Source organism: Erithacus rubecula (genome assembly GCF_903797595.1).
Source record: "Erithacus rubecula genome assembly, chromosome: 1".
NCBI classification, from domain to species: domain Eukaryota; kingdom Metazoa; phylum Chordata; class Aves; order Passeriformes; family Muscicapidae; genus Erithacus; species Erithacus rubecula.
Window position 1 is genome coordinate 41,565,140 of NC_136658.1, and position 119,045 is coordinate 41,684,184.

At 41.9% G+C, this 119,045-nt stretch overlaps 1 protein-coding gene and 1 long non-coding RNA gene across 3 annotated transcripts; one reads left to right on the forward strand and one right to left on the reverse strand.

The window, feature by feature from the left end:
- Positions 1-58,931: 58,931 nt before the first annotated feature.
- LOC306798611 lies at positions 58,932-71,209 on the reverse strand. The gene is made up of 3 exons (XR_013773412.1): positions 70,860-71,209; positions 64,173-64,270; positions 58,932-59,047 (listed from the first exon to the last, which is right to left on the reverse strand). It is a non-coding gene; the product is annotated as an uncharacterized lncRNA (long non-coding RNA).
- A 439-nt stretch (positions 71,210-71,648) lies between these two features.
- Positions 71,649-110,240, forward strand: ZC3H12C (zinc finger CCCH-type containing 12C). Of its 2 annotated transcripts, none has more exons than XM_079301401.1 (6): positions 71,649-71,779; positions 90,953-91,719; positions 103,793-103,932; positions 106,648-106,882; positions 107,741-107,847; positions 108,571-110,240. In XM_079301401.1, exons 2-6 carry the CDS (start codon positions 91,025-91,027, stop codon positions 109,965-109,967), a joined length of 2,574 nt encoding a protein of 857 aa, XP_079157527.1. In that variant the 5' UTR covers positions 71,649-71,779; positions 90,953-91,024; the 3' UTR covers positions 109,968-110,240. The 2 variants fall into 2 exon arrangements, with proteins under 2 accessions (XP_079157527.1, XP_079157526.1); XM_079301400.1 differs by lacking the exon at positions 71,649-71,779 and adding an exon at positions 85,551-85,771.
- Positions 110,241-119,045: the final 8,805 nt, after the last annotated feature.

The following is a 119,045-nucleotide window of genomic DNA, read 5'->3' on the forward strand; positions in this document are numbered from 1 at the left end:
TTAATAAGTTATTAGTAATTTTGGAGCTCCCAGAACCCTCTGGGACTTTTTTCTTTAGATATAAGCATCAGCCTCATTAATGCCTTTATAATTTATTCATCACTCTTTAATGTTCTGTTAAATTCCTCTCTACTTTCAAAGTTAGAATTAAATATGTGTATGAACCATGTTCGTTTCTGACTGAGTAGAGGCCCTCCAGGAACTGATGAATTCAACATTTAGCTGATGAATGACAGTCAGTCCCTTGCAGCAAGCTCAGTTATCAGTTAGATTATGAATTTTGGAGGGGAGAAATGATGGCTGTGTTTATTGTGATCTTTCATCATTGATGTCAAAGGGTGCTGTACATCTGGTATCAGTGAACTGATACCAGGAATGAATCTAATCTTTTAGCTTCAGTGATGAACCTTATCCATGGTATGGCAGGAGATGGGAGGACCCATGTAGCTTGGAATCATTAAATCTGCTCAACTGGTAATGGCACAGATGTTATTGTTCAACTACAGCTTCTGGATAGGAAGCATCTGCTGTCTCTCCAGCTCCTCTGCTCAGACAAAGGTAAGAGGGCATCATAAATAATTAAAGGCTAAAATCTACCCAACTAATAAAGTCTTTGATTGTTCTGATTTTATCAGGCAGTACTTCTGCACACAGGCTGGAAACAAACCCTGCTGAAGTTGGTGCCTCTGCCTGCCAAGGATGGGGGAACAACAGCAGAAACACTGTACAAACTGAAAGCCTCTGACTCCTGCATATCACAGCAGCTTGGATTTCCTGGCCAAACTACACAGGGACCAGTTAATCCTCCTTTTGGCCTTGTCTAGAGACCAGTAGTCCTCCTCAGTAGTGAGGAGATACTGAGAAAGATGAGCTATGGGAAGAGCTTTGACAGCATCCCCCTACAATCCATCTGCAGCTGCTGCAGGGAGATCTGACACGACATCAGGGGCTGTCAGCACATGCTGCTGAGGAACAGTGGCAGGTTGACGTGCCCCTGAGGAATAAGTTTCCCCTCTGGAGACAAGGCCATGCTGCCCTGCACTGAGAGGAGACTGTAGAGATGAGAAGTCTGCCATCTCCAGGGATGTAATTTCTGAAGGGCTGAAAGAAAGCAATTGCTAACAATTTTCTGTGAGAAACAGCATGTGAGTTATTGATTGATTCTCACTGTCAGGTAATCTGAGCACAAACTTTCTGTGAGGAAAGGCCAAAGTGTCAAATACACATTTCACCATTTTCAAGAATATCTACATCAAACTGATGACGGGTAGAACTGGAGTCCCCTCACTCCATGTAATATCTGCTTCCAAAGTTCAATACCATTGTCATATAATTCAAGGGTTTGCTTCAATCACTATTCATAACTTCTGTTAGCAATGGAGTTGGGAAAATAATGAAAATATTATTCATAGAATGTATTAGTCCCCAAATTCCATGAATCTCATTGAATAGATTATTCAACTATTATTATCTCTCTTCCCCCTCACTCCTCCTCCCTTTCCCCAGAGAATTTCAGATGACTACCCATAAGGAGGAACAGGTGCAGATGCAGGTGTTGACCCAAGCTGGAGATGCTGCAACTGTCCTGTATGACCCAGGTGCAGGAATGGTGAACACCCAACACACAGTATGCATAGCTCCTTCATTTCATTTTATGTGTGGGACCCAGAAATATATTTCTGCACAAAAGTTCAAAATGACACTAGATAAGCATAGACAACTCAATCACATCCTGAATATTTAAACAAATACACTTTCTTCAGAGGTAGATTGTGTCCAAGGTGGCCCTTCTTGTCACTCCCCAGGGATGCAGAGGCAGCAGCAGCTTCTGCTTGGCGTCTGCAGCTAAACTGTGCTCCTGATGCTTCTCTGAAGGTGTCCTGCAGGAGAGGGGCAGTGCTTTTCCAAATTTTTTGTGGCAGTACTGAAAGCTGTGCACTCTTACAAATGGTATCTATTAGGACAATTTTATAAGGTCAAGGCTTAAAATTTGGACTATTTGCAGCTATTGACATTAAAGCTGAATTTTTCACCCCTTCTGATGAAGGAAAATTTAGAAGGCTGCACTCTGCATCTCCTTGTGGAAGTGTCTATGATCTCCACATTTTTTCAACCAGGAAAATACTTGTGACAGTGAATGCCCTGTCTGTAGCTGCTGAAGGGTGGGAAAGGACCTGAGAGCCACGTGCACTTTATGGGGCAGAGTATGGGGTCTGATCAAGAGGGCCCTGACCTGAAACTGCCTGTACCAACCTTCCACAGGGCAGCTCTGTGTTCAGGTCCCAGCACAGGAGAGTTTGGTGAAATGCATCCTGTGAAATGCATCTTTCAGGCACAGCATGGGCAGAATTGCACATCACATTCACTAATTTCAGCCAAAGAAAGGAGACAACTTGTCTGCAATGCCTTTAGTGATGAATGTCTGCAAAGTGGGCACCCTCTGGTTTACTTCAGGTTCTGACTAAACCTACCATGAGGCCAGCTTGAGCATCTCATGGGTGCCTCTCCCTTCATGAGAAGGGCATTTGGCTCATGGTTGCAAAGTGCACTAGAGGGCTGCATATGGGTCCAAGGAGGAGATTAAAACCCCTGGCTGACCTGAATGGACCAGATGTGATCTTGGGTGTGAATGCAAAGCATCTTCTCAATCACATCTTCCACCACAGGAGGAGGAGCAGAGCCCACGTGAGCCAGTGGGGCTGCAAAGGTCAATACTTGTCTTGTAGAGCTCAGCACAAGGCACAGAGTGAAAGAAACATTTCCCCCAGCACATCTGTGCTGCTGTAGTACAAATTAAGACTGGTGTAGGCTGTGGGTTTGAGACATAAATTTCTGCATGCATACAAGACCTGCAAGGCCCAGACCATGGTTCTCCAGGGTGTCCCTGCTCCTGGGAGGAGCTGCAGGCATGTGCTGGCTCCATCCATCCTTGGCAAGATGATGGCTCTCTCCCTCTGGCAGCCTCACCCCAAGTTGTGAAGCACCACCCAGCCTGGGACTGCCTTCCTGCTGCTTGAGGATTGCCTGTGGCTCAAGGAGCTCAGCTTTGCTGCTCCTGCCCAGTGCTGTGAGAGAGCTGAGGCAGCACCATGGCAGCTTGTGCTCTTTCTGTTCCTGTGAGAGCTACTGTGTCCTCTGTCACAGGGGAAAAACTGCTTAACTCAAGGGGCTTTAAGCAAATCAGGATCAAAGCAATTTTGAGATTATTTTTAATGACGTATAATTAACTGGCAATCAGTGAACTGCACATGCAGGATCAATATCAGTAATGTGACAGAGAAACCACAGCACTAGATGGCTATGAAATATTAATAACCACCTACAAAATTCAAAATAGTCTTTATATCTAATCCCCCAAAGCTTTAATCCCACAGTGTGCATATCTTCATGCCACCTCCTCATAGGTCACATGGGCACTCTACCCCTCTCCTAGAAATGGGGATGCCTCCCCTCTCACATCCCTCCTGGGAAAAGTGGGTGCTGTCCAAGCCCACACCAGTGGCAGAGACCCACCCTGAGCTCAGACAAAGGCACTGAAGGTGTGCATTTTCACTATACATATCTCCAGTACAGCATTCCACACTGTCACCCCACCAGAACAGGACAGGACAGAATGCTTCAGTTGGAAGGGACCTACAGTGATCACCCAGTCCAGCTGCCTGACCACCTCAGGGCTGGCCAAAAGTTAAAGCATGTTATTAAAGGCATTGTCCAAATGCCTCTTAAACACAGACAGGTTTGGAGCACCCACCACCTCCCCAGGAAAACTTGTCCAGTATTTGACCATCCACTTGGTAAAGACATGCCCCAGAGCACTTTGAGCTCTGTCCTTCAGCCAGTTCTTCACCCAGCACACCATGAGCCCACTCACCCCACAGCTGGACAGCTTCTCAGAAGGGTGCTGTGAGGGACAATATCAAAATCATACTAAAATCCAGAAAAACTAAATTCACTGCCTTCCCTTCATCCACCAGGTTTTTCTGCTCCTTCTCTTCTGCCATCCCTCCTCACTGGCATGGAGACCTACCCAACCTGACCAAGCCCTTTTTGTCCACAGCCATTTTGTGCCATTCCTTCAATATCTTTAGACCCTGTTCCTGTTCCTTCTTTTTCTTTCTGTGGAAGAATTCAGTCATAACCATATAAATATCTCCTGGGCAGGACTGAGCTAAATATGTCACACATCTGGAAGTCATCCAAAAATACTTTTCCTTTCCAGATTTGCACTCTTCCAAATTTCACAGAAAACAAGGTGGAGTTCTGTCCATTTTTGCCCAGAACATCCTCTTTGAAGTAGAAGAAATTGGAAATGGTCTTGAAAAAGGATTCTGTCACAGTCAGAGACCAGAGACATAGGGCCAGAAAAAGTACTATCAAGATTAGTTCTTTTTATACACACACACACACACACATATATATATATATATATATATTTTACTATCAGACAGTTCCTGTGTTTTCTCTTCTTCTGGATTCTTAAAGGGAGGGGTTTTAACTCCCATTTCTTCAGACCAGGCTGATTTTCAGAGTATATTTTTGTAGTGTATCTGTGTGTATGTTGTGCATGTTTGTGTGCATGTGCATATATCGTGTATGTTTGCTTTCCCATAATTACTGCTGCAAATGTAGTGTTCAAAAATCAGGATTACCATTCAGTCATACACTAGTAGGCATTTGACTGCAAAGACACACAATCTGCAATTCTCATCAACACTTTCTAGTGTTTTCTTAGTCTTATTCCCAGCCATGTGCCTTAATATACTTTTTCTTTTTCACTATTTTTTACGCAAATTCCCAAATGCAAATGATTAGGATGAAACTGAATTATACAGCAACAGTAAGTTCAAGATATATAAATATATTTATATATAAATATAAAGACAAATTCATTTATATTTATCCTCAGTTTGTCATTTATAAGAGATGAGGATTATTTTTTTAAGACGTACCCAGTGAATGGTCAATTCTCAATTAACAGTGTCAGGAGAAAATGCTGAGTATTACCATATGGCTTGATTTGTATAAATAGGTCATGGAATGGCCTTTCTGTAGGTCTCTGCACCAAAAGGTGTTTGCTTCACAGCTCACTGCTCCCCCCAGTTTCCAGTCAAGCAGAATACTATTCACAAGACAGTTTTTCAGCTTCTCCTATTTTTGGATGGTTGGTGCTGTTTGACAAATTTTGTATTTAAGGGGGAGGGCTCTCCTGTTTGCGCAAGCGAGCGCGGTGTGGTGTGTGTGGCCTCCTGCAGCAGATGTGTGACTAAACCCCCTGTGCATTGTCACTGACTAGGCAGGCAGCTCTGCAGATGGCTGCTGCTGCCTTCTGCTATCAGCTGCACTGGATGAGTTTTGTGAGGCATGTTCACCCTGCACCTGAGATATCTACCTACCTTTCCCTCCCTTTTTATTTCCACATATTTGACTGTCCTTTCTGAAAGACCTCCGGCCCTTATCTCAGTCCTGCTCCTGGAAAACATTGATTATCTATGGATAGTTTGGAAGCAGCATAGCAGATGCTGGGCAGCATAGTTGGCATGGAGCCTCAAAGGTGGTGAAGGTACTGTGGTGCCAGAGAGTCACAGAACTGTTCAGGTTGAAAAGACCTTCAAAATTATTGAGTCCAACCATTAAACCAGCACTGCCAGGTCCACCACAAAACCAAGTCCCCAGGTGCCACATCTACATTTCTTTTAAATACCTCCAGGGATGGTGTCTCCACTGCTTCTTTGAGCAGTCTGTTTCAAATCCTTTCATAAAGGAAGTTTTCACTAGAATCTAATAAAAACCTCCCCTGATGATACCTGAGGCTGTTTCCCCTTCTGTCTCTTGTAGCCTGAGAGAAGAGAATGACACCCCCCTGGCTCCCCCTCCTTCCAGGCAGCTGCAGAGTGATGGGGTCCCCCTGAGCCTCCTTTTCTCCAGGCTGAACACCCCCAGCTCCCTCAGCTGCTCCTCACAGCACTTGTGCTCCAGACCCTTCCCCAGCTCCGTGTCCCTTCTCTGGACACGCTCCAGCCCCTCAGTGTCTTTCTGGCAGTGAGGGGCCCAGAGCTGAGCACAGCATTGGAGCTGTGGCCTCAGCAGTGCCCAGGGCAGGGGGACGGTCACTGCCCTGCTCCTGCTGCCACACCACTGCTGACCCAGGCCAGGATGCCACTGGCCTTCTTGGACACCTGGGCACACCCTGGATCATGTTCAGCTGCTCTCTGCCAGCACCCCCAGGTCCTTTTCTGCCAGGCAGCTTTCCAGGCACTGTCCCCAGCCTGCAGTGCTGCCTGGGGCTGTTGTGACCCCAGTGCAGGACCTGGCACCTGACCTTGTTGAACATCAAACAATTGGCCCTGGCCCTTTGATCCAGCTTGTCCAGACCCCTCTTCAGAGCCTTCCTGCCTTCCAGCAGATCAACACTCCTGCCAAAATGTCGTTTACAAGTTTACTGGGTGTGCACTCGATCCCCTCATCTAGATCATCAGTACAGGTATAAAAGCTCACACCCACCCTCCTGTCCCCAGAGCTTGGACCCTTTTACCTCCTTCTCCTCCTCCTTTATCAGAAGATCTTCTTCTTCTATGATAGTCTGAGTGCCATTCCTTTCCTGAATGGAAGCCCATTATTTCATGCAGTCAGAGACAGCTCAGGCAAGAAAGAGAGTTTCAGTAATTCATTTTCCCTTTCTTCCATTGCAGCACAAAAATCCTATCAAAAGGAAGTTGATTATTTAAATGCCTTCTCCATCTGAATTGCTCATTCAGAGCTGTTTCGTACACCTCAGTCACCCTGAGGTTTTTCCTGCTTTAAGCAAACCTGTCATGGTTTTATATTATTTACCAAATAATGCTGCTGCTGACTATGAATTTATTAAAGAGGTACTGAAGACAAAGCAGCCTCTGTATTACAATACAATTTTTGTCTGCACTGACTTGAAAATGTATTGTGCTGAAGATAATCACATGGAGGGCAATTATAGAAACTGAAGAGGATCAAACGGAGTAATAGGGACATAAAAGGAAACCTGCATTCTCTATACACTACTCCCCATGCATATGAATGCTTCCCTTTTATCTTATTTTTAAAGACATTTCAAATTACACAGTAACTACAAATTCAAAAGGATTTTTTCAGACAAAATGATCTCATCTTAGCCACTTTTCTGAGTAACGTTGGAGCAGCTTCCCTAGGCTTGCAAGTTAAGTTAACCTTCTCTGCAAAAACAAGATAAGTTTATACAAGATATGGTGTAGTTCTTTTTGGACTCAGGCCTTGATCCTGAGACTTCTGCATGGATCAGAAGAGATGATCAGTGTGGATTCTTCCAGTTCTATTTTCTCTGACAAGATATAAATGATATATTGGGAAGAAAATTGATTGATGTGAATATTACTAAAGTATTATTGTAATTTAAATCGCTGGTCAGCTGACTGAGGATGCAGAGAAATGTCAGGATAATGACATGAGTTAGTTATCACTTATAGCTGCCCTAGAAGATTTGTCCTACCACCTAGGATGAAAAATCAGTGCTAATCATTATGGGGTGACTTTGGGAAGTGCAAAAAAGGTGGATTGGTGCCCAAGGAATGTATGTAGTGGCAGCTGCGAAAACACTGTGTGAGGAGAGGTGATTAATAGGCACAGGAAGAGCCTTCAGTTTAGATCTGGATCAACTCTGTTTAAAACCTGGCAGGTAGGGAAGGTGGAGCACACAGAACTGCATTTCCTTGTAGAATTTGCATATGGAGACTTCCAAGGGTGCATGTCTGTGTCTCACTGGAATTTGGTACAACAGGATGATCAGAGCAGAGAGGCAATCACAGATACCATTTCATTGCCTCTTCAAGGAGAGCTACATGGCAAAAATCACCTTGAAATGAGAGTTTGTCCATTTGCACCATTGGGTCAAAGTCCATTTATCCTGTCCACTGAGAGCCAGTGAAAGGGAGCATGTGCCCTGTGCAGAGGAAGCTCACACATGCAAGAGATGCCAGTGGAGGGGGGAAGCTAGCAACTGAGGTTTAAGAGTCTCTAAGTCATCCTACTGAAACCACCCCTGTATGCTGCATTTGTAGTTAAATTCTTCCAAGCTGTTCTGGAAAGTGCTGCTATATATTTTCTTTGCAGCTTCTAGCAGACTGCTATTTTTGTTTGTGTGAGAATTTACAAGAAGTATTTTCTCACTCTTATGCTGCTGTTCAACACAATACTTACCAATTAAAAGTCATCATAAGAGAATGCCAATCTTGCACCTTGAAACTCTTACCTTGCTCGTTTGTCAGCAAGATCAGAGCATAACTAGAGCCTCTTCAAGCTCTTCAAGTCTTGAAACTCACTTCTATGGTCTTTGAGGTGCCTAAAAAGTTGAATTTGGCCCTTGGGGATTTTTTTTGTTTTATAATTCTCAATCAGGTTCAAGGATCAACTTGAGTATTTTATTGCATGAAACTGAAATGCCAAGAAGTTTGTGTTGAAGAAGCCTCTCCCTCTGTCTATTTCTGGAAGCACATTTATGTGTCATATGTGCCTATTTATAGGCCTCTTAGAACATATTGTTAAGTGAAAATAATATTGCAAGAGAGAGGAGCCATTGTTTATCATACCTGTGTACCATGTTTCGCAGACAAATTAATCACCTAAACAAGCAATAATTTGAATAGTGTGCTTACATCGCTTTCACAAATGGGCATCGTATGATCCATTTTGAATGATGTTTTTGTATTTTGGGTCACATGAAGAATGGGTGTCCTTTATATCTTCGGTGATAGTGTCTCTTGAAAGGTCATTAGGGATTATACAGAACATGATTATATGCCCATAGAAAACAGCAGACAACAATGCAGGGTGAAGAGCCTTCCCTGTGTTCAACTCCTGTGAAGGGGATGTCCCACCAGCTGCTGTGACACACAATGTCTTTGCAAGCAACAGAGAGAGCTTCTCTTTGGCTGATGAAACCTTCTCTTTAATACTTCCCTGAAATAATGTGTGTGAAGGAAACAAAAAAGAAAGATAAGAGAAACCCAAACTTTCCATTTTCCTTTGTGTTCCAACGATTTATGTCACCTTGTTTCTTATGTTTCTTTCATTGCTGGGAACTGGCTCTGCTTGGCTACTTCCTGGGAGTAATGATCAAACCAGAAGATGTGCTTGTACAAGAGACAGATTTGGTGTCTTCATTCAGTGAAAATGTCTGTGTCAGTCTGGATACACTCCTATGCATCACAGCCCTCTGGGCAGAACTGAGTTTGGAGAAAAAAAAGTCTTGTGTTATATTGGTATCACCAGTCATTAATTAGGAAGATATTTTTCTGTTTAAAGACAGCCTGATATTGCCATTTCACTCTACCATGTGTTGCCTCCTAATTTATATGTGGTTAATTTGTTTGAGACAGAGCCTTTTGTTTTTATACTGTTCAAAACAAGGTGATGGCCACACTGAAGAGAGAGGCACTATACCATGCTCTGATTGGAGAAAGGGGAAAGAAAATTAATTGATGCTTTGTTGGGATTGCATCTGTCTGACTTCCCAATGACTCACTTCATTAGGAAATAAGACACTATGAATACATACACTCTTGGATTACTAGGGGATGGGTTAGCAGCCAGGTATGTACCAAAGATTCCTCCTGGCTCTGGATCACAGCAGCTGAGCCTGATTTATTATCATTAAGCAAGATGCCAAGAGAAGATTCCAATATACTGGGAGCTGGAGACAGGCAGAGGAGTTAAGAAACAGTATTATGCTTCTCAAGATATGTTGTGTGTGAATGTATTTGTGGGTTGCCTTTGTGCATTCAGGTTACAGAGAGGTATCTCTATTGACATAAAATATTCTGGGTAGAATTGGACACTTAAAAGATTACTCTAAATCTGTTTTAAAAGAAAGCAGCAGAGAAGAGCAGGTTGGGAAAGCATTTGTTTTTTTCAGTCATAAAAATAGTAGAAATTTCTCCTTTTCTCTATCACTTTGTCCTGAAGTCAATGCAAGGATGTTCACAACTGCATCCTTCTTTCGTGATGTCTGACACAGCCATTAATCACAGCTCAAATGAAAAAACCCGACAAACAAACAAAAAACCAACCCAAAATACAAAGATCCACAGGGGTTTTCTCCTGTGATTTCTAAAGCCTTGCCAACACCCGGTGCAGTCCTGCCATCTGCACTGTAGATTGTGTCTACATGTGTCACCCTGCCAATGACAGGGCAAATGTACACCATCAGTGCCACTGGAAAAGGAGGAATTAGTGCACACCTGCAGCATATTCTGAGTTAGGCAAGTAAAACCCTGAACACAAAAAAACAGTGGTGAAAATGTTGATCAGTTATTTCATGGAAATGTGACTTACATGCCAAATTATCTGGCGACTTCCTCTCAGGAAGGAAGGCTTCAGAGTATTTTTCAGATTTGATTAATAATTTATTTGGCATCTGGAAGTCACAGCAAAACATCTCATATGAAAAGGGAGGGTGTAAATTGTCTGCCTCTGCCAGGCACTACTTGGTTATTATTCACAGCTAGAATACTATTTGTAGGATATTTGTGTATTTAATATTTTAAAGAGCAGCTCTGGCACTTGGGTTGATTTCAGCATTCTTGGGGCTGTGTCTATACCAGAGATACTGTCATCTGGAAGACGTGCTCTCATTGCCAACTGAGCCAGCCAGAAGAGGATTTTAATACCCAAGGAAGCAGGCACTAGAAAAAGGGAGGGTTATTGTGAGCTTGGTGCATTTTGAATGAAGGATGTCATCCATGGAAGACAAGGGGAGCCTTTCCAAGCTGAGTCTGCAGTGCACACAGCCTGCCTCCTGTAAACAGGGCACTGCTGGAGCTCAGGCCAGAGCACATTAAATGGAAGAAAGTTGCTTATAGATTTTACAGCTGTACATGTGATGTATTTCTGTCTTTCTGCATTTATCACTCAGTGATGACCTCAACCAGGTTATGACAGCTCCCACTGTCTTCTAGGAATTCACCTGATATGCAGTATTTTAACCTACTTACAGTGCCATGATTATTTGCTGTATGCCATCTGAAGTATTTCTGCTCAGAGTTGTAATTCTATTTACCATCTGTGGGAGACCAAGGTGTTAAAGGTTAGTGACTCAAACAAGGGCCATGTGGGAGGCAGCAGGTGCTGAGGCCAGGTTTGCAACTGCTCAAAACTGAAACCCGAGGGGAGAAGGAGAGTTTCTTGGAGTGTGGTGGAAAACTCTGGTCTGCATAGTACAGAGGCAGGGAGCAGTCACTACCAGAGGCTACAAGCTGGGTTTTGAGCCAGATAAGGGAAGAGGTTGGTGAGAAACAGATCCTGTGGAGGCTGGATAGTGCTTTTTGTCATGAAAATGACACAAAATTACAATTGCACAACTGGATGCTTCCTAAAACTTATCACCGTGCCCCTGGACATTCACATGCAGGCCTGACAGTGTTCATCCCTTCTGGTGGAGCATATCTGGCTCAACTACACTGATATGAGAGTCAGCTGTCATGCCTTAGAAAGTGTCATGAATCATCAAAGATCCCCAAAATGCCCCCAGACTCATTTCTGGGATCTTCCACCAGACAACTGAGCATGACCCACAGTAATGTGACAGTATTAAATTGCCCACCCATCCTCTCCAGGGGAGGCACCTTATCATTCCCATCTTGACTGAGCAAATATTAACCCATCAAACTTCGTGTTTTCCCAAGCTTCCCCCACTCCCAACAGAACAAGACTGGGACCAGCACCTCAACCAAAAGATACTGAGATTGCAACAGTCAAGTCCCATCACTGGATCCACAGGTGGTGATATCTTGCTACTCTTATCCCTCCTTATGTATGTTCTTAACCAATGTCTTTATTCTTTTATATTGCTATATTAGTATTGATAATAACCAAAATGGCTACATGCCTCCTTTCCATTGCAACCAAATTGTTCTAAAATAAACTCTACACACACATATATATATTTTTAAGCATCAATCATTCAGTGTTGTTTCACTCTAATCTGCCCCAAGGAAGAACCTGAGTTACCTTCTCTTTTGGAGGCAGGTGGCAACACCACCAAACACAAATCCTTATGAGCTGCTAGAAGGTCTCATTTTCATATCAAGAGGTTTTTAATAGAAGAGGACATTTAATCAACTGGAAAGGGAAAGAAAAACACTAAATGCTGAGTCATATTCAAGCTACAGCGGTTTTTTTCTTTTTTAAAAGATTGAAACTGCTGTAGCTGAAAAGCTTTAGTTGCTGTGCTCACTCTTGGCTTTCACAACCACAACATTCAGAGTGCCTAAGTATGTATGTCTAAATCTACAACTTGACCTACAATAGTAGCAGGAACCAAACATTCTCCTCTGTTTATTTGACCCTGTCATGTGGATTATACCCTCATTACTGATGTTAACTACTTCCAGGGGATAGCATCCACTGTGTCTAATCCAGACCAGCTTTCCCCCAGGTTACATTCTGCACATATGCAGTCCAAGAACAATTTGGCTGGGGTGGGGGGATGGATCAGATGACCTCCCAAATTCCCTGTGAAGATTTGGTGTGCAAGGGTGGTGGCTGGGGAGAGCCCTGACCCAAGTAAGACGCAGTGTCCAGACAGGCTGTGCTGAACCTCGCAGTGGCAGCCTCAAGGATGAGAACCACAGATACCTCAACAAGCATCTGGACCTGAGGCAGTACCCCAGAGGCAAAGATGACAAAGATGAGAAAGGAAGCAAACAGGAGGTGAGCAGTGAGTTTGTGGCAGAGTCAAGATTTACTGAGCAATCAGATTGCTGTTCCTTTACCCACAGTGCCTCTCCTGGCTAATTTCACTGCCGAAATGAGATTGCCAGTGAGAAAAGCAGTGCAAGCCTGCACAATGTGCTGTGATTAGAAAGGGCACTGCTGGGGAAAGGAGCATCAGATCAGCCAAGCAGAAGTTTTCTGTGTATTCCCTCTGCCTTTTCTCCTGAGAGGTGCCTGCCTTTATTCTCGGCTCCTTTGCTTTCAGTTCTGTTGTTGCAGCTTGCACCTCCTCTATAAAATGTAAAATGTAGTCCCTTCAGTGTGATGGAGGCAAAGGGAGCTGATGTTCCTTCTGCTACTAGGAAGATAAAAGTGCCACAGCACTGATTCTGCATGGCAGGTAGGGGACATCTCAATAGCCAAAAGAGGTAATACAGTTACTGAAATTTTAGTTACCCCTGCAAGGGTGCACATATTCAACAGTGTTGTGCACCCAGCACAGTGTGGGGATAGTCAGTGAGGAAAACAGGTGGAATTTGTTTAGATTAACACTAAAAGGCACTAAAAAAGGTTGAAAAAACACAACCTGTCTCTGCTCTGTTAAGGTTCCAAATTCCTCTTTTTGGAAGGACAGGAGAGCAAGAACTTAGGAAAGAAGATCAGAATTTGTGTGTTTAATCCCTTCAGCCTGGTGAAGGATGAGCTGTATTTCAAAGCAGACTTCCAGAAGCTGCAACCACACCAGTGATTGTCTGTATATTAATCCCCAATAAATATTTTCAGGATGAGTGGCACAGTTCAGAAGTTATGAAGAGGGACAACACCCTGTAAAGCACTAAGAAGCAAGCAAGCAAGCAGATAGAGCAGAAAATGCAATTACAGTAAAGACAGCTTTGAAAAGAAGACTGACCTTACAAGCCAGGGTTTCTTCAGCCTGCAGTAAGGGAAGATTAATAATGAACATAGATTGTTCAAATGAATCATATCATAATGGATGCCCTGAATGTCTTGTGATGGATGGCTAGACAGAATTTAGTGCCATGAACACTGGTGATTGAACTAGCATACAAAACAGGTAGGAAGGAGTTTTCGGTCAGAGAAGGGCAAAGGCAGCATCTGTCAGTAGGAGGGCAAAACTCACCTTCTGGAGAGCAGCCATAGCCTCCAACCTGTGATACAGGGGAGAAAAAGCAATGAAAAGAGAACTATCAGTGCTTGGACAAGGGCAGCCACGTCAGGCTGCACAGACTGATGGATGTGCTCAGGAGGAATCTTTATCACCTGGAGCTTCACCGTGGGTAGTTGCACTTATATTGGATTAGGAGCTTGCTCAAAACTGCTTTTCTGCCCAGTGGTGGGCTCAATCTAAACAACATTTTGAATCTGCAGTTTGGGTAGGAGCCTGAGCATTCCATGCTGATTCACTGTAAACAGAGATAAGGCTATTAATAGGTGCTTTGGTTATTATATTGTTTTCCTTCAACCTACTGGCTAAGGTAGCAGAGTTTGCTACCTGGCACCTGATAAGTGCTATGTCTGCCACTAAGTAAATTCAGTGCAAGCTGTTAAAACTTTGCTAGGTGATGAACAAATGCCATAGAGATCTGGCTGGCTGGACCAGAGCAGCCACAGAAGTTCAGAAACTTCCACCTCCCACCACATGCCCCTACCAGCCCCACCAGGGCCAGATGTATTCCTCTCTCATGTCTCTCTTCCCAGGCCATGAAATGTATGGTTGGCACACTGGGAAAAGTCAGAACCTCTGAAACTGGTAAGTACTAAAAAGAGGAAAAAAACTGCAGACTTTTTCTGTGCTGGTGATAGGCACAATCTGAAAAAACAAAACAAAACTAACTAATAAAAAAGTCCCCCTAAAAAGAAACAAAACAAAAAACTAACAAACAAACAAACAAAAAAAAAAAAGAAAAAAAAAAAAAGAAAAACCCAACCCCAAAAAAAAACAACCTAAAGCAGGAACAACAACAAAACAAACAGAAAGTGCCTCTCATTACCCTCCTTGCTGGATAGAAGGAAAAGTAATTAAAAAAGCAGCAGGAGAACAGGATGTGACACAAAATTGCACTGCACAAGGCACAGTTCTTCTCTTTTTTTGCCAGATTTTGTATATGTTTTCAAGTCATACCCAACAGAAGCTGTAGGGTACAAACTCAAATAAGCTCCTAGACATGGGACTGATGTTTCTGCAAGTGTGAAGAAAAGGTGACATTCCAAGGAAGGAAGGAAGGAAGGAAGGAAGGAAGGAAGGAACTACTGTACTAAAGACATGGGAACTGTGTGTTAAACAGTATCATAAAAAACACCAGTAAATATCATGATTGCTATCAATCTATTGCCCAAACATGTTCCGTGAGGAACAGTAAAAATGTACCAGTTATATATGGCTGCATCAATTTCCCTGCTAAAAACTGCTACATAGACTGGAAATGTATGTCTAAAGTCTCACTGTGGTCCTGCAATACATGTGAAGTAAACTCATCCCTTCAAATCAGTTCTTAGGCTGGCACAACCTTCCCTTCAGGCATTGACTCATTGTCATGCATGCCCTATCAGAGGTATGAAACAAAAGAGCAGCTGGAAATAAATGGAAAGTCTGAAAACTTCACTCTGAAAAGCAACTCTACCAGACTACACATTCCTATATTCAGCAGATCTGCATCGATGTCAGCCAGATCCTCTCTCAAGTGATTAAAACAAGCTCTCACTCACAGAAGAGCTGACACAGCCCATAAAAATATTTACATAATGCAGAAGGAGAAGAATTTCTTCATTATGTTTCTGCTGTGATTAAGACTGCAGAAGGAGCTGACCACTCAAATATTCTCCTCCAAATAATCAAGGTCTGAGAGTTGTTTCTAATTAGGAGCACATTTTGTTTTATATGCATCAGGGCTATGTAGCAGCACAGGAGCTGCTTTCCAGGTATTTCCAGGCCACCATCTTTTCCACAGAAGCAAAAAAGTCCATTTTTCTCAGTGGAAAAACAGCAGCGCTGGCAAGGACAAACATGCAGCAAACAGTCTCACACAGATCATAACTCTTTATTTGTCTTCAGCTCTGCTTGGCAGAGCAAGTGGATTTCACATCTTTAAAAGCCCTTTGCTTCAGTTATCATTTATAACCCTGGATATATTTACAAGTTTCCTGACTCCTTCTGTGCACACTTTAAATGAATTTATTCCTGTGCTTCTGCCTTTCTTTCCTTTCACTCCTCCCCAAATCTTCCCCTTCAGCAAGGTCATCCTGAGGAGATACCCATTCGAGGGAGAAACTCTTGTCTGATTTTATGAGGATATTTTGGATGTATACACATTCTCTGTGAGTATTAGTGCGTCCACTATGTCATATTTTATTGGGGTTTTGATGCTTAGAGCTGGGATTCCACATCTGCTTTTGGAAGCCTAATATGGAGTCAGGATTTCAAGCTGGTAAATCATGTAAATATATATTTTTGTAGATTTCACTGAGATCTGAAATAAAGTCCCAGAAGCATGATAGAATAGAATAGAATAGAATAGAATAGAATAGAATAGAATAGAATAGAATAGAATAGAATAGAATAGAATAGAATAGAATAGACCTTTAGCATTATCTAGTCCAACCTAGCCAAGTCCCACAAAACCATATCCCCAAGTGCCACATCTACACAACTTTTAAGTACCTCCAGGGATGGTGACTCGACCACTCTTTTGATAGCCTGTTCCAATGCACAACTCTCTGTGCAGAAATTTTTCGCTAATATCCAATCTAAACCTCCCCTGATGATACCTGAGGCTGTTTCCCCTTCTGTCCCTTGTAGCCTGAGAGAAGAGAATGACACCCCCCTGGCTCCCCCTCCTTCCAGGCAGCTGCAGAGTGATGGGTCCCCCCTGAGCCTCCTTTTCTCCAGGCTGAACACCCCCAGCTCCCTCAGCTGCTCCTCACAGCACTTGTGCTCCAGACCCTTCCCCAGCTCCGTGTCCCTTCTCTGGACACGCTCCAGCCCCTCAGTGTCTTTCTGGCAGTGAGGGGCCCAGAGCTGAGCACAGCATTGGAGCTGTGGCCTCAGCAGTGCCCAGGGCAGGGGGACGGTCACTGCCCTGCTCCTGCTGCCACACCACTGCTGACCCAGGCCAGGATGTTCAACAGAGGTATAATAGATAAGATTTCAGCTTGGTCTCATTTCTAGGTTTGAATTGTTTGACTGTAACAGCAAAACACTGCAGTAGGGCCTCTGTGAGCCTCCCAGCTATAAAAAACCCTAGATGATATCTATTAGTGTTGCTATAGAGCCAGAGTAGCATTTTAGAATTTAAAGAGATATGTGACATCACAGATATTTTCTGTCTGCCCTAGACAGAGATATGGACAATAGGGTGCTGGAGCCTGTTTCCAGGTATGGGAAGGTTTAGGGACACAGGGCTCAGGAACAGGTTGGTGCCTCTTTGCTGGCCTTGGGGTTTTACTACAACTAGTTGGCAGCACCTTATACTGAGGAAACTCAGGAGATGGATTTCCCACCAAGAGAGACTGTGGAGGGCTGCTGAACACATACACAAATCCTGCCTTAAAGTGCTGCCTCTCAGTATCAGAAGAGAGACCCTATTCAGCTGTGGCAGAGCTGCTCACCAAGTAATTCCCTGGGAGCACTGCCTCTATAAGCACTTTGGGATAACAGACAGAAGGGAAAGAGGGATACGAGAGATGAGAAAGTCACTGAGTGTGTGAAAACTGAACTGCTGTTGTACACACGGGATTTGCATGTCCCAGAAACAGGCAGTAAAATGAGGCAACCCAAAGGCTGATCAGGGGACTGAAGCAGTCCTTGAACTTTTAATTCCCATCACAGAAGTTGATTCTTTCAGCTCCACAACAAACATTTCTCTCATCCTCTTTCTCATACTGCAGTAAGGCTCATATTAATACTCTGGCTGCTGAATTACTTTATTTGGCTTTGTTGCTTTTACATTGTCAAGACTTTATTTCTGTTCAGCAGCACAGCTCTTCGCCTTGTTGCATGCTGTACTAATCAAGCTTTTATTATGTATTTTTAGATCCTCCCCACAGTGTGCAAAGATCTGCAGGGCTCTTTTAGCTCAGAATATCAATAAAGCTTATTGCCAATGTTCCTGGTAGAGGTACTGCATCTACTTACCCTGGTCGTCCCTTGGAAAAATTAAATTGTTGCAGTGTAAGTGCAAGGTTCAAGGTCCACTGCATACGAAAATAGAATTGATTACTCCCAATGAACAGAGGCTTGCAGCTCTTAAGAACATTATACGATAAATGTGTTGGCACACTATGCATTTGGCATGCTAAGTAGTTCACTGAACTACTCTCTGCAGCATATTTTAATGAAATGCTGACAGTTTGGCATCTTATTGGATAACTGCATTCAGTGGCATTGGTCACAAATGGAAAGCATGCAAAATATTCTGTAAGGTGGCAGCTTCTCCTTTCTGAGCTTTCTGCTCTGTGTTACTACACTCCTGGAATTTATCAGAGCCAGCAATTAGAAATCAATAATGAGCACATGGTTTTCCCCCAGTTCACATCTAGAAACTTCTGCCTCTAAGCAATCCCACCCTCAAAAAAAAACCCAAAAAACCCCCAAAGAAAACAGAAAAAAAAAGGACACAATTTTTTTTCCTAGAGAAATTGGCTTAATCTGTTAAAGGGATGCCATTAGCATCCCATGTTATACAAGGTGTGAGAAAGAACAAATTACTCAGTTACTCTCCCTGGTGTCCTGCTTCCTGGCCAGTGCACAGGGCAGTGTGGCCACAGAGGTGGGGAGCCACAGGGCCATTCCTGACTCCAGCAATCTCTGAAACATGGACAACACTGGCCCAGAACGTGGGACTGGCTCTGCTGGTCCACTTCTTTTCTGTCTCTTTGCTCGAGGAAAGGGTTTGCTTATGTCAACAATATGTTAAAAAACCTTTAATCACAGGTGATATTTTTTTTTGCAGCTGAAATAGTCTCACAGTGGAAGTAATCAAACTTTACAGAGTTTTTCCTATCTTATATCCTCACCTGCTCCTAATCCTACAAGTACCTGAGGTTTCCTTCTAGAACAATGTGGTTTTTCTTTCACCCACTGCACCAAGAGTATGAACAAATAAACGGGTATCACCTCACTCTGCCGGGATGGCAGCTCCCTTTGCAAGTCTGGAGACGTGGCCCTGATTCCTTGTATTCCTGGTGCCACCCAGTGTTGAAGGACTGGAAGTGGCACTGCAAAGGCACGGCTGGGAAGCCGCAGGTGACCTGTGCCTCTGGCACATGTCCCGCAGCCAGGACCTCGCTGCCACCCTTTGTCACCATGCACTGAAGACCTTAAGCCATCTTCTGTCACTGACAGCACGACTTCAGCTTCCTCCCATGGAACTAGGACCTTCCATCCCTCATAACACATAGATCAGCTGCCTCAAGTCAGATACAGAGGTAAAAATATGCAGTTTCTTCTTGTTTTTCCAGGGCAGCATAAGTATCCCCTTTTGTTCACACTTCACAGTCATACCTTGGCCATGGATCGCCACTCTGCCAGTTATCCAAAGATTTCTTTCCTAGGTCTTCACAGAACAATCCCAGAATTGTTATTGCTGAAGGAATACATGGTTTTGTCCTGTATCTATTTTACTCTTTTAGAGGCTGTTACATAGTGGTGACAGAAGTTAGAGCAGCTCTTTTACTGTGTTCCACAATACTTGTTCCTTATTTCATTTATACTGATTTTGACACAAGCCTGTCTCAGCAGTAGCTCACTGCACTGCCACCAGGCAGTCTGACAGCATGTATAAGCCTAGATTTGCCATTCCAAACCCCAGGCAAATGAACAGTCATGAGTTACAAGGAGTGGTTTTGACTGAAATGCCTTACTTGCAGTTTGTTAATGTGTAAACACAGGCATAAACTCTCAGTTGCAGAAAGGCCTTTTCCAGTCCTGGTTCCCAGAAGGATGCCAGCAGCAGTACAAAGCAGCAATAAATCAATCAGCCAGCCAGTCTATAAATGAATTGCATAACCAGGTAAACAAACAAGTACTAGGTACCCTAAAACACTGTAGATATTTTTCCCTTGTCAGGAGAATCAATAGGGGGTATAGGAAAGGTCACCAACTGCCTGCATAAATCGCATCACAAAGCAACAGCCAAACAGCAGTGGCTCCCTGAGAAGAGAAGGGCATGGTCTTTCAGGGAATAAACCCAAAATTATAAGGATGCAACAGACCGATATTTAAGCACAAATACTAAAAACTAAAAAAAAAAGTTGTAGAAAAGGAGGATATTGAAATCATTGGTCTTTTTTCTTGATTTCTTACAGCTGCAGAGCTCTCTATTCTCTTTTGATACATAGAAGAGGAGTTCTGGAAGAAAACACTGATCAATCCAAATGGATACAAGTATGGATGTAAAGCAATGGCTTCTTCCTGAGGAGAAGGACTTGGGGGCATTAGTTGATGTGAAGATCAACATGAGCCAGCAACAGGCAGTTACAGCCCAGAAAGTCAAATGTTTCCAGGTCTGCTTCAGCAGATACATGGCATCAGGGTGAGGAAGCTGATACTCTCCCTCTACTCTGCTCTCCTGAAATCCCACCTGGAGTATTGTGTCCAGCTCCTGGATCCCCAGCATATGAAAAACATGGACTTGTTGAAATGATCCAAAGCATGGATGTGATGAAATGATGGTCAACAAAATGATGAGAGAAACAGATCTTCTCTCCAATGAGAAAAGGCTGAGAGAGTTGAAGCTGCTCACCTGAAGAAGAAAAAGCTGCAGGGAGACCCTCAAGCAGCCTTCCAGTACTCAAATGGGGCTTACAGGAGAGACAAAGAAGTACTTTTTGCAAGGACAAAGGGTAATGACTCTAATCTGGATATTGTAGGTTTGGATTAGATATTAGAAGGAAATTATTTACTGTGTAAGTGGTGAGGCACTAGCACAGATTGCCTGGAGAAGCTGTGGATGCCCCATCTCTGGAAGTGTTCAAGGCCAGGCTGGATGTCACTAAGCAACCTGGTCTAGTGGAAGGCATCCCTGCCCATGGCAGGAGTGTTGGAAATAAATGATCTTTTAGGTCCCTTCCAACCCAAATTATTCTATGATTCTTTGAGCTAAAACCAATCCACCAGGAGGGTTCAATGCATCTTTGTTACCTTGTTAAATGTATGGATTTTAATAAAAAGGTTATGGTAGCAACGCCCAAAGTCTTTAACAACTCTATGGCTATGAAAGCAGGAGATAGTAAGGGTAAATATGACCAAGCAGATGGCTTTTATTTAGGAAACTAAATGAGATTCCCCGCACAGTCCCTTTATTAGCAACATTATATAAGTAAACAAGTAATTAACAGCAAATTAATGGAGTAGACAGTAAGCACCTGAGGATAAATTGCTCTAAGTGACAAATAACCTTCACAGAGACACATTAAATTAATTGAGGTAATTGGGTTTCTCAGACATAGAGGAGGGGGTGCTGGACTGTAATTTTTGCTTGGGTCAAAGAGGTTCTTGCCCTGTTGCCCTGTGACTGTCTATCAGACTGAAGTGTTTTCAGCAGTACTCACTGAAACACTGATGATATTTGAATAAGGTGCTTGTATGAAACTTCTGAGGTTTTCATATGAGGAAATCCTTGTTCCATATTGGGTAAGTGATAAGTTGCTTGCTGCCCTTTGCCAGCAGGGGTTCACTTGCTTTTGCCAGCCTGCAGGAGGGAGACTGCACTATGCATGTCTGTGCTGGCTAATGCCTCCCTGCAGAAAAACTCATGGAGATTTTAGGCTCATAAATTGTTGTATTTCTCAGTCTGAAACCGTGGGGTGCTGAGCATGTCCCAAGCTACCTACAGACCAGCTATGTAGCTCTGGTTAACATCATGTAGAAAGACCTGAGCTGGGCAGTCTCAGGAACAACCACTTATTCTGTTCTTCAGGGCTAAATAATGTGCAGTCACTTAGATTTGTGCAGTCACTTAAGACCAACATGGAGAAATATTAGCTATGCTACTGTAAATCCCAATGACAAAAGAAATAGGTAACCAAGTATAACAATATAAATGTAGTCTGTGTGCCCTCAAAATGACCTGCTCTTTAAAAAGATACTGTATTTTGCCATCAGAAAAAGATCATCACAGAGAAACCAAAAATGCCCTAAGGGAAGGAAAAGGATCATTGGTCAGTGGCAAATGCAGAGATAGAATAATTCAGATTATAGCAGAGGGGGAAAAGAGTTTCACTTTCCTTATGGTCGATTTCTTAAGATGCCAAAATGAATTAACAGAGTCTTTAGATACATGAAGTACTTAAGATCTTACTTCTTTTTCTTAAGAGAGAAAGATTACTGAGGAGATGCAGCCAGGGGAGCGTGCCACACTGAGACAATAACCTTTGCTAAAATACTCAGAAGAGCAGAACTACAGCTTGAACTCTGTCCATTGAAAATTAAAGGTTAAAGGTTTATTGCCCACTATAACTGCATGCAAGAAAACAGAAGAGCTTATGTTGATATTCACAGGACTAAAAAATGGTTTGCAGAATTATAATTTAAGACTTTACTGAGTTTTAGAGTAGTGAGGACAAATCTGCATGGTTAAAGAATAAGCATAGCTCTTAGGTATCTGGATGTGTAATAAGTTGCACTCACAATTTAACAGATTAATATCTCATTTTGGCGCATGTGTTTTGCTGATTTCATAAGGAACATAAGGAACAATATCAGCAGGGTATCCAGGAGAGAAAATACTGGTAATTAAATAAACTTCTGAACAAGCTATGAAAGGTTTGCATCACAGGCTGCACAAGATCTTCCAGGAATGACACCTAAGTCTCTCTGTTTGAGCTCTTCTCTTTTACTGCTTGAGAGGTGCCTTAGTGCACACAAGTGTATGTACCACTGCATTATCTGCATACATTGTCAGTCTCCCAAAAGCAAGGTGCCACAAATCAGGTGCAGGGATGTTTAACTCCATCTTCTAACCTTAACCAAAGGAGGACAGAGACTCTAGAATTAAAATGTGTCTTCTGTGCCTACCACATAACTCTCACACAGCCTCCCTGTACAGCTGTGCTGTGGGACAACTGAAAACCTCTATTTTCTTCTGCAGATGATGCCCTTAGACATCTGCAGCTGCTTTGGCTTGCTCTCAGCATTTTGTACTAAATCCTGTCATTGTTTAGCACACATCCATTGTGTGCAGCACTTGGGAGTGCAGTGTCTGGTGGCCTGAGGCAGAATTTCTCATTTGTCAAAAAAACATTCAGCATAAGCACCATATGATAATTAATCAATGGTCATTAAAGCAAGAGATAGCCATGGTGTTTTTTATGTTGATTAAAGCCTTTCCATGGCATTTTAAACACAGTGTTGCCGTACTAGGATTTCCTTTTATTTAAAATAAATGTTGTGCCTTGCAAAATGCTGTACGGCAGGTTTTCTTCCAGATTCCTGAGAGTCCTAATGATTCCTAAAAATTCTTTCTCTCTCTCAATGACAAAATGAATGCAGCACTGAGATTGAAATAGTACCTAGATCAGGAACCTCATAAATGTCAAATGCAAAGTTTTGGTTTGGCTTAAGCTTTGGTGCAGACACCATGCAGCATTACTATACCAGAACATTCACTCCAGAAAATGCAACAGGACTAAGGGTCTCTGAAATAAGAACACATAAAGTAAAATAAGAAAACAAAAGAAGGGAAGGAGAGGAACAAAATCTCTCACCTCGAGGAGAAATAAGAAAGAACATCAGATTTTCCGAAGTGCAAACTCATGATTTAAAGCACAATGATTTTGAAGACTATGCTTACATTGAATCAAGTAGGATTTTATTTTTTTTATGAGGAAAATGAAGTATTAAGCTGCTGCATGTTTCAATGTTTTGAACATCAGACTCCAAGGTTCATATTCAAGATGCATCTGGGAACAGATCCTCAGTGATACTTAGGTATAAAACTTCAAGTAAAATAACCAAAAGTGAAGGGAAAGAGAAAGAAGCCAAACAGCTGGCTGTAGTGTCTGTGGTGCATGGAGCAAGAGGTGGGTTATTCAAGAGAGCAGAGGCCTTATGTTCTCATGACAGAACATGAACACAGACATGAGTTAATACCCCTGCATCTCTAAGTCAAAGCAGTTGCTGTCCATCAAGGGGTAAAACATATATATGAGACCAACTTCAGCTCATGACCTGTCGTGGCATGCTAGTACTGCCTAGGTTTCTAACATGGCATAGCAAAGATGTAAGTGGCAAGCTAAGGGGACGATTTAGAAACATATGAAAACAGATATATATATATATTCTACACATAAACTTTTACACTCACACATCTTTTTTCTTTTTTTTTTTTCCCAAGCCTTCCCTGTTTTAGATTTTGTTTCAGCACTACAGGATCTGAATTTTACAGGTTAACCTCACATGTATATGTTCCACGTACATCATACCATCTTCAGCACTTTTGGGCATTACAGCAGCATTACTTTACAGCTTAAAGCTTACACTTGGTTGCTACCCAAAGCAGTCCTCCTGAGTAAGCCCAAGCATTGTAACTTTACAGAAATGCCTGAATTCATGCCAAACATTTTCCTAACATGTAAAATCACTTTAATCTTTTCTTGGTAAAACTACAGCTGCTGCATATGCCATGCTATTCACAATTCATTCACTTACATAGAATGATATGGGCCTTACAAGCAGCTGGTTTCTTCTAGTTGTATTTCTGCTGAGCTGAAAAGCTTTTAAGGGCTGATGTCTGCAATGACCCCATTTCAAGAAATTGTTATTTCAGTCAGCTAATCTGTATTTGCTGTGTGCTAGTTTTGTCTGGGATGGAATTAATTTTTGCTTTACCTGCTAAGCTGCTATTATAGGAATCCAGGAGTTTTCTTCATTTTTATTCTTCCAGTTCTCTTCCATCCTGGCATGGGGGAGTGAGTGAGTGGCTGCATGGTACTCAGCTGCCAGCTAGGTTCAAACTATAACAGTCCTTTTTGGCTCCCAACATGGGGCTCAAATAGTTCAAGATAATAACAAGTTTGTTTGGAATGTGCTAGACTGAATTTGTCACTGCTCTTGCTGTTCAGCTATTGCTGACAGGCTCCTGTGTTTGCCATGGGACTTGCTTGCCAGGCTGTAAATTAGAGCCTAGTGCTCCTTGGTTGCTGCTTTTTGCTTTCACTGCTCACTATAGTGCTGTGCTGCTTATCATCAGCTGGAAACCTCTGGACCAGTGCAGGAAACCCTTGCAAGGAGCAGGACAAGTGCAGCAGTGACCCAGCCTGAGCTGACTTTGGTGCCAAATTAACTCCATGCAACACACCACCCTCCTGTCCTGAATGACCACCAAAATGGAGCCCAAACTCATGGATTAGATTAACACAGTGGACATTTGAGGATATTTTATATGCTTTTTGCAGGGATAGTCCATCAACCAGGGGAGTGAGATCTGTGTATCAATGATGGGAAGGCAGGCAAGTTGTTACTTAGGATGTATTGGATAGTGTGGGACATGAGCATGGTGTAAATGGTTTGGGTGGAGAATGTTCTGATTCTGGCTGGGATAGAGTTAAGTTTTCATAGCTGGTATGGGGCTATGTTTTGCATTTGGGCTGGAAACAGTGGTGATAATACAGGGATGTTTTAGTTACTGTTGAGCAGAGCTCAAAATAAAGTCAAGGTGTTTTCTGTCTCTCACCCCACCCACCAGCGAGGATGCTGGAGGTGCACAAGGAGGCAGGAGGGGACACAGCTGGGGCAGCTGGCCCAGCTGACCTGATGTATAATCCCACACCATATGGCATCATACTCAGCATATAAAATCTAGGGAAAGAAGAGGGAAGGGGGGACATTCACAGTGATGGCATTTGTCTCCTCAAGTCACTGTTACACTGATGGAGCCCTGGAGATGGCTGAACAGCCTGACTGTGGGGAGTGCTGAATGAATGCCTTGCTTTGCTCACTTGTGTGGCTTTTGCTTTACCTCTTAAAATGTCTTTATCTCAACCCACAAGCTTTCTCAATTTTACTCTCCCAATTCTCTCTCCAATCCCGCCATGGAGGGAGTGAGCAAGTGGTTTTGTGGGATTTGGTTGCTGCCTGAGGTTAAACCACAACATGTTACCACACAAATCATTCCCCACAGTATTGCTTTTGGTGGTAAAATAAAGTGGCAGATTCTAACAAGATTAGGAGAAAAGACAGCAAACTGAATCTCTTTTGTCTCAAGGGGATGAGACTTTTTGGAAGTACTTGCTTTAATATATCACCAGGGACTAAATAACTTCGCTACTTGAAACCCCCATCAGAAGAATTCTTCCTACTTGGCTCTTGCTTCATGGACATGGACAAAAGGATTGTTTAGGCAAGAATGATTCGAGTAAATACAAATTAGATTAAAATGACAGGTCATTCAGCTGAAGTGCTCATTGGCTACCACATGTGCTGCTTGGAATACTGATAGGGACTTTAACACAGTAACTTAGAATATTTTCCTAGTCTTAAAATTTTGTACTGTGATGTAAAGACACTAATCAGATAAGACAATTGTCAGTTTAATGTTAACAGAGACAATAGCCTCCTAGATAGAGTAGTTTATGTTAGAGGCCCAGGCTTTATACTTGCTTTTTGATAAAGAAACAGGCAAAACATATCCAGTAATATTTGCTGCTCTGTTTTTGGAATCCCTTGATGCAAATATCTTATTGAATATGATGCATTGTAATGCCAGTATCCGTGGTTCTCAGCAGGATTTAGAGGTTTGAACACTGAAAACTCCACAGGGGAGTTTTACTTTTCCAGTGTCTTCTTTTGATGAGCTGGTAGGTTGGCAAAAAAAAAAAAAAAAAAAAAAAAAAAAAAAAAAAAAAAAAAAAAAAAAAAAACAGGGACAAAAAGAATGAAGCTTAAATACAAGGTTTAGAAAAATTTAAATCCTAAATGATAAATCAAGCAAATGCTTCAATAGAGTATCACAGACATATGTTCAAAAGAACATGATAATGTGGTTTAATGTTTCAAACTCAGCATTCTTCCTTTCTCAGCTGTGCAGTTGTAAAAAGTCACCACTGGCAGCTTTTCAACCCTGTTTCTTTTAAGGTGTTTTCAGTGACAGACTGGCAGCTCCTCTGCTTTTCCTGAGGAGCCTAGGGATGCCTTTTCTCTGAGTTTGGCTGGCAGGTACAGCAGATCCCATTCTGGCAGGAGGTATTAGAAGTGGTGGTTGTTCTGCCAGAGGGTACCTGTGAATCCTGGGACCAGGAATGGGCTCAGCAGCCAAGTGTGGATGTGCCTTCCACCACCTGTATGCCTGGGGCTGGACACTGGCCACAGGGCACTGGACAGACAGGGTCCAGCTGTCCTTATGCTCTGCTGAACTTACAAACGGGCTGAGGGGGAGAGGTAAGGTTTGGACAAACATTTTATCTTCTGTCTTTTTAGCAGGAGGCAAAGGAGAATTTTCCACATTCACAGGATGTAGCTTGGTTCTGACCACACATAGTGCTAATGTCAATGGAGACTGTGTTCCCTGTGGAGCATCCCAGGTTCCCTGAGGCAGAGTATCAGCCCCTGCACCTCAGGACACAGAGGATTCCCTGTCCTGTCCCCAGAAGGTAAGAGTGGACCTCAGAGACAGGGGGGAATGGAGGCAGGTCCCTGCTTGAGTGGCAGGCAAATCCCCTCCTCTCCTTCCCGGGTGCCCCTATGGAATAGTTATGAGGGTCTAAAAACCAGGGACCAGGAAAATAATGTGGTACATGGAGGAAAATCTGGGGGGTTGCCTAGGGTTAATCCCAGTTTAAGGAATGTGGTGGGAAGAGATGATGGCTCCATTTCTGAAAGAGACAACAGTGGCATAGCAGAGCCATACCTTTCTTCCAACACAAAAATAAAACTCTATGTCCATGTTTAGAGCAGAGAGCACTGGGGGTGTGGGGTAATACAGCATGTTTGGGCTGCAGCTCTCCACAGCCTGTGATCTTGGGCTTTCACTTCAATGGGGAATTCCTTTTCCATTTCCCCACAGCACAATGTTTCCTGCATTGGTCAGATTTGTTTTAGATGAACATTTTTAGTTTTGGATGAACCTATGAAGATAAAGACTGACCACACCATACACTGCTGCTCAGACAGTTACATGATGACATCTCCTTCCTCAGTCATTGAACACTTAGTTGGCCATGGCTGATGCTGGCCATACTCAGCTGTTGGAAGCCATCAGGGCAGTCTGGGATGGGGCTGAGCTCTTAAGCTTGTTCTATCCATCCATCCATCCATCCATCCATCCATCCATCCATCCATCCATCCATCCATCCATCCATTCCTGGCCTCATGCAGAGCTGCTGCAGAGCACTAAAGTGTCCATTTGAAAGTAATGGCAGGATGTAGGTCAAGGTGTGCCAGAACAGGCTGGCAGATTGGGAAATGCCTGAGCCTGGTCCATCACCTTCTTCAAGGCCTTTCCTTGTAAGCAGGTGTGAGTTGAGGAGGAGGAGAGAAGAATAAGAGGGGAGGATGGAAATTTTAATAATCCATCAGAATTCACCCAAGAGGAAACTAAAGTCTTCCAATCTCACCCTAGGCAGACAAGTTTGGTTTTACTAATACATCAAAACTTCCACTTTTTGCATTGTAGCACATTCCTAGCAAAACATAAAGCCATAAATCACAGAGCAGTGGGATGATTGATTTCCCTTAATGAAGGGAGACAGTAGGAGGAGAAGGTAAATCATACAGATGGGCTTGATTTGCAGCTACAAAAGTGATGTCCCAGCCTGCATACACAGGCAAAATGTACAACTTCCAGTTCTCTCTGCACCGTTGCTGCTCAGTCCTGTTATTTACTGCACTCCTGTAATCACTGCTGCTCAAACATCCTGCTGGTGCACTGCAATTCATGCCAGTCCTTTTGCTCAGAGGAAACCTTTCTGTTCTGTGGAGGAGGGAAAAATCTTAATGGCATTCCTAGTGCTCACTGGTGTAGGTCTTTGCTCATTGTTACACCTTGCATGGTAGATCACATCACCTTGTCCCAAAAGTGTTTTTTCTGGACTCAGGAATGAGATGTTGTGGTCCTGAACACCTGGTACCAGCAGCACCCATTTGTTTAGATGAACCGAGCAGGGGGTCACCTGAGTTCCCTCCACTGCAGCTGCTGCAGTGTCTCCAGCAGCAGCTGGGGATGTAAACCTCTGTCTGCATTCCAGCTGTCATCTTCTGACCCCCCCCGTGCTGTGCCCAAGGCCCCTGAGCCCAGCTCTGATAGAGCTGTTGTGGCAGTGTGGCTGTGGCTTGGGTTGCTGTGGCTGTTAGAGTTACCAGAAAGCCTTGGGATGTCTGCAGAACAGAGCCAGGAAAGCCACAAAGGTGACACCACAGGCACACGGGGCAGCTGAGATGGCATCACTGCCAGCTCAAGGGTTTGGGAGAAAAGCCCTACCACAGGAAGGTATGAAACACCCAAGAAAGGGAGGTGAAATAAGGAAAGTCAGCACCATGGAGGATGTGCTCTGGGGCTGCAGAGACCTGCTCTTCCCCTGAGGTGGTGGCTGTGCAGCAGCAAAGGGGCTGAGTGCTCTGTGGGTGTTGGTAGATCCCTGCGTTCACCACCAAATACAAGCTTTGTTCTGCACAGCTCTGTGTGTCCTGCTTACACACCTCCATGCACAGCAAACAGTGACCCCAGGGCGAGGCTCATTTCTCTCTGGGACTCCTGGGCTAAGCACCACAAACCAGGTACAAATAAGGCTGTTCTCAGGCAGAAGACAGACACAGTGAAGTTTAGGATCTGAGTCATGCAGAATGAGCCTAACCACAGCAGCTGGTGAACTGCATGGGTGAAAAGTGCTGCAGAGGAAGCAGAAGAACCATTTACAGTGCCAGGAGAGCACTAAAGTCAGGACTTATTGAGGTTCTTGGCAATGGGCTTTGTGGAAAGTTGAAGCTACATCGACTACTAAAAATGATATAGGGAAGGCTTGGAGAGAAAATTGCAGGTCTAGGAAAAGTCTCAAGTAAGAGACTGAATTACTAAAGAATTGAGGCAGAAACACACATCTCTCTGTGGCAGAGATCCTCATCCACACAAGTGGGGTAACAAGCCCAGGCAGGATGTGATAGATGGCTAGCAAGAACTAATAAAGCAAATACTTGAGATCAGGGTCCAGCTTGGCAACAAGCACCTGTGAGGACAAGGCAAGAAAGACTAAGCAACATGGATCTCAAGCTTTGGTTTGCCAGAGGATGACTGTTTGGAATAGCTGCCCAGGGAGTTGCTGCAGCCCTCCAAGAATCCAGAGGGGATACTAACACCTGGGCAAGGGAAGAGAGGTAGGTGGTCTGATGCCAGGCTGGCTCATGTGCAGGGACTCCTGGCCCTCCTAATGTCGTCAGTCACTGATGGCACAGAGCTGCTGCTGAGGGGATGCAGGAGCAGGTTTGACCCAGACCACAGTCAGAGCCTGGCACAAGCCAGAGACCCTGTGGATATTGCTGCACAGGAGTGGTGGGACTGGCAAGAGCCCTGGGAACAGCTGGGAGTGATCACAACTCCACTGCAGTGCTGTCAAACCTCATCCCAGTGTCAGCAGCACCAGGGAAGAAGCTGTGGGAGAGCAGCAGGACCCACTGCAGAGCATTGCAGAGGCACTGCTGCTCTCCCTAACACAGTGCAGGTGCTCAGTTTGGAAGAAGAGAGAGCTGAGCAAGGACCAGAGGGGGTGGTTTTAATCAAGAAAGCAGGTACTGCATACAAGAGCAGTTCTCATGCTGAAACACCAGCCTAATGCTGAGGTTCAAAACTGAACCTGCAGTGATGGATGAATTGGTACCAACTGCTAGGGCAATTACTGAACCTATAAATCAACAGCATTTGACTCAGCTCTAGCTTAAGAGAAAAATCATTCTGGCAGAACAATTTTGCCAGGCACAGATAGCTAGAAGATGTAAAGAGAAAGAATAAGGTCTGTGAAACAATCCAAGCAGCAACAATGTCACTATTTTTTTGCTCCATAAAGAAGAAGGTTAATGGAGAAAACCAGTATTTCAAAGTTTAGGCAAAGGCCAGAAATTTTGCAGAACATTGGAGGTAGAAACAGAAGAGGGAATTTCATCAGATCATGGAGCTGAGGACTTAAGGTGAAAACATAAATGCTGGCAGAGGGGAAACTTTAGAGCCTTTTAAGAGCAACAACTCAAATTAACTAAACCACAAGAGCTGGAAAAGGAACAGACTGTAAAGCCTGACCTAAAAAAAGACCTGATGCCTGTAAGGATGCTCAAAGCCTCCATTTGCTCCTGCCCAGACCCATCCATACTTTGTGGCAGGCAACCAGCAACTGAAGCACTGATCACAACAAATGGAATGCAAATAGTCCCAAATAAGAGATGCCCTCAATCTTAGTTCAAGCTTTGAGAAAATGTGCTCATGTGGGCTGGGGAGAGCAGGGGAATCTCTGCTCTGGAGCTGGGTCACATTCTGCCTTTTAGTCAGAGCTGACCTGGGTGTGTGCAGGGTTGTTCCTCTCACATTTTCTCATTCCTCTCTCTCTGGCTGCAGTTGCACAGCAATTTTTTCCCTTCTTAAATATGTTATTCCAGAGACAATTTTCAAAAAATGTGCCATTTCTGCCTCTGGTGTTTCCCTTGCCTCTATCCACCATAATCTCTTCTGAACATGTATATGGTTTGTATCTTGGACACATAGGAAAGTGTGTTATACACCTCCTGCTGCTGCTGCATGAAAAATCCAGTGAGCCAGAGTGTTCTTTTACACAGTAGTGGCTCTAGTGGCAAATATTTTAGCAGGTCCACACTGTCCTGTGTCTGGAAGCTATCTCTAGAAGTCATTTTAATCTGTGTCTTCGTGGGAAGGGTTCAGAAGCTGAGATTATCCCTGGCTATCTCAGTAAACTGTTTGCAGCCACTCTCACCCTGCCAAAGGCCATCCTGCCTTAAGCCTGGTCTTGTGCTTTCTGTTTCAATATGGCATGTGAACCATTTCTTGTATTGAAGGGCAGCTCTACCATTGGTTAACAAAAATTAAATTATAACATTCAGTTCACGGTTATCCTGCTATGGTTGCTGGAGCTTTTCTAAATGGGCAAACGTCCCTGTGATCGTGTCATTTGGCTCTCATAATGCTGCAGGCTGAACAAGGGTATAAATATGCAAGAGCTGCTCCATTTCGCTGTTGCATGGATACTAAGCAGATGGATGGATGAACAAAACTCTTTCTTAGAGAGTGACTGCCCTTGTCAATACAGACTGCACCCATCTGTCTCAGTTCTGCACCCGGCTTGGGGGAAAAGAAAGTGAACACCATATTTAAACACTATGACATTTTTGTGAGCAGAGTGATAGGACTAACAGCTTGGTGCTCTATTTCCCTTTCTGCAATGGCACATTCTGAGTCCTGCTGGATGATGATCCCCTCTGGAGCACAGAAAGACACTCTGTCCCCACTTGCCTCCCTCTTCTGCAAAAAAATTGGGTGCATTCAACACATGTACCCAAATATTACCACAAACCACACCTGCAGAGGAGTGTCTGAGCTAGGCTGCACCATCCAGTCACCCAGTTAGGGTCCAGCAGTCTCTTCCACTAAATGATGAAGGCATTGTTGGGCCAGGCATTGACCACCCCTATACAAGCAGTGAGGCCAGACCTTGCTCTAAACCCTTCCTGCCCAAAGAAACCATTCACAGATGGCAGCAGAGAACAGGACTTGGTGCTCCTAGCAGGGCTCTGCTGGTGATGGAATGGAGATGGTCGGGGTTGTGTCTTCCCACTGCTGAGCTGACTCACACTGACTCTCACAGCTGTGTGAGTAGCAGAACCAGGATGTCCCAGCATCCAGCATTTCCCTCTCAATTCCAGCCACCTGGGCTGGATTCTATGTTGTCTCATAAGACAGGACCTCCATTTTTGCCTCCATTAGAAACCAAGATTCTCCAGCTAATTTCACTAAATATGTGCTGACAATTTGGATTATCTGGTTATCTGGTATATATATCTACTTTCCTGTCCAGTGGGGTTGCAAATGAATCCAAAATTACTAGTGGGAGAAGCAGAGGTCATAATGACCTGATCCCATAAACCTCACTTCCTGAGAAAATTCAACCAAGAAACAGTAAATAGCCTGTCTGAACAGACAGCCAAAGCTAGTCATAGTTCTGCTGTAGATCCACTGGCCTTATTTGCTACACCAATCAACCTTTTACCTTCCTGTTTTAAAAAGAAAAGAGAGGCAAAACCAGTACAACCCCAAAGGAAACGCATTCTGAGAAGACAGAAATTTGGCCAAGATAGATGGTGATTTTTCCCAGTTATAGACCCCATGATAGTGCAGATCACTGCTCTGATGGAGTGATCAGCACAAGCTTCCTGAGGGAGCTCTGCCAGCAAGAGCCAGAGTACAGTGTGCTCCATGGCCAGATCAGCTCCAGAATTCAGGTGCTGCCTCCCTGGGAATCAGCAGGGACTCAAGGCAGCTATCCAGCTCAGTTTCAGCTCTAAGCACATAGTCCATGGCCTGGGTATCTTCCTCAGCATCCCCCATCCCAAAGATCTGACTGAGAAAAACTTACTGAGGCATGTTCACAAAACTATGAAGCCCAACCAAATGAGCAGGTGATTATTTTTCCACCAAGGACAAGTGCCACTTTGTGGGGGTAAGGAGTTGGAAACTGACCTTTTTGTGAAGTTCTTACTTCCAATAAAAAAAAAAAAAAAAAAAAAAAAAAAAAAAAAAAAAAAAAAAAAAGGCATGTGCTGAATTCTGCACCTGGAATGCAGCAACCCTGGTTGTGTGTATAGACTGGGGAATGAGAGGTGGAGAGATGCACTGTAGAAAGGGACCCAAGGATCCTGGTCAGTGGTAAGCTGGACATGAGCCAGCAGTGCCCTGGCAGCCAGGAGAGCCAGCCCTGTCCTGGGGGCATCAGGCACAGCATGGCCAGCTGGGCAAGGGAGGGGATTGTCCTGCTCTGCTCTGAGCTGGGGCAGCCTCACCTCCAGAGCTGGGGGCACCTTTCGTGACACCTCTCTAATGATTCACCATCACTCCTTTGCTTTCTTCCCTTGCCTACATGTAAACATGGTAAGTCCTTGCTCTTAACTTGCAGGCACTTACTTACAGGCACTTACAGACCATTAGAGATCCAGGACTTCCAGCTGTGGAATGCTGAGTTCAACTATGCAGATGCTATTCCTCCTACGAGGAAAATGAGAAGTGCACCTGGGAGCTGGCTTGTCTGAAACCCACCAGCAAGAATCAAATCACTCCAAGGCAGGTAATTAATTATGGCTCATTCCCAAAGGCAGGGAATCATTACCATATTCTAGAGTTACAGTTGTCCCTTAATCACCTTTTCTGCTGAAGACATGGGGAATTTGTGTGCAATAAGCACTTTCAGTAACTATTTGTTTCAGTTTAAAGCAACGAGTGCTCAAATCACTGGTATTGGGTGGTTTATGAGCAGACAGGCTCAAGAGACATTACTATAATAAATATTCAGCAGGTGTCTGTAGAATAGAAGTATAAATATGCAAAGTTGCTCTGTTTTATGGTTATATTAGAAGGTACAGGCGAGAGCAAATCCTTTTATTTATATTGTTTCTGATGGGATTTCTTTTTAAAATTTCAGTTATTTTGTTTCTTTTCCAGTTTTCAGTTTGGCAGGGGATGCTGAAGAGGGGATGCAGGACCATGGCCCATGTGGCAACAGGTTTAGCTCTGTCATTGGCACAGGGAACCAGGCACCAGTCTCACACCAGCTCCTTCCCCAACCCCTTCACTGGGGCTGCTCTGCCCTGGGGGGCACACACGGGGGAATATGATATTCCAGAGAAAATCCAGCCACTGGAGATCAGCTAGAGCCAGCAGGGCTGGAAGTCTGCTGCCTTGATACTTGGTGTGGCTTCAAATCTGGGCATCTGCCATGCCCCACATCACACTGATCTCTGCAGAGTTCACCCCTTTCTTCCTGAGCATTAATCACATTAATTACTGAAGGGCAAATGAGCTTTCAGTGAGTAAGGAGTGCCACGGCGGTGGAACCTGCTGACAGCTGCAGATGTGGGTTTCCTTTCCCTCTCCCAGCCTCTTATGCCTGGCTTATGCAGAATAATCACAATGGTTTCTTTTCCTGAAGCCTCTGTGAACACAAACATAGGCAGCTATTTCAAATCCTGCTGTGAAATGTGCAGGATGTGGTAAATCCCACACCCCCTGTGTGCACAGGGGAGGAGAGTGGGACTGACCCTGTGCAGCACAGCCCAGCCCTGTTACAATTCTCTCTCATGTGCCTGCACTGATCACTGTTCAGTCACTGCACCCTCAAATAGTCCTGGGTAGCCCTGAAGCCCAGGAAACAAAATCTCTGTCAGGAGCACTTTTTCAGAAGGCAGGGGAGACAAACAGTATTAGCTGCACTTTGATCTTTCAAGTTCACTGATCTCAAAAATGAACTAAGCCTTTCCTCTACATATTGCTTATGCTAACAGAAGGCACTAACTGACCTTGCAGCTTTTCTTCATAAATTCATCCATTACTCACTATAAGTATTCCTGGAACACGCACTTGCTGTCTTTCCAGAAATCCGAGCATCTATTTGCTTGTATGGAGTAATACTACTGCTAGGAACTCTGCAGAGCCAGGAAATACCCATTGTGTCCTTCTCCTTCAAATGAAAACTTTCATTTCTGTCCCAGGTGGGGCAGTTTTGTGATCAGCAGATATGTTTTTCTACTTCTTAAAACATAGTTTCAAGAATGCATTCAGTGTTCAAAGCCCTAATTTGACAGGTCTACCCTGTGATATAGGCTTTCTTTTCCAAAGCTGTCAGAAAATGTCTGTAATTCCAAGGAATGCAGATGACCCCAGTAACATTTGAAATGTGCCCATGCTGCAGATGTGTCAGTACTGGACACAGAAAAACTGTGACAATTGTCAGAAAACTGTCTCTCCTCTCCTCTCCCCAGTTTCGGGTGTTCAGTACCCTGAGCAGGCAGAGTCTGGATCTGCGCTCAGCAGTTCTCGCACAGCCCGCTAGACGGTGCCGTCCTAAAGGCGTAAAAACCCTTCGTGTTTCACTCACAGTTAACTCCCAAAGAGCTCCTCTGAAGTTGGTTAGACCCCGGCTGTGCATTTTCTCTGTCCTGTCCCAGGCAGCACCGCAGGGATGCTGCAGCACCCCCGGGGAGCCACAGCCGGTGCCGAATGGATGCAGCCTGTCCTGGCAAAGTGGCAAGTCACAGCAACAAAAATAGCCACACCAGAGTGGCAAGTCACACCAGATGGGAAAATTTCCAAGAAGTTCTTGAAGTGTATTTGCTCACCCAGATGGGCCTGCATGCCATGGGCAGGAGCACAATCACTCCTAAAGCTGATAAAGCAGTCCAGCCCCCGACCCCTGGGACACCAGTACCAGCAGCTCCAGGAAACACCCAACCTTTCCACCCACTACCCACCTCCTGGTGTCTTATCCCATCTCCCCTCAACTGGTGAAATAAAGGGCTCTCCCTCCTTGCTGAGCACCAGGCTCCAGGGCAAGGAAAGGGTTTCACATCATCCACAGCATCCCAGAGCTGCAAGCACATGAAACTTGCATATCAAAATGGTTATCATTTCATGCCAGGCATTTCCCACTTTACACCAAATAAACAAGCTGAGATGTACCACAACCCTGCCCAAATTAAAGCCCTCTTCTCTTTTCTCCTTGAACCTGTTTGGAGGGGCTGTTTTCTGGGATGTACCTCGCCTCCTTTTCAACGGCAAGCAGCTGTGCCACTGCCACAAGGCATCCCTAGAGATGTGCTGCCCGAGGCAAGCATCACTTAGGCAGAGAGCAGACCTGAGGAGGAGAATGCAAGGGTTAGTCACCCAAATTGCTACTCCCATGAGGCACAGAAGAGCGCCTCAGAGGAGGCGCCAGCATCACTGCCACTGAAATCTGAAGCAGGAATTAGGGAGTCATTTCCAAGAAAATGCTGCAGTTAACTCATTGGATTATCTCTTCTTGCTTGTATTTGTCACTCTAAGGAAATATGTACTGTTCACAGAAAGCTTCATCAAGTTACATTACATTTGTATGCTTTTATGTGATGTGAGGGCCTGTCCTGCATTTCTACAACAATGAAATTCACAGAAAAAAACTGTTATGCTCTATACCACCATCTCAGTTGGAATTACTAACCCTTTTGTCCAAAACTCTTGGTGTTTGTTTGCTTGTTTGTTTTTATTATGACACAAGCAAACAGAGGTGAAAACACAACATCCCAAAGAGTTAGAAGACAGGGTTCAATCTCAACATTAGATCTTCACAGTAGTTTCAAGAGAAAACATCTTTTCAGTCTCTTCCACTGCAGATTGAAATGTCACCTCGTGTCTAAGGAGGAGCCAGCACAGCCTACAGCTTTTTCTCAGACAAGGCACAGTCACCTAACATGGTTCCCAGATGGGACACCAACAAGGCTGTGTTTCCTGACTTCACCAGAATGTTCCTCTTCCTTTCCCAGTCTTTCTCTCTAATTTTCCTTAGTCTAGGGGCAGCCACAACCAAGATACTCCAAGCTTCTCTGTGGACTAACCCTACAAGAAATGGCATAGCAGGACACAGCTCTCAAGGCAGAGGAAGAAGAAAAAGTTTTTGCTCAGCCAAGGAGCTATCAGTTCACATCCCCTTGGGCAGATGATTTAAAATGAACTTGGGTCTTACCCAGAGGAGTTCAAAGACTGTAAATAGGAGACCACCTCATCATCAGCCCCAAAACTGCTTTTCAGGGAAACCATTTTGCAAATTGGGTCATACTCACTAATAGCCTGGTGATGACCAACACTGTGCTGTTGCAAATGAAGCATTCACCAAAAAGAGTTCACCCAGTGCTATTGACAGGTCCAAATGGAAGATAAGGGCCTGAGGCTTTGTCTAAAATCAAAACTTTGTGTAATTTAATGGAATTCAATTAACAAAGCAAATTAATTAAAGCAGTGCAAATGCCTGAGCAGGCTATCTAAATCTGCTGTGCCTTAAGGCTTATTTACAAACAGTTTTGTGCTGCATTGACCATTCCTGTATAGCTTCTTTATATCAGTGTAACTCATCTGTGGGGAGACCTCATTATATCACACCAGGGGATGCCCTGATTCAGCTAGAGCTATTTCCAAACAGAGTTAATGAAAACAATACAAGCATTGTGTGTGTGAATTCAAACAACTACCCAATTGATTTAAGATAAACTGGGCTTTGATAAAGTTAAGCTGTGCCTACAATATTGTGTTAGTTGTAAATCACTGCATATGCTTTCACCTTCTCCAGTGGAGAAACAAATGGACTCATTAGTAAGTGAGACTGTGGGACAAGAGCTCTAAGCTGCCATGAGCAGACTCTGAATGCAGCTGATGTGTTAGCTGAAGATGAGTGTCACCTTCATCAGCACAGCGTGCTCATGGCACAGATGTACCAAGAACACAGCTAGTCCTGCATGGCTCCTGATTTAAAATAATCCACATACTCAAACCACTTGAAGCTCGCTGCTGAGAGGCATTACTGTCAAGCAGCAGCACCTCTTATCTTCCCTCCTCTGGGGCATTGCACATGTTAATAGCCATAATCCACTACCATCCAACACAGCCAGGTAGCAAGATTAATGCAGAATCTTGTCTGCTTTAATGTACTCAACTTCTCCCAGCACAGCCACAAGCTGAATGTGCCTGACAGGTTTTGGCACCAGAGCTATGAGATTGTCTTCTTAACCATCACATGACTGCATTTCCCAGGGAAAGAACCTGCCTGCAGTGAAGGGCTGCATAGATTTACTTCTGTTACTTCTGGAGAAATTGGGAACTACATAAAAGCAGTGTTTGTGAAGCAGTTTGTTGGCTTCTCTTGACTTGAGTACCAAAGATCAGGTCTTTGCTCCTGGCTCTGTCACCAGGGCTCTGTATGGCCCTAACCCTTCCTGTGGCTTGGCTCCTCTTCTGCCTCCATCCCTCCTGTATGTGAAAGTCACAAATGTTGTGGGGCAGGAACCAACATTTCATCCTAAGAGGTTTTCAAGGCTCAACTGGCTGAAGCCCTGAGCAGGCTTGTCTGATCTCAGAGCCAACCTGCTGTGAGCAGGAGGAGGGAGCAGAGACATCCTGAGCCCCCTCCCAGCTTGAGCTATCCTGTGCTGCTGTATTCACAGCAAATAGCACATGGAATCAGTGTGGGTTTGGAAGAAATGGCATGGAAAACGTTTCAAAGAGCAGATATTTTTGGTTGTCACATCACCCCTACTACAAGAGAAGTAAGTATTTTCTCTATTCTTAGATATATGGAATTCATCGATTAAAAGGGGAAATTAAAAGGTAAAGTCTACCTGAACATTCAACAAAGTATTTATCTCATGGAGTCTGTCTGTAAGTTTTAACTTCCCTGTACAAAACCAGAAAAATTAAACTGCAGCTACTTTGGCTAAGTATAGATTAAGCCATGGAAGTTTGAAATTAAATCAATATAAGTGAAACAACCATGAAGGTCCAAGGTTAGCTCCTGTATACAGCCCCCTTTTTAACACAACCAATTCATTTCCTCTGAAGACTCTGAAGAATAGTATCAGTAACCACAGCAACACTGAAACGTAAGTATCATTTTTAGCTCCATGATGTAGGCTGCACAAAATAAGAGAGCAGATTTCAAAAGTTTCCATCACAATCTACTGTATTTTTTTCAGGGGGTTATACTAATAACAAAATATATCTGGGATTTTTAAAATCATTCTTAAAATTTGCATTGTCAGACGATTGGTTTACATTGATTGCAGTTTGCAGGGAGGAAGCCAATGAAGCCTCAGCTTTTCTGCCTCTCGTGGCATTCTTCTCAGCCCTGGGGAGATAAATTTGGTCACCTGCCCTCAGGCTTTCTGGACCCAAAGCAGAGATTGAAAGCACTGATGCAAATTATGGAAGAGACCCAAATGGTATTTCTGAGGATCACACCAACTGGCCCAATGCATCTCAAATATCCCTGCAGGGCACTTCCCTGTCTTGAGATAAGGAATATATTAATTTACACTTCTTATTGAGATACCTGGACAGGTCAATTTTTAGAGTTACTGCATTAACCTTCAGGAGCCTAAATAAAAGCTGAATAATTCATCAGCAGTCCTGGATAACCAGGGAGGTCCCAAGTGACTGGTAGCTGGAGAATGTGACACCCATCGATGTGGAGGATCAAAGGAGGATCCAGAAAGGGTTTGTGAAAGGCAAGTTCTCCTTGAGCAAACTTCTACTGCAAAGTGACTTCTGATTAGTGGGTAAGGGAAAATCTATGGTTGTTGTCTACCTGGACTTTAGTAAAGTCTTTGACACTTTCTCTCAGCATTCTCCTGGAAAAGCTAGCTGTTAATGGCTTAAATGGGTTCACTGTTCACTGGGTAAAAAACTATCTGGATGGCCAAACCCAGAGAGTGGAGGTGAATGGAGTTACATCCAGCTGGGGGCTGGTCACAAAGTGGTATTCCCCAGGGATCAGTTTTACAGGTAGCTCTGTTAAATTTCTTCATTGGTGACCTGAATGGAGAGCCCCCTCAGTCAGTTTGCAGATGACACTAAGCTCACCACGGGTGTTGAACTGCTGGAAGGCAGGAAGGCTCTGAAGAGGAATGATGGATCAAAGGGCCACGGCCAATTGTGTGATGTTCATCAAGGTCAGGTGCCAGGTCCTGCACTGGGGTCACAGCAGCCCCAGGCAGCACTGCAGGCTGGGGGCAGTGCCTGGGAAGCTGCCTGGCAGAAAAGGACCTGGGTGTGCTGGCAGAGAGCAGCTGAACATGATCCAGGGTGTGCCCAGGTGTCCAAGAAGGCCAGTGGCATCCTGGCCTGGGTCAGCAGTGGTGTGGCAGCAGGAGCAGGGCAGTGACCGTCCCCCTGCCCTGGGCACTGCTGAGGCCACAGCTCCAATGCTGTGCTCAGCTCTGGGCCCCTCACTGCCAGAAAGACACTGAGGGGCTGGAGCGTGTCCAGAGAAGGGACACGGAGCTGGGGAAGGGTCTGGAGCACAAGTGCTGTGAGGAGCAGCTGAGGGAGCTGGGGGTGCTCAGCCTGGAGAAAAGGAGGCTCAGGGGGGACCCATCACTCTGCAGCTGCCTGGAAGGAGGGGGAGCTGGGGGAGGTCAGCCTCTTCTGCCAGGCTACAAGTGACAGGATGAGAGGAAATGGCCTCAAGTTGCATCAGGGGAGGTTTAGATTGGATAACAGGAAAAATTCTTTCATGAAAAGGGTTGTCAAGCTCTGAAACAGGCAGCCCAGGGAAGCAGTGGTATCACCATCCCTGGAGGTATTTAAAATATAAGTAGATGTGGCACTTAGGGACATGGTTTAGTGCTGGACTTGGCAGTCTTAGTTTTATAGTTGGGCTTGATGATCTTAAAGGTCTTTTCCAACCTAAATAATTCTGTGATTCTCTGGATTCTATGTAAAGTTTCTTTTTTTAGCCAAATACATTATAAGAAAAAATATAGAAATACCAGTCTTCACAGTGCAGAATCACTTTTGCTGAAAGACTTGACAGGAAAAGAAGAAACTGAATGAAATCTTGTGAGGTCTTGACATGCTGCTGCTTTTATGCAACTAAGAATCATTTGTTTCATTTATCACATGTCACTCTAGAAGGAAATGCTATTACATAAAAGTACAGCTATGAACTTCCTCAAAATACTTGTCTGATACCTTCCCACCTCCAGCAAGAGATTTAATAACTCCCACAAAGATTGAAAAGTCTTTGAATACCTCTGTATCCATGTCTTCATTTTTCCCTAGTTATAAATGAGTTATTAATCCGTGGGCAAATGTGTTCTTTGATTCTTGGCCATTTATTATCTTTGAAGATTCTTTAGTGTTGCTTTGCTGTTCCTGAAAGCCTTCTGGAAACCCAAATATATGAACTAGATTGCCTTAGATCCCATGATAATTTTTAAAGAATGGTCTTGCCTCAATCTTGAACCACAGCAGTTTGATGGTGGGTTTTTTTGTTGGTCTTCCTGCTATTACTATTCACTATTCACTATTGAGTGGTTGTGCAGTTGTTCAAATCTGTGGTATTTTCAGACAATTATTATGTCACCTGTGAACACTTCACCCTTTCATTGGTTTCCTTTCAAATCTAATATTTATATTGTTTGTTGCATTAGGGTTTTTTAAATTGACCATTGTGGTTTTGACAGTAGGATTTTAACCCCAGGCCTGTGCACAGCTCCAGTTTCAGTGGAGAGCTTCTGTTCCACCTGCCTTTTCTCTAACTAGCTCCTCTGTGGTGCTGGGCGTAGTTTCCTGCATTTGTCATTGTAGTCATTCTACCTATCCATCCTGGGTTAAAGTGTAGTCATAGAACTGCATTTTTGGTATTTAGATCTTTTATGCATGGTGACTGCATTTTGAGACTATCATTTAAACCTGATTAGATTGTATATCTTCTTTAATATACAGATGCACTCTTAGAGCAGGACAGCCATTCTTTCATTATTTTTTTTTTTTATATTAATAATCTTTTCCTTATGTTATAATATCACAATAATTACTGTTTTCCTTTCCAGTTCTGATGTATTGCCATGTCAGCTTTCAAATTTAAAAGTAAACATACCTGTTCCATAATTTCAGCTTTTAGACTTCTGATATTTCAGGGAAGTACACACCCCTTGATACAGTTACCTCTGTGCATATGTGTGTGTGTGGTCATCGTGTTGAAGCAGGAATTTTTTCCTCAAAATAATCTTTACCATTTCTCTCCTGGGCTATCAGCCTCTACACTGCCACTCATCTGCAGATGTTGCTTTCATGCCTTTATACCAGAAGACATGCTTTTCAGATGCTACAGTTCTTTGCTATCTTTGCTGTTTATTAATTTCCTCTACAACTTTTTTCCACTTTGAATATCATCTTACTTTTCTAGCATTTCTTAATGTAGAACCCACATTTTCAAAAGCTTCCCATGTGTGTCAACTCTGCATGATTTCTTTTCCTTGGTTCCTAAATCACAACAGGAGACTGATTTTCAGTCTCTCTGTGCTGACATGTGGCACTGGGAGTATTTCAGCAAAGAAATGCTGAAATGGGAAAGAGCCATAGGAAAAGACAGACCACTGTGCAGCTACTCCTTAAAGGTTTAGGTAGAGATCTACAAGATCTCCCACTGTTACATCTAGCCGGCATCAAAAACCCCTTTGTCTACATGCTGGACACCTCAAGCATCTTTCATTTTAACTTGCCTCTTCCCATCCAAGAGGAGAAATTTCCCATGGCACTCCCAAATGGAGTATCTCCAGTGCAGTCCTCACAGGGCAGAAGGTGTTTGCCAACAGGATAATTCCCCTCTCTGGCAGCTTGCTGCCCTGCCAATGAAGTGTTTCCTCTGCAGCAGTCTGTGCAGCTGGCTTAGAGGTAAGATTTTTTTTATTATTTGCCTCAAGGTCTTGGTGATTCACTTTTTCTTTATTTCCAGCTTAGTTTTCTTTTTTCCCTCTTAGCCTCACAAGAGAGTAGTTTGTACTGATCTAAGCCCTTTTTCCCAAATGGAAGACTTCTATCCTCTGATAAACTAAGATGCTCCAGTGAGATTTAAATCTGCAATACAGTGAAAGTCAAACCATATCAATTATGTGTTATCCTACAGAGGACTGTTCACATACCTGAACAAAGAGAATATGACAAAGCCCTAGAAGTGTTTATCAGATTTGAGTGATTGTGTAACAGCAAGAGGTGGTGAACATTAAGTAGGTAGCATTTATGCATGTCTTGTGAATCATAAGCTTCTTCAAAGCAGGGTTTAACACAGGAAAGTTATACCTAAAGTACAGTCTGCTTGTCTTCAGAAGCAGGGAAGGGATTTTCTTCAAACAGACAGCTACAGACCATTTTATTTCACCAAAGAAATGTCAGGGGAAAGAAGGCAAGAGGCACAATTACTGAAAAACATTTTGAAAATTAATAACAAAACCATATTCTGACACTAACAGGCAGACAGACCCAGTACCTTGTCAAGATACTGTCAGGATATGTTGAGTTTGGGAAGTTCACCCCCAGGACCAAAGTCTCTGACAACAAAAAAGATGCAGGAGTGTCTCTGGTGGGTGCAGGCTGGTGGGCACTCGTCACCCCTATGCCATGATGGGGATTGTGCTCGTGTCCCAGTGCAGGACAGGAGACCCAGAGGGAGGCACCAACTTTGGCAGATAGTGTCTGGCTCTTAATCAGCCTGTAGAAAGGGGATGCCTATAAATGGCTTAGTTTCTCTTTGTCATACTACCTTCTTGGTGATTTAAAAAAAAAAGTTCCAGTATTACAGATACAAAATTAAATGGGAACAGCAATTACACTCTCCTCACTGTAGCCCGAAACAGGTTATTTCATTTTTCTCCAGGAGTTCCTGTCTGCAGTTTTGGGGAAATGTTAAAGCTCTGGACTGGTTTGAGCAAAGCCCTGCTAAACTGTCAAGCTTGCAAATAATTCATGAAGTGAAAGGGACTGAAACCCGTCATAAAGTATGCTGTAATGGTTCATTTTTTTAAAGATGTTGGCTGTATTCTTTATAGCAGCACTTGGAAATATGCATATCCTTTAATTGCTTAACAGCTGCCACTTTAATGCTTAAAACATGATTTAATGCACTGAGTCAATGAATCAATTCCTTGTGCTTCCAAGGGATATGCTCATTGAAATGTCTGACAAAACATTTCTGTGACCTCTTCATTCACATCACGACGAAAATTCCACAAGTAAGCTGAAACTTTAGGTTCACTTAAGTGGTGCACTCTGAGTAACAGCAGACAAATTCACTAAATCATCTCCTAATCTCTTAATATTCATGTCTCTTCCACTGAATCTCAATTGGGCATACTCTGATGTCAATGTGAAATATTTGGGATTAATGTCCACATGTTAAAAAGCAGATGCTGGTTCTGGTGACCTTGGAATCTGAGGACCAGCTTGAGAAATTTGACCTCAAGCTAGATAGAGGATTTGATTTGCACTACACAGAGCTTTCTACCCTAAAAATCAGACAAAATATTCTTGACTTTTCTGATCCAAGTTTAATTCTAGAGTAGCTGTTTCTGATTGATCGTTCTTCATTGTCACTTTTATTGCTGGAAGGGTTACAGGCAGTGAGACAAGGAAGGCCCAAGAGAAGAGAGCAGCTTGTTATTACCTACCAGCCCATAAAGTCTTTCAAAATCTTCCAAATCACATCAACTTTTTCAATTTCTGTTCGCTCTGGAGACAGCAGAGACACTTAATACCTAAGGGCAAGAACATCTGCCCTCTCCTCCAAGTTGTTCTGTGCCAAATAGACCCATCAGCCGTGACCTCAGGTATGCAAGTGAATGTCATCTAATGGGATTGCTGCAGCTTTCAGTGTTGTGGAAGCAGTGCCTATCCACAGGCTTTGAGACAGGCAGCACTCTGAGGATAACCCATAATCAACGGAGAATAAAGCTCTCCCACCAAAAGCTGACACTGGCATCACAAAGGTGAAGTTCCCATCAGCTACTAGCAGCAACAAGGAGACAAAAAGATGTGTTTAGAAGAATCAGTGTCTGATGGAGCTCTCAGACTTATATATCAAATAAGAAGGCTAAATTATATGTCTATATCTTTCTGTGTAAGATACTTTTTGGATTCATAGGTGGTGGGTTTCTTCCTGTGTTGGTTTCAGCTGGGGTAGAGTTAATTTCCTTGACAGTGGCTGCTGTGGGTGTCTGTTTTGGATTTGTGCTGAATAGTGCTGATAACACAGAGATGTTTTTGTTATTGCTGAGCAGGGCTTACACAGAGCCAAGACTTTCTGCTTTTGTACTGCCATGCTGGGGATGCACCAGAGGTTGGGAGGGGACACAGCCAGGACAGGTGACCCCAGGTGACCAAAGTGACATTCCAGCCCATTTGACATCATGCTCTGTGCATAAACTGGGGGGAAGAAGAAGGAAGGGACGCTTGCAGTGATGACTTTTGTCTTCCTAAGTCACCACAACATGTGATGGGGCGCTGCTCTCCTGAGCAAGCAGTGAATTGATCCCTTGTTTTGCTTTGCTTGTGTGCATGGCTTTTGCTTTCTCTTTTAAACCTTCTTTACCTCAACCCAGGAGTTTTATATCTTTTACCATTCCAATTTTCTCCTCAATCCCACCAGCAGGGGTGTGAGCAAGAGGCTGCACGGGGCTTGGCTGCTGGCTGGGGTTACACCATGACACTTCCTCATCTCATTAAAAAAATCCTAAACCTTGAATATACGATTGTATCCTAAGCAGCCTTAATCATCTTAATATCACAACTCCATTCTCTGATCTTGATAGCACATACCTTGTAAATAAAAGCCCCCTGATTCCTTTACTTTGAAATAATCAGACTTCTCACCAAGGCATTTGGAAAAGTGAATTACTTTTGTTGTTGAACATAACAGCAAATTTATGCAGTTCAAATTCAGTAGAACTGGGATGTGAAGGAAAGTGCACAAAAAATATTACAAACATACCCATCAAAAGGGAGATAATTTTCTGCCACAGGTTGAATTTTACATATTCATTGAAAAGAAGCTGAGAAATACTTCTGTAATAAAAGACTTTTTGGCACCAGATAAAGGGGACAAATAAAAGAATAAACCTTGAAATTCCAATTCCTTATATTTGAATTCTGACTTGTTTTGCTTGTCAGAGCCAAATTTAATATTCAAGGTCAAAAGAAAAATTGTACAGAAAATCCCATTCTAAGCCAAGATAGCTCATTAATCTGATTGATTGAAAAAGTAGTTTGGGAAGTGAGAAGTGTGCCTTTTGCTCCTAAACTTAAGATCAGTACATTTAGCCATCAATGTTTCTGGAGTTTTAGTTAGGCTGAATGAAAATAATTGATTTTTAGAGGTTGGGAGTTGGCATATTTGTCAAATCCAGCAATTTTTGTCAAGATGTCAAGGTTTGTACGTAGGAAATAAGATATCTTAAGTGATTTGTCAGCTCTGAAGGGTACTGGCCAATGTCTGCATTTTAGAATTTGATCATTTCAATGACTCCTAAAATGCTTTGTAACCATAATGAAACTTAGGGCACAGTTGGTTACAACTGCCCATTTTTTGGTACTTCATGTTTTCTTATTTAAAACAGTAACCCTGGATTTCTAAGAGGCAACTCAAGGTGGAAAATCAAGGTTCTTGGTGCCATCATAAAGAAGCCATAGACTCATATGATGGAAAATCAAGGTCCTTTTAGGAGATTCAAACCTCACTCTAAAATCAGAGCTGAAGATCAAAATACAATCCATTACTTAGGATTAATTGAAATGGAAAATAAGTGTTAAAATCACACTTAGAGAAAAATTAATATCAGGTAGTAGAAAAAATTTTAGGCTTTCTGCCCTTTGGCAAACTTCACTGTCAAACAGTCTTCAGAGATGCTGAAGTTCAAACCAACCTCTCCACTAGCACCTATTACACTCAGATCATTTCATATTTAAAGTTCTGGAATTCAAGAGGCTGGTACAAGTAATGAAACACAATTAAAGCAACTGCAGAAAGAGTGGCAGTGATTGATAATGCTATATGCAATGCTACTTCTCAGTCTGAAATTCTGCAATGCTACTTCTCAGTCTGAAATTCTGGTCTAGATGAAATGACTAAGAAAATAGGCTGAGTAACCTCTATACCATGCAGAAATTAGTAACCAAACCAGAATTAGTTACTTAGTGCACAGATAGAAAGACATAAAACTTTAAATGGTCTTTCCAGGTCTCTCCATTCATTAAGAGAATTTTAAATGTCAAGCTTATTACTTAAGCCTCAATTTTACTGACAAAAGACCTTTACTTAAAACCATAGCAGACGCAGCAATTTTTTGAGTACAGAGCAAAAAGTTCCCGAGTAACACTCCTACAAATTTTGGACTTTGGAGGTATTCATGTCACTTAACTTCAGCTAAAATATGTCTACAGTCTAAAATATGGTATCCAGCCTCAGTTAGAGAGTCAAGGAGGAAATGAATCACCCTTTGAAATGTCTTCCTCTGCCTCTCTGAGTGTTGATGGAGGCTGTTCAAAAGCTTAGCCTGGACCTTATTTTTGGATGACTGGAGTTAGTTTGCCATGGCTTCAGGGCCCCACTGGTACAGACCCCACACAGGGGGTCTTTGTGGTGTGAAGAAAATATTCCAGGTGATGTGGTTGTCTTGTGACATTGATTTCCCATGCATGTCAGCAGTATATGAAAGGTGTCTGTCACTAATCAGCCAGCATTTTGAGTTACCTCATCTCCTATATTTGGCACTTCACATAACACCATGTTGCCAGCACTGACTTTTCAACTGTTAGCATACATGCACAAAAACAGATGGAAATAGCTGTGTAATGGAAAAACTGGATTTAGAATAACTCTGTTGCAAGAAACCAAGTTTCAGAGTTAATAATATAGAGGGAAATCAACCTAGCAAGATAGGTGAGATATATCATCAGTGAAGTCATGTTGCTCAAAACAGTGCTTTGATAACTTCTGCTTTTTAAATACTGTCACAAATAAATCAATGGATCTTAGTCAATATATCATTCTCTGTGGTAAGAGATTAGTGCCTGGGAATTGACTGCAATATCTTAGCAAGATTACACAGTATTAAATAATTATTTAATATGAAATAATGCTCTTCACCAGCCCTGCCAGCCCTAAGTAACAAATGAAAGTTCTGGTCCATATTTGGTTCTTTTTGCCTCATTTTTTCAAAGGTAAGGATCTTGTACTCTACAGCCAGGACTGTGTTTAATTAGTGAAAGTGCCTTCACAGGGTTTATCAGATGACACTCCTGTCTCAAAGTATGGTTAGTGAAGAAAATAAGGGTAGCTAGCCCAGAGTTGCCAACAGCAGCAGAGTATCCTTGTACTTTTAAGAATTTCCTTAGGGATGTCTACATGTGAATTAGGCACTAAGGACCCACTGTGGTTGGTAGAGATACAGAGCTCAGTTCAGATTAGGTGTTCAGTGCCATCTGACACTTTTGGTCCCCAGCTGCAGCTACATAAGACATTAATCTCCCATGGGTGCCTATGCCATATGCACCAGCCCACATGGATGTCTCATACTCAAGCACATGTCAAACAGCACTAGGCACCTATATGCAGACAATTGGATTGAATCCTGAGGAAGCAGAGCCAGGAGACCTCTGAAAATATCACCCTGATGTATTTGCCTACTGCTTGAGTAGCTCTGCATACACAAGTATTTAGTGCTCTTTGGGATGTCACGGGACACCCAAGACATGCCTGGCCCACGACCTACAAAGGACCATGGCCTGCTGGAGACAAGGCAACTTAAATGACACTGTGTGCTGGCATCCAACCAGGAGTGCAGGTCTCAGTGCCTGGCCACTGAGCAGCTCCCTCCACCCCAGGGATGTCTCAGCTGGGATGAGACATGATGATGAGACATCATGACCCATGATGGGTTCCTTGGCACTACACCTCTCAGTCCCCCACACTGAGGTTTTGTAATCTCAAACTGAGTCCTACCCTGAATGTTGGACAATTGTGTCTTGCCTTTTACTGTCTTGCCAAAGAAGCTGGGGTGGTCTCTAGAGACTTCTATTTCTCAAGGGTTTAGCAGTAGTCAAGGGTACAAAATACCCAGAGAAATTCTCTTTTCTACTTTTTTCACAGGTGCAGGGAACTCTAGAAGTAGATAGTGCCTGTAGCTCTCAAGCAGAGGATTCTCAGGTAAAATTTTCCTTGTGTCAGCTCTTCCCCTGACCCTTCCCTCCTTTCCCATAGCATGTTAATCAGGTGAGTCTCAGAACCCCAACCCAGTTTCAGCTGAAAGGCATCTGCTTCTTACTCCATATGCTGCAAAATTGAGCTGCCAAGGAAGAACAGCAAAATAAAAGGAGAGAAAGCTGAGCCACATTGAGGAGTTGTTTGAGAGATTGATGACTCCGCTAAATTCACTTTTGCTGTAATCCCACAACCTGTAATAAACTGCAGGGACAAACTCACTCCAAAGCCCTTGGGCCCTCATAAATTGTTTTCTATGGGCCCAAGCCAAAGGCTATGGAAATGAATGAATCTCTTCTCCACGGCTTTAATGATCTTCAAATGACCTTGGCATAATTTCTTCTGCTTCCCATATTTTTTTTCTCTATTTTCCTTCTGCTGCAAAATTTTACAAGCTCAAATACACTGTGAATTATGACAACCAGCTCCAGAAATCTAATTATTCAAGTGTCTATATTATGTTCTGCCAGGTAATCAGTCTGTGCAAACCAGCCTCAAAACAGGAATTCAGTCCTGCTGAAATTAAGCTGAGAGGAAATAGAAAGGAACTACCTTGAAATGAAATGCTACTGAATTTTAAAAAGATGTGGCCATGATCTTGGTTAATCTGTTCTATCTATGACACTCTCCTATAAATAATACTGTTCTCTCTGGGTGTGCTTGTCTTCATAAATCTGGTGCAAGTTGACCGTGTCAAATTTTAGCTACAAAAATTCTTTATTCATCTATTGGAACAGCCTCAAGTTCCACTTTCTCCTATTATTTCAAACTTAGGATGCTTAGAGCAGGCTTATACCTAAGTAAAAAGCTAAGTCACTTTCCATGTTCCTCCTGCTTTGAGGGACTTCATAGTTCATGCATCCACCAAAGAAAAGACAAAGGATTTCTCAGGAAAGGATAAATCAGAGAGCAGCAGGAGATAAAGAAAAGTTAAATTTTTTCAAAGAGACATAAATCACCTCATGGGTGAATACACTGAAGGTGAGCAGCAGGAAACCTGGGGAAGATATTCACAAGCAGCTCAGAGCAGGGGAGGTCTCAGCTGAGGCCTACTCATGCCCATCATTCTTAAGAACTTACTGCATAAACATTTTTCAGGGATGGCATAGTTCCAGCTCATTTTCCCTTAGGTAAAAGGACAAGTAGGTGACCTGTAAGGAGCCATCCAGCCCTGCTTCTTTCCAGCTATAATTCTCAGTCACAGGAAACTGGCAAAAGAAAAGGGGCCAGGGTGTCCAATATCACCAATATCAGCTGGGTTCCCATATGGTAATTAGGAGTACAGCATGTCCCACAACATCCCCAGCTTTGACACTGCTAGAAGAACATCTGTTTAAAAGGGTACTGATTCTGATTCAGTATAAAATGAAACAGCATCTGGTTTCCTGTGCCTTTCCATTTAACCCACCAAGTAATTGTTAAAGTGGCTTCTTCAATAAAGTGTGAAAGATTTCTTTGGCTGAAAGCTGTTAAACACTACAGTTGATTTGCAATGAAAGGCATGAGTAGAAAGCAAGCTCTGCTGCACTGATTTCTAATCACATAGTAAAGTGTGTGTCCTATGACCAGGCTGAGAGTTCGCAGCCTTGAGAACTAAGGTTCACTGCAGAAATAACCTGCTGGATTTCCTGTTCTGCTATATCCAGGTAAATATCTCACAATTGCCCTGAATTCAAGAGAGGTTGAAGTTAGCCTAAACAATCCATGAGAGAGCATTTTCTGTAATGGATGGAAGTCCACTTCAGTAATTTCCTTGTTTTTGAAGAACCATGAGGTCAGGCCTTTGTATTCTTCCAGAGTCAGGCCAGGAGAGTTAAACTCAGATTTTCTGCTCAGGATGTTGCACACAGTATATGTACAGCACCCCAAACATCTGGAATACAAATCTTGCTCTAAACTAACCTGTTACTGCCTCCTGTTAAAAAATAACAATAATAATTTCTTAAATTGTTGTTATTAGGGTTGTTAAACACATAATAATAAATGACCAAGAATTGGGTTTTTTTCTGCTTTTCACCCTATTTGATTCCAGCTATGCAGCATGTGTCCTTGCAAACCAACTGGATGAGGAACTGTTGCATGGTGTAACAGCAGTGAAGTGTTGCATTGTTTAAGGGACATTGTTCCCTCTGTAGGGACCAGGATTGTGTCTGGTACTTAATGACCTTCCTTTAATTTAAGTCCTTAGATTTTCCTGATTGGCTTGGCAAGACAGTGAACTCAGGGCAGTGAGTGTTTCTTTGCTTCATCTCAACAAGAACCTCGGTGGATTTGCTGGATGGATTCAATATGGACTTTTTATCCTCCAAGATAGCCCATTTACCTCAGTCCTCTCAGGCTGAAGTAATTTTAGAAATTACTAGGTTTCTTATCCCAGTTCCAGTATTAATGGGAATTTATCTGACCCCCAAAGCTGCCAGCAGGCTGGGACAAAGGGCAAATGGGCAGCACAAGCCAAGCATCACTGCTACCCTGTCACCAGTGCCTGAGAGAGCTGGCTACAGCTAGCCCATACTTAGCCCTGTATGGCTCTTACACCTGAGGCTGTTTGATAGACAGTTTTTCAGACAGACCAAAACCATGACAGACTCCTAAGAAGGGACTGTGAAATAAAACTTACATCCTATGCATAATCTTTTGGACTACAAATGTATATTATTTAGGCTTTGCAAGTAAACAAAGAATATCAGCCACTAAATTATGATTCTGCATCAACTGCTGAGCAGACAGTGCTTTACAGATTGCCTCTCAGTAGGTGATACAGTATTGTTCATTAAGTTTGGTGGGAAATGACACTACATTTTTCACAGTGCTTGAATGTTATTTGTTCACAGCACAAGTACATGGTGAACATTGCAATTGCTATTTCTCACTAGCTATGTGGGAAAATCCACTGAAGGAAAAAGAAAACCTTGCAATATCTTTTTAGCTAACAAGAGAAGGAAAAGTACATTAAAGGCAAATGTACTTTTCCACGAACAGATTATTTTCTTCATCCATATAAAAGTAGAACTATTACCAGAAAACTTTTTTTTGTCCTCAGTGTCTTTGAAGAAAGAAAAGGAAGGCTAATTCAGGGGGAAGTGCATGGTAGTGAGTCAGGGAATCATGCCCAGGGCATTGCCATTGAGGCACAGCTGCTATTGAACAGGACAACAAACAAGGATGTGCTCAGGTGCTCTGGTTCCTACAGTATGGGGTATGTGGGTGAAGGCTGTTACAGTTTTGCATCAGGAGATCACACCAGATATGTCACTAGTTCTGGTTCAGAAGGAAGATTAAAAATAATATTAATTAGGATTTTAGCTATATTATTAAATTTTCCTGTAATTTCAAGGACAAAATATCCAGTTCCCCTCTCTTGCCTATTGTTTCTACAAATTAGCTCTGGGTATCACTGCAAGCAATGACTACAGGAGCATTCAGAGGTATTAAATGCAAGGAGAGTTCAGCCCTGGAACTGACCCACCAGGAGAGGTGTTCAGCTAATGGGTAGTTATATTTCATAACAGAGACAAACCTATTTGTACTCTGTTTTAGGGTTCACTCATCTTACATTTTTTTTAACAATCCTTTTAGCCAAAAAACCTAAATGCACAATGAATGATAGACTGATTTTTTAAATTTTTATGTACTTATATTTTGCATCTTTAAGGGGTATATTTTGCAGAGAATGAGTGATGAGCACTGTTTTCATGCACTAATAGTGGAAAAGAAACATCCTGACATCTTTGGCTCCAACCACCACTGTCCCCTTCAAAGCACAGCACTCTCCTAAATTATTTTTGAGTTTATCTTAATGGTCTTTTGGGTCTAGATAGCAGGATGGACTCAGAGCAAGTCCATGCAGGACACCAACTAACAGCAGATCTAATTCTGACATATCCAAGCCAAAATATCTGCAACAGGCTGACAGCAGTCATCAGCAAAGACACAAGGAAAAACATATTATTCTATGGATTTTAATTAATCTCAGGAAAGAAAATCCCCAGACCTGGACCAATTTTAAAGGTAAGCACTTTTTATAGGCACTTTTTTCATAGACTCACCACTACAGTGTCAGGAAGACAGAAATCTCACAAACACCTTGATGCTGCTCCTTAATGTCTTTTTGGGGTTTTTTTTTTTTTTTGTTTTTGGTTTTTTTTTTTCACAGAGGTACAAAACTGCTCCTTGGGTCCCTCATTCTCAGCCCTGCTCTCTGACTCTGTTAAAATACATTTTCATGCTTTTTTTTTGCCTTTTCCCTCTGCCCTTTGAATTTGCCTAAGGTCTGAGAGTGGAGTCTCTATCCTCAGCTGTGGGGGAATTCTGTGGTTTCAGCTGCCAGGCTGTTATCTAAACTCCTGCCCATTTCCAGATCAAAGCCTGTGATCACACAAGCTTGACCTTTAGCACAAATTAATCCCATTTCTAACTCTTACATATAGGAATAATGTATGGAGATGTGAGCAGGCAGTGGGAAGGAAGGGCTGGAAGAAAAAAATAAATGTTCTAAAGAAAAAAGCAGCAATTTGAGTGGGGAAGAGGGAAAGGGAGGGGGAATGTAGGAATCTAAGTCACAACTTTTCAAAAACTGATGTTACTAATTATGTGAACGTCTTTGCAACCCTTAACCCTACCCTGGTTCCCTTGGGCTGCTGCCTTTCAAAATAATCACTTTTTAAGGGCTACCAGCAGCTAGTGCCTGCTGAATATGAGGGATGGACAACCTGCTGCTCAGAGACCAAGGAATCTGATGGACAGTGTCCACAGGGAACACAGAGGGCTGAGGATCAGAGCGATGATGTCTTGTAGGACAAGAGAGATAAGGATTCATATTCCTGTTCCTCCATCCCATGCTTCACCCTGGGTCAAGATGCTTCAAATACCTGATTAGTGGCATCTTGTTCTGGCTCCTGCAATTCTCTGCTGGCACATCTAACCTTTAATTTAGAGAGGTAACATTCAGCCTGGCCTTTTACCTTGGAAAGGATGCTGACACCTGCTACATATTTTCACTGGAAAGACAGAGTGATTCCTGAGTTCAATAATATGGTAGATAGCTGGGGTGACCCATGAGATAATCTAGATGGGTATTTTGGGAATGGTGATTTCAATTAACAGCTCAGCTTGAAAGAGGTTTCCATATCTGTGAGTCTGCAGTTAGTTTGGTATTTATTTAGCTGCTAGTATGTGTGAGTTCCTGACATTAAACAAGCTCCAGCACACTCAGGGCTTTAAATACACTTCCCTCAGAGCATGGCACTGCCTTTGACCTTGAGGAAGCTGGAGTATGCCTGGCTATGGGACAAGTCCAGAATGCCCCACAAAAGAAAACACCATTTTCCATCACACACCAACCCAGAAAAGCAGGTGCCCAGGAGGGGTGCAAGGAGCCTTCAGGGCATGCTGTCCATGGACCAGGCACTGTACTGGGAGAACAGACAATTCAGGATAGAGCACAGCCACGAAGCAAACACACTGACACTTGGCACAATCAAGTGTTTCTGTCTTTAAGGTTACTGAGACCCATGTAAGAGCTCCTGTTCATGGCACATCACAGTTGGGGCTGTGCTCTGCCATCAGGGACAGCCTTTGGGACAGGAGGGATGGAGCAGCATGGTCTATTCTTCTAGTCAGGCTGTGTGTTAAAAGTACTGCAGGACAGACTGAAAGGACTTCTTGGATGCAGAAAGAGCTGATTTTTTAGATGGCAGCATGTAGCACACTACCTAATTTTTTAAGAGGGCCTTAAAAATGCTTTACCTTATGTCAAAGAGAGTAACAAAGAGCCACAATGGGTGAGAACAATTCCTACAGGAATTGAAACTTTCACATGCTTTACAATAGAGAAATATGTGCCTTTGATGACAAGGCTATTTTTCTTCTATTGTTTACTTTAAGGAGAAAGGCTTATATACCATCCATTTACTTCTCCATGCCTTTTGAGTGTTGCTTATGCTGAGCATGGAAGAACATTAAAGCAGAAAAAGAAACAGCAGAGATTCATTAAGTACTGTGCTCCACTTAATCACTAGTGCTTAAGCAGTCCTGAACCAGGTTTTTGGAGGATGTCACAGCCTTTTCTCAATATAGGTTTTATCTCAAAACACTCAAAGCACTTTCTAAACTCACATGACAGAGAATAATTATAGACAATAAATAAATACAGACAATGAGACTCATGTGTTACAGCACACCTGTGTAGTGAAATAGAACAGCTCAGAGACTCTTATGTGACCAACTGACTTATCTGACCTTGGCTGGTTTGTAAATAACTGCAATAAGCCTGTGATAACTTGGTTTTAGTTTAATGTTATACCCATCAGCATTTGAAGTGAACAAGGCTCTTCCCATAGACACTAATGCAAATCCTCTGTGATCAGTTATTTTCCCCTTAAATGTTAATATCATTATTCAGTGCTTTCTGTGGACAGAAAAACACATCAGCATTTCATAAAGCCTGGCATAAAATCACCAAGAAAGGGGAAACATAATCCTCTATCCAAATTTTTCATGGTGAAACCAAATTCATCAAATATGAAGAAAAATATGGCAAGATAGAACAAATTTTCAGTCATTGTATCTGTTAAGTACTGCACTTCTTGAGAATGAAAAGTAAAAAATAGCACAATCAACAGGTGCAGAACATCACATGGTATGGATTAGTAATGCCACCCTCCCTGATACTACATAACTGTCAGGGCACAGTGAAAAAAAAAGACATTTTAAAACGTACCTCATTTGATTGCTACACAATGAATAAATTAGGAGTTCAAAGATGAATATGTACAAAGTATTTAATATTTTATTTTTATATGTGTAAGTATATATTTATATAAAGCCTTTTGCAAGCAATAGCTGAAGGTATTAAAAACACACAAGCATCAGCTGGAGTTATCACGGTGCAGTAATGGAAACAAACAGAGCAGTGAAGTGCAAGTGCCATCAGGCCAGGAATGAACAGTGAAACTGCACTATGCAACTGCTCCCTCAGCTGAACCAGGTGCCTCCAAAGTAAAGACTTTGTGACAACCTCTGCTCAGTGTAAAATGTTATTTCATGTGCAATGGCCAGCACAGAAATGTCAGAGGTTTTATCAACTTTCTAGTACACAGAATGGTGTCCTAATGTCAGAAAGCCAGACCTGTGGGACCACAGGGAAAGAGGAGACTTTTTTGCCACCAATGTTATTGTTCCCAGATTAATTTTAGCATCTTCATACGTATTATCTATAAAGCACCAGTAATCATTTATATTTTTCACCTTTTTATAAACATAATTACTCTGTCTCAGATCAAATACTTAAATAATACACACAAAAAAATTCCTTTTCAGTGGCTACAGTTATAATTTTACAATTACCAAAATCCAAGTTTTTACTCCAAAAGTCCACAAATAGTTTTACAGAGGTTCACTTGAGGGCTTCCTTGAATTCTTCCTTGAAGGCTTCCAAAGAAAAGCAGTGATATTAGTTTGAAGAATAATCAGAATCCATATCAAGACAAGCAAATGTGAGGATGAGTCATTGATGAATTGGATCCAGTGAGCAACCTGAGAACTTTGTGGGTGAACAAAGAAAGAAAGAAAGAACCTCACATATTTCTGTAGGATTTTAGGGTAACTGAAAAAGTAGAGACTAAAATACACCAGAATAAAGAGTGATCCTGAGGACAACAAATTCCCTTTCAGACTCCTTGGAAGCCTCATAGATGGTTCAGGAGTGAGATGAGAGAGACACTAGCCTTCTTCCAAACACATGACTCTCACCCAGGCAAACAATAAACCACATTAAAGAAGGAAACATTTATCTACTCTCAAATAAAAAGTATCAATCCCAAGGTATGACAACATCTCAATCAAATTTAATCAATCCTCAAAATAAGAACGGATATGGGAAGAGCTGTTGAGACATCTAAGGGAAGGACCTGGCATTTTCCTAATACAAAAGATTGTCTCCTGTGCAAAAATGACAGATGGATCATACTGATTAATTACAATGCAAATACACATGCAGTAATACTAGCAGGTGATCTGAAAATGAACAAAACAGCAAGTTTTGTTCAGGCTTGCTGCAAGCTCCTCTTGGATAACAGGATACAAACTTAACTTTATGCAAACCAATATCAGAGTATCATCCTCCTGCTACTGTAGCCTTCAGCAACATATTTGGAGAAGCATATAAAGAGACTTCCTTCATGCAGCAATATGTCCAGAGCCAGACCTAGTACATATTATGCTAATTTTTTGGCAAGACACATATAAACTGCTATAAAGATGGCTAAGCTGAGCCTGGGATACAAGCATTTATTCTTTGGTTAGCAATGCCTCTTGCCAGGAGGAGGTAAGGCTAAACTCAAAGCCTGGCTGATGTCAGGCAACTATCTCCTACTTTAAAGTCTCACTGCTACCTACTATAAAGCAGAAAATATGAGAGCAAATGATTCCCTGGATGAGGGAAGAAAAGAAAAATACCTGGATGAGATGAAGACCTTGTGATTTCTCTTTAGAGCTTGGTTCCCTCTCAATGATACGAGATTGTTCCAGGAACACCCAGCTCTATCTCTAACAGGTTATGCCTCAAAGAAGCAGCCTGGGGATTTGTTTTTCCCCATGATAAGGATTAATTTTCCTGCTTTATAAACAGGTACAGTTTGGTTGCCAATTGAAAACCACCCAAGGATTAAAAGTGAACATAAATCTCATGCAGGACACCTAGGTAACAGCTCCCTGTGAACACACTCCTGAAGCAGGCCTGTTAGCTGCACCAAAACCCACAACCAACATGAGCTAAGGCCAAGTTGTTTTATGTTGCCATCAAGCAAGCTCTCCCAATCCCTACAAGAGGATCCTTCAGCATCACATAAATCTGGAACATCATTTCTTCCATCTACCCCAGGAATAGAGCAGTTCTGTGCTCATCCCTTCAAAAAATACCAAGACAGATTTACATCCAGTAAGACAAATCCACTGAGAATTTTGCAACAGGAGCTTGTCCCAAACTGGGAAGTATTTCATTAAAATCAGAAATACAAGTGCTCTGGTGCCAAGGCAGATACACAGCCCAGACTCTTCCTGCCTCTCCAGCTCCTGCTGCTCTAGGAATTGTACTAATGTTGGTTCATTTCCAACCTATGTCTCTCCTGAGGATGCAGGCTGGATATTTCTGGTATATGATGGAACCTTCACCACGAACTGCTGAGCTCTTTCATGTATGATCAATAAACAGTTGTGGAACTCCATAACCCTTTGAAGCTGAGGATATGCATGCTAGCCAGCCTGTGTTGTGGGATGCATCTAAGGTGTATTGCTCTTGGAGCCATCGGCACAGTGGGCAGCATGGACTCTTCCCAGAATAGAAGTCCTCAGAAGTGTTCATTTTCATTTGAACAGCTGCCACAAGCTGTGAGGCAGATGAGCCTTCCCCCTGCTGTGTATGTTTATGTATAAATGTAAATCTTTCTTACCTTTCATCTGTGAAAACTGAAACTTTACCAAATATCCTTGTCTATTGAAAACCCTTCATGCTGGGGGTTTTCAGGGAAGTAGCTTTCCATCCAGCATTGTGTACATTCCTCTAGACCTATGTTAAATAAAATTTAAAAATTAATCCAGGGTTTTAATAAACAATTACACTACTATTTTTACATAAACCATGAAGACAATCACAATATAATGTAGCTAATGTGCTCTATACACAGTGAAATGCAGGAATACTTTTGGGGACTTGAAGACATTTGAAAGATTAATCATCCTTTCTTAAGACAGACCTAGCATGGAGCAAGTACATTTGGGCCAGGAAAGGATTCCTGAGCTGTTTTCACCTCTGTCTAAGATGCCACCCTTTCAAATCATGTTTTGCATAAATAATTTTGACAAATTGCCTGCAGAGCAATCAAGCCAGCCAATTCTGCAGTAGGACATACTGAAGCATCAAATTGGAAATTATTATGCCTCTCAAAGGTGTTCATCTTTTCACACCACCATTTTTAAATAGATGATGAGATTTTACTCCACAACAGCATGCCCAAGCAATAACAAATCTTCTGCTAACACAGAATCAACCCTACTTAGCGTCACAATTGCCTACAGTGCTCAAACATATTCAGATCAGCTACAGATAGGACAAACATCAAGTAAAAGCAATACTGGCAACTAAAATTATCCTGTCATTTTACAAGAAAAAAAAAAAGAACCAGGGTCAGGGCCTTTTCCACATCCTGCCTCTCAAATGCTGAGTGGTGAGCCATAATTTCAGTTTGTTTCTCGTGGTGCTTCTAAAGAGATGTCCTTTAACACAAGTGACCTACAGCACAGTTAACTTTAAATTCTGAAAAGTACTACTGACATGCTTAGTAATTGCTATTATATATTATTTGGAAGTAGTCAAAATCAGGGAGATTGACTATCAAGTTACTCAATATTGATCCAAAGCTGTAGAGTTTATCACATGCAACTCTGTATTTGTGAAGCCTATGCTACAAGACCCAAAAAGCCTTCCCTCATCCCACTGTCCTCTGGGGAAGAAGCAAATCACAAACGATTTTTACACCTGAAAAAAAATTTCAGGAACTGAGAAAAATTCGCCACCTCTAATCAGGATAAGTAGTGTTTGTATCAATTGGGAAAAAAAAAATTTAAAAAAAAAAAGCACCAAACCAGAGTCTAAGAAGATATTTCAGTTCAGTTTTGATGATTTGGGGTTTTTTCATGATACAGTTTCAGTAGAAAAGTCACTTTCAGATGAGCAAAATGGAACTGTTTACATGCAAATCTTGAAATCTCTCATTTCATATCTCCAAAACCAGTGGTTATTCAGGTCACAGGCCTCTGACTGTGGAACTATCTTCTCTTGCTCTAAGTTAGGTGTGCTATGAAGGGAACAGAGATCCTCTTTTCATTCCCCATACAACATCCAGAAAAAGTCCTTGATGTACTACTATTAACAAATACAGCAATAACACAAGCAATAAATAATAACTGAATAATGGAAGAAATATGTTGTCCTTTGTGTCAGCAAGTCATGAGCAATATAAAGCCTTATAAAGATAAAACCCACACCCCAAAGATCAGGGAGAAAAATGGACACCACAATGAGGCAGCAGAGCCCTGGCAGCCAGGAGAGCCAGCCCTGTCCTGGGGGGCATCAGGCACAGCATGGCCAGCTGGGCAAGGGAGGGGATTGTCCTGCTCTGCTCTGAGCTGGGGCAGCCTCACCTCAAGAGCTGGGGGCACCTTTGGGTGACACAGTATAAAAGAGACACTAAACTATTGGAGAGTGTCCAAGGGAGGGCAGCAAGGATGGTGAAGGGCCTTTGAAGGAAAGGACTCCCTTGTGGCTGAGTCACTTGGTGTGTTCAGCCTGGAGGAGACTGAGGACAGACCCCACTGCAGTCTGCAGCTTCCTTGTGAGGGGAAGAGGAGGGGCAGGCACTGATCTCTTCTCTGTGGTGACACTGACAGGACCTGAAGCTGTGTCAGGGAAGGTTTGGGTTGGATATCAGGAAAAGGCTCTTCACCCAGAGGGTGTTTGGGCACTGGAACAGCTCCTCAGGGAAGTGGCCACAGCATCAGCCTGGCAGAGCTCAGAAAACATTAGGACAATGTTCTCAGGCACATGGTGTGACTCTTGAGGATAGTGCTGTGCAGGACCAGGAGCTGGACTCAATTATACTTTTGGGTGCCTTCCAATTTAGAATATTCTGTGATTCTGTGCCTCTGTGAATAAACTGATTCTGATTTGCCAGTAACTTAATTTTAAAATTATATCAAGTAGCATTAACAATAGTAAGAGAACACTGCAGGAGAGATTTGTTAATGAATAGTAATATGAATTCAAAGCACCAAGGTAACAGTAGAAAATCTTAAATATTATTAGATAATGCCACTAAGCAGAAGGTATTCTATCAAGATGTTAATTCATCTTCAATTTCAGAATCACAAAACCAAAGAATTCTCATGTTTTTTACATAGGAGTCTTCAGTCCATCTGTCAGGTCCTATAGCTGGGACCCATCCAGGATCTGCATCAAGACAACTGATCAAAAATTTTATTCCAGTAAGCTCTGCCCTAGAGATCTGGAGGTGCAAGGACAGTTTATACTTGAAAAATTAATTTATCTCTGTCTTCACAAAGACAAATATGACCTATCCTTCCTCTCAGATGACTTTGAACCCAGAATATCAAAGTAGCAGGAGCTAAATATGATGTTTCTAGATGAACAAACACTGGCAACAGCACACAAAATAAATTTTCTGTCTTCAGTCTTAGTTTCTATCCTTGCAACCTCCATGATTTCTCCAAACTAATGATAATCATGTGAAATTCAGAACCCCAGGTATTAGTACCATAATGCTATTAAACTTAGGATATGATTGAAGTAGCATGGATTTATCCTAAATGCCCTTTGCAGATATTCATGCATTCTCCCACAGTCCTAACATCAGTCCGGTCATTTGTATTTCATTTTCCTTTGTATTTCATTTGATCTCAGACTATTCACTCTACTTAAAGTTTGTACTGTACTTCCCACAAAACTGTTCTGAGTTTCATATAGATTGATTGACAGATGAACAAGTAGAAGATTCAGAAGCAATTATCCTCCATCATAGGATGTACTATAGTAAAAAGGATTTTTTAAAGGAACTATTATTCAAGCTGTTTATAAAAATAGAACTGAAAAGAGCAATATTTCTGAACACTGAACTACAATGGACCATATTTTTAGATCAACTTGCTTTTCAGATATATGTAAAAAATATTCTCAGTATTCCTCCCTCACATGTTAATTTGAAAATTTACTCCACAACTTCAAGAATGAAGGTGATACCTTCTTAAACCTGCAATAAAGACAATAAAAGAGCACTTCTGGCTTCTTGTTTTTGCATGCATCTTTTTTAAAGCACTGTAGACATAAAACACTGAGAAAGAGCCAGCATCCTTTTGCTGATGTGGTGCCTGCTGATTTTGGTACTCTCCTACCAGGCCTTGTGGCTCACTGGTATGCAGTGCTCAGCTTCTCAGCAAGTACAGCCATCAGTGGTGATGTAATTGGAGAGGACTTTTCCTCTAATCAAGTTCCCCACCCCATCCTAAAAGGTAAGCTGAGGTTCTCAGAGGATGTTTAATGCCACAGTATCTCATCCACCACGTGCTTAGTTTCAAGTTCCATACTATGAGAACTGCTGAGAACCAGCTGAAAGGACCAAAAGAGGAACAAAAAGGAGGAGTTGAAAATAAACAATGTTTTAAGAAACAGCAACTGGTTTAGTCTTAAGAAGATGAGAAGCAACATGAAAAATAAGGGTAAAAGGCACAACAAAGAGGAAAGGAGTAATTTTCACTCCATCCTTGTCCAATGGATGAGGCAGAGTGGAATGGTTTTCAATATAGATTAGACATTAGGAGTGGTCTTTCTATCTCAGACAGGTCTAAAGGCCCATCAGTAGACAAAGAACAACACATATCTCCACTTCCAGCAGAAATTTAGAATTTGTAGATAAATACCTGTAGACACATACAATGAGAGAATTCATCCCATGATGATTATTTGAAAGGTATGTCCCAGGGGAACTATGAAAACAATACAGACCAATCAGTACCAGAGAATTTTGCCTGCAGAGTATATGGTGTCTCCATCAATACATTATCTAGAAGTAGGACAAACACCTTCAGCACTAATTTACATGGAGATCATCCTGCTGTGAAGTATAATGATGGGCCAAATAATGTCTCTTCTCACACTGTTTTCTATGATCCTGCTTAGAATCACAAAATTATCGAATGTTTTGAGTGGGAAGGGACCTTAAACACCATCTACTTCAAATCCCTCTGCTGTGGGAGAGACACCTTCCACCAGACCAGGTTCCATCAACCCTGGCCTTGAACACTTCCAGGGATGGGGCATCTGCAACCTCTCTAGGCAACATCCAGGTGCCAGTGCCTCACCACCATCATGTAAAAGACATACAAAGGTGGCCAGGAATGGGAGGAAAAGCTTCCAGCAGGCTCAAAGACTGGAGCACATTAAAGTGTCTAAAGTCAATATTGCCCCCCAACTAAAATACAGACACTGGAAACTGTTCTGTTGGCTCAAAAATTGTTAAAGAAATCAAAGTGAAACAAAGTCTGACAATATGGATGCCCAGTCCCAACCATCATAGCATTTGTATCTCAAATATAATGAATGAATAAATATTGAGACAGTTCAATACTGGCTTGCTTTCAGGCCTTTGCTCAAAACAAGAGGGCAGAAAATTGTATAAATGGAGGGAATAAAGAAATTAGAGAGTCTCATCTCCAAGGAGATGAGGTATAAAGAAAGAACAGTAATCATTAGGAGAAAAGATATTACTGCTTTCTCATTAATGATATGTAAAACCACTAAGAAAATTATAGCATGTTGTTAGCGGCTTTTGGGCAAATTTCATAGTTCCTGAAAAAAATGTATTTTCACTGCTACCAAAAGCCATTTTGTTCATTTGTGGTAACTGTTGTGTTCATTTCTGAGCCATAATGAAACAGAACTCTATAGGAAATTACACTAACCCCTCTCCAGCAAGAAAAAAAAGCACAAGCATTGGTGTTTGGGGGGGGGATTTTTTCATCAGTAAGATGAGGTTTCACCAGAATGAAGGAAACAAAATAGTATCACTTCAACCTAAACAACTTCTCACAGCACTGAGGTATAAAACTTACAATAAAAATACTTTCTGATGAAACGGTAGAATGTGACTAGAAGTCATATTGGTTGCAGAAGAACAGAAAAGATCTTATTCCTCTGTAATTCTCTGCCAATTTTTGCCAGCTGTGAAGAAAATAAAACATTTGAGTATCTGAAAATTATCTCCCAAGTGCTCTTCCAGTTGATTTTTTTAGTATTTAAAATATTTTCAGATAAACTAAAGGAATTTTCAGTGCAAATTTCTTCCTACACAAGGAGTCAAAACCCCAGCTAAAGATGGAAACTTTTAAAAAATCTGTAAAATGTATGAATACAAAACTGCTCAATGTTTTAAGGGTTTTTTTTCAAAATTTGAAATGCTGCAACTACTTATGCTTGAATTTTCATTGCTTCAAAATACAAATAACCAATACTAAATATTTGGTATGAGGTCATTTTACACTCCTATATCCTTCTCTCCTTGTTCATTAAACCATAGCATGACAGTCACAATAGATGGGGTAAATAAAGACCTCCCTAAACTGTTTTTTTTTTTTTTTTTTACTGCTGGCTTACTCTACCAGTGCTCTCCACAGCCCAGAGGGGATCAGAGGTGTGAAGAATGCCTCACCACTGGCTTTCTTCCTTTGCCTGTACAGTCTCACAGTTTCCCAGTAAGCTGCTGCTTGACTTTTACTCTTCCTGGTCTCCAGAAGCCAACACATACATATCCTCCTAATTGAAAGGCTGTTTAATATTCCTGTCAGACCTTTCCAAGCATCAAATTCATACTTTGCTGTGTTCTGCAGTGAAGAAGATTCCCATGCTAGTTTTCAATCATACCTCTGGATATGCTGACAATGGATACTTCTCCCTCTTGATGATGCTCTGAAAATTTTGATAGCAGTGAGCGTGACACTTGCTCTGACCCACTTCAGGGATGCCCTGTGATGTCTTCCAGCTGCAGAAAGTGGTTTTGCATCCACTTAATTCACTCTCTGGCAGGCACACAAGGGAATTTCTTCACTCCTTCCCCCACCCCCAGCATTATTGACCATTTCTGTGGCCTTAAAGTGGCATAAGAGTTTGCCTGGCTTTATGAAGATGCAGGAGAAGGTGATAATGGAGTCCATGCTTGACTGTATCCAAGGAAGTGAGAAGCAACCTTTTTTTCTTTTTTTTTTCCTTTTTTTTCTAGTTTGCATTTTTAAAAAAAAGTACATATCAAAGGCAGATTCCTGCCTCCTGCTTACTCTTTTGATCACTTCCCAAGCTGTGTCTCCTGAAGTGCTGTAAGGCTGTAGAAGCACAGACCCACACAAGTCAAAGGGTGTCAGAGACTTCTCAGTCAGCAGCCAAATTAACAAAGTAAGAATGCTCACACTGGGGCACATGTATCACTCCAGCAAAGGACATCTCTCTAACAGTGGCTAGCTGAAGATGCCTTTTGCCAAACACAAAAATTAAACAAACGTGTAAAGGCTCAAGCAAGGCTGGAAGTTGGAACTGCCTTAGAGCAAACTGAAATACAGATCTCTACACTTTAGTTTTAACATCTCTAAATGGATATTTATTCCATGGGCATATCCATTGCCTTTCTGAAAACTTGGATAGTTGCAGGGAATTTCTCATTTTGTGTCTCTTAAAATTACATTTGGAAATTTATTCTGATACTCCCCAGCTCCAATAAAAAGACAGAGGAACCATGTTGCTGTGAAGGCCTGTGTTCCCCTTGGCATGCCTTTTGTAGCTGCCACATGCATGTAGCTCTGAGTTTTGTGGTTTGCTGCCAAATCCTAGGCATGACCCTAATTCTAGGCTGAGCAGTAAACCAAGATTAGGGCTGACCCAGTGCCAAGCAGAAAGATGTTGAAGGAGCAATGCCATGGCAGTCCTGTGCTCCCCTTGGCATGGCTTTTGCAGCTGCAGAGTCCCTGGAGCTCTGGGCTTTGTGCTCTTCTGAACCCTAACCCTAGGAGGAACCCCAGCCCTAGGCAGAGCAGTAAAAGCAACCCTGGGCTGAGGCTGGTGCCCAGCAGAAATGTGTGGAGGAAACCATTTGGTGGCACTCTTGCATTCCCCTTAGGATGCCTTTTGTAGCTGCACAGTCCCTGAAGGCCTGGGGTTTGTGGTTTTCTGAACTCTAACCCTAGGCAGAGCAGTGAAAGACTCATGGAGGTGAGGCTGGTGCCAAGCAGAAAGGTGTGGAGGAAACAATGTTGTGGCAGTCTTGCACTCCCCCTGGGATGCCTTTGGTAGCTGCACAGTCCCTGAAGCTCTGGGCTTTGTGGTTTTCTGAACCCTGACCCTGGGCAAAACAGTAAGAGCAGCCTTGGGCTGAGGTTGGTGCTAAGCAGAAGGGTTGGAGAGGGCCATGTTGTGGCAGTCCTGTGTTGTTACAGATGCTCAGTTCTGGGCTTTGTGCCATCCATTATTTACACATCCCTCTCCTGCCCTCTCTTGACTGTGTCCTTTTCCGGCTAAAAAAACATTAGCCACAGCTCATGGAAATGATGTCCCATATCCATTCTCCATATTACTTTATTCTATTTCTACTGTATCTCTTCTGAGGTGTGAAGGGAAGAACTGCTTCTGGTATTGAAAATCTGGATCACCATAAATAGGGCATAATGACACTGTGTGTTTCCTATTCTTTTCTTAATATGTGGATCAGCCCAGGTACATGAGCCATACACGTTCTGTGTAGAAAAGCACATTATTTATCTTTAGCTAAAATCATTACAGAAAGAAAACTCTCATTCTCTGGCAGGATAAAATGACTGTACAATTTTGCAAAATTGTCCTTAAGATGAAAAAGAGTGGGTTTGAACTTCTGCTGGGCACTGTCTTTAAAAGTTCACCAAAGTCTTTATCATTGGCAATTATTACAACAGGTTTTTTATGCTCGAACCACACATGGGTCTGGTCTGACAGAGATGCTGATTTAAGGCTATAAACACAAAAGTTTGTAGAAAAAAGTAATACCTACTTAGAAAACTTGATCAGGAACAAACAAACAAACAAAAAATCCCAACAAAAAAACAAAACAAAAACAAAACAAAACAAACAAAAAAACCCACAACCAGAAAACCTATCAGGAATGTTGTCTGTTCAACAGATCTGCCAAGTAAGCAAATGCCAATTATTCTTGGTAAAAGCTATTTTTTTTAAACTAAAATGTAGAAATGGGTGGAGTTTCCTAAATATACAAGACTTTTCAAAACCAAATCATGCCTAAAACAAACTAACATAATACAGTTTACATTAAAAACTTTTATGTGTTCCTGTAAGTGCAGATCAGAGAATCTGGAGTTACATGCATTAGATTGCTCTAGAATACAGTAACACTTTATGAATTAGCTGATTTTTTTCTAGTATATGACTAGAGAATCTCAGATATATGTTAACATTTTGTACAATTTATGTTGAACATGTCTGAAGAAACTGACAACAGTCATCTAAATTTTTATTGCATGTTCGACTGACATGTAATTATAATAGTTATCTCAGCAGTAAAATGCAATGTAACTCATCAGTTTGTTGTGGGCAACCAAAACAACAAGAAAAGCTTTGGCCTTTAACTCCACAGAAAGAAAAAAGGCACAAAACATTATTTTGTCTTTCACAGAACAGAGAGAGGACCAGGGATCTGACTTGAAAAGAAAACAGAATGTACAATGGGACTGGATAAAGAAATGATGATTAATGAGAAGCCTCAGATTATATGTAATCACAGAAAAATAGGTCTGTAACAGAGCTTGATTAGTCACTTAGTCCATCCTCCAATTCCAATGCCAGATCAATAGTACTTAATATTTGTCCAGTACGTACCTAAAGACATCCGGTAACAGAGACACCATTACATTCTGTGATGTAAAGCTGTGCCTCACTAATGTTACATTAGAAAGGCTTTTCCTCCTTGATGCAATTTAAATCCATTACATCTTACCTTACCTACCGAGAACAGATGATTCCCCTTCTCTCTGCAATGGCCTTTTAAGCATATGAAGAGCCTTAGCATGTCTGTCTTCTGCCTTCCCTTCTCTAGCCTGAAGAACTCCAGCTTCCCAGTCCTCTGTCCATCCTTGTTGCCAACTGCACTGACTCCTGTTGGCTCACATAGCTCTTAAGCTGTGGTGCACAAAATTAGCCCTTCCACTGATGTCCTACCAATGCTGCATACAGCCCACAGATTTCTCCCCCATCTATATCCCCCTGGAATGTTTACTGTTTTTGCCAGGAAAACACATTGCTGACACATAGTCAGCTTGTGACTTATTGTAGACTCCTGATTCCTTTCTGGAAGATTATTTCTTCACCCCTTGTTCATTTCCTGAATTTGTGCAATTTTTTATACCTGTCTAGGCTCATTGCTTTTGTCTCTCCAACCTGTGTCATGTTTTCTAGACAAGTTTTCTATATGTCAAGATCCTAATCCCCTCTTTCAACATGCCTGCAATTCCTCAGAGAACTGCATTTAGATTCCTACAGGATCCTACCTGCTAAGCCCATTTTAACAGCAGCTATTGATACCTACTTGATAGGCACAGTTATCTACCTAGTTAAGACCCACTCCACAGCAGCTGCACACAGACTACGTTGTCCTAGTTTTTATCAGAATACCAAAGTGCAATACCAAACAATGAAACACTACATTTCTGCATGACTCAGTTGCTGTGGTAACATAAATTAACAAAATTTACATTGTTGTAGCAGCTTTGTCACATAAATACGTAGGCTTTTCCACACAAATAATGGCAGAAACAGCGTAAGATTCTCGGATAAAAAAAAATATCTGGACAAAATGTAATGATTAAAAAATGCAGAATAATGCCAGGTAAAGGCTAAACGAAGAGCTGACAAAGCATCTGGATATTTCAAGGATGTCAGTTTTTAATCAGGGACCATAACTGTGGTTAAGTGGAAGGAAAGGATTTTTTTACAGAAAAAGTATTGTTTATAAACTTTTGCTATTCTATATTACGTTGTAGTTATGCCGGTGCAGATACTGGAAACAAAGGAGGTTCTAGTTTCCAAAGAGAGCAGCAGGTCCCATTTTCCCTTTTCTTGCTTTTAAGTACTGACTAATCCTGTGAGTACGTTCTCATTTATTAATGACTTTTTCCTTCATTAGCTGACCAGGAAAGTGTTGTGAAACAATGTGAAAGTCCCAAAGAAGCCATGGAAATCCCGAGTTTCGGCAAAATCCGAAGAGCAGTGATATAGGAATGACTGGGGACGTACAATGGGGAAGGAAGAAAGAGATGTGGGAAGTTCGGAAGGCATATAAATCTCCAGCCCCTGACTGTCCAACCCCGAGAAAGTCTTTTAACACTTATAATCCCTCCTTCAAAAGTACTATAACCATATTGTGGGTGTGTGGTCACAGAGCAGAAAAATCCTGGTTTCTGATTCCAATTTAGAATCCTGTTCCTATTTTGAGAAGCAAGTTGTTTCCTAAGGCAATGAGGAAATGAGGTTTTACCAACAAGCAGTGCAGTGACATCAAGCAGCCCATTTTGAGTAGCCTCCCATTTGAGCAGACGTAACTCATGCCTATGAGTGACGTGTTTTACTCACTCACCACGTACTGTAGGTTTACAGAATCACAAGATCTTCAAAACAGGAGATGAGGTAAAAAAGACCCTTTAGACAAACTCAGGAGGAGCTATATTATACTAAGAAAAATAAGTTAATGTGAAATTCTTGTGATTTTAAGTAGTTTCAAAATCAATTCCGTATTGTTCTGTTCTTTTATTCTGATAGCTGAGAATCATTTTCTCCAGCACTGCAGTGCTTTTAACTGACTCATATACTCCTCAATCACTGGCAAAGGCTTCCACAATAAGCAGCAAAGTAGCACTGCAAGTGCCTCATTCTTTCTTCTTGCTTTCACCAATTTCCCTATTAAATTAATATTCATAGTCACATTTGGACATCACTCTGACTCTGAAACAGCATCAGCATATGGGACTGAGGGAACAAGCATTTTAATGTTTTAAGTAGAGGCCTCAAATTCCTTCTGTGCAGCTAAGTAAATTAACCAGGGGAGAGAGGTGGTGTTTTGCATCATGAACTGAACTCTCCAAACTCGTGCCTAGGATGGGGATGAGATCCACCGAAAAATTCAACAGATTTTGTAATGACTGAGTCAAATGAACAACATCATGCCATCATTCTACAGGCTATGTCAACTCTAAGAGGGAGGGTTTGTGGAAACTTATATAGGAAGCAACTATAACCCTGTGCCTCCACAGTCTTACGTACAGGCAAATCTACTACATTTTATTGAAAAAAAAATCCCTGCAAAGTGGCTTTTTGGATTCATATATCTGTGCAGAATTTGTGTAAATTGGATGCAACATTTTTAAAATTTAGCCCATTTTCTGCTGGGTACCAGAAGTGGTTTTTATAAATACCAATCGTGGAATAGAAGCAGGAAACAGTTACACATCTATATATACACACACACATTTGCAGCCTGTGAGTAGCAATGGCTGTATGTCTTATCTTGTATACGATATGCTCCATCAGCTACAAGCCGTAATCACAACACCAGACTTTCATTCATATCTTCTAAGCAGCTCCTGGCGCTCAGCCGCCTCGGCAGAAGCACAGAAGGCTGGGTGGGATGGTGAGAGGTAGATTACTTCAACTGCATTAAAGTAACTGCGGGGTGGGAGGAAACATCTCGTAATTAGAACACGGGACGGAAATTAAGGTCTCTACCAACTCTGTCACAAAGGGAGTTCGTGATCCTTGGCGGAAAGCTTTCCGACCGCCCTCCCTCCACCTGCACAGCCGGGGCGGTGGGGCCCAGGGACACTGGCACGGCGAGCGCCCGTGAGCAGCCGGCGCTTGTCTCCGATGGCGGCAGGACCGTGGCCGGGCCGGAGGACCAGCTGCCCAGGCCGCGCCGCCCCCGCTGCCCGCAGCCGGTAACACAGCGGCGTTCGGGAGGGGGGCACCGCGGCAACCTCGCGAATTCACGGCGGGGACCCAGGGCGCGGGGGGCGAGCCGCGTCCCTCGGCCGCCCAGCGGCCGCTGCCGGGGCCGGGCCGTTCCCCCGCCGGGCTCCTGGAGCCCCGGCACCAGGTGCCCCCCGGCCGGCCGTGCCCGGGCCCCAAGGAGCACCGCGGGGTGAAGGCGACCTTGCGGCTGCCGGCGGGCTGCAGGTGGGTGCTGGAGGCCGCGGGGCTCGGCGGCTCCGGGCGGGCCCGGGCGATGGCGGCGGGGGAGCGCCGGGCCGCGCTCCGCGCTCCCGCCCCGGCGCCGCCCATCGCCGGGGCCGGGCCGGCGTCGCGGCCCCGTGTTGCCACACGCGCCGGCCCTGCCCCCGGCGCCTCCCCGAGGTCGCCCGGTGGAGGTCGCCCGGGCGGCGGAGGCCGCGGCGCGGCGGCGCTTCCCGGTGAGGGAGGAGGCAGCCCGGCGCTCTGCCCTCAGGGGCCGGCGGGTCGCCCCGCGGCTCGGCGGGCCCCGTCCCTCCGGAAAGTTTTCCCCGAGCCGTTCGCCGCCGAGGCGGCGGGGCGGCCGTGCCCCCTGCCCAGCGCCGGGCTGGCCCGCCCGCCCCGCCCGCGGCCGAGCCGGAGCTGCGGCCGGCCCGGGGGACACGCGTACCGCCAGCCTGACAAGGAATTTAAAACTTGGCTCAGGTACTCTGCCTACCCTGCCGTCCCCCCGCTTCTAACTTTTGGGGTTGTTTTTGTGGATGTTTTGTTTCTAATGATTCTGTGAGGAAAGTGTAGATTTATTCCCTCCGCTTTGTGTGAGAGGACAGGCTGCATAATTTGGCTTGCTTTATTTGCCGAACCGTAGTAAGTGTTGGTTTCGCCATTCTCAGATCTGGCTGTGGCTTCTAAGTCGTAATTTCTCGTAGAAATTAATTTTCAATCACCTGTGTGTTTTGGGCGTAATTCTGCAGGCATGTCTGAGTAGCGCCGGGCATGTGGGGCTGTGTTTGTGGAGCGGTGACGCTATTTTATAATGCCCCGGGGGAGGAAACTCCGCCGCCTGTGCTCGGGCAGCACCTTCTGCAGCCGGACTGGCCCGGTATCACTCCCGTGCCTGGCTCTGCCTTCCTGCCTCTGACGGGGACAAATAGCCCTTAAGCGATGGTGCTGCCGAAAGTTGGGTTAAGTAAATCCATCCCACTGAACGGCAGTCCACATTTCTTGAACAACAGATGGATTGAAATGTCATGTTTACTCTGTGTTGTCCTCTTGATCTGTGTTTGCAAAGCGGAGACATAACTCATAATTGCGGCTCTTAGGGTTATGCAATTAACAACATACTTAAGATAGCAGTAGCACAGTCTTTTGATCTGTAAGGCAAATAAACCATCCAAGTATGTCTGGGTTTTCAAGCTGGCAGGGCACTTCCTCTTCCACTGTCTCCTTACCATGTAGCATTTGCCTATACAGCAAGCCAGTGAGCTGACTGTAAGGCTTTTTCAAGGATTATATTAGATATATCTTAGTGAACTGAATTTCCTAACTGGCAGTGCTCCAGGGTGATACTACACTTAACAGAGTGTAGTCTGTCATGAATGACTCTGAACTCAAGCATGTTGGCATTTTAAAGAGAATTTGTTATGTCAGTGTAAAACACATTTACAACTATCTTAGGGAAATAGAGGGGGAAAATTCTTATTTTTCTCTCCCCGCTCCCCCTTTTTTCTTTATTAATTAGACTACTCACTATTGAAAATTTGAAAACTTACTTTTTGGTTTTTTCCTGATGGGTGTAGTTGAACCGATTTGAAGCATGTCATAACTCTACAAATCTTACCATGGTTATTGCATCTTTATTACTACACCAGACTTCTGGGCAGCAGTAACCCAGTGGAGCTGCAATTACCATTACCATTTGCAATCCTTTTAAAAAGGCAGTTATTATTTATGAGATCCTGATAGACAGAACTCCACTAACAGTATTTTTGCACATCTGCAAATCAAAACACGCAGTAAGAAATATTGTCTTAAAATGTGAATGCAGAGAAGTGGAGTTTATTGAAGGTATGCAATTTAAAAACAAACCCCATACTCTCAACCTGACAGAGCATGAAGGGATTATCCAGACTTGACTCATCTGTGCAGATTGTGCATTTCATGCTGACTGCTGTGCTGAACAGCACTCTGCTGCAGTGATTTCAACCTTCTCTGGGTTGTGCCAACCTTTAAAAACATTGTTGGTGTTCTGGAGCTGTTGATATTTTTCGAAGAAAATTAGGCTTTCAATTGGTGAGACTTGAAAAGATTGGAGATGCAGTTAGATATTTAATGAAACCTATTGACTATATATTTACTGTTCAGTTTTACATAGGTAAATAAAAAACATTACGAAATTTTATTTTGTGAGGTCTTATACATGCAGTTGAAAGTACTCTTTAAGCAAGCTGGAGAAAAAACAGCTCAAAGTCAGTGTGAAGTAAAATGAGGAACAGGTCAGTTTTTGAACTCAGAAATGGCTACAGCTAAGCAACTCCCATTTGGTAGAAAAGAGATGTGTGATTTAGTTTGACTTGTTTCATTACAGGAGTCATAAAATCTTGTTTGGTATTTTCTGCCTCATCTCTCTAACTTCTATCTTGAACCAGTTATTCTGCCCTTGAGAACTAGCGTGTGTTTCTTTTTTTCCCCCGGTTGTCAGTTTGTTTTTGTTTTTTAATTAAAACTAATCATAATCCGGATTTTGCTAGCCTCAGCCTCTAATGATCAATCTCTTAATAATCTGTATTTTAAATAATTCTTAAAAACTGAAATGCTTCAGAGGGAGTAACAGTAGTAAAAAAGGAGTGAGGTTTATAGTAACTAGGAGGAAGGGTCAAAAAATGTGTAAAACTTCTGCTTTTCCTCTTCTCTAAATATCATTCTGCTGCTTTTGCTGTTCTCTGAAGCAATGTCCCACATGTAGCTAGGTAGTCATAGATAAGAGTTTTTCTAAGTTGTTCAAGAGATATTTCCTCATTCAGTCATTTCCATAGTGTTTGTTGCCATGGGAGCTAGTCAGAGGCCTTATTAATGATTGAGGTGATTACACTTCATTTTTTGACTTGGGGTACTGAAAACTGTATCTGAGCTACTGTAAGAAACAGATGTTGTACAAAGACTGTTGGGAGTTGTTTATATGAAGAGACTGAAGCATTTCTGTCCTAGAACTGAAGTTGTAGAGTGATACTTTATATCTTTTATAATGTATAGTTATGTGTAAAATGCCTCACGTCTCCAAGCTTGCTAAATATTTACAATAAATGTAGTACTTCTACCATATGTTTGAGTCAAGAAACCCATTAATTGAACAGGCCCATATTTTTATGCTTGAAAGAATTGACTTCATTTTAATTGCAAAATTATATGTTAAAAGTAGGCTATAAAAAAAGCAGAGGTGAGATGGTGTAATAAGAATCAGAGTCATTTTTCTTGCTTCCTGACCTCAAACTGTAGTTATTTTCAGTTAGAAAATAGATGGAAAATCAATTGCAATCTGCTCATAATTGCCTTCCTGGTAGAGTTATGAGGCATTTTACTCTCTCTTCCCTCCCCTTTCCCCCATTCCTTTTTCTTCAACCTTTTTTTTTTTTCTTTTTTTTTTTAATGTTTTTTTCTCACTGTCTCTATTTTTTCCTCAGTATGTCTTGTGGAATAGGCAGCTCTCCAGAGCTAGAGGAGATTTTTCATTGAAAAGCTCTTAATCTTTAAATGTTTTTGTGTAACAGCTTGAGGCTCTGTCAAAGAGCATGTTCCTTACCAAGTTGTTTAGTGGTGAGTAGAAATTGACGGAGGTTTTCATAACCTTGGGGCTTTCTGCTTAGATGAACCAGGCATTTCTCTTTTACATATCAGGATTGATTACTTCAGATCACATGTCCTATGTAAAAAGCTTAGCTTGCACTACCAAAAATCCAAATTACATTTTACTGACCACGAAGTGCTGGGCTTGTCATTTGACATGGACTTTAACATTCTGCAAGGATGTTGTACTACCCATTAAAGAATTATTTTAGCACTTTTGGTAAACTCAGGCTCCATTCATTCTTGAGTCATAGCTGCAGAATGAGAATGCTTTGAAAACATAGCTCAATTTTAAGACTCACACCTCTGCTCTCCCGACTCCAAAGGTCCAGACAAGGTGTGTTCAAAGTTTCCCCTGGAGAGTAACGGAGCTCACCCTCTGCAGCTGTGAGATTCATCATTCTTCCAGGCTTATGTCACAGTGTGCACCAGACTACCTCTCCTGTTGGCTTGACCATTTCAAGGTTCTATTTGCTTGATTTATGAAACCAGTGTAACACTTTAAAATTTGACATACGTCATCCTCCTCCCCGGGAGAGTGTGTGTCTATTTATGTATTTATATGTACATGTGTGTCTGTATGGGTAGATGGACACAGAATAGAATGCTAGACCATCCCAGGTTCTGCTGTCCTTACAGATAGAAACCTTCTATGTGCTCATAAATGTAGCTCCCAATACCTCTGTTTTAGACCAAAGTGATTTGGTTCTAAATTCTTTCAGGATAAAGATGGTCTTTGCATAAAATTTCTGCAGTATTATACTAAGTATTTAAAATGCATTCTTTCTAAAAATTACAGTTTTCTTCAGGGTGGATAATGAGGAAACTAAAGCTTTATTCAGGAGGAGGGATTTTGCTTTATGAGAAGTTGATATTTTGAGAAAAGAGTGGGTAGAGAGGAGGGAGGGGCAAGACATTCAGTGGATGGGAGTGCAGAAAAGTTTAATGGATGTTATTAATCCTCCTGATGGAAGAAATAGAGTAATTTCTTTTGGTATGAAAGGAATGTCTTGGGAGGTGGTTGAAAGTTGCAGAGGAGTGCCAGTGACTGGAGAACCAGTGAAGCTGGAGGTGTTCAGTAAATGTGACACAGGTTATTGCAAATAACCTGAAAAGCATTTTGCTTGCTGTGAATACATAAAGCTCAGAGTCTGGGGAACATCTTAAAGAGTAAAATCCTTGAGCCCTTTACTGCTTGACAGAAACTCACATGATAATTCCTAAATGACCATTTGTGTGAGCCATGCTCCCCTATGAGCTGTAAAAATAATGTGCTAAGTTGTGAAATCAATGAATCAGTCCCATGAAGCTTTGAAGTTTTGTGATGAGCTGAAAATTTCAGTGTTGGTATGACTTAGACCTTTCATTTTAGGATTAATGAAATTTGGTGGTTTGGCAGAGATTGTCTGGAAAAGGGACAGATTGCATTTCCTTTAGCAGAAGTTACTTTCCTAGTCCACTTTTTTTTTTTTTTTAAACTGTTGGAGTAGAAAGTGATATCTCATTCTTCATCTCTCTGCTCTCATAGTTACCATTTTAGTTGTTGCCTTGACTCTCAACAGGTCTCTTCAATCCTTTGTCATATGCAAAGTTTATATTTGAGTTGCTGAGTTATGTGATCTTTCCAGATTCGATGCATGTCCTCATTCTTGATGACAGAGTTCTCTTATAAGAAGTGCCATAAACACTTTCATGGAGATCTCAACTTTTTTCTTAGTGGAGAGCCTTAGAGCCTCATAGCTTGCAGCAACATCCCCTAAAGGCTTTTCCACCTTAAAACATTCAACTAATTTGGAAACCTGAGATGATTTTTCCTTCAGCAATAATTCCAGTGCATGCTGTTTGTAATGCCAGATACACCTCTGGAAAAGGTTTGTTCTGGCTAGGGAAGGACTGTGATGTACAAGTGCCCAGGGCTGTGCACCTGGGTTCACAAGTCTCTGTAGCAGCTGCTTCTGGGGTTTGTACTGCCACTCTTGCTGGGCTGCCAAGTAGACTTTTGGCATCCTTGCCAAGATGTGAGTTGGACTCATTAGAGTTTCTGGAACTGTCACTGTTGGGATTACAGTCTGAACTTCTTGAAGTTCTTGAGCTACAGCCCATGCTTTCTGGTGAAAGATTAAAATTAGTTTTCTGCTTCAACTTTTGTTTCCTCAGCCACTTGTTCACTTGTCTTTTCATAGCTTTTTACTGTAGCTGTTCTGTGGAAGAAAATAACATCTGGTATCGTGCATACATTGATGGGACTTTCATCTGGTTCCAGCAAAAGACTGTGTGACTAAATATGTTTAAGTAGTGCTCACTTCCTGGAATTTGACCTTACTGCCAGGACTCATTCAAAATCACAACTTTTGTGTGAGCTTTGTTGTTTTCTCTGATGACGTCTTCTTCTTCTTCTTCTTCTTCTTCTTCTTCTTGTAAGTGGAACTTGGTAACCACCCTTGCCTGATAATTTAGGGAAAGCTAAACTACAGATCTCACAGAGATTTAGTGTGTGTTTGTATTGTGATATTATGCAGCCAGTTTTTTTCAGGAGTGAGAATAATTGTTCTTTGATAAGCTTTAATGATGTTGGTACAGTGCATGGTCTCTTTTTAAGGTTTTGTTCAGTATTTGGTGATAGTCTGCCATCTGATTTGTTCATAAAACTGGCTGCTCCTAAGTTTTATAAGGCTGTGGTAGCACTCTATAATTCACATGGAATGTCTTGATAAACTTTGGACACATTAGTATGTTACAAATCAGTTTGCTTTTGATATGTACATATGTTGCAAGAGAGATCTCAGATAAGCAAACTCATTAGTGTGAAAAAAGCATCATCATCTTAAAGTTGATCTTTTTGCTACTTCTGTGAGCAGTTCAAATTGTTCATCTGCAGCTTGAATGCACTATCATTATGCCTGTGAGATCTCTGACGAGCAAATGTTTGTAGAGGCCAGACTGAAAACAGATGCCTCCAGTGGGCATTGTAAATAGGGTTTAGTTCATCTGCTGACATGGGATCCTTTTGTGGAAAGTAAAGCCTCATCCCTTGATAAGTGTAAGATGATGTTGCAGAAATAGATAATAAGGCTAAATAGGGCATATTAGCAAGAGGATCGCCATCACACCAAGCGGAGCGATCATGTACCTCTTTTTGGCGCTGGTGCGATTGTATGTGGAGCACTGAGTCCTGTTTTGGTCTCTAGAGGACAGGAGAAGACACTGCCTTACAGGTGCCTATCTAGTGCATGGCTACCAGGCTGATTTGAGGGCTGGAGTACATGGTGTAACAAGGAGTGACACTGGGAGAGCTGAGTTTGTTCAGATTATTTAAGAAAAGTCAGAGGAGGATCTTATTGCTGTCTTCAGCTCTGTAACTTGTTTGGAGAAGACTCCATTTGGAGCAAAAGGACAAGAGGCAGCCACTGACAAGGTACAGTGAGAATTTCTAACTGAAGATGAAGAAAAAGGTCACCATGAGAATACTTTCACACTGGTGCAGGTGTCTGGGGAAATTGTGGAGTCTCCAGCCTTGGAAATGCTCAAAAATTGACTTGGAAAAGACACAGAGAAACATACTGCAGCTGACCCTGTATTAAGTGGGGGTGTGCTGGACTAGCTGATCTCCAGAGATTCCTTCCAAACTAAATTATTTAATACTAAATGTTAATAGCATCACCAGTTCTGAACAAAGTATTCTCATTTGCGTATCTTTTTCAGATCTAACTTCATGACAAGGATTCTGAAGAGCAAAGTATGAGCACTGGGGGCTCAAAAGGGCTCAAAACGTTTGCCTTATTAAGGAAATGTGTGCATGAATTCACAGGTCTGAAATCTAGTTGTCTTTTCAAATAAATACAAGAAAATTTGATCAGCAATATTAATTATTACTTAAAAAGCTGTAGACTTCTGAGCTCAGAATTGCTCTGAGACTGCAAATAGCTGGAAAAATTATGTGGAATCACACAGTTTGTCTCTTTCTGATGTACTAGGTTATTAAACATGAGCAAGCTGTTTTATTAATGTGTAAAATACTAGGATTTCAAAGCCTGTATGTAGCACAGTGTGGAGACTTTGATGGTCTTTCCTAAGCTCAGGAATACAGTAAATCTGAAGAAAAGCTATACTTAAATGCAAGGTAATAAGATAGACTTCTGTGCAGCTATTCTGTTTCATTCCAAGAACCCAAGTTCATTTGAAACTTTGATTTGCAGCTACAGTAACTCACTTTGTATAAGATCTGGCTATTGTTGCCACTTGTCAGGTCTATTAAAAGCTTCCTCAGAAAGTAAGAAACAGTTATGTACTACGTGTGTCTCGACAAACCACATGATCATGTCTGTCTTCCCTGATTCTTAGCTTACTGAATCTGGGTAAAAAATGGAACCTTAACATGTTCTCTGACTCTTTCATCCCAATAGAGAGTAACTGGCAAGGCTGAAAGTCGTACAGAAAATCCGCTGCTGGCAGCTCTCTTGCAGAAGGCTCCAGGCCAAAAAGACAACTGCAGCCGTGTGGTACAGGCATAGGAATTGTGTCTCAAATAAGCATAACACTGTGAAGCCATTTAGGGCGACACAGAGTCCAACCAACACCTTGAACTGTGTCCAGGAACCCTGGAGATTATGGGGCTCTATTGCCAGCAGCATGGCCTGAAACACAACCTGGCCATGTCTCTAGACAGTTTGAGAGGCCTGTTTTCCTCTAACAAACCTTTCAAACTCTTAACAATAGTCTGTGGCACAGATAAAAGATATTAAGTTGACTAGCTAAGTGTATTTAAATGAAGAGAATACTTTTTTTTCCACATAACCATGTTAGTTTTGTTAGAGGATTTTCTTCTGACAGAACAAATTTGAATAAAAGTACTTTGCTAAGCATGATGGTATACACTTTGTACAGTTGTAGGCATTGTCTGGCCCCCCTAGTATTGTCACAGAGAAAGTTAATTAGACAGTTCAAATTTTCATGCTCAGAAAGCATTCAGACAACGTGACTCTTTTTAGAAGTGGGAGGAGATCAAATTTAACATGTATGTATTGGGGGAAACTTTTTTCCCCTAGAATGCTTTGTATCTCAGTGTCTGCTGCAATTCATAAATAATAATATTTCATAATAAATTTAACAGTTACAATCTTAAATTAAGCATTGTTCCCCCATTTGTGGCAGAAATGGACAGTGCATTTCATACTTGAGTTTTATGAGATGTTGTTGATGAGAGCAGTTTTCCAACACTACCTTAGTGCATAGAAGGGGATTTCAGTGATTTTTGGCTTGCAAACCCCTGAATAATTTCCAGTAGATCTTTGTCTCTATTACTGAAAAATCCCCCAAGAATTTCTGGCCATGTGACTTACTGCCCTTGGACACAAGTCTTCTGTGATTGTCTGTCTGTGTGCATGCCCTGGTGTGCTTCTGCAGGTGTGGTTACAGTGGCTTGTATGTTTATGCTGGGGTTTAACCACATCTGAGTTGGAGCATCCACTTAAAGATGGGGAAATCCTTGGGCCTGCTGTATTTTATTGTGCTGGAGGCAGCCAGCAGTGGCCTGGTTGTGTTAGGAGGGGTGGTGTAGCAGGACAAGGGAGGTGATCCTTTCCCTCTGCTTGGCATTGAGCCCTCCAGTACAAGAGAGACATGGAGTTACTGGAGTGAGCATAATGAAGGAACTCTAGGAGGGAAGGCTGAGAGAGCTGGGGCTGTTCTGCCTGGAGGAGAGAAGGCTTGTGGGTTTCCTATCAATGTGTATAAATACCTGAAAGGTGTGTGCACAGCAGGCAGAGCCAGCCTCTTTTCAGTGGTGCCCATGGACAGACCAGAAGCAGTGGGCACAGTCTACTCCTGCTGAACATTAGGAAGTTTTACTGTGAGGATGACCAAGCACTGGCAGCTGCCCAGGGAGGTTGTGGAGTGTCTGTTCCTGGAGATGTTCAGATGCTGTCTGGACAGGGTCCAGCAGCTGGCTCTTGGTGGCCCTGCTGGAGCTGGGGAGTTGGACTTGATGTCCTACAGAAGTCTCTTCCAACTTCAGCGGTTCTGTGACACTGTGAAAGGAGCACAGCTTAGGAATCCATGCCTATGATAAATATCTGTGAGTTACAGTACTGAGGCAATAACTTTTTCATCATCCTCTTTGATAAACATTGTAGAGGGATTTTTTTGTTCCATGATCAAAACTATTTACTTTTAAAATTAAAATATGCTTCAGAAAATGTATTTCATTTGAGGTGCTACGTCTCAGTGTGGTAGTGAGAGGTGACACCAGTGGTTTTTTGTGTCGCAGAACACTGCCTTGTTCTTCCTGTGTAGTTGGCTGGTGTTGGGCTCCTAATGTAGGCAAACTCTGCAGCTGCAGGCAGGTGCCTTGTCATGTTGTGATGAACAGCTCATGGTCACTGCCTTTGTCTACCAACAGAAAAGCAGACTGGATCTGTTTTACCCGTGGTTAGCAAAAACTAATCACTGCTAATGGTAAAACTTGGGGTTTTCCTCTTCTCTTCACAGCCTCAGAGGACATCTTGATAAATTTTGCAATGGTTTGCTCAAATCTTGCATGTAGCCAATGTACTGATAATCTAATGGGATTATACCAGAAACTGTAGGCATTCTGACTTTTTTTAAGATGATGTCCTGCTGGAAAATGCATCTCTGCTTTTTTTTTAATTTTAAGGATAACTAGAGAAAGATGGGTCTATTTTTAAGGAGCGAAAGAAATCTTCACTACTTTGTTTTAATGCATTTGAAAGTGCATGTTTTTCTACAGAGCAATTGCACTGAATTTGAAAATACAGATGAACCTTGTTTTAAAATACGGTGGCTTTGAAAGGTTAGTTATTCTCTAGGCAAAACATTCTCATCTTTATCATAGTATCAGTACTTTTTATGAATTTTAGGCACTCTTTACGGGTCATTTAATTCATTCCTTTGTATGGCTGTAGAGTGGTGGGTTTTAGTCTGGTTTTGACTGTAGATAGATCCAGTCTAGAGCACCACTTACCACTCCTTAAAACTAGGTGAATTTCTTTTCGAGTGTTCTACTTAAGATAGTCTATCTCTTCATTTAACTTGAAAAGAATACTTTTTTTCTATTGCCACCTTGTAATTTTCAAGGTAAGCATTACCCTTGCAGCTCCCAAGTCCAGTAAGGTTTTTTACTTTTTTAGGGCTGATTTTTGTCTGTAGCCTATAACCTTAATTTTTATTTCATAACTGCAGTGGTTTGTGATTGGTTTAACTTGTGCAGTGTGCTCCTGCAAAAACATTATTTATTATAGGAGACTTAGCACAAAGTTGTAAAATAAAAGAGAGTTAAACACATTAATGGGACAAATTGTCTTTCTCTAATTGCTGCAATAATACCACTGTAGTTACAGAATGTCAGAATGACCATTTTGTATGCTTGCATAAAATAATTTCTTATTAAATAAGGCTTTATTTTCAATGTGTTTGAAACAAGATTTGGCTGGAACTAGCAGCTTTCTGGGGGTTTTTTTAGGGGATTTTTCCCTGCCTTACAGCAGTGCTTCCCTAATATCATCAGCCTCTGCTGTCTGAATTTCCCAGCTGCTCCAGCTCTCCCCCCCTTGTTCCCTCTGGTCCTTCCATTTGTGCTTTTCACACACACTGGGCAGTGGGGAGGGCAGGCAGATAAAGGGGATGCTCTCCTTCCCACCTCTCACCCAAACCAAGAGACACACAGGTCTGTGCCTCTCTGCAGCATTCCATCCCCTTCCGGTGTGCCATTCTGAAATCTCATTCCACCTTGGAGTCTCCAAGCCCATCACCTCCAGGCAATTCAGGATTTTGTGCTGGCCTGCTGTTTAATCAAGTGACACTAAGGACCTGACAAGCACTGTATGGAATGTCCCATACCTAGCAGCCACAAATGCAGGTTTTTATAGCTTACTCATCTTGCAAGACCAGAAATTTGAAGGAGCTGTTGCATTTGCTGTGTCTGGATTGAATTTACTACCTCTTTGTGTTTTCTGTATCACAATAGGAAGCTGTTGAACTTGTTATTGGATTTGGAGGTTTTAGCACAAGAAGTAGAACTTGCTTTGTCCTTCTGTGCTGTATGCCTTGTGCTTGCTTTGTATCTTCTGGTGATGCTCTTATAGCCTTTCATAGATGTGATGGCAGAGCCCCACTGTTTCATACTAAGTGTCTTTGGTGAGCTCATCATTCAAACAAGGAAACCTCGAGTACTTTATAAACCTTAATATGAATGCTTTGCTGTCATCACAAACATGATGTAATAGGATGATCTGACATCATGCAAACCTTCAACAACCCAGCTTCTTTAGGGAGGGGCTGAGAAGATGCTTACAGAAGAGGCAGCTGGTTTAAGTAACTGATGTTGTGCACAAGACAGAATTAGAAAATGTCTTCTTAATTAACACAGCTATATCTTGCTAGAATATTTTCTGTGAATTTAACAATATAGTGTAAGTCTTCAGATTGCATCCATTCTCATTTTGGTCATAGTGCTGCAGTGTGGTGTTTGCATGAGCTTTAATTTGCAGCTAAAGTTTATCCCTGGTTCCCTGAAGACATGCACTTGGTATGTGGAGAGTTGGGGGGTAACATGAAACAGGGTAGTATTCTTATTGTTACTGTGGAGGACATAGAGGGGGCAGGTCTTTACAAGAGAACTTCCTACAGCATTATTTTTAAGGCAGTTTTCTAAGCTGGGTAATACACTTGCACTAGTTGTGCTTGTAGAGCCATAAATACAGCACTTCTCTGTCATGGAGTTCTCTGTTATAGATGTGTATAAAGGGCATCATATGTGTCTCTGCAAAGCAAGCATCTCTGCATTGCAAAAGAAATTCCTGGCTCTAATCAGGGAGATGACAAATGACTAGCCAAGTGATCCTGCTTGCATTTAAGTGCAGTTCTTGGACATAGGTGAACTGGACTGGCTTCCAATTTTGCCTACAGAAGTTTTAATATGCTTAATGTTATCCAATACCGGCGACTGAGGTAGTCTAAATACCACAGCAGGGACTGATTAGCTTTTTCAGATCACTGCTTTTATTCGCTGTTTGCAAAGAGGCTTAATCCAGTGCTGGGGATCAGGCATCCCACTGTGCTCGTGGGTAGCTTTCTCTCAGTCTTTGTGTTCACAGTGGCAGAAATTAGTGTGGAGTCTCCTCCTGCCTCCAACTTAAAAGCTCCAAAATTGTGGCATTGGTAGTTGTTTTAAGGAGTGTTTAATGGACAGAGAAACTGTAGTTGGGGTTTCTTCTTTGAAGTTTAATATCTGGGGGCACCTGATAAGTGCATCAGTGTAATAGCATGACAGTATGTAATTTCATTTACATACTGTGTTGAATTGCTTTAATATCCACATAAAGCTTGGCAAGTTGCTTGAAACAGTTCTAACAAACCTACTCTCATTCTTTTCTTCTGTTAAATCACAGTGGATGTTTCCCAGCAGTTTACCTGTCCTCACAAGCAGAGGAGGACAGCTGCCTCTGTGGTTCTCATTATTGCTTTTAGTCATGTAGTGATGCTGACGTTCAGTAACCATGCTTTTCTAGTAGTCATTCAGATGAACATTTGCAAATGCAGCATCTCTTCCTTCTGTGTGTTGACCTGTCTTCAGTTGAAGTTATCAGCTGTGGAAAATTCTTACTTGGAGGTCCACAGTGCACCACCTTGTTTTTATCAAGCATCCCATTGCTAGGATTATGTTGCTAAATATCTGTGTTGGGCAATGGAAATGTGAGGGGAGATGGACTGGAGTTTGTGTTTCTGTGTGGATTACTTCAGTTGAAAATAAAAACAATAAAGAGTTGGCTATAGTCTAGCTCCAGACTTCTGTTCAAATATTCTGTCATCAAGAAGAGATGGAAAGATATTGGCATCTAAAACAGATGTGTGAAAAAATATAAGAGGAAAACAGTTTTGTTGCAAACAGTTATAAGGGACTCCTGAACAAAAGAGTGATTCGTAGTTCCTTTCTATCAAGTGCTCTAATGTTTCAACTGCTTAAAAATATCCATTATTCCATATTAATACATACTAATATTATGTGATTTTAGTTTAAATACTTTCATCCCTTCCATTGAAATTACCCACAAGTACTCTTAGAGTTGTGTGTAAATGCAAGTTTGTTGTAATTATTGAGTAATGTAGAAAAGGGTCAGAAAATTCAGAAAGCAGTTTCTGAATGCATTTCAGTGTTTAGTGTGGGCTCCTTTCGTACATCCTTGTGCTTTATACCAATATGATTAATTTTGCTAACAAGAAAAGGGGAGTACAATAGCTCCTGATAGATTTATTTTTATTTAATATTTTACCTGACAAAGAACTTTTTGTTTCCATAATAGAAGGGGTTATATTCCTTCAGACTGATATATTTTAATAGAAACTCACAATTTTTACTACTTAGAAAAATAATTCTTTTCTTTGTTTCATGAATTAGAAACAATGAGGAGAAGCTGAAGTCTGCCCAAGCCAGGTGTTTCTTGTTGGCAGCCTGCTCCCTAATGACTCTGGCTCTCATACAGCAGCTGCCTGCTAGTCTCTTTTGTATGGCCTATTGTTGCTGCACACCCCTCGTTAATACACATGCTGCCCGGGGCAGACCCTGAGAATGACATCAACTTGCTTATCTTAGAAACCTCCGAACCTGATGCAGGGTGGGGAGGTTGCCTTGCATCTGCCCAGCCAACTAATTGTGAGCTCTGCGGGCCGTGATTGGCTCCGCGGCCGCTCAGTAGTAGGTTAAGCAAAGACATCGCGGGTCCATCTGTTCGTCCATTCATTGTTCTGCCTGCTTGCCTGAAGTCTGCAGCTGAAATCGTGTTAAGGAGTTGCTTCTGGAACAGCTACGAGAAGCCAATGTCTGTGTGCTTTCCAGCCAACGTAAGTATAGGGGCTTCTCTCTGCACGGACGGGATGGCTCACCTTGCTGGTGCTGCAGCGCTAGCGCTTGGCGTCTGGACAAGGAGCTAGCTGCGTGCCGGCTGAGATTGGCACACTTTGGGTGCCTCTTGGAAAAAGAGGGAAAGAAAAACACCTATGTGCTAAGATGAATTATATTAAAGAGCATTGGTCTCACACAGTGCGTTCCATTAAGGAACTTTGGAAAGCATCAGTAATGGTGCATTTCTCAGAATTCAAAAATGGTAGGCAGTAGCCATCAACAGAACGAATTCTGTAGCCCACTGGGGAGACGGAGAGGTTTCAACTTTTAAGTTACAGTTATTTACCCTTTTTTTGAAAATAAGCAGTTATTTAAATTGTGACTAGTAGAAAGAGCTCTTAAAGAAAAACAAAATTAGAGACCTTTTCCGTTATATTACGCCATGGGTGAAATTTACCGTGTTTGTAGAAATAGCCCGTAATGGAGCTTTCCTATCTGAAGATACTGTAGTGTAAGATTGAGCATCAGGGTGCCTTCAGATAAGAATGTGTTACAGTCAAAGATTTTGAGTTTTGAAAAGCAGTTGTCAGTGTGTCAGTTCTAGCCTGGCTGTTTTTATAAAGTTTCTAATCTATTTTGTTTCATGATTTGAGTTCAGATGTTAGGCTGAAGAACAAACACTGTATACTCCATGAGCCTGTCTTCCAAGGATTCTGTAAAAAAAAAAAGTCCAAAACAAAGGCCTTCATATATCAGTTGAGAGGGAAAGAGAGCATATAAAAGGGTTAAAAAGAGGTTTGCATTTCTACCACATGCCCTATTGTGTGAACATATGCATGAGTCTATTGAAAGTTTTCAGAAGATGGGCAGGCCACCAGTTGCTGGTCTCCTGCAGTTCCAGTAGACATCTGTTGCCCCAGAGCATTAACCAATCTGTTCAATGGGACATCCCTCCTTTGTTGGATAGAATGATGCAGACAACAGCACTCGCTCAAATACAATGGTAATTAAATACATAGAAACTACAGCAGTAGGTATTTATTACATATTCATTATTTTATTTGCATTGTTGCAGTATCTTTATCATTTGGATAATGGATACGTTCTTTTTTCTTCTTTTCTGATCAACTCTGCACTTCTGTTTGTGACAAGCAGTGAGTGTTTCAACAAAATTATTTCAGTATTTTCCATTTTGTGTTTAGAAGACTTAGAAAAAGTCTACCTGTGTGAAAACATGTTGAACTATTCCTTGTTGAGTGTATCTTCAGAAACTTGTTGATGGTCTTTTAAGAATGCACATTTTCTGTTACACTGTGCCACATGGCACTACTTTACCCTGTTATTTTCCTCTGTGAACTAAATTTGCATAAAATGACTTCTTTTATTCTCAACCGTAAGTGGAAAATATTCTGAATACACAGTAAAAGATTAGGTGATCTACTTGCCCACATCCCTTTGAGAAATGTTTCTGTTTTGTGTGGAGGTGAACCAATGGGCTGGTTGTTAATGGTTAGTGGAAAATAGTGGCGACTTCTGAGAAATGGTGAAAGATTATACTTCTGCAATGAAGTGCTGGATTAGTATGTTTATAGTTGTTAAATGTATGTACGGTACTTTAAGCCTGTAACAGTGAGCACAGTGTGAGATACTGCAGTTTCAAACAGACTACAGTTTAAAACTTATCATAGGTATGTCTAAATTGGGAGTTACTAATTTTATTAACTTTTTCATAAATACAAATTCTTTTACTGACCTGTGGTAAGCATAACTGAAAGGTGAAGACTTTCACGTCTGGAATTTTTTGGATGATTTTGTTTGTTTATCTCTCTTGAGTCAGAATTCATAGTAGATACTTTTCTTAGCTATATTGCATTGTATCAGTCAACATACTTTAAAACCATATATGTGTAATAAAAGCTCCTTGTGAATAAAGGAGTTCTTAGCTGATGTTGTTCCTTAGATAAATGTGACCTTTTCTGGTTTTCATGAGCTTCATTGTCCTGTATATAGGTACGCTAGTGTTTATTTGGAATACAAATTCATTCAAATTGATTGCCTGGCATGTTGCTCTTCACTAAGCAAACCAAGACAAAATAATCAGCAGCATTCAACAGTGACATCTGATTTTCATGGTTCTAGTCAATGAATCTCATAAAGGACATCATGATGGGAGCTCCAAAGTGTAATGTTTCTAAGACATGCTACTGACCACAAATAGGATATACAAAGTTCCCAGGCATTGTCAAATTTGTCTGAAAATAAATGCAATTTGCATGCAGGGTTTAGGCCAAATGCCAGGTGGCAGGAATAGTGTATTGCTTGTGCAAAACTATTTCAGAAATATTGAGCTTTGGATTTACCATAGAAATACAAATATTGCTTTTAAAGCAATGGTATAATGACTATATATTCTCTGTGGGAGATGTTAAAGCTGCTGCTTCTATTATTCTGTTCTTCAAGTAGTTTCTGAAAAACAGTAGAGTTCTTTGCAAAACAAGCAATTATATATTGGAGCATGATGGAGATTGACAGGAGAATTAAAGTAGATAGATGTGAGGCTGATTATGTATATATTCCTAACAATGGGCCAAGCTCAGGCTACGGTCATTTTTCATATGCAGTTGATGTGCAAATGGTCTAAAGTACGTTTCATATAATGCCTGATCTTCAGACACATTCATATGCTAGTGACTTCTTTGAATCCCACTGGAGGGTGTTATGATTGTTGTTGCTGTAAAGCACTTAAACTTCAAGAAAGAAGTGATTGGAGAATGACTTAAGTATTATTTTAACTAACACTAAAAAAAAAAAAAAATCCTCTTTCCAATCTATGCGCTTCAGGCTTTCGGTATTTGATGCTGTTAATATGCAAACTCTTCTTCCCCCCTTCCAGAAAAACCCTCCCTTCACTTTTAGTTCAATACTAAAATGACATTTCACAGTACACGGATTTAGGCAGTGACCCATTATCTCCCTGTATTCTGCAGCAGCAGTACATGAGCCAGCTCAACTTTTCAGTCCAGCTTAAAAGTATTGCCCATTAACTAGACTTCCTCGAGTCAGAGCAGATTGTGGGGTTGGTGGAACAATGATGTCGGGGCTTCCAGATTGGTTTGGCAGCTGCATTGTTCTCCGAGGGGAAACCAGACGCACTTAAGTCCCGCTCTCTTTCATGGGCTTTTGTTCATACCAAATTATTCTTTGGCTGTGCTAGTATTCATGATGGTATGTTAAAGGAGCGCATCCTAGCAACTAGAGGCTGGTTGCTAAGCAGCCTGGCTTCCAATAGGGGCTGCTTGTTTGCCATTTGTTTTAATTTTTGTGTGTGTGTGTGTGTGTGTGTGTGTGTGTGTGAGTTCTCTGAAGGCCACGATGTTGGTTTTTTAACTGTATCTTTTTATTGTAATATTGTGATTTGTTACTACCTCTGTGCTATCAAGTGTATTATCTTAGTTAATAAATCACAGTGTGAAAAGGTCCATTTCCTAAATTCTTGTTGTGTTTAATCTGTGGGTTACTTGAAATCCTAAAGCTTTGTGTTAAGAGAAGGCAATAGTCATTAATACACTGCCTGAGAATTACAGCCTGCCTTCTAACAAGATAAGATCTATGTATTCTTCCCTATCAGTCTTGTTGGGAATAAGGTATTGGAGATGAAAGCACTGATGATAGATAAAATTTGTTTATGATAACTGGAAATGTTTAGGTGAAGTAAGATTTTGTGCCCCATAACCAGAATACTCTACCACAATGGTAATGTCTTGGCACTCCCTGCCTATAGAATCTACTTTTACTGAATCATGGATTGAACTGTTTGTTTGATTTTGTCTAATCTTAAGCCTGGATGAATATCTCTGGTGCACACTCTCAAATCTTTATTGTAAGAAGAAGAAAGTACACCGGATTTTAAAAATACTGTGTCAATCTTAAATGCTCACCTGTAAGGGGATGGAAATTTTAAGTTCAAGTGAAGTCCTTTGTCTGTATATCTTGCTTTATATTCTGCCTTACAAGATGGAAGTGTGAAAGAACCCTTTTGTTTCATAGTCTTTCCTTAATTTAAATTCTTCTTTTTCATTGCAACCTTGCAATACAATTGGTCCATATGGTCCATTTTTTATCTATGAGAAATAATTTATGTTTTATTTTCTTTATTGAAACAGCAAAGATTCCTATTTAAAAGAACAAAGTAAGGGAAAGAGGTATCAATCTGCCTTTAAATGTAGGTTGTTGAAGTAATATTCATTATGAAATAGGTAACTAACTTCTGTATAACTACTGCTATGCAAATTTCCTCAAGAAAATCCAATATGGCAAGTATATGAAGTCCAGAAAACTGCAACTTTTTTCTTCCATTCTTCCTAAAAGGCTCATATCTATACACATATAGTTTTGGTTTATCGAAAGGCTTGCACAAATCTAGTGCAGGAGCTGAAATCAGCTTTTAATTTTGTTGCCTTGGCTTGATGAATGGTGTGTTGGAATTAGTGCAAAGACTTCCATTGGCTTTATTGGCCATTAGATCAATCCATGTCCCTAAATGCTGTATGTTTTAGTAATACAACACTCTGTTGAGAGCAATTAGTCTTTCTTGACTTAATTATCACTTTATAAGGGAATTCAGAAATAGTTTGAGTGTATTCAGTTGAACCAATAGTGTCTTTCAGGGCCAATAAGTTTTTATTTAATCATGTTTTCTGTTACTAGTAAGCCAGAAAATCTAGAACTGTGCTAATTTCTTTCAGTTCAACGTACTGTAAGGTATTTAGTTTGAAAATCTTTTCTAGTATTTTATAGTCACTTTTTTTTCATTGTTACAACATAGTCTTAATGCTAGAAGAAATAGCTCGGTTTTAAATAATGACTGTACTCCTGTCTCTCTGCATTACAGTAGGTAAACTTGGAATCTTTGGTTTCATATTCTTTCATAAATCCATTTCTAGGAAAATATAAGTAAAACATTTGATACATTCAGTAGGCAGGTGGTTAGTTATTTACCCACTTAGCTATAGATATTCCTTAGGAAGAGTTTTTCCCACAAAAAGCCTTCCATGTTTAAGAAAAGAAAAAAGTTCTGTTTCTCTGCTGCAAGAGAATAAATGCAGTTCTGAAGAAGCAGCAAGAAAATAGAAAACAAGTCATGCATGTAACCAGTTGCAACATTTTTGTTTTCTCTTTAGGAATACGGAACACTTTATATTCAGGAATACAAGAAAAACAGCAAAGTGGAGTCAAGTACATGCAGCAGCTTCATGGGCTTGAAGGATCATCTGGGGCATGACTTAGGCCACCTTTATGTGGGGAGCACTGGCACACAAATAAATGCAATTGTACCTTGGTCGATGGCGGAGAAGCCAACAATGGATAAGGTTAATTCTAGGAAAGAAGACAGAGAAAAGGAGGCATCTGAAGAGACTTCTGGAAGCTCCAGCTGTGACTCCGAAGAAAGCACAAATTCTGATAATGATTCAGAGAGACTGAATAATTCTGGATTGGAGTCACATTTATTGCCTAAGACTCACCGACAGCTGTGCCGATCTCCTTGCTTAGAGCCTCATATACTAAAAAGAAATGAAATCTTGCAAGACTTTAGGATAGAAGAGGCACAGTTAGTACCTAAGGAAGTCAAAAAGCCTCCTGATGTGGTGAAAGAATATCAAACCAAACTGGAGTTTGCACTTAAGTTGGGTTACTCTGAAGAGCAGGTTCAACTTGTACTAAATAAACTTGGTACTGATGCTTTAATAAACGATATTTTGGGAGAACTTGTCAAACTTGGGAATAAAACTGAGACTGATCAGTCTGTAACTAATGCAAACACTAGTGTAATGCGTGAAGCGTCTTCCATAGAGTCTCAGAGGTCAGAGTCTCCACTTCAGGAGGATGTGACAGAGGATGGAGACAACCTGAGGCCAATAGTTATTGATGGCAGCAATGTTGCAATGAGGTATGTGACCATGAAGGTTTTGCTTTTCTATTTAAAAGGAAACAGAAGTGTCTTGTCTATCAGTTCAAGCACTGATGTTTGGTGACCCTGCCTTATGCAGGGTCTCTTGTGTCTTTGTCAACCACACTGTGCTGATATTGTGACCAGGTTACAGGTCTGTAGGACTTCAGTGGTGTACTACTCCCTGTTAGAGCAACCAAAGGTTAATGCCAATCTCCCTTTGTAGGCAGATACCAAATCTCTCCTCACTACCACTCCAGTCCTTAATTTTTGGTAGTCACCATTGCTACTGGCAATTGCTGGATGGAGTTACGTACAGAAATATGTTATGTTGTTACAGTAAATGTAATATTCCTTAAGTTTATAAAATAGTGATATAGAATTAAGCAGCTTAAGGGATATTTCTTAGTCGGCTGATCTGTGAGAACTGATCTGTCCATAGCATTGGTCTAGATTATCAGTTTTGGAGTTAGGTTTTATTGCCATTAATTGCTGAGTTTAGTGTGTGAAAGATGACTTTCACTTACATGCCCACACACAGCACATTTACCTACAGCATTCACTGATCCTCAGTCATCTGGGTGCGTAACAAGAAACTTGCCTGTGAAAGTGAGAGGTTCGTGCTTCCTTGGTCATTAAAGAGAGAGGGAATGGCAGAGAGATTAGGATTTTATGGCAGTATAAATGATTAAATGATGAATTGATTGGTAACTGTTTCAGTAAGTCATAAGGATTATCTGATTACTAGCAGAAGGGTTTAGAAGGTCAGTTTTAGTTTTCTGAAAACTTGACATGGTTTTCATTAGCTTAGGAATAAAACTTGATTCAAGATTTTCCTGAGCTAAAAAAAAAACCTGGCATTTCCGTGGGATGTCTTTTTGCTTCTAAGCTAGTCAATTCCCTTTAAATGAAGCTTTTTAAAATGAAATTTAATTAACCACTTATTTATACCAATATGATGGGTTTTGTTTTTTAATTAGAGGAGTTAGCACATAAGACAAGGATATTTCTTGTTTCAATATGGTATATTCCTGTGAGTTCTTTCTGCTGGATGTGTCATTCCTTATCTCTTGGTTCAACTTGAGCTCTACAGGAGGCATGTCCAGTTGAACAAGCACGACTGCAGCACTCAACCAAGAAGTTATCCAGAGGCTTCTGAAATGTGTTTTTATTTTGCTCCACATAAATCCAAAATGCTTGTGTGTTAGCTAGTCAACACTTGGTGGGTGGACTTAGGTTCAACTCTTACAAACTGTACTGAACATATTCCAGAACTAGCTCCAAATCTGTCAGTATTCCTTAATGTTATTCAGCTATTAGTATAAATATTTAGGATTTGCCTTCCTATGTTCAATTTGCTTTCTTGACCACCTGCATCAAATGAACCAGCTATGAATGTATGTGATGCATGCTGCAGAGCCTTAAAACAGATTAAATCTATTAATAGAACAGTTGTTCTGTATCCAATAATCAAATTAACTGATCTTTACTTGTTTTCTACCAAATGTAATCACAGAATCATTCCATTTGGAAGGGGTCTTTGAAGTTTCCTACATAAAGCCATTTCAAGGCCATGTCCCAGTTTGGTTTTAAATGTCTCTGAGGAGATAGAGACTCAATGTGTTCTCTGGGCAAGTGTTTGAATGCCTTTATTGTGATAAAATTTCCTTATTTTATGTTTAGGCAATATTTCTTGTATTCTATTTTGTGCCCATTTCCTCTTGTTCTGTCACTGGACACCAGTGAGAAATCAGTTTCTGTTCCCTTTTTTTTTTTCCCCATCAGGTATTTAGACATATGGATAAAATTTTCCCAAGCTGCATCCTCTCTAGGCTACACAATCAGAGACCTCTCAGCCCCTGCTCCTTGTATGGAAGGTGCTCCAGTCCCTTTATTAATCTTTTTGTGTTTCACTAGCCTTTCTCCAGTACTGTCTATGCCTGTCTTGTATGGGAAAGCCCAGAACTGATCCCAGCACTCCAGGTGTGTGAGTAGAGAAGGATCCCCTCCCTCAACCTGCTGGCAGTGCTTTTCCTAATGCAGCCCAAGAGACTACTGGCCTTCTATACTGCAAATGTACATTGGTGCCTCATGATCAGCTTGGTGTTCATCAGGACCCCAGTGTCCTTCACTTCAGAGTTGCTTTCCAGCCTGTACTGATGGTTAGCATTAGACCTCCACAGCTGCAGCATTGCCATTTTCCCTGCTTGAATTTGCTGAGGTACCTGTTGGCCAGTTGCTCTACCCTGACCAGGGTCCCTCTGATGGAGAGCACACCCAGCTGGTGTTCTCCTCCCAGCTGAGCACCCTCTGCAAGCTTGCTGAGGGGGGCTCTGTTCTGTTATGTAGGTCATTATGAAGATGTTAAGCAATGCATTCCCCTGTGTCAGTCCCTGGAGTACACAGATACTGATTGACCTTCACTGGACTTTATGACACGAATCACCTTTGAATGCAGCAGTTCAGACAGATTTCAGTCATTCCCTGCCCTCTAATCTTGCCTCTACTTCCCTAGTTTGTCAGTGAGGCTGTCATAAGAAAAGGCTGTTACAAGAACAAAGCTGTCAGAAGCTTTGTTAAAGCCACAATAAACGGTGTGTCCACTGCTTTCCTCATCCACTGAGTAAGTTATCTCACCTTAAAATGCTGTGAGGCTGCTCAAGCATATTTCTTCTTCATAAATTCTTGCTGACTGTTCCCAGTCACATTCATCCAATCTACATACAGGAAGGGTTTGCAGGATAATTTGCTCCATCACCTTTGCAGGGATCAGATGAGGCTGACCAGCTTTGCAGGTCCCTGAATTATCCTTCTTGCCCCCCTTTAAAATGGAAGGGATAATTGCCCTTTTCTAGACATCAGGAACATCCCCAATCACGACAACCTTTTAAAAATTGTCTAGAGAGGTCTTACAATGTCATTAGGCAGGTCCTTTAAGCACCCATCAGGGCCCAGCAGCTGCCAATATCCCGTTCCATTGTTCCTAAAAGTCAGCTAAGGGAAACTCTTGTCCTGTTCCCTTTGCCCAACTTCCTGCATGTTGCTGTGGGGCCAGAGCTTGACATGGCTGATCCTTGAGAAATCTACTGTCTCTCCTGTGCACTCTTTCTCTGCATGGGTTTCTCCTCAATAGGTCAAAATCTGCTTTCCTGAATTCTGATCTCAGAGTCCTGCTTTTGCCTTGCTCTTTCTTCACAGGATCTGCCTCTCATGGTCACTGCAGCAAAGGCTGCCCCTGACCTTCCCATCTCAGACTCAGTCTGAATTTTGTTTCTAAGTATGAGGCCCACCTGGTGCACTTGTTAGGTACTCAGCCACCCATGTTAATAAGTTACTGCAAAAGCACTTAAGAAACTTCCCGGAGTGCTGATGCCTTGCCTTGTGTTGGTCAGAACAAATGCATCTTTCCCAACTGGTTGGTCCAGTGCATCCCACCTTTTTCTATAAATCAGTCCTTGGTTAGGAAAGCCAGTCCCATGTTTGTAAAAGATGAGTCTCAGCTGCTGATGCCAGTTGAGCAACCAGTTGTTTGCCCACAGGATCTGTCCTTTCCTCTTCGAGAAAATAGGTACTAGTAACTGAGCACTTTGAGTACTGGAAAGATTTCTGCTTTTACATTCAGGAAAGGAGTTCACTTGCAATTCAATCTTCTTCAGATTTCTATATGTAAATGTTCAGGGTCCTGTTATGGGGAGCTATAAATTGTCACCGTTTTGTCTTTCCTCTTTGCTCTTCCAAGCTGTGGTAAATGAATTCACTCTGGAATTGCTAAAGGGAAATGGGCTTGTGCCCTAAGCAAGGCAGTGGATAGTCTTTTGAGAGGTGTTCTTGGGAGCTTTCTCACACATTATCACAGGGATGGTTAAACTGTGATCTATATTTTTACTCCCATGTTATTGTAATGCACATACTTGATAATGCCATTTACTCTTATCTATCTTATTCTAGATCAGATCTACTGATTTTCATGTAAAGGATTTATTTGATGAGAGGAAAAGTTTTATGGAGAAGATTGAGGTGACTGATGTCTAATAATACAAGTAGGATGAGATGGCTGTCCTCTTCTGGAAGGATCAAACACTGTGCTAGTCTGTGTCTCCATTCTATGACTAATTAAGGATGTAGTTTCACAAAACATACAGTGAGTGACACAGAGTGATTTACTTTTAGGCTTGCCTCTGTCCCACTGCCAGGGATGCTTTCCTATCTGTACCTCATCTAGTGACTGGGTGGCTGCAAAATGAGTGATTCACCTTCCTAATTCAGAGAGCAGGGGGAATCAGAAAGGATTATTTTTCCATTAGACATGTAAACATAACCTGATGTTTTTGTCATTGGGAGAACAACTCAAAGGAGGAAGGATATGTCTGATTCTGTGACTGGTTGTTCATATTTGTGGAACTGGTTGCATCTAATGAACTGATGGATTCATTAATTCCTTTAAAGCAGCACAGAAAAAGGCTTGGGTCAGAACAACTTACTCTGGCAAGCCAGAGCCAGCATGTATGCCAGTCTAGTCTGGTAACTACTCCTGTTACAGACAAGCTGTTTTAGCAAACTGCAGATTCAGAAAAACCCAACACTCAATTTTTCAGCATTTTGGTAACACTTGGAAAGCTTTCCTTAAAGTTTCATATGACATTGCTTGTCATTTGTGCCTTAAATTGTAAATGAGTCATCAAATGCAACTTGTGTATATCAAGTTTAAAGCTCCAATATGGTCTAAATAATACAAATTGGCTGAAGTTTTAAAAACAAAGAAAAAAACCCTCTTTCAACTGAATAGCAGAAAGGAGGCTTTTGCAAGCTATGACTTAACTGCTATTTAGCTTCAATAGAATACTTCTAATCTGGTCTTGTTTTGTTACTCTACCTTTCCTGGTGTTGACTTAATCTTTTTCCAGAAGAGGAAAGATGCCCACAATTTAAACCTTAAACATCAAGTTTTTTTGTTAGAATTCTCTTATAGATTAGACTGGTTTTTCAGTGTATATAAATTTAAAAACAGAACTGAACAGCAAATTAGATAATCCCCTAGAGCTATTGTGGACCTTAATATGTCCTTCCCAAACATGAAGTGGGGCTAAACTAAATGGTAGAACCTAGAATTCAGTTGTGCCATACCTGAGCAGTGACCTGTGTCAGTTTTCCAGAGAACTATGTAGTACTAACTGCTTCATAAGGTGAGTTGGGTGTTTTGCATGTAGGTGATAATATTGAAAAGCAAAATCTTCATTTAGAGCTTTGGTCCATGTGAGTGAGAGAGGCATTTGTGCTCCATAGAAGTGCACTCAGGATGTTATTTAGTGTAAGCTGGTACTAGCCAGCTAACACATTCCAGTCACTAGTAGTTCTGCATCTCTCCCTGGGAAGTAAGATTTTAGCTGCACTCAATTCTCCTTTTACATAATTGCATAAGCAGAAGAAGGTGATCTCTATCCATCTACCAACAGCATTTTGTCAGCTCTTTATCATCACTGTCACCCCTTCATCTGTCTGTTCTCCAGGGAGTTCTTGGACCTGCTCTGTCATGCATCCCCACTTCCTCAGCTGAGCCTCCCTAGTTTGGGATCAAGGGAGGAAGATCCTGTTGCTCCATGAGGCAACTGAGGCAAGGTTTTAAGGTTCTTTTTTGACCCTTTAAAACTTTACTGCTAAGATTGAGAACAAAGGAGTTCCTTCTGAAAAGATAAATATATGGCAGCATATTTGCACAGTCCTTTGCCTTTGCTTGTCCTTTTCAGGGATAAGGTTGGATGTTGAAAATGACCTAAAATTGGTTATTGCTGTGATACTTTTCTTTGCTGGAATTGAAGTAAGGGTTTTGTCACCAAGAAATAAAGAATGAAGTTGTTAGTTACAAAAACAGTGAGACCATTTTATTAATTTGCTTCTGCTACGTACTAGTTATCCCTGGGTACCCTGGGAGCCTTCAGACTTTCTGTGCTAAGTATGAAAAGAATGTTTCAAATATACATAAAATTTTATGGTAAAAACTTACTGGCAAAAAAGGAGTCTGCTGTGCCTACAGAGAGTGCAACATGAAGACAACAATGATGTACAATTATTTGATTATTTTACTTGCTTTATTATTAGTTTTGGACAACAACTTTAAGAAGTTTGTGGGCAAAGGAATCAAAGTATTTTGATCATGTGCTGTTTTGGTTTGGAGGTTGAAATCAATTGGTCTTGTTTTGGGCAGTTTCAGATTCTTCTGAAAACCTCACCCTTGGCATTCCCAGGCCATGGAGGTGATGCCTTTCAGATTCCCTTTCTGGAAAACCTTGGCCTGTGTATTTAAATGGTCCTTGATTGTACATCATTGTACAAGGGAAAACACAGCATGAGATAAATAGTGTACTAGTTTTTGTTTGAGAAGAGGAAGATGTCAATTTGGGAAGTTGTTTTTTAGTTTAATACATTCCCACTTTTAAGATGGGTATTTTACAATTTTCTTCCAGCTGTCATGCCCAGCCATCCCGTCAGCTGTGGATGCTGTAGGTGCTTGTTGGCACCAGAAACATACACCAGGCCTGACAGTCATGGCCAGAGCCCCCACACCATTCAGGAGTGGCATTCAGCTGGAAGCAGTGTCACTGGGCTGCCTAACCAGTGTTAGACATCTCTGTTCAGGAAACTGAGCCTTGGTCCCTTGTGTTAACTGAGGCACGTCATTTGGCTGTAGTGAAAGGTTCACTGTTATCCTGTCTACACAGAAGGTATCCACAGCTGCACATTGTGTCAGCCAAAGGATGGCTCAGTTGTCTTATCTGTGCCATATGGGGTTTTCATGTGACAATTTAATTGCTCATTTATTGTAACAAACTAACAGTGTAGCTGCGTTAGCTTCTCCTCAGATTGTGTTGCTCAATTTGGTAGACATCATTGTGTCCTGGTACCTTGATTCAGACATTCATCTTTCAGTAGCATTATCTGTCTATTTTTAGTTTATTTTGAGAAGTCACTTTAAGGAATAGATAAAAATACGGGTTTTTACCAGCAAGTAACAATCACATGGATAGGAGCTTGTCACTGGCAGCTTTGAGTATAGCTTCTCTTGCCTGTTTTGCCCTTGAGTGCTGAGAGTGTGGCTGGTGCTTGGACAGGAACCCACATGCAGTTCCTGCTGCACTTGCAGAGTGCTCCTGCATTGGAAGCCCTACAGGCAAAAGGTGTCTTGAGATATGTGGCAGCTTCCAAGGCTTTTTTCTTTAAAACATTTCGAAGCATTGAAGTAATTTGGGCTAATGGAAGAAAAACCAGCATTTAGCACCTGTTCTCTCTGCTTAATGTCAGCACCAAAATATAGATATATAGAGTGAACAAAAGCAGGACTGATAGAAGGCTCAGGGTAATGAGAAATGGTTTGGGACAAATTGTCTTTGTGATTATGGAATTAGAGCTTTAAAAAAAAAGTATTTAAAAAGGGGTGAGGTAGTTACAAGGTTGCCAGGGTAATGAGTGACTGATATGATACAGGATGGAAGCTCTTCCCTGTCTGTGCTATGGACTGAACACTCTTTCTTACATGATATGATAGAAGAAACTACTTTGTTAACTCTGTCATAACTCATAATGGGCAGATACCTGTTTTAGTTTTGTTCTTGCTTTTACTCAGATTGCTCTTACATGATGTGTGGATGTGTCCAGATTTCAGTTGCATAAAAACCTGTATGCAACAGACATTATTGTAGACCTCACCATCATTGTGTGTGTTTTCTGTAGCTTTCAGAATCTGAGTGTTGGTTTGGATATTGTGTAGAGCACAGTAGAAGTCTTGCAAGTATTCTAGTCTTTTAAGCATGTGTACCACAAGTCTTTCCAAGACTTGTCACTGGGAAATCCAAATTTGGGATCTAGGAAGGTAACAGAGAAAATGAGAAGTGTTCTCATCAGAAGTTTTACACTTTTTACCAATTCTCCTAGCTTAAAAAAATGATTGATTTTTTTTTTTTTTTTCTCAGGAAACATGCTACTTTATTTTATTCATTTAAAAAATAAAACTACAACTATCAACAGGCCAAATATAAAAGTGGTGGTAAAAAGAATCATTTATACATTATATGAAAAAGAAATAGGTACTTCTGAAGGCATATACTTTATCTGGCAACTGAGAGTGGTAGATCAAATATAGTCAGCAAACAGAACCAAAATACTGTTAACCAGTACCTCACCCAGAGCTACAGCTGTCAACCTGACTGGTCTGAGCTTTCTCATATTCCTTGTAATTGGAAGGAGATTTTAAAAAGGAAGTTTCTTGACAAAGAACTACAAACATTTCTCATCTTTTTCACAACTAAGAAGGAAGAGAAGTCAGAAGCAGTAGCATGGTTTCAATCTTTTCACCTTATGATGTATCATAAAGCTGATGAAGCACAGAGATCACAAAATGAAGAGCATCAAATCTCCATAAAAACAAAACAAAATAACAAATTTTAATTGCACATCTCTCACACACTTTCTCACCAATGATTTAAATTCCTTGGAATTTGTATCTCCTCAGATCCAAGCTTAGGCATCTGTCTGAAAAGGAGTGGAAAAAATAATGAAGATTTATACAAGTTATAAATTCACTTGCTCAGCAGTGCAGAATAGCTGGTATGCATTGTAATGCATTTCCCCACTTCTGTTTCATACAGTTTAAGTATATTTAAAATTTCTATTCTGGATGAAAGAATTTTAATAGTCTGTACTAGGCAATAGTAAACTAAGGAGCTGAACTGCCTGGTCCTCCCTCTGCCTTTAAAAGCATGGCCTGAACTACAACCTAATGGAAAGCAATAGGCAAAAATGCCCATTTTTCTCAGGACTCCAGGATTTTTTTCTGGAAATTATTTTTCAGATTTGAAGAAAGAAACATAGTGCTGCTGAAATGTAGCCTAACATACCACTTTTTCACTGTCAGGAGTGAAAAGTGGGTTTATTCACTTGAAACCATGGAGATTGTATAGAGTAATCACAGTAAAGTGATTCCACTGGAACTTAATAACTGGAACAAGATCTTCCTGACTGTTTTAAAATGGATTACAATATGTTTATGGTTGCACCCAGCCTGCTGATAGCATGAGCAGTAGCCTGTCATCTCAGGCTGTGCAAAGGAGGCCTTATGGCTGCCCCCTGGGCACTGAATGTGCACCAAGAGTCCTGATCTTGTGTTGTTGAGGGAAGATGGAGTTAGACCATGGATGAAATGCAGTTGGCCATTTTTGCTGTGCATTGTGTGTGTGCACTTTAAGTGTGTCACATCTGTGTGTGGTTTGGTTTCCCATTCCTGGTAAGTTTTGAAATGCACAGAGATACTACTCTTGCAGCCAAACAAGCACAAGAATAGTTGTATAGTATGAAACAATTCCTGTATAGTATGAAAAAAATACTGATCTGTGTTTAATTATTACAATGTTATTATGATGTAATGCTATATTGTATGATATGATCATAGAAAACAGGGAATGCATAACTGCAGAGGCCTGTAACTATAGCTGAAAAGGATATTGAGTTCATGACAGTGTTCCTAGTGTACCCCTAAAGGCACAGAAGATGGGCTTAAACTATCCTTTGAGTACCCCAGGCCAGCTAAAATCTACAAGCTTTGATGATTATGGCTGGCAACAATTGCAATATCAGAGTGTATGCTTATGTTTGCAGGTACTGTCTCCATTTCATTATAAGAGGAAATGGGACACTTCCTCACTTAAATCCTGGTAATGGTAGTGGGTTCTTCTTTTTCTTTTTCCTTTCCTTTTTTTTTGCCTTTTGTTTGGGATCTGTGACCTTCAACACAGCCTTTGCTGAGAATGATGCTTTGTAAGAGGTGTTAGCCATGACTCATTCTCTCTTGACACAGGTGCAAGTATATGCCACCTCCTTCACAGGTTTCTGAAATCAGAACATTTTTGCAAAAGTTTTCCCACATTTTTTTCAGTATTTTGTCTATTGAACAATTACTCAAGCTCCCACAGTGTCCAGAAGGACACAGCAGTGTTGTGTTTTAAAAAAGTGGAAAAAAGTAAGAGGGAAAAAGTTTTTAAATAACTTTCTGGTGTTTAATTTACCCCAAAACATGCAAGGAAAAGGGACTTTTAAAATTCCTGTGACTATCATGGTATTGTCCTCTTCAGTAATCACAGATAAAGAATAGTCTTTTACCCTTCTGGAAAGCAGATTGTGGCATACCTGCTATACATAACAAGCCAGCCAAGTGAAAGGTGGTGGCTTGTTTCCATGCCCCTGTGTTTCTTCTGCTACACAGAGCTGCAGGGTTGGCAGAGACCTTGCAGAAGTTACTTGTCTCCTGTGCATGGAGAACCTGGACAGGCCTCAGAGGAGCTGTCTAACTTGTTCTGTAAGGGGTCCAATGAGGAGATCCCAAAATCCATGGTCAGACTGTCCCACAGATCAGGGAGAAAGCTTTTAGTAACATAGTGCTTAACTGTTCCTTACTCTAGTTAAGGACTTTTCTGTCCTTATCCAGTGGGACTATAGTGGGTTGGCTGTGGCTCACCTCCTCCCAGCAGAATGGGAGAGAAAACAGGAAGAGCAGAAGCAAGAAAACCATGGCTCAAAATAATGATAGGGAAATCACACATCAAGTAATTTTTTTTGTCAGGCAGACTCAGCTTGGGGGAAGTCAGTGTCATTTATAGTCAGTTAATATAAATATTTAATTCCAAATCAGGTACTGGGAAACAAAAAAGACAAACCTTAAAATATTTAGGAGACTGTCTCCCCTTTTCCAGGCTCGCTTCAGTCCAAACACGTGTCCTCCTCACTACCTCATCACAGTGTCATTCCTATACCTTGTCACAGCTGCAGGTGGCAGTCAGTCCTTTCAGAGCAGCTGTGAGCAGTGCAGGGGACTGGGGTCAGAATGTCATCATCTTTCTCTGCTACTCCTTCCTTTTTGCACTTTTCCTGTTCTTTAGTGTGCTAGTGCCTCTGGGGGTGTACCTGCTGCTCATGAAGCAGCTCCTCATGCTCATGCTGTGGTGTTCCCTCATTCCTGTCTCCTCCACTGTGGAGCTGGCTAGAGCTGGGTGTGCCCATCATGAGGCAATACCAAATTCTTCTCACAGCAACCACCCTGCAGCTCCCTGCTCCCAGAACCTTTTTATGGACACCCATTGGTTGATTGCTGTCTTCCATTTCAGTTACTTCCTGCATGGAAGATTGGTTTGTTCTTCCACAAGCTGGTTTTTTTTTTTTTCCCCAGATCAGCTAAATGTGCTTCCTTCAGCCTTTCCCCATAGGTCTCTTTTCACTTTCTTTTGGATTCTTTCCATTTCATCTATGTCTTTTATAATGTCATTCCTGAAACTAGATGTAGAAGTAGGGCAAGGACTTGTCTGCTTTTAGAAAATGACATAATTGCGTCTCTTGCTTTACCCCAGACAGTTATTACACAACAGACACATATTTTGTTTTGCTTGTGTCTGATCACAATTAATTGTCTCTTCCCAGCTTTTTAAATGCATGTTAATTTCTCCTAAAGTACATACTAAGCACATTCTTAGTTTAGCCATGTTGATTTTGGACAGTCTCCCCAGTTTGCCTAATTTGTCCTGTTGAGTGCCTGCCATCCCCTTGGGCTTGGAGGCCTTCTCCTCTCTCTTTCCCTGTTCACATAGGACCTTGTGGAGCTGCTCAGCAGCTGGCTCTGCTGTCCCTTCCCTTGCTGGGATGCACACCTGTGTTTATCTGTTACCATTTCCTAGACACAGTGCACTCTTACATTGGTATTTTGGGCCTCCTGCTTTCCCTCATCAGGTCTTTGAGCTGCCTATTATAACCCATATTTTGGTTGGGTTATGAGGATTTTTAAAAGCCCCTACTTATATTTTTCTTTGCTTGTCAAATCTGTGTATGGGTGATAAATATGTTTGGCAGATTTAGTAGCCTGCTCCCACACCATTTTGGAAATGATGGCTGTGCTTGGGCAAGGCTCAGACAGACTCCTAGTTTCCTTTAGAAACCATGGAGCAAGTAAAGAGCATGGCTATGGCATCTGCATTTTACTGAGCTACATTTATGGTCACAGAAAAAGTCATCTAATAAAGAATTTTAATGTTTGTTTCAGCCACGGGAACAAAGAAGTATTTTCTTGTCGAGGAATCAAATTGGCAGTAGATTGGTTTTTGGAAAGAGGCCACAAGGATGTTACTGTGTTTGTGCCAGCATGGAGGAAAGAACAGTCGAGGCCAGATGCTCTTATAACAGGTAAGCTCCATTTTTGCTTGTTTGTTCAGTGCTTTGCCCAGCAGGAGTGCAACTGCTCAGATGAACAAACCTTTAGCAATGAAAGGCTGTAACAGAAAGTATCTTTGGTGTAGGAATTTCCTTGTGATCTATAGGCAGGAAAAAGACAAAACAATGCCCTCTCCAAGTCTTCCTGTTCTGTTCTGCTCATCTGCTCAAGTTTCCATAACGTTGCTACTTACTTCTTGAATAATGTCATTGCCTTTTTAAAAATCTGCTATGTCTGTGCAGCATTAGTAGCAAATAGGTTTGAAGTTAGTAATTTGCTGGGTATTATTTCTTGTGGTGAGCAGATTCTGCCTGGCTGGCCTGTCACTGTCCATGCTTTGGGTTATGGGAATTATCTGGACAGAAAGGGAATGGTTCCCCTTTTTGTCATTACTATTAGCACATAGGCAACTTTTGAAAATTTACTTTTGAATGTGTTTATCTAGGGAAAAAAAAAAAGTGGTGTAGAACTATTTATTCCTTCAGCAAACTAACAGGTTCTTTGTGAAGGCTGGAGAAACATCCTCCAACTGCCCTAAAGTTGAAACAGAAAGGAATTGGGGGTAAAAAAACCCTAGAACTTGGAGAGGAGGAAAAGTGGGGCAAGGGGTTCAACACAGCTACCATTAAAGGAGGGGAAGCTTTAGAGACTAATAGCTGTAGCTTCTAAAAGAATACAGAAACATGTTTTGGTTGCCATGTGCATTTTCAAATATCTGGAAAGATCCTCTCAACACTTCATTCCATTTGCTTGATTGCTACTAGAATATAGCGTGTTAACACAAGGAAACATTTGGAAAGCTGCTGTTACCCTGTTGGCACTGGCAGTGTGGAGCCTTTCTCTTGAAGCTGTACTAGTGTTTGGGGTACGAGAAGAGCATTGGCTAAGTGATAAAAATTTGGCCACTTAGAATTAAATTGTGACATCTGCTTGAAGTGTGTGTAGTAGGGCTGGATGCCCCAAAAGGTGTTTCAAGAAAGCAGCAGGGCTAGAATTGACCTAGCAATGGTCAATTGTCTAGCAATGAGAAATCAGTTTTCTATGTGTCATCATGGACCATGAAAATGGGAGGAAGATCAGAGCAGGTTATTTTATCTTCTGTAAAAATATTGCATCTTCTGTTTTGTTCTAAAGATGCAGGAAGCCTGTGTGCTACCAGGCATGTAAAATAATTGGTGCTGACACTTGCAGAGATACACATCTGAAATACACTGCCAGCTGGAGCTTTGAAAAAGCCCTAGATGACTAACCTGGGGATGGTTCTAAACTGTCAGCATTCGTGAGAAACCTCTTGGACTAAACAGCAGCCATGTCTTTCTTACAAGTACCCCCCAGTCATCACATAGCAGATTTTTTTTTTTTTCTTTCATAGCAGGAAAAAAAATCACCTTCCATCTCACTCATCATTTAGTACATTGGGGGGTTGAATACAAAAAGGTTTATTTCATAAAAAAGGCAAATAAATGCATATATCAAATATATTTCTTATATGTAATATTAATGCTGTATTTCTCCCTATTGGAATCTTTTTTTTTCCCCCAGATGGAACATGTTCCCTGTCAAGTTTCTTATACTACAAAACAGTTGAGTTATTTGAGATCTTAACCATTACTAATAGCCATGACTCATATTCACTGTGCAAGCATCTTCTGCTGTTTTAGATGTTGCCTAGTTTTTTTGTGCATTTTTCTTTCATAGCTTGTCTGCTCCAAGGAAGGTGATAGGTAGGAGAATCAACGTAAGGGATGGGTGCCCCAGTACTAGGTACAACCTCCTTCATAGCCTGAGGTCTGTCTTTCAAAGCTCAGTGAGATCTCCAGGTTCTACACAGGAAAAGGGAAAATAAAGTACTTTTGGGATACGTGAGGGACAGATTGTGTAGAACAAGGAGGCATCAATAAAATGCTAAATATGCTTATTTGGAATGATTGAAGAGAAATGTGTTTGGCTTTGATAAGAACTTATGTATAAGTGTGTAAACCATGTTCAAGGAAAGGCACAATCTAAACTATTACTAGTGTTAACAAAAAAAGCAAACCAAAACAAACCACCACCATTTTTGCTGTTGATTACAAAATGACATCAGATATCTTTCTGGGGAATGTTGTTAATATTTGTTGAGAACCTGGGTGCTTGTACAGAATGTGGATTTTTCTAGTCTTTGTGTATACCCCTTCTGTTGATGGACAGAGACTTTCATAAGACAGTCCTATTAATGTGAGCTACTGGAATTCTTTCAAAAGATGTTTCTTGCTGGGTTCTACAAAGAGATGAAAAAAGTCTGTCTTTACCAAGGAGCTCAGTTAAGGGAAAATTGTGGTTGTACTTGGGTGTATTCAGAGATGTTTAAAGTGACCCCTTCAGTTGGAGGAGTTTTGCACAGGCATTTTGATAAAATGACTTTTGAGCCACAGGAACATGAACAAGGTCTTCTGTGTTAATCTTAGAGAAATGGTGTGGAGCAGGAGGTTTAAATTTGTTTTTAGGGTTTTTTGAAAGTATTGCCATCTGACTGCAAACTATAAGTTCAGATATCACATGTGGGACATCTTCTGCTGCACTATAACCATCTGAGACATTTTTAGTCCTAAATGCTTGGATTTTCTTCCTCAAGCCTAATATCTTTAGTGATTAAACAAACTTTCTTCCTTTCTTTCTTTCTTGTTTTTGCTTCTTATTGATTGTAGATCAAGAAATCTTACGCAAGCTAGAAAAGGAGAAGATTCTTGTGTTCACGCCGTCCCGGCGCGTGCAGGGGAGAAGGGTGGTGTGCTACGATGACCGATTCATAGTGAAGCTGGCCTTCGAGTCAGATGGCATCATTGTCTCCAATGACAACTACAGGGATCTAGCTAATGAAAAGCCTGAGTGGAAGAAGTTCATAGATGAACGCTTGTTGATGTATTCTTTTGTTAATGACAAGTAAGTCATTCTGTCTTCATGTGTGCCACTAAAATAACTGAGGAAAGGACAGTTTGAAGATTTGTACGAATTTTTTATCTTATACCCAAATCGTTAGGTACGTGTAGGAAAACAGGAGGAATAGTAAATCACAAATTTGGTCTTTTGATTAAAAGTACTTGCAACTGGTTTTGTAGCAACATTTTTATGTCTTCTTCCTCTTTGGTGTATGCTAGTGAATATTTGATGTATGCTATGTTGATATACTGGGCCAACATTTCTGTATGCCTGTGGTTAGACTCCTAAGTCCTAGAGTCACAGAAAAACCCAAGTTGGAATGAACTTTGGGGGTCTGTAGTTCAACTGTCTGATTAGATCCATCTATAGTAACCATACCCCACCCTACAGATCAAGTTCAGTTTCTGCTGGTGGCTTCTTCTAATGGGAGGGACTCATTTCTTCCCCAAGCAGGCACTTGTGTTAAGGTGCCTGAAGCTGATGCAAGAATCCTGGGCCATCAACACAGTTTTGCAGATCTAGTAGTGGTGTTTTAAGAAATGGCTGCTTGCACTGCAGCCCTTACTTTTGATTTTGGGATGGGTTGTTTTCAGCCCTGCTTTGCCACAAAGCATCAGCTGAGCTGGGCCAAAGGTGATTGTAGCAGTCTAGAGGTGTCCACACAGTCTGTTCCTGTGACTTCCCTCTAAGGTAGTACCTGCAGCAGAAAGATGGCCTTCCAAAACTGCTCTCAAGGCTCCTGGATTTAAAATCAACAGGATGGCAGGTTATGGTATAGCATAGTCATGAGGTTATTGGTCACTGCATGAGAAGTATGAAAAGACTTGTTTGCTTCCATACTACTTTCTTGTTTCTTTATAGATTTATGCCTCCTGATGATCCTCTTGGCCGCCATGGTCCAAGTCTGGACAATTTTCTTAGGAAGAAGCCTATTGTGCCAGAACATAAGAAGCAACCATGTCCATATGGTAATTTGATTTAACCCATCCATTTTTTTATATTGGGACTGGGGACCAAGCTCCTGCTTTATTTTAACACTGCCAAAACTGTTTAAACTTCTTAACATTGGTTTTAATGTTGTTGTCTTTGCCTGAGATGGGTTAAAGTGCTGAGCTGATGGTGAAAACTGAAGCAATTTTTTTCATGTGCTACTTTTAAAGCATTTCTCTGTCCTACTTGAACTAAAGGAGCAACTTTATTAATCATTCATTGGATTAAATCCAAATCAATACCTAAATTCTGCAGGTTCCAGAAGCCCTTTTCTAATGTCATAAGATACTGAGGTTTTCTTCCAGAAAATTAATTGAGCTGTCTGAAGTTTAGCTACTGAGCATTCCCACAGGCATCTTGACTGAGATGAAACCTGCTGGCCTTACAGCTGTGGGAATTGACTATTAAGTTTATTGCCTGTGTACTGCCTTGGTCCGACACAGCAGGTGTGTACAGCTTCCCTGGCAGGGCCACGTCCAGCTCAAAACATGGCTGGTAATGTTGGCCTGCATTCCCAGAGCACCAGCTGCAGGACACTACCACTGCCTCTTTTTTCCCCACAAAACAGGGGAAGAGCTCTTAGAGCCTGTGTTGAACAAAACCAATCTTGGTTGTGAGATCTTTCAAATACAGTAAAACTTCAAATGAGGGGCATTTTGTTATTTGAAGCTTTTAAAATCTGACTATGTTTGTATTAATAGGAAAGAAATGTACCTATGGACACAAATGCAAATACTATCATCCAGAAAGAGGAAATCAGCCTCAGCGATCTGTAGCTGATGAACTTCGTGCCATGTCTAGAAGCACAGCTGCCAAAACCACGAGTGAAGGAGGACTGGTAAAAAGCAATAGTGTTCCCTGTAGCACTAAAAGTGACGGCACTTCAGAGCTGAAGCGTGCTGCTCCAAAGAGGCAATCAGATCCTAGTATAAGGACTCAAGTCTATCAAGACTTGGAGGAAAAGCTTCCCACCAAAAACAAATTGGAAACCAGGTCTGTACCTTCTTTAGTTAGTATACCAAGTTCCTCTGCTGGAAAACCCCAAAGTACTGCACCTTTAACCAACGGCCTTCCATCCGGAGTTCACTTCCCACCTCAGGATCAAAGACCACAGGGACAGTATCCTACAGTGCTGATGGCAACCAAAAATCACGGAGCACCAATGCCTTATGACCAGTATCCCAAATGTGAGTCTCCGGTGGATGTGGGCTATTACTCCATGCTGAGCGCCTATTCCAATCTCAGCATATCTGGGCCGCGTAGTCCCGAGAGGCGCTTCTCCTTGGACACGGATTACCGGATCAGCTCCGTAGCCTCCGACTGCAGCAGCGAGGGCAGCGTCAGCTGCGGCAGCAGCGATTCCTACGTGGGCTACAGCGACCGCTCCTACATGAGCTCGCCTGACCCGCAGCTGGAGGAGAACTTGAAGTGCCAGCACATGCACCCGCACGGCCGCCTTAACGCTCAGCCCTTCCTGCAGAGCTACCACGAGCCCCTCGCCCGGGTGCAGAGCTACAGCCACGAAGAACCAAAGCACCACCACAAATCTCCCGTTCCCTACATGGCTGTGCACCTGCAGCACCCGGCAGTCGGCGCTCGCTCCAGCTGCCCCAACGACTACTCGGCGTCTCAGAGCTCGCCTCACTCGAAGGCGCTGCACCTCGGGAGAGCGCTGGTGTCCACCCGGATCGACAGCATCTCGGACTCGCGCCTGTACGAGAGCTCCCCGCTGAGACACAGGAAGCCTTACTCCGGCCAGGAAGGGCTGGGAGGCTGGGATCGGCAGGGCTACGGGATGGATGCCTACGGCTACCGCCAGACCTACTCCCTGCCCAGCAACCCCACCCAGCCGTGCTACGAGCAGTTCGCCTTCCAGAGCCTTCCCGAGCAGCAGGACCAGCCCTGGCGCATTCCTTACTGTGGGATCCCGCAAGACCCCCCAAGGCTGCAAGACACCCGGGAGAAGGTTTACGTGAACCTCTGCAACATCTTCCCCCCCGACCTGGTGAGGATGGTGATGAAGAAGAACCCTCACGTGACGGACGCTCAGCAGCTCGCCGCCGCCATCCTGGTGGAGAAATCTCAGCTGGGTTATTGAGAGATGACGCATCTTCGTGGTGTCTGGTAGTTTTCAGCTCAGCGCTAGCGCTGAGGGAGGTTTGCTACAATAGCATTTGGGATCTCCTTCTCAGCAAGGAGGTTATATAGTAATCCGTTTATGTGAAATACTGTATCATGGAGTCTGTATGTATAGCCCCATGCATTGGAAATACCAGATAACTTTTGTGTTCTAGTTTGAAAATTTTTAAATGGCTATTTTCACATCTGGAGGATGTTCCAGTTTAAATTAATATATATATATATCTATATATAAGAAAAAATCTGTGGTCTCTGGTTATAATCTTTGGTGCATCAGGGGTTTATATGCAGCACTTTCTTATCATTGTTACATTTTGTTGGGATTTTTGGTTTCAATTTTTAACTTGCTGGATGCTTATCCTTGCGCTGTGAGATCTTAACCTGCAGAAAGAGGATTTTGCTACTTCTGGCAGGCAATTTTCAAGCCAGTTTTCAAGCCAAGTTTCTGAACTTTTTACACCACCCCGAGTATGTCTGATTATGTTTGTTTGTTTTTGTGAGCTTTTTTGTGCTGTAATCACCTGTTTGTAGAAAACAAAGATTTACTACAGCACTGACTTCATTTTTTGAAAAAAATAATTAAGTTACCAGTTAACAGTGAAATGGGTAACAATATATTGGTAATTTATAGTATGGCACTTTTTGTTGCTTTCCTTGTTTTGCTTAAATAGTTACATGTTTTTGTTGATGCAGTCAATTAGTAAGATCAGATGCAAACAGAGGAGGAAAAGAATTTTTTTTTTTTTTTTTTTTTTTACTTATTTATGGATACGTTAAAAGCCTTACTGCCTGTTTTTCAAAGGTACTGAGAATTTGCAGCTCCCTTGGACGCAAAGAGAAATTGCAAATGCTCAGAACCACCCCAAACCAGGCTGCCCTGTTTCAGTTCCCGTGCGTTTTTACCCAATTCTGTATTTCTGGTCAGTAGATGGGAACCTGAAATCATAGGGCCCTGTTTAGTTGTTTTATATGTTTTTTCCTTTGTATTGCTGCACAACTGTACTGGATAAAAGATGCTTTTCATAAAATATTTACCTGTTTTTAAATGAATTTAATTATCTCAATGCAAGTTTTGTATTTAAGATACTGTTTGATTTTTCTTGCTATTTATCAAGGCTGGCCTGAAAAGGTTTTGTGTGTTCAGGATATGCAACATTTATTAACTGCACTATGGTAATGATATTGTAGCTCAAAATAATAACTTAAACTTTTTTTTCTTGTTTGACTGGGGAGGAGGGAGTTGTGGGGAGAGAAGATACCATATGTGTTGCTGGAGTTAGTTTTCTGCTTTTTGCATTGCGTAGGCCTGATTCTTGCCACAAATAGTGTAGTTTTAGAAACAGACAAGCCAAGTCTGTTTTAGCATTAGTAAGGGATATTTCTGGTTTAAAGTCATGGGTTTTACTAGCACCTCTTACGTTTTTTATATATAAATATATGAAAAATAGAAATAGTTTTTGCAATTGATGTCAGATGTATTTCCACGACGTGATCAGTTGCCGAGAGTTTCAGGTTTTCATCCATTGTAACAATGTTCAGTGTTAAAAAAATGTCACTCGTTTACACTATTACAGGTGATAATTTTGGTACACTTGCTGAAGTTTTAAGTAAGGCCCTGAAGAACCAGAAAGTACCTTTTACTGTTGATACAAATTGTATCTTTTTAACTGAGAACTATTTTGGTTTGTAGATTAGAAACACAAATGTATAATTATAACTAGTCTTTTGGGCAACATTTTATCCCTTATTTAAAAATTAGAGATTTCAGACATAGAATAGATTTAGACAAGTAAAAGTAGGTATTTATTTAGGTGTCTGTCTCAGTTTCACATACTAAAAGGAAAAAATAAACTATTGGCATCTTCTTCCTTCTAAAATCTTTGTAGTGGGAACTCACTAAAATAAAGGTAAAATGCTGCCTGAAAATGATGTCCAAGCACCTTTGAATACGAAGACATTTTCACTACTTGTGTGACACCATGTGTTGCAGCAAGTAGGGTTTGGGTATCCAGTAAATGCTTCTGAAGAGCATTGTGCTATAGACATATCCAATAATCTGAACCATGTTCAGCAAACCGATTCAGGACGTGGTGCTCCTGCACTCAGCTTCCACTGCCGGAGCGCTGCAGGTTCTGCCATTGCCTGTCCCCATGGCAAGGCCAGAGGGGCTCTGCACCATCTGTCCTGCCTAGTCTGCTTAGGGAGAAGACCTCTTCACCTGTGGCAACAGTTTTTCCCTGGATTTGGTTGGTCACCATCCGTAGAGCGTGTTGTCATGTAGAGATTGATGCAGCGCTGACGCTGAGGTTTGGACTGGGAAATGGGTCTCATCTTAGTTGTACGCTAAGATTTGGTTAAATTGAATTACACTGAAGTACTACACCATAGTGTAGATGCAGCTGTTTTAATAATGCAATTATTGTGTTTGTGTTTTTAATGGGTTTCTACATTTATTTTTTATGTTTTACCTTCTGCCAAAAGTTCAATTCCTTTAGCATTAACTGAAACTTGCAGATGTAGTAGAAGTGGTCTGTGTCTTTTCCTGTGATGTGGGCACCAGGATGCTCCTGCCATGCACACATCCCAGTCTGGCCTAGAGCAGGGGCTCAGCAGGCTTAGCCTTTGGGATCTCAGTGTGAGGAGCTGCACTGCCCAGGCCTGAGTTACCAGTGTCCATTGCCTCTGCACACACCCAGGGCAGCACTGAATCCCCCAAAGGGTGGTGATCCATAGGGAATTCTTGTGATAGGTTCTGTGCTTTGCACCCAAGCACTGAAAATGCTTTAAAAATACAAGAGCAGGAGTAATTTGGTGGATTTTAATGTTGTGCAATGATGTGCTAGTTCCCCTTAGACTCGCTTATGTTGGACAAAGGAAATTTACTGTGGACAAAATGTTTGCCTTGATACTTTTTTTTGTTTTGCTGTGGTAACAGATGGAGGAGCTGTGTGTGAACATCTCCATGATTAGATCAGTCTGTATTCTTAACAACTTCTAAAGAGTACATCAGTAACAAATGTGGATGCAATGATAATGGTCCAATACTGCTTTTGTCTGTGTAATTGCATTGATGCAAATAACTGAACTGTAACCTCCTGTGATCCTTTAAGAGCAGAGGTAATTCAGTGATACTGAATTACCTGTATTGGCCCCAGCTGAGTGCCAGAAATGCAATGAAGGATTTACTACCTTCAAGTTAGAGCTGTCCCTCAGCTCAGAAGAGGGCAAAACTTCCCTTTGTCTTCAGTACTTGAGAGTTGTTTTGATACTTAGCAGAAACTCTGTATTTTTAGATAAAATCCCAAGCTGTTATAACTGCATCAGTGATAGTATATAGATATACTGTATTTTTAATGCACATACATTAGGCATCTGCCCACAACTGTTTTCAATACAACATGTTTCAAATATTTAGAGTTTTTAAGAGTGTCATATAGATAACTAACTTTGAGCTAAATATGCCCAGGCTGTGGCAGTATTAATCACTTTGTTGTTTATTTTTTCAAATATGTGTTTTATATATATATTTATTTGTATATATACACACATATTTTTGGTGAGTGGAGTTAAGACACTGCTAATGGTCTGAGGTAAGATCATACCTTTCCAGGTGTCCCATTTTCTTTGGTATGTCTGAGTTGTAGCTTGGTCCTCCACTGCAGAGCAGCTCTGGGGAGAGCCAGAAGCCTGATGTGCTCGTGTGACACCTCCAAAAGAGAAGAGGAGGTGTGCAGGGCTGGCAGGAGACTGGTGCAGCCTCAGCAGGTGTGGACTGATGCTGAGATGTTGATGAACTTCTGCTGTGAGAGTTGTAGCTCAAGGTGAAGACCTTTCCAAAAATATCAAAGCTGTGGGTGTAAACCAGAGTACCTCACTGGGAAGGGGACACTGGGGGCATTTGCCCCAGCAGGGTGAGTGCCAGAGGACTGAATGCCTTGGGTGAGAGATACTGCAGCATCTTACCACAGTAAGAGACTACCAAAACATTTACCAGTTTTATCACTTGATGGTTTGACCAAGGTATTTTCAATGTGTAAAGCTTGAAAAATGAGACAAAATGCTTTTCTGCTCTTTGGAGCATTTAGAAAAATACCCAACTGACTTTTCATTGCTACTGAAAATATAAATACTGTGCAATTAAAAATACCATTAAAAAAAAAACTTAGAAATTATTTATTTTTATTTACAGTGTGACTTGCTAATTTATTCCTTGCATTATAAGGCCATGGTGAAATGCCGTTTGTTGAAGTTTTTTTTTTTATCATAGGAACTAAAAGTGCTGAGAAGAAAAAACACTAGATTTAAACTTAAAATTCTATGGCCTTGTTTTGTTTTCTTTAAAAGGGCTGAGGTTTTATAAATGTGAAATCACATGTTTTATATACTTTGTAAATTTTAGAGAGGCATAGTTTAAGAATTTTGTTCAAATTAAATACATTTGGGCACATTGTTTAGACTAATCATGTAACTAAACCTAGAATCACCTGTATCAAATGGTTTTTCCAGCTGACCTTTTGCTTGGTAACACGAGAGATGTTCGAATTTCATCTTCAGATGTTCTAGAATACATTTCTCAAGGTTTCATCAGAAGCTGCTGATCTAGGCACCCAATCACAAAGGAAATTCACATTTGCATAGGAAGCATCCTTCAGAATGCTGTGTTTTCCTTGCCATGCAGTTCAGGGAAAGTCTCTCACAGATGTTTATTAAGGCACTAGCACATACCATGTGTGGTTCATAGTTATCAGTGTGCTTGAAATAATTTTCTACCTTCCGTTTTCAGGTCTTAAAGGGTTGTCATAACTTGTGCTTGGAGTGTTTGCTACCCTGTCTACCCTTTAAGTGAAATGATTGCAATAGTTCTCGCTCCCTCTCGCACTCAATGGCCCTGGGAGGGCCCAGTCTGCCAAACACTGACTGCAGCAGGAGCAGAGGTGTGGGCTGGCTTGGTGGTGTGAGAGAAGACCTGAGTCAGACTGGCTTGTGTGTGAGCACAGCTGAGCCACCTCCTCCTGAGCACAGGGGAGATCTCACTGGTGCTGACTGGTCAGCCAGCCAGGATTGCCCTTTGCAGGCATTGGGAACACCCACAAACCAAATTTACTTAGATGTTCAAGCACATCCATCCTGTTTTTCAAAGTATAACAATCTACTCTTCGCCTTATAAAAACCTCTCTGCCTTTTTTATAGGACAACCCATTTTCTTTTGGTCTCAGATAAATTAACCATGTGAGATCGGCTGGTTGGTTACATCTTATTTATTTAAATGACATTCTTAATGAAACTGAAATTTAAAAACTGCTTTCCCAGCATAAAGTAGAGTATCCTGCAAGGAAGCAATGCAGATACAGCAGCAATAATTGTATTTTGTAGCTCTTTTCCTAGTCATTATCTCTGTATTTGTGTTGAGTAGGTGAGATTTTAATATTGTCCTAAAGTCCACTCTGGCAAAACCATTAGTTAAAAATAATGTTTGGGCTACTTGATAAAGCAATTGTCAAACTGGCTCTTCATTCCTTCACTGATTGTTCACTGTACTATTTCTGTGATGTGACTATTCACATCTTAAAACCACCTCTAAACCATACAAAAACCATGTACATGGATTCTGCTTTTAGTGAAAAAAAAAAAAAATAAAGATTCGTTTACCTCATTGATGGGCTGGTTTTGTTTCATAAAAAAAAAAAAAAAACCTCTAGAGCAGTTAGCACTGAGTTACAGACAGCTTTGTGTTTCTACCTGCAGAAAACTTGCAACAAAACTGCTCACTTTAAGTAAACTGGAACAGTTTAAAAAATACCATCATAGGAAGGTTTGGTTTAGAAGGGACCTCAGAGACCATCCAGTCCCAACCCCCTTGCCGTGGGCAGAGGCACCTTTCACTGGACCTGGTCAATTGGCCTTGGACATCACCAGGGACTGGGCATCCACAGCTTCCCTGGGCAGCCTGTTCCAGTGCCTCACCACTGTCACAGTGAAGAATTTCTTACTAACACCTAGCCTAAACCTGTCCATTTCCCTCCTTTTTGTAGTTCCCCCTAGGATCTTAGAAGGCTTCTCCAGGCTGAACAAACCCAACTCTGTCAGGCTGTGTTCACAGGGGAGGTGCTCCAGCCCTCTGAGTATCTCTGTCACTCTCTGGACTTGCTTGTACAGGTCAGCATCTTTCCTGAGCTGAGCTGGATGCAGCATTGCAGGTGGGGTCTCACAAGGACAGGATCCCCTCCCTCCCCTGCTGGCCACAGCAGGATACAAGTTGCTTACTGGGCTATGAGCACACATTGTTGACTCCTGTCCAGCTTTCCATCCACAAGAAAACCCATATCTCCACAGGGCTTCTTTGAATAAGTTCTCCTGGTCTGTACTCAAGTCTAGGGTTGCCCTGAGCCAGGTGTAGCCCCTTGCACCCAGACTTGCTGAGCTTCCCTCTGGATGCCATCCTATGCTCCAGGTATGTCAGCTGCACCACCCAATGTGGTGCCACATGCAAATTGCTGAGGGTGCTGTCAAGGTATTCAAGAGCACCAGCCCCAGACAGAGCCATGAGGGACACCACCCATCACCTGCCTCCACCTGGACATTAAGGCATTGACCACAAGCCTCTGGCTGCATCAGTCCAGCCAACTCCTGATCCCCTGAGCAGTCCAGCTATCAAATACACATCTCTGTAATTGAGAGAGAAAGGTGTCATGTGGGACCATACACAAATATGTCTGATTATAGACTAGCAGTTCATTTTTAATGTAGTAAGTAATTTGTTCCTAATAGGCTCTTTCCCTTCATTCTGCTTACCAAGAAAAAAAGCCTCTGGGGTTAAGAAGACACATCAGTCATTTATAGCAAAAAATTTTGGATTTATACATTGTGCCTAGTCTCCTCTTAGGTACTGCTACATATTTATTTGTCTTCCATTGCGTAATTGTTGTGGCCTAGCTCTGTATACTGCAGGGGTAAATAGAACATTATAGAATTTAGAACAGAATCATTATGAACTATTCTAGTGAGTGCAAAGATTTAGCAGAAGGTGCTAAAAACTGTGATAAAGTAAGTCCTCAAAATACATGGAGCTGTTGACTTGTAGCTTATCCAAATTGCATTTGCCTAGCTAGGCCTGGCATTCCAAACTTGCTGGAACCCTTTCACTTCTCTCTCCAGTTGTGGGCACAGGAGCATCCTGACAGCCCTGCAACGAGGAATGAAGTGGGGTGACATGAATGCAAATAAAGTATTTTAGTGAAAAAAATATTAGTTGTCCCGAAAAAAGAGGGAACAACATACTGTTGCTCTTCATTTGTGGTCCCCGCTGTTGGTTTCCTCAATGCAGATGTTTTGCACAGCTGTGAAGGTGCTGTTCCACTGCACCCAGCCTGAGTGTGTCATCCCACAGCCACTGGAGTGAGACATCAAGGTCCCTGCCCAGCAGGTTGATGGAAGCACTGCACCTCTGGGAATGCTGACCTCCAGACTGATCCTGGTCACAAACCAGACCCATTACCACGGCAGCAGAGTGGAGGAGCGATGGGAAGCTGCCTGTGTAATGAGAGGGGTGGGAAACCCTTCCCTGGCTCCCTGGGTGAGGTGGCCCAGCCCAGGAGACAGCACTGATCCCCTGCTTGGCTTGAGGTGGTGGCTCCTCTGCAAGCTCTGGTGAGAGGCTGCTTGGCCTCTAACATACCAGTCCGTGTTAGCATTGCATTTTCTGGATGGACACTGAGCACCTCTGTTGCCTTGTTCTCAGAATTCAGGCTGGGCCAGTGCTGGCCCAGGTGCTGCCATTGCCTCCAGTTCAGCTGAGCCCTTATATTCTCCACATGGAAATTAATTTTTTTTTTTTCTGAATTGTGCTGTTTGAATTGTCATAGCTACTTTTCATTAGATCAGTGCTTGGAGCTTCAGCAGAAAGGAATCTGAGAGGATGATCATATCTCTGGTGGAAAGAGGTGGATCAATGGTCCAAGGTGAGGTTTCTTTGGCTGCTGATCTGCACAGCCCAGAGCTGCTGGTTCCTTTGGTCAGCTGTTTAAAGTCTCTAAAAGTACTTTTGTTGTGTCTCTACATGATGGATCCAGAAACCTTCTATTTGCAGTAGATGAGAAAATCAAATAACATCTCCTATGTACCTTCCTTTATTATTTTTAAAAGTCATATTATTCACCTGGCAAGAAAACACAGTATCAGAGGGCAAAAATCCCTCAAAGCACAAGTAAAGGAAGGGTTCACTTCATGGGCCCTGGGCTACGAATCACTTCTGCTGCAGTTCCAGGCTGAGCAGAGCTGTCCCAAGGCCCGACTCATCTCATGATGCTCTGTCCTGCTCCACCTGCTCTCCAGCAGATCTGCTGCTTTCCCTGCAAGTCCCTATTCTCTCAAAGGCATTGCTTAAGGCAAAAAAAAAAGGAAAAACCACATCATCAGTTTCAGACACAGAAGAAACTGACAGTGCTGCTGACACTGGGCTGTTCCAAAGCTCAGAGCTGTAACTCCTGAGAGCTGAGGAGCACATGGGTGAGTGACCAGCCACAGCCATCACTTCATTGTCCCTGCAGAGAGGGAGAGGTAACAGGGCCTGGAGCATGGCCAGAGTTTGGACTGTAAGACCAGTACAAGATGGAATGAACAGATTATAACCTTTCTCTGTTACAAAGTTGTTTAGAACACCAAAGTTATTTTCTAAAAAATAGCTGCCACTTCCCCTGGTGGCATTGTTCACTTCCCTGACTCTCAACTGTAGGATGCTCCAGCTCTTGAGCTGTGGGATGCTGGGTGACCATCATGCTCCTCTCCTGCAAGGGGACAAGCACCCTCAGAGCCCAGCTTCCAGCCACAAGTGCTTGTAAAGATCCACCCATTCTGTTCCACACTGGGTGTTCAGCAGCAGCAGCAGCAGAGTTAAACATTGAGGAAAGGGCAGTGCAAGTGCTGCAGCTGATCTTGACTGATGAACTGCTTTAAACATCTGTATTCCAGCTGTAACTCTTGTCTTCAGTGAGACCTCACAGCCACTACTATGCTTACACTCATTTTTCATTTTTTAAGA

Bases quoted from the DNA above. Each gene is read 5' to 3' on its own strand.
- ZC3H12C (XM_079301400.1), top strand. From the start codon at position 85,748: ATGTCTGTGTGCTTTCCAGCCAAC. The intron at 85,772-90,952 runs GTAAGTATAGGG...TTTTCTCTTTAG, and splicing joins CTGTGTGCTTTCCAGCCAAC to GAATACGGAACACTTTATAT. The intron at 103,933-106,647 runs GTAAGCTCCATT...TATTGATTGTAG, and splicing joins GCCAGATGCTCTTATAACAG to ATCAAGAAATCTTACGCAAG.